This window comes from Bubalus bubalis, chromosome 7 (genome assembly GCF_019923935.1).
Source record: "Bubalus bubalis isolate 160015118507 breed Murrah chromosome 7, NDDB_SH_1, whole genome shotgun sequence".
NCBI lineage: Eukaryota > Metazoa > Chordata > Mammalia > Artiodactyla > Bovidae > Bubalus > Bubalus bubalis.
In genome coordinates, this window is record NC_059163.1 from 49,553,535 (window position 1) to 49,673,654 (window position 120,120).

The window sequence follows — 120,120 nt, forward strand, 5'->3', positions numbered from 1 at the left end:
GAAAGTTTTTAAAATCTCAGTTTCTGACTAATCATGGGAAATCAGCAGAATTGTGCTATCATTACCAGGCATGTTCTGGCACCAGACTGCTTGTGTCTGAAGCTCAGCTCAGCCACTTTCCTACTTGTTTGGACCTCAAATTATTTAACCTCTCTGTGCCTCAGGACTCGAAGCAACTCACGTTATCATCTTCATCTGAAAAATAGGGATAGTAACAGTAGCTCCATGTAGGGTTACTGTGAGCTTAAAATGAGATCATCTATCTGCCTCCGTAAATGTAAGCTATTCCCTGGGAACACCACACCCTCTTTTCTGCAGTGGCTGCCTGTTCATATGGAGTAAACATTCTCCAGTTCACACAGCTCCCGTGAGGTCCACTTCATCCACTCCAGTAACTCCCTGGCCCTTGTGGGCCCCTGCAGTTTGCAACCTCTACCTTAGAAACCTGGATCTGGCCAAGCAGCCACGTTTCAAGATAAAGAAAGAACTACCTCCCAATCACAAAGTCAGCTAACGGCTGTACTGGCCAGCTATCTGCCAGTCCACGGCCACTTCTGGTGCTCCTCAGTCCTGTAATCTTGGTTCTCATCGAGTCCTCCAGTGAGTTACAGGTGGCCCACAAAACTGCTCAAAGGCCATGTAGACTTGCAGAGTAAATTGGATTTTTTCTTTCACTTGTAACTGATATTCTTCCTAGGTTAGGAGAAACAACTTAGACTTGCCAATAAAAAATATTTATATCTTTCCCAAATCTAAATTGTCTCCTTTCTGAATAAAATTTTAATCTGTTGAAAAGGAATGGGACTCTGTCTGGACTGGTTTGAGCAGCTTCACTAGAATGATTTCATCTCTGATTTTTTTATCTCCTTTCTTTCCCTCTGGTCAGTGTCTGGGTACATGAGGAACACACTCTGTTTTGGGGGCTTTGGGGAGAAAGTGTTCTCAAATTAGGCTTTGCAAGGGGACTTCCCTGGTGGTCCAGTGGCTGAGACTCTGCGCTCCCAATGGTGGGGATCCAGGTTCGATTCCTGGTCGGGGATGTAGATCCCACATGCAGCAACTAAGACTTGGTGCAGTCAAATAATTAAATGCTAAAATAAATACATAAATAAAAGACTAAGCTTTGCGGAAGGTGTCACTGGACTGTCCAGTGGCTGCACATCTTATTGTCATTCTCTTGCTGTTCCTCACCTGCCAGACCCTGCCCAGGCTCTCATAAACACTAAGGTTGGCCTGATTTCTCTGCACTTCTAGCCCTAAAGCCCTCCATCAAGGGCCACCCGGCCACATAGTCTGCTTTAGGGCAAGATCCCCAGAAGAAAACCTTAACCACCCTCCACACTTGCTGCCTGATCCTGGAGTCCCTAGAAAATAGACCCTGTGGTCAAACTTAAAAGCCAGTGTATTATTAGCAGGGAGACCTGTGTGTGCATGCTAAGTCACTTCAGTCATGTCTGACTCTTTGCAACCCTATAGACCATAGCCTGCCAGGCTCCTCTGTCCATGGGATTCTCCAGGCATGAATACTGGAGTGGGTTGTCATGCCCTCCTCCAGGGGATCTTCCCAACACAGAGATCGAACCTGTGTCTTTTGTCTCCTGCATTGACAGGCAGGTTCTTTACCACTAGCCACCTGGGAAGCCCAGGGGGGTCTGCGGATGGGAAACAATCCCTAGGAAGCCAGAGTGAGAGGGAAAGGTCACTGAACAAGGACAAGGGAGTACAAATACAAGATGATGTTCAAGGACACATAGCTGGCTGCCCAGGGTCGTGGATGTCTCTAGAATGGCTGCCTGGATCCTGGAGTCATTAGTCAAGAATGGGGGAGGAAGGGGAGAGGAGGAAGGGCAAGGAATGCATTTGTGGGCTCTTTTCATTTCCTGTCTCCCTGTTCCAACTTTACCCCACAAATCAAAACTTTCCTGCACGTCTGGGTTGCTTTCCCCAGACGCGCTGTGCAGCACTCAGAGAAGCCAAACCCCTGTGAAAGCATGCTGTGCCTGAACTTGAAAATGGTGGGGCTCTGGCTTCAGCTGTAATGGCTTCCATGGGACCCACATTTCACCGTTAGAGGGTGAGGTCCATAGCAGGCCCAGGGCAGTTGCTCACTCGGGCCGCACATTGCTGGCCCAAGCTGGCTACCATGAGAAAAGAGCTGCAGAGGGTGGACAGGGCCCAGCACGGCTGGCCACAGCCCCATGACTGGGCCCAGGGGTGGGTGGCCAAGGCAGTCCAGGGAGGCATGTAGGTTAGGTCCAGTGCACCCCCTTCTGGGCCCTTGTCAGCCTGGTCTGAGCCACACCACAGCCTACAGACAGCAGCTAACTTCCAGCCCCTACCTCCTGGACTTGCTGCATGGCTGAGGTGCCTGGGCTCTGGCAGCCCCAGGTGTGTGGGAGGGGGTAGGATCTGAGGGACCCCCTCCCAGAGTCCTCACTGACGCCCTCAGCATTCCCTGGTCTTATCCCTAAGTTCCTCCTTCCTCATCTCACTCTTCCCCTCCTGTTCCCTCTCTTATCACCGCCTACAATCCCTCAGGGCCAGAGGGACAGTTCTGACCTTTCAGTTCCACTATTTCACATCCTCCTGCTCAACAGCAGGCCCGTGGCCTAGGCCTGGTTCCGTGGAAGAACCCTCTGGGCGGGGCCTCCAGGACTGGTTCCTGGCCTTGTTGGGAGAGGTGATCCACCATGCAGGTGCCGGCACATTCCCACTGGGAGTGCCAGGAGCCCCAGCTCTCAGCCCCTTTCCCAGGCCACACTCAGGGCTGTGTGTGCAAGGAACAGCCCGAGGGACAGGGCAGCCTCTCCCTGCAGATAAAGAGCAGGTGATCTCGAAGCTCAGTGTTCCTTAGTCATGACCCCAGTCATGTTCACCATCCCATCCCCAGCCTTTCTGTGAGCACCTGGTAAGCTCCAGTGAAGAATGTGTGGGCATGCTAAGTTGCGTCAGCCATGTCTGACTCTCTGTGACTACATGGACCGTACATAGCCTGCCAGGCTCTTCTGTCCTTGGGATTCTCCAGGCCAAAATACTAGAGTGGGTTGCCATGCCCTCCTCCAGAGGATCTTCCCAACCCAAGAATCAAACACACATCTCTCATGTCTCCTGAATTGTCAGGTGGGTTCTTTATCACTAGCGCCACCTGGAAAGCCCCAAAGAACCTGCTGCTGCTGCTGCTGCTGCAGCTGCTAAGTCGCTTCAGTCGTGGCTGACTCTGGGTGACCCCACGGACAGCAGCCCGCCAGGTTCTTTTGTCCATGGGATTCTCCAGGCAAGAATACTGGAGTGGGTTGACATTTCCTTCTCCAAAAGAACGTGCAAATTGGTGCAAATTCTGTAGCTCCAAGGAGTTTTGTATTTTTATTCTAGTCACGTTTAGCCCTTAGCAATTCATTAAAAACCATAGTTGAATTCTTACCAACTTGTATCTAGAAGCATCTGCCCTGGTCAAGAAAGGGCTCACAGCCCATTCCTTCTTGGAGATGCCTGTTTTACCTTAGATTTTTTTTCTCTCTCTCTCTTTTTTTAGCCAAGCAGCTTGTGGGATCTTAGTTCCCCGACTAAGGATTGAACCCAGGCCACAGCAGTGAAGCGTGGAGCCCTAGTCACTGGACCACAGTGAATTCCTTAGATTTCAAGTTAGTTGGTTGACACAACCTCAACTCTCTGACAGATTCAAGAGAAATGAATATGCCGATTTTCTGCCTGATCATCATATATTTGATTAAGGTCTAAAACACTGGAGAAAAAGATATGATAAGCCAACTGAATAACATGACTCAGTAGTAAATGGAGAAATTGGAGAACAAACCATCAAACAGCAAAAGAAAACCCTTGTTTTTGTTTTCTTAAAACCCATATTAACTCTTGTATATTAAGCTGTTAAGAAAATTCTAGCATCTGCAGTTTCACAGTTCAGCTTGAATTGAGCTGGGAATGAGTGAGTGATGTGGATGATGTTTTCATTAGAATCCTCTCTGCATTACATAACTTATAACCATGCTCATTTATCATTTAAAAATATTTTAAAGCTAGAGAATGAACACATTTTACTAGTAAGTCATGAGCAATAAGCAAAGCATCCCAGCCACATGTTGTTGATTGCTGCTACGATCTGGGGACACAACATGAAAACGACGGAACCGAAATCTGTCTCAGTGAGAACACTGGAATCATTTCTTCTCCAAGAAACAGAAATTACAAGTCTGGGAAGGGCTGGCTCCTTGTAAACTTGGCCTTTCTATGCCTCTTCTTAACCTATTTGATGACTAAAAATATTTGAATTGTTTGTGGCACCAAGTAGGCATTTAAAGGAATCCATAAAATTAGTATTCATATAATTAAGCTGTATGAGATGAGACAGGCTAGCAGGTCTCACACATTGAGATCGCTGCCCGGACAAGCAAAAACACCACAACGGTTACCATTCACACTGGCTTCAGTCAGACTTCATCCCGGCGAACCCTTTGCCATCTGCTGACACCCAACAGTTACCTGGGCTGGAATCAGAGTTCCCAGACAGCCTGGCACCCCTAAACAATCCGAGCTGTGTCAGGGTTGACTTATCTTCTCTGAAGTCACTTTCTTTAATCAACCATTTCCAGAAACATATTTACAGAATGAAATGAGTCATAAGTACATATGTGTAATATCTTAGCTGGTAGTATATTCCTTGGACACATAGTTGCTTAGAACTTAATCTGAAGTAGGAACTAGCTTTTAGTCACTACAAAATTAAGTCAGATTAAGCCAAAATGTGAAACTTTGGAAATGCAGAATGTTCTTAACAGCTTAAAGGAGGTGGTAGAGTGTCAAAATCTGGATTTCTAGTTCCCACATTGACCCAGTTGCTCATCAGTTCATTCAGTTCAGTTCAGTCGCGTCTGACTCTTTGCGACCCCACGAACTGCAGCACGCCAGGACTCCCTGTCCATCACCAACTCCCTGAGTCCATCCAAACGCATGTCCATTGTGTTGGTGATGCCATCCAACCATCTCATCTGCCGTTGTCCCCTTCTCCTGCCCTTAATCTTTCCCAGCATCAGGGTCTTTTCAAATGAGTCAGTTCTTCGTATCAGGTGGCCAAAGTATTGGAGTTTCAGCTTCATCATCAGTCCTTCCAATGAACACCCAGGACTGATCTCCTTTAGGATGGACTGGTTGGATCTCTTTGCAGTCCAAGAGACTCTCAAGAGTCTTCTCCAACACCACAGTTTCTCATCAGAGAGACAAAAACCAAATTCATAGAATTTCATGGATTTTCAAATAAAGAGATAAATAAAAACCAAGAAGCCCTGACCAAAAAACAAACAAAAAACTGAATGGTGTCCCAGAGGAAAGTCTGATGTTACAAAATGATGTGTGCTGTGCTTAGTCATTTGGTCGTGACCAACTCATTGCGACCCCATGGACTAGAGCCCGCCAGGCTCCTCTGTCCATGGGGATTCTCCAGGTTAAGAATACTGGAGTGAGTTGCCGTGCTCTTCTCCAGGGGAATCGTCCCAACCCAGAGATCAAACTCAGTTCTCCCTCATTGCAGGTGGATTTTTCACAGTCTCTAATCTCCCCTTTTCCTGAAGAATTAGGATTGGAAATGGATGGGGTCCTGAGCAGAACAGACTTAAAGAGAGAGCTTCTATTGCTTCTAGAAACAGGTCGTTACTCGCTGTCACAGCCAAGCTCTGCTAAGGTCAGAACTTTCTAGCAGCCTCCCCTAATTCTAAGCCTCCCCCTCGACTAGGCAGGAGGAAGAATTTTCTATTGTAAAGCTGCCAAAGGAAGGGCTTTTTACGCAGATGAGTTTCTAACCACAGCAATGGAGAAAACAAAAATATTTTCTTTGGGTGGGAAAAACATTCTACCAGAACATTAAAAAAAAAAAAAATTGTATTCCTTCCGTCATATTACTGAGATGTGTGCAAGACCAGTTTGTAAAGTTGCTAATTAGCCTGGAACAGCTGTGTGGACAGACGTTAGGAGTTTGGGCCCTGCGGCCAGATTGCCTGGGTTCACATCTTGCCTCTTTACTCCCACACTGTGGGAAATTGCTACACCAGCCTGTGCCTCTGATATTTTCATCTGTGTAATGAGGAAAAGGTTATCGTGAGGATAAAATAAGTTATTGCTTGCAAAGTGGGCCTGGGTCATAAAAAGAGCTCAGCAGGTATTATGTATAATTATTTTAAAAAAGATTTATTTATTCTATTTTTTTGGCTGCTCTGGGTCTTTGTTGCTGCACGTGGGCTTTCTCTAGTCACAGCAAGCAGGGGCTACTCTTCATTGGGGTTCACTGACTTCTCATTGTGGTGACTTCTCTTGTTGCAGAGCCTGGGCTCTAGGGCTTCAGTAGTTGCAGTGCATGGGCTCAGCGGTTGCAGCTCGCAGGCTTGGGAGCCCTGGCTCATTAGCTGTGGTGCACTGGCTTAGTTGCTCTGCGGCATGTGGGATCCTCCAGACCAGGGATCAAACCTGCGTCCCTTGCATTGCAAGGTGGATTCTTAACCACTGGACCACCAGGGAAGCCCCACGTACAATTACTTTGGTGACAAATTTTACATGCCTTGATTGCTTGTGATCCATGACTACCTGTTAGCAGAGGAGGAGAGTTCCCATTGGATATTTGTTAACCTGAGGCTTCTTCAAAGCCCTTGTCCCATAAAGGATTTTCCTTAATTGTCTTCTCATCCTTGAGATTCCTGGCAGCCCCACAGCTCAGCTGTGACAGCCGAGGGATCTATTTGGATTCTTCACATACCACATACATTGCACCCACTTGCCTGATTCTTGAGTTGTGTTGGGGTTTATACATTCATAGGATGAATTGCTGCTGCCTTTCAGAAAAAGAAACCATGGCAGTATTTGTATGGCAGTGCAAAAATTTTACAACTTCAGTAAAGTGGACAATTTCCTATGCTTTCATGTTAATATAAATTCTTTTACTGAAGTAGAATATATATAACTAAAAGGGGTACAAATATTGGAGAGCTCCAGGAGCAATTCCAAAGTGAAAAAACCTGTACAACCATCATTCTAACACAAACAAGTCACTACCAGAACCTTAGAACTTCATCCCCGCCCCCCACCTACTCTGGTTCCAAAGACGACTCTTCTCTTCCTCAGAGGAAACCTCGCTTCTAACCGTGCAGATTAGTTTTCCTGGTTTTGAACCTTATGTAAAGGGAATTACAGAGCATGAACTGCATCTTGTTTCTTTCATTTGGTAGTAGAACTGTAATAATCACACAGCACTGCACGTAGGGGTGGTTTGCTTCCATTTCAATATCATTTGGCACACAGACTCGAGCATTTCTGATGAGTTATACCTAGGGGGAAAATGATGAATCACAGGGATTATGTATGTTCAAATTTAGTTTGTATGTTCAAATGACAAATGATTTTCCATAGTATGGGTAGCAAAGTGTACTCACACCAGCCATGGATAAGACTTTCAGTCATTCAATCTCCCATGGACCTGACATTCCAGGTTTCTATGCAATATTGCTCTTCACAACATCGGACCTTGCTTCTATTACCAGTCACATATGGATCATCTGACAATTAATGAATATCAGATGCTTTTGTTAAAAATATTTTTTCAACTATTGAGATTATATAATTGTAAATACAGTAGATTGCATTGACTGATTTTCAAAAGTTTAACTTTTCACTCTTGTAATAAATCCAGTTTGATCTTCTTTATCAACTTCAATTTAATATTTTGTTTAAGATTTTGCATATATGACACAAAAGAATCTGATCTAAAGGATTCTTTCTTGTTAAGTCCTTAGGTTACACTGACATTATAAAGCAAGATTCAAAATGTTAATGTTATCTCTTCCTCAAATGTTGAGGCGAATTCATTGATGGGGTTCTCCAGGCTTGAAGTTTTGCCTCATTTTGTTTTGTAGGAAGGTTTTTCTGTTGAGAAACAGATGAATCAGCATCCCAAATGCCTATTTCTTTTCCTCTTCCTGTTATTATCCCCCTTCTCAAGAGTAATCCCCAACCTGACTTCTGAGACCATTATTTAGTTTTGCTGTTGGTACCTTATTGGAATCTGTTAAGCAAATCTGAGATTTGTTTTTTGAACCAGTAGGGTCGAACAGAGTCAGACAAGATTGAAGTGACTTAGCATGGTTACTTTTGGTATTGTTTTTACATACACCTGAAAAAATGCCTATTCTGAAGCTGTTGAAAGCTGTGTGTTATGTAAGTCAATGAAGTTGGACCATTTTGCTCTTCAAATGTTGAATATCCTTAATGTCTATTTATCTGCTTATTCTATCAGTGAGAGATGTGATAAAATCTCTATGTGGATCTGTCTAATTTTCTTTTTGGTTCTGTCCCTTTTTGTTATATTTTCTTGATATAATAAATTGAATATATAATAGATTGATAAAACAAGTTGAATAGGTTGAATATATCAATAGATAGATATAACAAACTGATAGAGTGAAGATTTTACTGTTTTGAAATATCTCTCCTTATGTCAGTAACATCAAAGTAGATTTCAAGGCAACGGATATTACTAAAGATAAGAAGGGATATTTCATAATAGTAAAATATCCAGTCCATCAATCTAGCATGAACTGCTAAATGTACTGCAAAACTGCTGGGAACATATTCTTTTGATTTTCAGTTATCTGAAGTTGTCTTTATTTTGCCTTTATTCTTAAAGGATATTTTCAATGGAGTAAATATTCTGGGTTAACAAATTTATTTTTCACTTTGGCACATTGAAAGTATGGTCCGTCTTCTCAGTTTCATTATGTTTGATGAGAAGTGGTGGTTCTCGAAATGGTTGTAGCCATTGTTATTGCCACTGAGGCTCTTGTTGCCAAAGAAATGTATTCCTTTTTACCCTTACTGCCTTTGCAAACTTTTCCTTATCTTTTTTTTAAATAGCAGTATAGTTGACTTACAATGTGTGTTAGTTTCTGGTATACAGCAAAATGATTCAGTCATATATATATATGTTTGTTTTTAACTTGTTGATAATATTTTACTGTTGTTATAGGTCTGGCCATTTTTAAAGACTTTCTGTTTTGTTTTGTTTTTGTCAGAAGTTCTACTTGTATGTACTTAAGTCTTGTTCCTTTATATTCATCCTGCTTGGGTGTTTGTAGGACTCTAATTGGGGCTTGTCTTCTTTCATTACTTTTTAGAAATTATTGAACATTACAGTCCATGGGGGTCACGAAAGAGTCGGACATGATTTAATGACCAAAAAAACACATTTCTTTAAATACTGCTGCTTCTACTTTTTATTTTCCCGACTCACATTATGTGTATTTTACAGCCTTTCACTGTGCCATACATCTATTGACTTGTCTTCATATTTTCTACATTTTAAAAGTTTCTCTGTGCTTTCATCTGGATTTTCTCTGACATATCTTCTCAACACTAATTCTGTCTACATAGTGTTTAATCTTCTGTTATATCCAATCCACTGAGTTAATTTCATCTAAGTGGGTTTTCCAGTTCCAGAATTTTCATTTTGATTCTTTTTTATAGTTTCCAGTTCTCTGCTGAATTTCCTGTCTTACAAATATTCATTTGATTTAAATTCCATGTCAGATAATCCTAATATCTGAATCTCTTATGAGTCTTTTTTCTACTGATGTTCCCCCTTTAAAAAATCTTGTTCTTTTTATAGGCCTAGTTTTTTTTTTAATGATTGCTAACACTGCGAACAAGAAATTATAGACATCACATGAGGTTCTGTATGATAGTTTTTAATAAAGGAAAGCTTATGTCAAGGCTTCAATAGTCTTATGCTGCTGCTGCTGCTGCTGCTAAGTCACTTCAGTCATGTCCGACTCTGTGCGACTCCATAGACAGCAGCCCACCAGGCTCCCCCGTCCCTGGGATTCTCCAGGCAAGAACACTGGAATGGGTTGCCATTTCCTTCTCCAGTGCATGAAAGTGAAAAGTGAAAGTGAAGTCACTCAGTCATGGCCGACTCTCGTGACCCCATGGACGGTAGCCTACCAGGCTCCTCCATCCATGGGATTCTCCAGGCAAGAGTACTGGAGTGGGTTGCCATTGCCTTCTCCCAATAGTCTTATAGATATCCAAAAATAGACATCAAAAAGCTGAGCAAAGACCTGGGGAAATGGGTTATGGACCTGAAACTGGGGACCAAGCTGTCCCATCCATCTCTCAAGGAACTGCATGTCCCATATCTGCTTCTTGCTCCTGCTCTTTGCTAATCAGCTTTTATTTCTGATTTATTAGCATATTGTTGTTGTTGTTCAGTCGCTCAGTCATATTCGACTCTTTGTGACCCCGTGGACTGCAGCACGCCAGGCTTCCCTGTCCTTCACCATCTCCTGGAGTCTGCTCAAACTTATGTCCATTGAGTCAATGATGCCATCCAATATAAACAACGTAAAATGTCAACCTACCCCAAATCTTCATGACATTATAGATCTCATACTCACCTATATCTTCCTGACTGACTCAGTATATCTTAGTTCAAATTTCTGAGGAAGAGGATATTAAAGACTTAGCCAAGTCTGTGGCTGATTGGCACCTGCTGGAACAGGTGTGTACCTCAGGTCCAGTCACCATAGGTGGAGAGGTGTGAACTCACATGTTCCAAAAAGGCAGCAAGATCAAGCTTAGAAGTAAGTCTCAGCAGGGACTTGCCTGGTAGTCCAGTGGTTAAGAATGTGCCTCCCAATGCAGGGTACGTGGGTTCAATCTCCAGTCAGAGAACTAAGATGCCACATGCCACGGGGCAACTAATCCCATGTACCCTCGCGCCACAATAAAAGATCCCACATGCCACAAACAAGACCTCAGGCAGCCAAATAAATAAATAAATAAAATTTAAAAAGAAGTCTCAGTAGAAACCAAAGATACTCATATCTAGTATGAAAACATTAAGGTCAGCATCACTAGATTTTGCATTATTTTCTTCATTTGGGCTTCCCAGGTGGTTCTAGTGGTAAAGAATCCGCCTGCCAATGCAGGAGAAATGAGATATAGGTTCAATCCCTGGGTCAGGAAGGTCCCCTGGAGGAGGGCATGGCAATCCACTCCAGTATTCTTGCCTGGAGAATCCTACGGACAAAGCAGCTTGGCAGGCTACACTCCACAGGGTGGCAAAGAGTTGGACACAACTGAAGCGACTTAGCACGCATGCACACATTTAATCTGTTAGCTTCTCTGAAGATAAATTACATCTCTGCTTTTAATTTGAATTTTTCCATGAGTGAATAGAATTTGACTTCATATATGTATCCCTCGTGGATGACATATTTTTCCAGAGAGAATTTACTTCTGGTTTTGTCAGGCTGTTAGAGGCTATTACCTTAATTTCATGAGGGACTGAATTGATTTGGAACAGAGTTTTAGTCCTGTGAGTACTGGTCTATTTCTAGATCATCGTTATTCATAGACAGCCTTGACTCTCACAGATTCTCAGGGTCCTAACCTTAGATCTGGTGACCAGAACCCATCCTCCTTGGCATACTCTGAGCTCTGGGAATTTTGTCATCCCCCTCCCCATGAGACCTTCAAAAGGTCTGAGCCCCTCAGCCTCTGCTTTCACTTTCATACTTGAAAACTGCCTGGAGGGAAAAAGATGAGCCTTGAATACCAGGCTCATTTCTCTTGGCTTCTTTCTTCTTCTAAATCTTTGCCTAACAAATGTTCACTTCCTTAGTAGCTTTTCAATTCCTTCAAATAGATTTTTAATATTTTGCCTAACTTGTCTAGTAATTCTTAGGTTGCAGGAGGTTGTCCCAGACAACTTAGCCACTGCAGAAAGCCAAACTACGTATGTCATCCATGTACTTCCCAAGAATTTATCATTTTAGAATAAGAATTGGTCTTATTCCTGGGATCTTTGGTAACTCCATATTATGGAAGATCTTATAGCTAACTTTTATATTAATTGTCTCACCTCATGCTTTTTCTCAACAGCTTTCTGAAAATATAAGCCCATATGGCACATTTTCTGCTCTTGCCCCCTGTCTCAAAGAGAGATCCCAATCTCAGGGTGAGCAACCTGTGAATATGGAACAGTGTTATCTAAGCCTCATCCAGCTTGGGTGTGACAAGTGGGATAGTGATGACAAGGCTTCTTTCTCTGCTTCTTAAATGTGTTGTGCCTATGACAACGTCATAGTCCTGGGGTCAGGCCACAAGATCCATTCTTCCATTTCCTTCCACTCACCATCAGTTCTATTTCTAGATCTCTCCCCACTGGAGTGATCGTCTCTGACCGAGAGTCTTGGTCTTGTACACGCCCTTCCTCCAGGACATCCTTCAACATCTCCTGTATGCCAGGCAGGAATCTAGCCCGGGAGCTGGACAGTGGAGCACCCCTGGGTGAGTCCTCTTTACCTAAGTGGTCATTAATTGTCCTCTACCTTAGTATATCTCATTCTCTGCCTTGGAAAATTTGACCTCCTCTGATGCTTGTTCCAAACTAGTAAGGAGTCATCTAGTACTCCTGGTATTGTGATTCTGAGGCACAGCCTACCCCCTTGTCCCACTTTTCCTTTTTATTCCACCAGCTGATCCTCTCCAGTGCCCCCAAATAATCTCACAGATGCCATCCTCCATTGTGCCTGCAGACCAAAAGCCACAGAAAGCCCTGGATGATTACATCACTCCAGGAACTTACGAAGTTTCTTATGCCTGCTTCAGTCTTCCCCTGCCAGCTTCTTATCAGTCAGTTCAGCCACTCAGTCATGTCTGGTTCTTTGCCACCCCATGGACTGCAGCATGACAGGCTTCCCTGTCCATCATCAACTCCCAGAGCTTACTCAAACTCATGTTCATCGAGTTGGTGATGCCATCCAACCACCTCATCCTCTATAATCCCCTTCTATTCCTGCCTTCAATCTTGCCCAGAATCAGGGTCTTTTCCAATGAGTCAGTTTTTCACATCAGGTGGCCAAAGTATTGGAGTTTCAGCTTCAGCATCAGTCCTTCCAATGAATATTCAGGACTGATTTCCTTTAGGATGGACTGGTTGGCTGTCCTTGCAGTCCAAGGGACTCTCAAGAGTCTTCTCCAACACCACAGTTCAAAAGCATCAGTTCAGTGCTTAGCTTTCTTTATGGTCCAGCTCTTACATCCATACGTAACTACTGGAAAAACCATAGCTTTGACTAGACGGACCTTTGTTGGCAAAGTAATGTCTCTGCTTTTTAATATACTGTCTAGGTTTGTCATAGTTTTTCTTCCAAGGAGTAAGCGTCTTTTAGTTTCATGGCTGCAGTCACCATCTGCAGTGATTTTGCAGCCCAAGAAAATGAAGTCTATCACTGTTTCCATTGTTTCTCCATCTATTTGCCATGCAAGGAGATCCAACCAGTCCATTTTGAAGGAGATCAGCCCTGGGATTTCTTTGGAAGGAATGATGCTAAAGCTGAAACTCCAGTACTTTGGCCACCTCATGTGAAGAGTTGACTCATTGGAAAAGACTCTGATGCTGGGAGGGATTGGGGGCAAGAGGAGAAGGGGACAACAGAGGATGAGATGGCTGGATGGCATCACTGACTCGATGGACGTGAGTCTGAGTGAACTCCGGGAGTTTGTGATGGACAGGGAGGCCTGGCGTGCTGCGATTCATGGGGTCACAAAGAGTCGGACACGACTGAGCGACTGATCTGATCTGATCTGATTTGACGGGACTGGATGCCATGATCTTAGTTTTTTGAATGTTTGAGTTTTAAGCCAGCTTTTTCATTCTCCTCTTTCACTTTCATCAAGAGGCTCTTTAGCTCTTCTTCGCTTTTTGCCCTAAGGGTGGTGCCATCTGCATAAGAGGTTATTGATATTTCTCCCAGCAATCTTGATTGCAGCTTGTGCTTCACCCAGCCTGGCATTTTGCAAAGTGTACTTTACATAAAGTTAAATAAGCTGAGTGACAATATATAGCCTTGACATACTCCTTTTCCAATTTGGAACCAGTCTTATACCTCAAGTATAACCTTCTTATACTTGAGGTCATTCCACCCCAGTCTAGTGACTATTACACAGGGATGGGGCTGACCACAGGACTGGTCTGGATTTGAAGGCTGGTAGGAATGGCAACTCAGCTCAGCTATGGAAACTTCCCACTTTGTTTTTTTTTATGATCCCTTCACCTGGAAAACAATGCAAAGTATATGCAAGCCTTTGGAGATATACGATAGTTCAAGCTAGGGGAACTGGGTTCGTTGGGTCTCCCTTATTTCTCAAAAGGCATGTCCAGTGACGGGTGGTCTCAGCAGTCTGCAAAGAGAGAGGAGTTTCCTAGGTCAGAGGAGGCTGACTTCTAAATCTTACTGCTTTTCATATCAGTCAGGGGCTGGAGCCTGCCAGCCATGTCATCTAGACTGAATGTCCTAGATCCATCACTTCTTGCTGTGCCAGTTACACAGCCTGCTGTTGCTGCTGCTAAGTCGCTTCAGTCATGTCCGACTCTGTGAGACCCCATAGATGGCAGCCCCACCAGGCTCCCCCGTCCCTGGGATTCTCCAGGCAAGAATACTGGAGTGGGTTGCCATTTCCTTCTCCAATACATGAAAGTAAAGTCACTCAGTTGTGTCCGACTCCTAGCGACCCCATGGACTGCAGCCTACCAGGCTCCTCTGTCCATGGGATTTTCCAGGCAAGAGTACTGGAGTGGGGTGCCATTGCCTTCTCTGGTTACACAGCCTAGTCTCATTTTTACTCTTCATTTCTCTCAGGACAATGAGACCTATTTCTTAATTATCTGTTCTCATTCTGTCCAGGGGCTCTTTCAAATTTTCATCTCTCTACCTCTTCTCTCCCTCTCTTTAGAAATCTTTGAATCAGTCCCAAAGAAAATGAAAACCACAAGGTGAGAAACCTTCACGACCTCCTACCAATTTACAAGAATCTTCTGTTTTCTGCTGTCTTGGGAAAATTGGTCCAACTTGTCCTGCTACTAAATCTCCACCTATGCTTTGGAATCCTTTCTGCTTATTCCTTCAGTCCTTCACTCCAACATCATCTCTTGTCTCTCCTTTATCTTGTCGTCTTAAAAAACAGTCACAACATAGAAATTGAGTCAGTCAGTTCAGTCGCTCAGTTGTGTCCAACTCTTTGCGACCCCTTGAACTGCAGCATGCTAGGCCTCCCTGTCCATCACCAACTCCCGGAGTCTACCCAAACCCATGTCCATTGAGTCGGTGATGCTGTCCAACCACCTCATCCTCTGTCATCCCCTTCTCCTCCTGCCTTCAATCTTTCCCAGCATCAGAGTCTTTTCAAATGAGTCAGCTCTTCACATCAGGTGGCCAAAGTATTGGAGTTTCAGCTTCAGCATCAGTCCTTCCAATGAACACCCAGGACTCCTTTAGGATGGACTGGCTGGATCTCCTTGCAGTCCAAGGGACTCTCAAGAGTCTTCTCCAACACCACAGTTCAAAAGCATCAATTCTTTGGCACTCAGCTTTCTTTATAGTCCAACTCTCACATCCATACATAACTACTGGAAAAACCATAGCCTTGACTAGATGGACCTTTGTTGGCAAAGTAATGTCTCTGCTTTTCAATATGCTGTCTAGGTTGGTTATAACTTTTCTTCCAAGGAGTAAACGTCTTTTAATTTCATGGCTGCAGTCACCATCTGCAATGATTTTGGAGCCCAAAAAGATAAAGTCTGACACTGTTTCCCCATCTATTTCCCATGAAGATGGGACCAGATGCCATGATCTTTGTTTTCTGAATGTTGAGCTTTAAGCCAACTTTTTCACTCTCCTCTTTCACTTTCATCAAGAGGCTTTTCAGTTCCTCTTCACTTTCTGCCATAAGGGTGGTGTCATCTGCATATCTGAGGTTATTGATATTTCTCCTGGCAATCTTTATTCCAGCTTGTGCTTCTTCCAGCCCTGCGTTTCTCATGATGTACTCTGCATATAAGTTAAATAAGCAGGGTGACAATATGCAGCCTTGATGTACTCCTTTTCCTATCTGGAACCAGTCTGTTGTTCCATGTCCAGTTCTAACTGTTGCTTCCTGACCTGCATACAGGTTTCTCAAGAGGCAGGTCAGATGGTCTGGTATTCCCATCTCTTTCAGAATTTTCCACAGTTTATTGTGATCCACACACTCAAAGCCTTTGGCATAGTCAATAAAGCAATAATAGATGTTTTTCTGGAACTCTCTTGCTTTTTTGATGATTCAGCAGATGTTGGCAATTTGATCTCTGGTTCCTCTGCATAGGAACCTGAAATGTCAGGTCCATGAATCAAGGCAAATTGGAAGTGGTCAAACAAGAGATGGCAAGAGTGAATGTCGACATTCTAGGAATCAGCGAACTAAAATGGACTGGAATGGGTGAATTTAACTCAGATGACCATTATATCTACTACTGCGGGCAGGAATCCCTCAGAAGAAATGGAGTAGCCATCATGGTCAACAAACAAGTCCGAAATGCAGTACTTGGATGCAATCTCAAAAACGATGACAGAATGATCTCTGTTCGTTTCCAAGGCAAACCATTCAATATCACAGTAATCCAAGTCTATGCCCCAACTAGTAACGCTGAAGAAGCTGAAGTTGAATGGTTCTATGAAGACCTACATGACCTTTGAGAACTAACACCCAAAAAAGATGTCCTTTTCATTATAGGGGACTGGAATGCAAAAGTAGGAAGTCAAGAAACACCTGGAGTAACAGGCAAATTTGGCCTTGGAATACGGAATGAAGCAGGGCAAAGACTAATAGAGTTTTGCCAAGAAAATGCACTGGTCATAACAAACACCCTCTTCCACCAACACAAGAGAAGACTCTATACATGGACATCACCAGATGGTCAACACCGAAATCAGATTGATTAAATTCTTTGCAGCCAAAGATGGAGAAGCTCTATACAGTCAGCAAAAACAAGACCAGGAGCTGACTGTGGCTTAGACCATGAACTCCTTATTGCCAAATTCAGACTTAAATTGAAGAAAGTAGGGAAAACCACTAGACCATTCAGGTATGACCGAAATCAAATCCCTTATGATTATACAGTGGAAGTGAGAAATAGATTTAAGGGCCTAGATCTGATAGATAGAGTGCCTGATGAACTATGGAATGAGGTTCATGACATTGTACAGGAGACAGGGATCAAGACCATCCCCATGGAAAAGAAATGCAGAAAAGCAAAATGGCTGTCTGGGGAGGCCTTACAAATAGCTGTGAAAAGAAGAGAAGTGAAAAGCAAAGGAGAAAAGGAAAGATATAAACATCTGAATGCAGAGTTCCAAAGAATAGCAAGAAGAGATAAGAAAGCCTTCTTCAGAGATCAATGCAAAGAAATAGAGGAAAACAACAGAATGGGAAAGACTAGAGATCTCTTCAAGAATCAGAGATACCAAAGGAACATTTCATGCAAAGATGGGCTCTATAAAGGACAGAAATGGTATGGACCTAACAGAAGCAGAAGCTATTAAGAAGAGATGGCAAGAATACACAGAAGAACTGTACAAAAAAGATCTTCATGACCCAGATAATCACTATGGTGTGATCACTGACCTAGAGCCAGACATCCTGGAATGTGAAGTCAAGTGGGCCTTAGAAAGCATCACTATGAACAAAGCTAGTGGAGGTGATAGAATTCCAGTTGAGCTATTTCAAATCCTGAAAGATGATGCTGTGAAAGTGCTGCACTCAATATGCCAGCAAATTTGGAAAACTCAGCAGTGGCCACAGGACTAGGATAAGTCAGTTTTCATTCCAGTCCCAAAGAAAGGCAATGCCAAAGAATGCTCAAACTACTGCACAATTGCATTCATCTCACACGCTAGTAAAATAATGCTCAAAATTCTCCAAGTCAGGCTTCAGCAATATGTGAACCATGAACTTCCTGATGTGCAATCTGGTTTTAGAAAAGGCAGAGGAAGCAGAGATCAAATTGCCAAGATCTGCTGGATCATGGAAAAAGCAAGAGAGTTCCAGAAAAGCATCTATTTCTGCTTTACTGACTATGCCAAAGCCTTTGACTGTGTGGATCACAATCAACTGTGGAAAATTCTTCAAGAGATGGGAATACCAGACCACCTGATCTGCCTCTTGAAAAACCTATATGCAGGACAGGAAGCAACAGTTAGAACTGGACATGGAACAACAGACTGGTTCCAACAGGAAAAGGACTAGGTCAAGGCTGTATATTGTCACCCTGCTTATTTAACTTATATGCAGAATACATCATGAGAAACGCTGGACTGGAAGAAACACAAACTGGAATCAAGATTGCCGGGAGAAATATCAATAACCTCAGATATGCAGATGACACCACCCTTATGGCAGAAAGTGAAGAGGAACTAAAAGCCTCTTGATGAAAGTGAAAGTAGAGAGTGAAAAAGTTGGCTTAAAGCTCAACATTCAGAAAACGAAGATCATGGCATCCGGTCCCATCACTTCATGGGAAATAGATGGGGAAACAGTGGAAACAGGGTCAGACTTTATTTTTCTGGGCTCCAAAATCATTGCAGATGGTGACTGCAGCCATGAAATTTAAAGATGTTTACTCCTTGGAAGGAAAGTTATGACCAACCTAGATAGCATATTCAAAAGCAGAGACATTACTTTGCCAACAAAGGTTCGTCTAGTCAAGGCTATGGTTTTTCCTGTGGTCATGTATGGATGTGAGAGTTGGACTGTGAAGAAGGCTGAGAGCTGAAAAATTGATGCTTTTGAACTGTGGTGTTGGAGAAGACTTTTGAGAGTCCCTTGGGCTGCAAGGAGATCCAACCAGTCCATTCTGAAGGAGATCAGCCCTGGGATTTCTTTGGAAGGAATGATGCTAAAGCTGAAACTCCAGTACTTTGGCCACCTCATGCGAAGAGTTGACTCATTGGAAAAGACTCTGATGCTGGGAGGGATTGGGGGCAAGAGGAGAAGGGGACGACAGAGGATGAGATGGCTGGATGGCATCACCGACTTGATGGACGTGAGTTTGAGTGAACTCTGGGAGTTGGTGATGGACAGGGAGGCCTGGCGTGCTGCAATTCATGGGGTCGCAAAGAGTCGGACACGACTGAGCGACTGATCTGATCTAATCTGTTCCTCTGCCTTTTCTAAAACCAGCTTGCACATCAGGAAGTTCACGGTTCATGTATTGCTGAAGCCTGGCTTGGAGAATTTTGAGCATTACTTTACTAGCGTGTGAGATGAGTGCAGTAGTTTGAGCATTCTTTGGCATTGCCTTTCTTTGGGATTGGAATGAAAACTGACATTTTCTAGTCCTGTGGCCACTGCTGAGTTTTCCAAATTTGCTGGCATATTGAGTGCAGCACTTTCACAGCATCATCTTTCAGGATTTGAAATAGCTCAACTGGAATTCCATCACCTCTGTTAGCTTTGTTCATAGTGATGCTTCCTAAGGCCCAGTGACTTCACATTCCAGGATGTCTGGCTTTAGGTGAGTGTGAGTGATCACATCATCGTGATTATCTGGGTCATGAAGATCTTTTTTGTACAGTTCTTGTGTATTCTTGCCACTTCTTCTTAATATCTTCTGCTTCTGTTAGGTCCATACCATTTCTGTCCTTTATTGAGCCCACCTTTGCATGAAATGCTCCCTATGGACGGAGGTTCGTGACATTGTACAGGAGACAGGAATCAAGACCATCCCCAAGAAAAAGCAAAAGAGCAAAATGGCTGTCTGAGAAGGCCTTACAAATAGCTGTGAAAAGAAGCAAAAAGCAAAGGAGAAAAGGAAAGATATACCCATTTGAATGCAAAGTTCCAAAGAATAGCAAGGAGAGATAAGAAAGTCTTCCTCAGCAATCAATGCAAAGAAATTGAGGGTTATGTTTTATTTGGTGGCAATTTTTAGGATTTCAAGCCTGGAAGACAGCATCTCAAGTAACCCTGAAAGAACTGTTTCAAGCAGGCAGGGCAAGGAGTCTGGTTATGTAGAAGTGCGCAACAAATGTCAAAGATTATTGTGAATTAAGGAAAAAGCCAGGTATCTCAAATTAAGGAATATAGCACTCTTCTTTGTATGGGAAGATGCAAATGTCTGGGTACACTGAAATCATTCCTTTCATTGCATCACAGCTATCTGGGGCCAGCATCCTGCTTTTGGTTTTTCACATCCTTAGTTCCTCACTCACCATTAACTGTAGAGTATCAGCAGTCAACAGCTGCTGGATTGCAAGCATTGTTCTCCCTTTTTGAGCACTCTTGGGGCTCAGAAATTCACATCTGGAGGCCCAAAATCACCAATGGCTGCAGCATCCTTGTTTACTGATATGGCAGGGAATACTCCATTTCACATCTTGAGAGTATTTCAAATCCAAAAAAGGAGGGAAAAGTGGATTGTTCACTGATCATAGGAACATATAACTGCTAGAACTCATTTTTAAACTCGTCTCTATTGATCAATGACAGTTTTGTATCGGGACCCACATGTGGTACTTTGACTTAAAAGTTTGGTATGTTTGGTCTTTGTCCCAGTTCCTGACACAGAGCTCCTAAAATCCTTGGGATTTCTCTAAGTGAATAGAAATTATGGTGTCTTTTGTTATGTCAATGAGATGCCTTTTAGAAAGCCCCTAATGGGGCTGCTTGCCAGGGGAACCAGCCCTGTGATTAGAGGGTTGGAATTTCCAGTCTAAACCCCTCATCTCCAGAGAAGAGCTGGAGATTGCATTCAATCACCAATAGCCAATGATTTAACCAATCAGGGCTGTTATGAAGCCTCTTTAAAAACTCGAAAGGACAGACTTTAGAGAGCTTTCATGAACACGTGAAGATGTGGGGAGAGTGGTGCACTTAGGAAGCATGGGAGCTCCATGCCCCACGTACCTTGCCCTCTGTCTCTTCCATTAGGCTGTTTCTGAATTACATTCTTTTATAATAAACTGGTAATGGAAGGAAGGGGTTTCCCAGGTGATGCAGTGGTAAAGAATCCACCGGCCAATGCAGGAGACACAGGTTCAATCCCTGGGTCAGAAGATCCCCTAGAGAAGAAAATGTCAACCCACTCCAGTATTCTTGCCTGGGAAAACCCATGGACAGAGAAGCTTGGGGGGGATACAGTCCATGGGGTCCCCAAAGAGTCCAACACAACTTAGTGACTAAACAATGACATTGGAAGCGACTATTTCTCTAAGTTCTATGAATCACTATAGCAAATTAATTGAACCTAATGAAGAGTTGTGGGCGATTTAGCAAATTATAGCCAGTTGGTTAGAAGCACAGGTGACAACCTGGACTTGGAATTGGCATCTGAAGCGGGGTAGGGGTGCAGTCTTGCAGGACTGAGCCCTTAACCTGTGGGATCTAACACTCTCTCTGGGTAGATCATGTCAGAACTGAACTGCTTGGTACTGTTGGAAAACACCCACACACCAGACCATGCCTTTGGAAGCCAGCCCCAAACTTCTGAAATTGGCTAATTAGCAACAAATAGCCTTACTCCAGTGACCTCAATTCCTTGACTGATGCTCAACAAATCCCTAAAATGCCCACTTCTGAAAAACTGGCGAACCCTTTATTCCAGTTTCTCCCAAACTCTTAATAAAATTAGGAGAGGGGCACCAGTAAGTCCATCAGAGAACCCAGCAGCGCACAGAGAGCTTACACGCTTTCATCTTCCTGCAGGCCAACTCTCTCCACACTGTGTGAGCACCCCAGCAAATTCTGGGTAGAGACATCCACCTGAGTTTACACCTCGGCTCCCCCACCTTCCAGCTATGTGACTTAGGACAAGTCACTCAAACGCTCTGAACTTCTGTTTCCTCTACGTATTTCCAGATCAGGATACAGCACATGGTCTGATTTGCCGCCTTCTCTTCCAAAAGGAGCTACATGATGTCATTAAGTCAACAACTGGCCGTCTCGACTGCATCCCCTGAATCCTTACAGCCTGCTGGTAACCAGATCTCAAAACAAAAACCCACACATAAACACTTAACAATGGTGTGCTAAAGTAATGACAATCATCGTGATGCACTAGAAAGATTCTGCCACCTCCACTGATATCTTTGTGTACACTGCTGCACCTCCTTAGGGACAGTTCTTGGATGAGTCCCCATAATGCCCAACTCTTCAAAAGGAACACTCAGCTCCAACTGAGTCAGTATCTTTCTGGCCTACCATGTATAATTGATAAGGTGCCACTTAAACCCAATCACCATAAGACTTTCCATCCAGAGATCCTCCCTAATTCTTCAGTCTGTTGATTTTCTATTTATTCCAGTCCCCTCTCTGCACACTTATAAAATTTGATTCTTATGTTCTCAATTTCACATAGGAATTCTGCCTCAACATACAATTCAAGTTAATAAAGACAATGATTAAACTGAGAATCTGAAAATCAACCTTGATGGGGGAATAATAAGGTTTGGAAGGATTTATGAGCACTTTAAGACATGCAGAATAGGTTATTCAAAGGCATCTATTCTTTTATGGAGCAATTCTGGGAACTTATGCAATGAAGTAATAGCTGCTGTCATACCCAACTCTTTGCGACCCCTCGAACTGTAGCCCACCAGGCTCCTCTATCAATGGAATTCTCCAGGCAAGAATACGGGAGTGGACTGCCATTCCCTTTTCCATCGGATCTTCCCGATCCAGGGATCAAACCCGGGTCTCCTGCATTGCAGGCAGATTCTTTACCGTTTTGAGCTCTAGGGAATTCCTCTGTGATAGGATAACCCTTGTCCAAATCCTACTCTCGAGGTAGGATATGTAGGAGCCAACAAGTAATGAAGCCAAAATAAATAATAGGCCATCAAGAGGAAAAAAAACACAGTGACTTTCAATATACTATTAGAAGTTAGACCAAAACTCTTTGGCGAGTTAGTTCACTGGTAACAAGTACAGCTGCAGCTCTCTTTAATCATCATACATTTATCCTAAGACTTCTACTCGTTTGAATTTCAGATATTCAGATTAGGCAATTCTGAGATGTCTCTGCTGGAAAGTGTCAGAGGGAAAACCAAACCTCTTCAGCATGCTTTCTCAAGGCCAGAGTTCTTCATAATCCACTCTCCAGGGAAGGACTGCAAAAGAATTTCCTTCAGAGGACTGAATACATTTCTTTGGGAGAAGAGATTTACATTTTAAATGATGTTTTAAAATTTTTTCCATTTAATTACTACAGCCAATTTTTGTTTTTCAGTTTCCAATTATTTTTCTCAGCACAGGCTACTTACCATAATTTCTCAGCAAGTACACTTCTATACATGGGATGATTTTATTTTTTGTTAAGGCAACTGAAGATAAATGTTAGGAACCAATTCGAGGGGGGGTGGAACCCAAAGTATTTTCTGTTGAATGTGCCAGAAGTGGTGAACATGCCTTATTTTGGAATACCTCCTGCACCACAAGCTTAGCTTAGGTACACCGGGCCAGAAAGTTTGATGTATTGTTTGCTCACATGATAGGTTTCTTTTTTCTTTCCTTTCTAGCTATAACAAAGTTCCAAGGGCAATTCTTTCTAAAGAAATCACAAAAGCTTTTCTCTAAGCTTCTGCCTAAAAGTTATTCTTCCCACCAGAATTTAGGAAGAACATTCAAATGAGTCATTTCAGTATGATGTAACCAAGTCACAGCATCATGGGAACTAGGTCCTGCCTTCCTATAGGTTCAAACAAATGAAGAAAGTTCAGAAGGAGCAGTTTGCCACCTCACTTCTGTAGCCTTGGGGCTGACTCGATGATCCATGAAATACTTTAAAACTACCTTGTGTGCTGTGCTTAGTTGCTCAGTCATGTCTGACTCTTTGCGACCCCATGGGCTACAGCCCGCCAGGCTCCTCTGTCATGGGTATTCTCCAGGCAAGAATACTGAAGCGGGTTGCCATGCCCTCCTCCAGGGGATCTTCCCAACCCAGGTAGAGAACCCAGGTCTCCCGCACTGCAGGCAGATTTTTTACCATCTGAGCCACCCAGGGAAGTCTAAAACTACCTTAAGGGGTTTTTTAAGAGAAAGCCATGAAAAGAGAAAAATAAACAAATCAGTTCTGAAACCAAACACAAATAACTTTTTTATTTATGGGGTATCGTTTTACATCAAGTACATTAAAACCTAAAACCAGTTTGCTGTACTCAAGTTAGGTGGCATAACAGTATTTCAGTTAAGCTGGGAGTCACAGGACTTGCACACGTTTATGAAGGTGATGCAAATACTGACGACACGAAGCATTCACAGTTACAGGTTAGCTGCAGGTCACTGACAGTAACCCCCAAGAGAAATGACTTCATGAAAAGAAGCAACCCACATTTTGGTCTCATTTACAGACACCCAACAATTTAGTTGGTCAATGGATTCTATACATTTATTATACAACATATGAAAGAATAAAAGATAAGGCTTACAGAGGTATTTTAGCAGTTGTAAGAGTAAAAACCAAGGGCACAAACTAACTTTTAAAGCTTTCTGTATAAACTTCAAAAGCACTGTTAAGATGGAGACTGAGAGGCAACAGAAGTCTGTTGTTAATCCAGATCCTAGAAGTCTGTCTAGTGAGCTTTATAAAAACTTTGTTCAGAGGTCATGCTTCAAATAAGCTGCACGTAACATTATAGAGGGTGATTATGGCAAATCAAATAATGCAATTTCCGACCTACCGCAACAGTACACATCTAAAAGTTGGATTCCGTTATCACAGAGTATTGCAACGTGGAGGCCAAAACACGACGGAAAGAAAGAAAGGGTGGAGATGTAGGTGATAAAGAACAACCAGAAAAAGGCACCCTCATTTACTTATCATTTGCCCATAAATAAGTGCTTGGTGACTGCTCAACTTATGTAACTTAGGGAGATTTTTATGAAAAAATATCTTATTACTTCTGGCTCTTCTTCCCCTTAAAAATAACTGCATAAAATCACAGAAACCAAGGGCAAGCATGCTGCAGTCACAAAGATTTATTTTTCAAGGGAATTCAGAGATTATTTGGCCTTTTCTAAATAGGCAAGATCACCCTTTTGGAATATTTACTTCCATGTTACACATCATGAAATAATTTTTGCTTGGCTTTTCCAAAACCCCTGTCATCAAAATGTTCACTGTGTGTTAAAATGTAACATTTTCCCTGTAGCCACCCTCTTATTTTGGGATTAACTGTGCTTACTGTTAAAAAATTTTCCAGTTTCTTACAGTACCTTTGAAAATAATTTCATTGATGATTTCTTTTTGCTTTAAACAAAACTAGAGTTGATCGAATTTAAGAACTGCTGCCTTTAAAGTGTGATTTGTTAACTTCATGGGATCCTTTTGAAAATGAATCAAGTTCTCCACAGATTGGAACCTGCCTATAGCCAGTCACCAATGGAGTTAACAGGCACCCGTTGGAACGGAAGCCCTTTCAACACGCTGGTCTCAGAAGCTGTGCTTGCTGTCAACGTCTTCTGTTCTTTTCAGGGATGAATTTGTGCAAACTGGTGTGAATGTGTAAAGTAGAAGGGGAGTCTACAGCTTCTAAACAAGGAATGATTAAGTATGCTTAATCACTACAGAGTTTTTCAAACTTCTGGTTTATTTCACAGCAAACCAAACCTTTCTATTTGGTAGAAAAAGGAAGTGAGTTTCATTCTACCAGATCATGATTTTGTATATGCACACACACTGTATATACATACAAAATTCCTGTCTTTGGTGGTTCAGTTAGGGAAAAACAAAATATGAAAATCTGAACACTGTTTGCAAAGAGACTGTGAAATCGTGGTCAAACAGCAGCACTGTCTGTGTGCTTTACTCATAATGCCGTTTAAAGGTTCACATTTGACCCAAAAGGTTTTGGGGCCAGGTTTTGAAATAATCTGAACCTCTTCCAACTGTCACATGTTCAGTCATGGATTTTGCTCACAACTATGCATTTTCTTGCTCAAATGCACCAGTAGCTTTCACTTGGTTGAAAGTCATTAGACTGTCTAATGACAGTCTAAGTCATTAGACTATTGTGTTCTCACAAACTTTAGGGACTAAATTAAGTCATTCAATAGCACCAGAGAGTTGAGGGAGAAGCATGTTTTTTGTACATTTCCTTGAGAAGGGCTAAGACAAGAAAAGAAAGGAAAAAAAAAAAACATAAAATACAAACCTAAAAATACCATCCCATTTACTCCTGTTTCTTCACCCACATAAATAATGGCTATCACCTCTCTGTACATATTACTCAGGTAATGACGAGCGGCCCCTCCAGGAAAGGTCCTACCGTGTAATAGAGTTTTTAGCTCAATGCTGGTGGTGTCGTGTCCACTGCCTGCAATGGACATTCTGCCAGGAAAAGCCTAGCATGAAAGAAACAAAAAAAGGAAAACAAAACAAAACACCTCTCACTTACAGTATAGTTCTTCCCCCCACCCGCCCCCGCCAAACTAGAAAATCAGACACCATGAAAGCTTAACTAAAAATTCAAGCCACAACTAAAAGTGCTCTGCAGTTATAAATTGCCAGCAAACCATTAGGTTTTCATGGAGGCGGCAAAATAAATTTTAATTAGAATGGCATAGAAAGCATCAGCAGACCAAACACTGACTAGAAGAATGCAAAAGGAAAAAAAAAAGCACTAAAAAAGTGTACAAGGGTTTAAAACCAATGGGAAAAAAAGGTGCAATTGTAATTTGTTCATCTGTACCTATATTCAAACTATGACAGCTTTAACATTAGAAAATCAAAACCTATATACTGCACAGTGGAAATGATTTGTGGCATGGTATGGGTCTACATGTTCAATTATTCTAACTTTCATCATTTCAAAATGCTAATATTTAAGTAAACCAAATTAGATTTGGCATAACGCCTCTGAAAAGTTACGACTCCCACCTCCTTCCAAAGTTGGCCTCTTAAATAATAAGGTTAATTCTGGCAACATTTGCATATGATAACAGCTGTTCTGTCTTATACTCTGAAATGCTACATTTTGAGACCAAAGAAAAGTGTAATTGGGTCATTTGAAAAAAGGGACTAGAAATATGCCACAAAAATTATTTTACAATACATTTTTGCAGAAATAATCTCTAGGTGAAGCTTTGTCTTTTTATACACATATACAAAATTTAAACAGCAATATACACATAATCACAGTGAGGACGTTGGCAAATTCACCAATCTGTAGTGTAAATACAAACTGCAAAGCAGCCTTCCAAGAGAACAATGCTACACAGCAAGCAGGGCTGGCCCATTCAATAGCAAACACCAACACGTCCCTGCCAAAGGGAGACAGTGCAAGAAAAGCAGCATGCGCTTGGATACAAACAGCAATTTATGGCTAATGGTTGACATAACTGTGGTAACAGTGACTCTCTCGCTGCTATGCATAAAGTCCTAGGACATCTGTTTGTCTTTATACCACTCCACAAACTCGTCCAACAAAACTGGCCCTGGAGAGAGAGAGAAGAGAGGGAGGGAACAACACAGCTATGAGACTTCTCAGAGGCTGAGGAGCAAATGTGCGGGGGGCGGGGGAAACGACACCCGCCCAGTACTTACATGCTCCGTCTTCATCGTAGTTGCTGAGGTCAAGGTTAATTGTTCTGCTAAACTCTAGCACATTGCACCATTGGTCTTTATTAATAACTTTATATTTTGATTGCTGGTGGAGGAAAAATAATATGAATTACTGACACAACAAATCAGACAGTTTGAACTGCCGTGACAATCAACTTGATAAAAGCTCACGAAGGTTAACACTTTCCATTTGAGGTGTGCTAGGCACCATTCTAGGAGAAGGGTGAGAGATAGTGAGAGGGGAACTTTGGATGACAATTTTCATGACAAAAATATTATGGGGGCTCAACATAAAACAACAAATGCATCAAAGAAACACAACTTTACATCCCTAGGAGTGAAATTTCTAGATGGCAAAAGCCTTTTATGTAAAAGAGGGATAATATCCATTTCACAGAGATGTGGTAAGGATTAAGGCAGATAATTTCTATAATTTATAAAAAGCACTTTATTGAGTGTGTGGCACACAGTAAGTGCTAAATAAAGAGTTGCTCCCATTAACAGGCCCTGACATGAACATCATGCTTCCTGGCAAGCTGTCAGCTAACACACAGGCCGCCGTGGGTTTACTCAACGAGACCTTGCTAAGTGCTGCAAGCACTCTCAGGACTCGGTGGTCCAGCCACTGAAGAGTTACTGTTCTGATAATTAAAAACTTGAGTCTGATCATAAAAGGACTAAGAACAGCCATGAAATCGTTTTTCTCTTCCTCCCAGACAGGAAAAAGGCCACATGCATATTTCAAAATACAATATCCCTGTATAAAAATCTAAAAATAAAACCCAGTCTGATAATTCTTAAATCTTTGCCACTAAAATCGGGAACACTGGAAAACAAAGCAAGTACATAAAAAGCAAAGAGAGTTGAGCCAATGGTTTGGAGGATGTAAACACAAGAAAAGCTCAAATGAAAGGATTACTGGGTCCTTTTAAAAGAAAAATGCAAACTGGTGTGAGAGAGAGAACAAAGCACAGACTATAAGTGTAACTTTCTAAGCAACTAAAAGCAAAACCCAGTCACTGAAACAGTTGATGGTGCTCCTGGAACTGTGTGAAGTCAAATCTGCTGTAGTCTTTCAGCTACAGAAGGACCTTCACACTCAGCCTTAAATTCTTCCCAGTCTCCTGAGATCAGGAGCCCACTGCTATTCACTTTCCAAATAAAGCTAACATTTCTGAAGGTTGTCAGAGAAACTGGAAGAGATCACTGGTAAATACGGGCTGTCATGTAAACAAGTGCTTCTTATATTAAAAACTTGTTTTCATGCCTTTCTTCAGGAATCCCAGTTAGTAATGTTAAAAGCAAATTTTAATAACAGTTCTCAAAGAAGCCTGTCAGAAGTTTTTCTGGACCATTACACCAACAAGTTGTAAGGAAGATTATTCCAAGAGTGAGGCTGGAGTCAGCGTAAAGTCCAGGAATTTCTCCAAGATCCAACACCCTTATCCTTTCAAGGAAAAAGCAATTTTTAAAGGGGTTTGGGGACTGGAGGGCAAGAAGGAGGCTATATATGACAACCCAAGTAACTCCGACTTTCACCTCAGGTTCTTCCAGGTCTTGACAGTATTACTACATTGGCATCAGAGCCAGTTCCTAATAACCAGCAGCTCCGAATTTCTCTCATTAATACTTAGAGTCAACAAACGATAACAATGGAGGGAAGTGCTGGGTTATTTCAAACACAAACGTGAAGAAAATTTAAACTGCAGGAGATACCAAATGAAGGAATTGGCCACTGAGACTGAAGTTTCTTGGAGATAAGAGTAGGTAAGGACATGTTACACAGACTGAATTTAGTGAGAGAGTGGATGGCTGTTCTCCAACCTTCACTTCATAAAAGTGGAACTTCATCTAAAGCCACAAAGTAAGGTAAATCTTGTTTTACTCTTGTTATAAAAAGCAGGAAATCTAAGCACAAACAAAAGGGGGACGAGAGAGGAAAGGCCAGAGCTGCGCTGCCTGGAGCATTTGTAGGGGCCAGGGCCATGCGCACACACGGGGATGCTCGGGACTCGGGAACGTGCTCGGGGCAGCCAGTACGTCGCCACAGTTCCTACAGGCAGAGAAGTACGACAAACAGAAGAGTACAGAAGAGGATCGAGTAAAGTTTACTTGGTAGTTCTAAGCAAGCAAACATACATTCCACAAAATAACAATTTAGTACCTCTAAGAACTGGTGAAAAACTGGAAAAAGGGGCCAGATTTTTCCTAGTAACAGTCCCAACATGCACTTGGCAGTGTTTATGTCCAGGCTTCGCTGGTCCTTTTCCTGTTTAACAAACAAAAACAAGGATGAGCCAGGTGCCCCCAAACAACCCAAATCCTATTTCACTTCAGTGAGGAATTAGTAAACAGCTCCTGTATCATACACCATAAAACCCTGAATCAAGACTAAGGTAGGGGGAGGGGAGGTGGTCAGACATAACGGAAGGGTTAAACAGTTTTGTACTATAGAGTTTTACTGTGAGAACGAGTCATATCAACTGAATGATCACCCTAATCTATGATTATTTCATGGGATATGATTGTTATCTGTGATTATTTCTTGGGATAAATAAAAATCCATAACTCAATCACTAGCTGTTTGACATTTATGATTATTTCCGACATCATAATTACTGATCCCCAAAACCTATAACTTAACTAAATAGAGTTTAAAGGTTTCAAATTTCATGCTTAGGAATCAGGTTTCCTTGAAAAAAAATCTTTCTTCCACCAATTTTATTTCACTGGTAAATGTTTTTTTTGCACCTAAAAATGATGGAGTTCAGTGGAGCTCCTAATGAACATTGGGGTTCTGGAGAACCTTCCATCCCCCACCCTGGGGGAAAGCAGTATGTCTACCTGTCTACCTGCCACAGTGCTTCTTACCTTAGATTTGATGCGCGCGACATCTCCTAGCAGAACACCCCTAACTAACAGCCAGGTGAAAGATGACATTGCATGAGGAATCCAGAAAAGACATATACATAAGCCTGGGCAGATTATGGGCAGATTAAGCTCCTTCTACTTATATTTACAATTAAGAATGTTAATTTCTCACTGATCTTTCTTACAAGATTCCATTTGAGAACTAAAAAGTGGGCAGTTTCTATGTAAAAGGACAGAGGACCTGGGACCTTGAGTGGTAACCTTAGACATCAAATGCTAGCTAGCCTTGTCATGGTATCTTAGTTTCAAAGAAAGTTTGCAAAAGTATCTTTCTACAAAGGGAGAAAGTGCCTGGCTGTTTCATGTGGAGTGGAATCTAAATGTTCACCAGATTAAGGGAGGATGCATGACCCCATGCCGGCCACATATGCAGCCACACATACCTCCTGATAAAGCTGTTACCTCAAGGATTCTAACAGTGAAGTGCTCTTGAGTACAAGGAGAATTTCTGGCCCTGACACTGATTTTAAAGTAAAGGACTTAAACAATACAGCAAACGTAAGCGCCTCACTCAATAGCCAACAATGGAGATGTGCGACGGGTCTGCCTTTCGGCCCCAGTTGTGCGGCATGACGGCCATGCAACCACAGGCCGGGTCAGATGGCTCTCAGTCACCCGGCCCTGTCCTGGCCACACAGCTTAAGTCTGAGGAGGGCTACACAGTTCAGGGCAAGCAGGGGCCTGCCCTCCACGGCCTGTCCTGCCCTCCCCTGGCCACGTACATCGCCCTGCTCAGGGGTGCAGGGCTCACTCCGAGGAGAGGACGACAGTGGGAAGGGCACCCTCGTGGGGGCCCCCCTTCTGCCCCCGAGCCTCGTGGGGTGTTGCACTGCATGGCTCGTGCTTCTGCAATGCACTGTGCAAGGCAACAGAAGACTTCCTCTTGTCCTGTCACGTGGGTGCAGCAGCAGCAGCATACCCCGCTATGGAGCACCCTCCACAGTCCCATGGAAGAAAACCAGGGACCTGCTGAAAACACATGCGGCACCACAGGACCGGGCCCCAGTTGAACAACAGCTCAGGCAATGCTGGGCTGAGGGCATGGACGCTCTGGAAATGCTCTCCCTCTGAGGAGCCTGTAGTCATTCACTAGACCTAAAGTCGCCAGTCTGGCCCTGATACACACTGTGCCTTCTTCCAACACCATCCACGTCCCCATCACAATGGACATACACTAAGGTGACAGAAAAGAAGATACAGAGGACCTGGACAGACTCTTGGAAACAGTGCAACCATCTGACAAACTGGTGATCATGAAGGATTTCAACGCATGTGTTTGGCAGCGATGCCAAAACATGGAGGGAAGGCATCAGACTCACAGGGCCGGAAAGCTGAACAGCACTCACTCACTCCTGCTCTGCCAGGGTGCCAGCCAGCAGCTCGCAATCACTAACACCATCTTCTGCCTAGCAAACAAGAGAGAGATATTATGGAGGCACTCGTGATCTGAACAGTGGCATCTCGCTGATCACCAATGTTGCCTGTGGGGGGATGTGAGGCTACGTGCAAATGGCCATGACTGCAAACACTGCGGATTCCTGGGGACAGCACAACTGAGAGATCCCAGAGCAAACATCTACGAAACAGCAAAATGGAGACACGCCCAGGGGTTCTGACAGTGATCCTAATGGCGTTCTCAAAGGTGTTCCCAACTAAGTGAACTGAATCTCCCAGGATGCTATGAAGCAGCCATCAACACTGAGTGTTGTTGTTGTTTTTTAAATCACCTTAACAAATCCAAGGAATACAGCTAAAAACATCTAGAAGCCCTTCGAAGGAAATTCAAATAGTTCGCTGTCAACACTGACCCTGTGACTCTGCTCGTGGAGCATCAGGGTGCGAGAGGCAGACTTCAGCATCTCAAGGTCAGAATCTAAGCAGCGAGTACCTTGAGACAGACTGTCCAGAGTCAACCAGCACCCCAAAGGCCACTCAAGGCTAAGGGGAAAGCAGAAGACCTGCTCTCCCTGTCCACCTCTCGACCCACAATGCGCAGGTATGGATTTCACGGCTTTCATTTTTCTAAGACAACAAAACAAACAACTTTCATTGTATCTATCAAATACTAATAGGAACCAAGCAGGCTCCACACACACACACCAAAGATCTATTAACCCCCTACAATACACAACTAGATTCTGCTTTGTGGTCTTCCTTAAACACATATTTTTAAAAGCAGTTACAGATGTTATTTACAGCTGTAAAACCAAAGGATCCTACTCTGAATATTCTAAAAAGCTATGTTTCGTTTATGGAACAAGAATGCACTCCTCAAGCTAAAGACTATTAACCACTAATGTAGTGAATAATGAAGTTATATCAAGTTCTGATTTGATATTCAACTTTGAAAACAAATAGTGCTTTTGTTTATGTAAGACTGTTCAAATACAGGTCTTCCTGTAAGATGTGAAAGTTAAGCTTTTTTTTTTCTTAAATGGCACAAGTGACACAAACTAAAACAAAATAATTAATCAACTGTAAATATGTAAATATAAATATTACAAAAATTATTCTCCAAACATCTAGGTATTCAGATACGCTATGTCACAGACCTCTGTCAGATGACCAATTTCCAATTTTCCCAAAGTTTTAATAGCTTAAAGACTTGTACTTGAAAAAGGGGAATGCTGAATTACTAAAATCTTTAACATTAAAAAAGACATCCATAAGATTTCAAGAGAGGCTAGAATACATAAGAAACAATATATAAGTGCCCATGATCACAAACATGTTAAATGGTGACAACCAAGAAATTGGTGACAATTTGAGTGAAATCAAAAGACTGTCACTGAAGACCTGTAATACAGGTCACAGAATTTTTATTTGACACCATGGGGATTACAAAATATAAAGAGACAATGCAGTCTTCCTTATCACAGTTCAACAAACATAAGGCAAAAACAGAGTGCTAAAGAACTTGAATCAATGTGGTTGTTTACAAAGCTGAAAACACAGCAAATCAGTTTTCTGAATGGGAGTTTTTTTTTTTTTAATTACACATTAGAAACAAGCAAAAAGGTCTTAAAACTCATGAGTGCCCTCTCACTGGGAAAAGTGAAACTAAAACAAGATGGTTAGAGAATTTACCCAGCATAGTTCTCAAATAACAATGTTTGCAAGGCAATTACTTAATTAAGCTCAACTATTGATACTTCCTTTAAAACACAAAAACAAAAAAGATCTTTCAACTGGCACAGCCTTTTCCACAGTCATTTTATTTGGTATAGATTCTATTACTGTACTCTTGGAAGATAAGATATTATTTGAAACCTGAGGTTTGTGTGTGTTAATCGCTTAGTCGTGCCCAACTCTTTGTGACCCCATGGACTGTAGTCTGCCAGGGTCCTCTGTCCATGGGATTCTCCAGGCAAGAATACTGGAGTGGGTTGCCATTTCTTTCTCCAGGGGATCTTCCCAACCTAGGGATTGAACCCATGTCTCCTGTGTTGCAGGCAGATTCTTTACTGTCTGAGCCACTAGGGGGTTAGCACCTAAGTAATGTCAATGAAGAAAAATTCAACCACTATTTCTAATTTTATGGCTAACTAGTTATTATTGAGAACTGAACCAGCAACTGTTTTAAGTGCCTTATACTCAATACTCAAGTAATGCGAGAGGCTATTATTATATGCCTATTACGAGAGCCATTATTATAATCCCCAATTTATAAATAAGGAAACTGAGGCACAAGAGTTAAATGACTGTCGATAAGAGCTGGGTCTGAACCAGGAGTCTGATTCCAAACCTGAGCATTTCATCGTGTACCCATTTGCCGCCTTCTCAGCTCTTCAGGGTTCAATTCACTTTACAAACAACTGCTGAGCAAGTTCAGGCAATAACCAAAGGGTAACCTTAAAGGTAAAGCCAACAAGATGTTCACAGTAACGAACCTGGGATTAAATGACCATATATTCTTCTACTTTTATCCTCTCCCATGCCCACCTTCTGTTTTCCTTATAATTTACAATAAAAGTATAAGAAGTAGTAAGGAGTGTGTGTCCGTGTATGTCTGGTGCGTTGTGGGTTGTGTGGAGAGGGAAATCAGACAAACACATTGGTTAAGAAATAAGAACTGACTCAAGTTAGAAGAGGAAATGAATCAAATGGTCACAGCAAATCTCAGGTTAAAGTTGGACAGAGTTCTCTGGTAACAGGGTGTTGAACACAAGACCCAACAAAATCTTCCTCAGCAAATCCTATGAGTAACATCCACAACCATTCCACTAAATGGAAGTGACTTAGACATTAGCTCTAACATGTGACCTCCTAGCACCTTCCTGCTACTGCTGCTGCTAAGTCGCTTCAGTCGTATCTGACTCTGTGCGGCCCCATAGACGGCAGCCCACCAGGCTTCGCCATTCCTGGGATTCTCCAGGCAAGAACACTGGAGTGGCTTGCCATTTCCTTCTCCAATGCATGACAGTGAAAAGTGAAAGTGAAGTCGTTCAGTTGTGTCTGACTCTCAGCGACCCCATGGACTGCAGCCTACCAGGCTCCTCTGTCCATGGGATTTTCCAGGCAAGAGTACTGGAGTGGGTTGCCATTGCCTTCTCCAGCACCTTCCTGAAACACCTCAAAAACTAAATAAAAGCACAGGCAGTTGGAAAAGCTGGGTGCATCACAGGACAGGCTGTGAGGACTAATTTCTAACAACAGATTAACCATCGCAGGATCACCTCTCAAGAAGGTGGGATTCCCACTAGTACCTTCTGCCTCCACAAAACCCTGAGATACAACTCCTTAAAGCTTCACTGCAAGGGCTGAAAAGCCAGGACTCGCCCCTAAAGAAATCTCCCATCCTTCTCTTGCTCACTGCCCTTCTTCTCTCTCACCCCCCAAAAGCCCCCTTCTACCCATCCAGAAGCCCCTCTGCCTCAGTCACTCAGAAGGGCTCCACTCAGCTCCCATCTCCCCACCGAGCCTAGAAACTTCCGTCAGTCCTCCCTGTCATTCTCGCCTTCCTGCGCCTAGGCTGTAGGATGCGCTGCTGGAAGGCCTCCCACAGTGGGTCATCAATTCATGGTGTCAACTCTCAGCCAGGCTAAGATGCTGTCGTTCTCAGCGCCTCACTCAGCCCAACATTCACCCTTCTCAGAACCCCAAGAGGCAACTCCATCTGTGGCTTTCAGCACAGTACCTTGTCTTTGCCCCAGAGGATACAGAAAAAGCAAATTTAACTGATATATAAGAACCAGCATCACAGCAACCAAAAATATCACTCTATTTAGTCTTTTATCTCATTCTTTGTCCCATCTTATTCTCACTAGGTCCTTTTAAAGGAATCAAGCCAAAAATGACTGTTTTACTTAAAGGAATCCAGACAACATTTGTTTATATAATAAAATTTATATTAGGGGAAAAAACACTAAGCATAAAAACATTCAGGACAAAATTCCACGTGCAGAAGAACTGGCCATTTCAGCCCAAGTCTCTGTCCCCTCCCCTTCCTGGAACAGGACCCCATAGGATGGTGGCAGTTTGAGTCAGGAAGGTGGTGTGGCTCAGGGACAGAGCTCAGGCCCTCATGCTGTCCCCTCCCCTCTGGTCCTCAGTCTCATCATTTGCACAGTGACAAGACTGAACCCAGTGTCCTCCACAGTTTCTTTCAACTCTAAAGTGTCACGATTCTCTGACATCTGTAAGATTATATGTAAGCTCAAGCCAAAGTAAACTTAGGAGAAAAATAATATAACTTTACAATCAAGTGCTATTTTTAATTGGCTACAAGGTTCTAAGGTGAGGAGGAAAACAAGCATACCCTTAGGACTATAATTTTGGTGGCGAGATGTTAAAAATGGGCATTTTATCTTTTCCTGGTATTGTACTATAGTCTCTTCCCAGGTATATTAAAGGGTGAAGTCAAAGTGTAAGTTGCTCAGCTGTGTCTGACTCTTTGTGACCCCATGGACTGTAGCCCACCAGGCTCCTTTGTCCATGGGGATTCTCCAAGCAAGAATACTGGAGTGGGTTGCCATAGCCTCCCCTCCAGGGGATCTTCCCAACCCAAGGATTGTACCAGGGTCTCCTGCATTACAGGCAGATTCTTTATCAACTGAGCCACCAGGGAAGCCCCAAGAATACTGGAGTGGGTTAAAGGGTAATTCAGAAAATTTAACAAATGCTACTGTGTGGCCTTTGAGAAAAAGAAATGAGCCCTGCAGTGACACCAGCAAACTGTGTGGAGGTGGTTTCCAGGCTACAGCGAGAGAAGGGGGAAGCCAAACCCAGCCCGGTGGAACCCCAACTCACTAAACTGGAAAAGACAGTTTGTGGATTTCAAGGAGGCATATAATTTGCGGGGCAAAATACCAGCGAGGTAGAACTGCACAGAGAGACCTGGGGACCCACACTGTCTCCCCAGTTGCTGGCTGAGGACCTGTCTGTGCACATGTGAGAGGAAACCACCTGAGTCGAGGGAGAGAAACACTGCAGAAGAACTTGCAGAAATTCCCGAGCTCACACAGGGCTGGGAACAGTCTGAACTCTCAAAATACACAGGGCCTTGGGTGGAATCCTCAGGAGGGTGTTGTCTTCCTGGTGGGGCTATGTCATCCCTAGACTGAGGCTGCTCTGGACCAGTCCTTTCAAAGGAACAACATGATTCCAAGTAACTTAAATACACACCAGGAAAAAATTTTTAATCCAACATTAAAAGGAATACAACAAACCCAAGCAACCAACAACCTAAAACACAATACTCAGCATCCAATTAAAAAAACAGAAAAAAAAAAAAAAAAGAAAACTGTCAGGAATGCAAAGAAGCAGTAAAATATGACCCATAACAAAGATATAAACTTTAACCACAGAAAGAAATAAAGACATGACAGATATGACAGAACCACAGCACAATGCTGTTAAAACACCTGTCATAAACACATCCGAGAAGTTTAAGATGGTAGAAGAAAATATTATCATGATGAGAGAAATGGATATAAAAAGTCACAAACAGAATTTCTAGAGATGAAAAATACAGCATCTGAAATGAAAATATACCAGCTGGGGTGAGCAGAAGAAAAGATTAGGATTAGAAGACACAGTAATAAATATTACCCAAAGGGAAACAAAAAGAGAAAACAAAACCAGAAAAACCTGAACATAGCATCAGCAGCTTGTGTGACAGCATCAAGCATCTAACACAAGTATAACTGTAGCCCCACAAGGAAGAGAGGGAGAACAGGAGAACTATTTGAAGAAATAACAGCTGAGAAATTTCCCAGTTTAATACAAACTGTTTAAGTCCAAAGGCCTAAAAACTCAACAAATCCTAATCAGAGTAAACATAAGGAAATTATGTTGAGGCACACCATAGTCAACTTGCTGAAAATCAGTGAAAAGAGAATAAAAGCAACCAGAGAGAACAAAACAAGACACTATGTTCAAAGGAATTATGAATGACATCAGACTTACCATCAGAAACTCCACAAGACAGAAGACAATGAGAGCTAGCATGAAAGCACTAAAAGAAAAAACGGTCAATCTAGAAATCTTTATCTAGATAAGTACCTTCTAAATTGAAGGCAAAATAAAAGCTTAGAAACTCATCACCAGAAAATCTGTACTACGAGCAATGCTGAAGGAAATTCTTTAGGCAGAAGATAAATGATACCAGATAGAAATCTGGATCCACACAAAGAGAAGGAAGCACAGACAAGTGGTATATATCTGGGTAAATATAAAACACATTTTTGGGACTTCCCTGGTGGTCCAGTGGCTAAGACTCTGTGCTCCCCAATACAAGGGCCCAGGTCCAACCCCGGTCGGGGAACTAGACCCCATATGCTACAGCTAAAAGCCCATATGCCGCAACTAAAGATCCTGCATGCTGCAACTAACACCCAGTGCAGTCCAATACTTTTTTTTAAGTTGCTTTTTTAAAAAAAGACATTTTTGCTTATTTCAAGCAAAAACAATATCAATATATGCTATGAACTGAATGTTTGTGTTCTCCACTTCCAAGTGATGGTAATAAGAGGTGGGGCCCTCACGCCTGTGGAGGAACTCCCCTAAAACGAAGACTGCAGGGAGCTCCCTCATCCCTTCCACCACGTGAGGTTACAGTGGAGACGCATCTACCCGCCAGCAATGAGCTTGGGCTCTGCAGCCTCCTAAACCATGAGAAATAAATTTCTGTTATTTATAAGCTTCTGAGTCTCTGGGACTTTGTTAAGCAGCCTGAAGAGACTAAAACAATATATTGTGAGATGTGTAACACACGTTTAAGTAAAATGTGTGACACAGCAGCCAAAAGTACGGAAGGGCAAGATGAAAGTGTACTGTTATAAAGGCTCTTACATTATACACGAAGTGGTATAATATTATTGGAAGATAGACTGAGAATTTAAAGATGTGTGCTGTAAAGCCTGATTAATCACAAAAAATAACAGAGATACAGATAAGAAGACAATAGTGGAATGGAATGATAACAACGGAGTCTAAAAAAATCCAAAAGAAGTCATGAAAAGAGGAAGAAAGACATAAACATAGATGGGACAACAAGGGAAATGAACAGCAATACAGGAGATGTAAACTTAACCATATCAATAAACACATTAAATGCAAATGGTTTAAGCATCTCAGGACATATACTGGCAGCCCCAACTATGCATATGCTATCTAAAAGAAACCCACTTTAAATATAAAGACACAAATAGGTTTATAAAGGATGAAAAAAGACATATCACATAGACTTTACTTAAAAGCAGAAATGGCTATATTTCTATCAGACAAAGTAGACTTTAGAACAAAGAATATTATCAGAGATAAAGAGAGACATTTCATAATGCTAAAAGGTCAGTTCTTCAAGAGGACATAACAATACTACATTATCTAAATCTAGTCTAAAGCCTCGAAATATGGTGAAATGAAAAAAGACACAAACAACAGAATTACAGTCAGAGTCTAATATTTCTCTCTCAGCAAATAATACAACAGTAGGCAGAAATCAATTAGGATACAGAAGACCTGACCACTACTACCAACCAACTTGACCTAACTGACATTTATACAATATTTTACTGAACAGCAACAGAATAGTCATTCTTTGCAGGCACACATAAAATATTCATCACAGCAGACCCATTTGGTTGCATTTCAGACCATAAATCTAGCCTCCTTACCTGTTAGTGGACTGAGACTACACAGAGCATGTTCTCTGACCATGGCAGAATTAATGATACATTATTTGGAAAAATCCTAGTAGTTAGCAAATAACACAATACACTTCTACATAATCAATGGGTCTAAAACAATCACAAGGGAAACAGGAAAATATTTTGAACTGAATGCAAATGAATATTTAACACCTCAAAACTTGTGGGATACAGCTAAATAAAACATTCAATAACAAATTCATCTTAGGGCATATTTTAGCTGAACTGAATCTATTTGGTAATGATGTGGCTGTTATTCAGCATTACATAATGGGGCTTTACATAATGGGGCTGAACTCACTGATATTTATTGATACTCTCCTTAAAAGGCAAAGATTTTTGCAGGCTGCTCCAGAGATAGGAAGAAAGAAAACACGCAGTCCCTTAAACTGTCAGAAAAAATGCAGGCCTGGACCTAAACTCCCAGGCCAAGCTAGAGGGGACATGAGGGCCATGTAAGTGATGATCCTACGTGATGGTGGAGCCAGGCGGCTTGGTCCTGAAGCTGGTGATGGAGCAAGCAGCAGGGATACAGACAAGGCTCAGACAGCACTTGGCATGGCAAAAGGCAGGGGCAGGCAGCAGGTTCAGCAAACAGCTAGTTCACGGTCAGCAGAGCACAGACATCTTGTGGAAGGGGAAGCCTGGATGGGACTGGACTGCAATGGCCTGGGGGAACCCAGAGATGGGACCTGGAGCCAGAGCCTGAGTGTGGTCCTGGACCTACTGCTGAGCAACCAGGGGCCCCAGTTCACCCCACTCCTTGGTGAAGGAGAACGAAACCATCCCATTCATCACTCAGCTGCTAGAAAAGCAACTGTGACGTCCACATGGTGATTGAAGTGCTATATTCACATGGAGGCCATGGTGCTCATGGCTGAAGGTGGACAAGGGGCCCAAGGCTGCGGGAAGACGGACCAAGCCCTGCTGGTGTGAGTGCCTGGTGAGAAAGGAGAGGGCGTGGACAAGAGGCCACGGGAGCAGTGCAGGCCATGAGCCCGGCCTCAACCCCAAGGATGTAGTAGAAGCTCAAGAGAGAGGCAACGGAAGGAGCCTGTGTGACAGACTGAGAAGGGAACAGACAGCCAGGTTGAGGGAAGACTGAGCCCAGTTCTAAAGCAGTGGATATGTGGGGAAATTTCACTCCCAAACAAGGAAGTCAGAAAATACAGTTGTTCTGGTGATAGGACACTGCTGACTCAGTGAAGAAAAAAATCTTGGGAAGGAAAACATTTAATCCTGGAAACTATGCATCTACTCTAAAAGCATCTGACCAACAACTTCTAGATACAATTATATAAATGCGATTGAGTGAAACACTGAATCTGAGTTTGACCATATCACTTCTAACATCTATACATTTTCATGCATGTCCTAATTTTATTTGAGGCTGCAAAAATTTCACACGTGAGGACACCACACTGAACTTACTGCTGTGCTATAGGTGCACCAGATCTCAACAGCAAATAAATTTTTGGCTAAACTAACAGAGCCAAAGCGAAGAAAAAGTGAAAAGATCCATATGGTGGATCTTTTCCTTACAAAAAAAAAAAAAGAACCGTTACTGAGTTCTCTGCTTAAAAAAAAGAAATCATTAAAAAAAATTATCAGTCAAGAAAGCCTGATCGCCGGAACCCACCAAACACACAAACAGAACAGAAAACTACCATCCTGCAATAGAGCATCATCATTATGTACGGGCCATGGACAGTGAATGAACACAATGCCAAGTGGTGCCTCAGGATTTACTCACTACCTGTGGTGACTAGGCTGAAAAATACAGCTGTATTTCACTCTGGTAGAACCACCATCACAAACTTGGCCTGGTTCACTGTGTGACAAACAAGATGATCATTTTTCAAAATGATGACTAGAAACTACATCTGAATCCTGTCCATTGAAATTAGCTTACATTTGCAATTCAAATGATTTCCAAGTATGATCCAGCACCCCAAGTGAAACTGGCTTCGACCTGACTACCTTATTCCAGGAAACTCAATGGGTGAAGGTTTACTGTTTCGTGAGAAGGAAAAGCTTTTCCAAGCTTACCTAAGAGCTGTTTAGAACAATGTCTATGACATACACCTTTACAATTACTTCTAAGCCAATCACATGAGCTATTAAAGGCCTGTCACTAGAGCTTTGTGTTGACATACTACATTCTTGCCCAGACTCAGCTCGGGTGGAAAGTCTATGTGTAGAAGAGAAATTCTAACTAGCATCCTGGGAGTAGCTTACTCAACTTCCTTGCTGTAGCATGTAAAACAAACCTCAGAAGGCAGTGAAAGGGGTGAGGGGGGAGAGAGAGAGAGAAACATTTGGATAGGATCCAGAGGACTCACCCGTGCAAAGTCAAACGCATATCTGTAAATAAGTTTAAAGTTTGTAGAATCATTTAATAATGATCTTAAGTAATCCAAAGTATTTCTGAGTTTTTCTGTTGTATCACATCTAGAAAAACAGAATAAAGGCAAATTATAACCTGAGTTTTTTCTGACGTGGGGCAGTAATATAAAACACAATCCCAAAAGACAATAAAAACCCTGGAGTTGGAACACGTCCACGATGAGCTTTTTTTCCTATGCTTTTCAAGAAATTTCGAATGTACGGAAAAGCTGAAGGTCCTGTAGATAAGCACCCACGTGCCCATTCCCTGGGTCCACCATGAACACTGTCGTATCTGTGCTCTCACATACAAGCACTTTTTTCTGTGCCTTTTCAAAGTAAGTTGCCCACATAATGCCACTTTACTCCTAAATGCCTCAATGCCATCATCACTCTTAATACCCTAGAAATGTTAACTCTCTTAGCTAACATGTGACTCGCGTGCAGATGTCCCAATTTTCCCGCAGCTCCTGTTTTCCATCAGAGATCCAGTCAAGGCTTATGCACTGCTCTCCGGTGTCTATCTCCTTAGTTTCTAGAAGGCATCCTGCCTTTTTCTGTCTTTCTTGACAATCTCATTTTTGAAGGGACCAGATTAGTTGTTTTGCAGAATCTCAGTTTGTCAGATAATTTCCCTATGATTACACTTAGATTAAGCACTCATGGTAAGAACACTCCACGCTATGAGCTTCTCCTCCCATGAGGACAGTCCATTCCATTACTGGTGATACCAAGATGACTCCTTTGGTGAAGGTAGTACCTGCCCATCTCCACTTAAAGGTACTCTTGGCCCCTCTAAATGGTGTGTAACCTCGAGGATGGTACCTTGAGACTGACAATCCTGTTCCTCAACAACCTGTCACCAGGGGTGGGTTCAGCATCTGTTATGATCCCTGCCTAAATCAGTTTTACATTTGAGGATGAAAAATGGTGATTTTTCTAATTCTATCATGCTTTTACACTTACAGACCAGAACTCTTCTATAAAGAGAGCTCCACTCACCACCTTTCTTGGTTTTGGACTAAAGGACTTCTGCCTTTTACCCAGGGTTATAATCTGTTACTGTCCTCATTCTTCATGGTGCACAATTGTCCCTCCAGTGTCGTTCTGACACGTCCCCACCATCAGTCTCTGAGTGCGTCCTGGCTTTCTGACACAAGATATTCTAGTTCACCTAGACTTGAAATCAGTCATTTCTCCAGGAAGCCCTGGTGATGACAACCTGCTTTCACAGGTAAGTGACACACTGTTTATTTCTCTCATTCAGTCACTCTGTCGTGTTCGACTCTTTGCAACCCCATGGACTGCAGCACGCCTGGCTTCCCTATCCTTCACCATCTCCCGGAGCTTGCTCAAACTCGTGTCCATTGAGTCGGTGATGCCATCCAACCACCTAGGCCTCTGTCATCCCCTTCTCCTCCTGCCTTCAATCTTTCCTAGCATCAGGGTCTTTTTCTTAAGTAGCATCACAGTCTTTTTCCTAAGTAGACTATTTGGGTATTTTTACAAGCTAACTTTCTGTTCCTAATACTAGCCTTTAAAATTGAGAACCAAGAGTCATCATTTTCACTGGCAATATTAAAGATTTTCAGTGCTGGATGTGTTTCTCTGTGTTTCCCTATAGAGCTTTTACCTCCTACCAAGTATACATAATACATATTACAAATATTAACAATGCAATGATTTTATATACTTTATTAAACCAAAATATAGTTCATTATAGAACACACTGATTTATTTTCAGCACTAAAATTGTGAAATTTCTGCAATTTTTTTGTAGCCATCTACAAAAAGCTTCCCATGATCTACTGAGATGATAAAATATCTAAAAGTCAAAAGTTACAGTAAATGTTTCACATCTGAGTTTACAAGAATTTAGAATATCCTTGATTTCTTTGAAAACTAAAAAAGATTAAAATTAGGCTAACTTTAGAAGTCAGAAAAGGCTTCTTTAAGGGACTGACTTGTAAGGTGAGAGCTGAAAGATAAATGGAAACTAGATGTTTTTGGAGAGGAGGACCTTCTAGATTAAAGGAACAGTATGCATAAAAGTCTAGCAGCATGCCAAGCCTAAAGACTAAAAGAAAATCATGTGACTAGACTGGGTAGTGGAGAAGGCAATGGCACCCCACTCCAGTACTCTTGCCTGGAAAATCCCATGGACGGAGGAGCCTGGTAGGCTGCAGACCATGGGGTCGCGAAGAGTCAGACACGACTAAGCGACTTCACTTTCACTTTTCCCTTTCATGCATTGGAGAAGGAAATGGCAACCCACTCCAGTGTTCTTGCCTGGAGAATCCCAGGGACGGGGGAGCCTGGTGGGCCGCCGTCTATGGGGTCGTACAGAGTTGGACACGACTGAAGCAACTTAGCAGCAGTAGAAGCAGACTGGGTAGAGTAAAAGGGAACATGGTCCAAAAAGAAGCTGAAAGAGAAGTAGGGCCAGACCATAAAGTTTTTGTGGTCCACAGTGGGGTTTTTTGTTTGTTTGGGGTTTTTTTTTTTGAATACCTAGAAACAATGGAAGCTACCTCCTATCATGCGAGTTACCATGATCAGGCTTCCATCTTGAAAAGCCCACTCCAGATCTCTGTGGAAAAAGGTTAGGAATGGCAGGGCAGGGGAGACACTGAATGACAGCCTAGTTAGACAGTTAGTGCCAGAACCCATAGGGTTCATGGAGGCTAAAAGGATGCATGAGAAAGCAGTATGTGGGAACCTGTGAGGCAGGCGTAGGAGCAGAGCTTACTGTGTATTGGGCTCTCTGCTCTACGTTTTGATTTTCTTACCACAGATATATGAGTAATATTTTATTAGTAGTAATATGGGGGAGGAGTAAAGAGAAGGGAAACAGCTAACCCCCAAACACCTAAGACTGGAATTCCCCTCTTCATTTGGAAAAAAGGTTAAGGACCAAAACCACAGGAAAGCGGCCAGATTTGGGCCAGTTGGTTTAGTTTAGTTCTGCCAATGAAAGGAAGAAGAGTAGTTGCTTGTTTCAGCAGATTCTAGGGCAGGAACCACTGTATAGCTGAAAGAAAATAACGCAGCCGCAAGGTGAATGTGAAGTTCCACAGCGAGGTGGGGAGTAAGTCCAGCCAACACTGGCAAAGATGTCCTGACACTGCAAGACGCATAGAGCTGGTCTGGAGAGTCACACATAAAATGCCCAAAGTAATCTTTCACTTCCTGTGTCTATTAGAGAGAGGTTAGAGATGATGCTGTCAATAACGAGTTTAGTGTTAGTAGTAGTCGTTTAGTCGTGTCCAACTCGTTGCAACCCTACGGACTGTAGCTCACCAGGCTCCTCTGTCCATGGGATTCTCCAGGCAAGAATACTGGAGTGGGTTGCCATTTCCTTCTCCAAATAAAGAGTTTAATCTGCTTTAAAAGGGGCCTGGTCCCATAGAGCCCGTGGACTAACCCCCACCAGGGATCCAGGCCTCGCTGAGTCACCCTGTCTGAACCGTACGTTGCCATCTAGTGGCCACTCAACAAGGTCATCTGCAGACAGCTCCGTTCCAACAAAGATGTGAAGCAACAGGCTTGGCCTGAGACTTCGAAAAGCAGCCACATCATTCAGCGCATTTCCCCCAGCTTTCCTGGGTACCACATACAAGAATGAGGTAGTCACAGGGTGACAGTGCCGTGCTGCTAAGGGGCATCACATGCCACAAGAAAATATGCATTTTGTGGAATCACTGCTTATTTGAACTGTGCTGCTGAAACACAGTCAGAAGTAACAAGAACGAGGATAATCTTCAAAGGTTATACACTCAAAGGTAGTTCTCTTCTGTTACCCAGGGACAGACTTCATCCCTTCACTCATTCAGCCCAGAGGTATTTTTCCAGCCCATCATCAGTTCTATGCAGTTAGCTACAAGGCTAACATACTTTTTTGGTTTTGTTTTGTTTAGCTTAAATGCTCTATAAGCTTAATTCATCAGAGGTAACCTTAAACCCACATGCTGGAACAAGACAAAAAATAAAACAGTCAGTTAAAACAAGAGCTGGGAATTTCCTGGCAGTCCAGTGGTTAGTACTCTGTACTTTCACTGCCTGGGGTATGGGTTCAATCCCTGGTCAGGGAACTAATACCCCACAAATCACATGGCAGGGCCAAAATAAAATAAGAGCTGTGCCTTCTTTAAGAACCATCGCAGGAGAGTGGAGATAAATGTTCCCTTCCCTACCAGCTGCTGTCGCTTCTTCCAAGAATCACAAAACACAGCCCTGGAGAGGCCAAGCATGCAGCTCCTCCAGACAGTGTCCAGGAGACTGATTTCTGGGTGCCCCATATTCCATCGCTTCAACCTTCTTGGTTTTAGGGACACGACCAGAGACATCCAGGAAGTGGCAGATTCAAAACTCCCTGGTTCTAAAACCCCTGGGCTTCCTATTTCTAGCATGCACCCACAGTACAGTAACTTCAAAAAAAAAAAGTCTTTTTTTTACACTTTAATTTCCACTTGAGCCCAAAAAAGTTCACATGACAGGTTTAATAAACCCAAAATGAGAAAAAAGGAAAAAATTCCAAATAGAAGACAAAATAGATCATTCAAAAGATGGACTATTTTCCATCTTTAGAAGACATAAAAGACTGGCCTCTGAGTTTTCTTATTTATTGGGTGCAAATACCTTATAAATACAAGTAGCATAAACAGAAGTGACCTTATTACTTTTGGATGTTTTGGCTGAACACTGCTTCCAAGCTCCTACCTCAAATGGACTTTGTCTTGTTCCTGGCTTTTGTTTCCCCAGGACCTAGAATTCCGTGCTTGGCACATCACTGCCACTCAAATATTTGCTGAACAAATGACGGATTTAGGGAGGCAGGAGGGAGAGGGGGGTGGAAATTCATAAACCTTGAAATTGCACTATTTTTGAACTACAAAGAACCTTAGAGGTTATTGTAAGTAATCATCTTCGCCTCACTGATAAGGAAACTTACTCTCAGAGTTTCACATCACAAAAAGGAAGAAGATGCCTCTTTTTTTTTTGCAGTGAATCAGGTTTGTTACTACACATTAAATCTCAAGGACTGAGTGGCAGTTCTCTGGGAATCCACCTGCCACCGCTTGTGTCACACAGTGTCAAGCAGAGTTCCCAACAAAGCGCTTGTGGAGCGCCCCCTACCCCGAGAGCGTACACGCAAGGCCTCTTTCAGGAAACCGCAAAGTTCAGTTTCCAGACAACGTGATCCTCAAAACATGAGCAAGGCCTTGCACTGGGTAATATTCTTCTGTAAAGGCAAACGTAAAAACGAACCTAGAACTACATAAATATGGGATATTATACCCTCTTAAAACAAATGAAAATGTGCCTGAAAAAATGCTGATGATACCTCCTCTAAAGCCTTGAAAAAAATCTTGATTTAACCTTGCATTCATCATTACAAGGGTACTTAAAAAGGAGCAGCCATCCTGTGTTCTATCCGGAAAGCAACAGAGAGAGGCAGCGAAGAAAACGATGCAAGAGTTAGTAGGCTTAACATCATGAGGAGATGTTTCCCAACAGGACGAACACAATCCTATGAGATCCCAGAGACTTAAGCCCGAAATTCTAGAGCGTGCTGAGCAAAGTGTATTTGCAAAAGGGTGATTTGGCTTTCACCTAAAAGGCAGGTGTCATCAGATAATAGCTGTTAGAGGAAGAATGTGACCGAAGAATCAGAAGTCCTAGGTTTTCTTCCTACCCCTAATCCCATCGCAAATCACATACCCCTTTGAAACCTCTGTCTCCTCACTTGTAAAATGGGCAGGATGAAGTCTGATCTGTCAAGGTAAGTGTGAGGATCAAATAAGAGAACAGTGAAAAGGCCTCATAAAAGTGTACTAAAGCACAGTGAAAATAAAGTATTGTTACCAACGACAAAGGGACAATGATATTAAAAGTTGACAAATTTCTAAATTATTTAAATAAAACCAGTAAGCCACTCAATTCCAATTTTAATACAAGTCTATTATTCCTACTTAAAGTAAAAAGAAAAAGCCATTCCAAGTACTTTAGATCAGTTATTCAATACTATCCTAAGAATTACCACTTCCTCTTTTAATATCATTTGAAATGTTTCATCATTCACCTCATTTGTATCTTGCAGTGGATAAAAGAATGACGATTTATGTTTTCCTGAGTGAAACTCTTAGTAAACACACACACATAAACACACACACAGACACACATGCATGTAAGCACAAAGTGAATACATAAGACCACTGATTTTTTCCTCAACTCTGCACCAAGTAACATAAACAGAATCTTTATTATTATTAATTTTTAATCACTAGAGTAATGAAATTTTAAATTTTCACAAAGCTAATGTGAGAATATATTGAATAAAAGATAAATATCTTCACTTGTAAGTTATACTTCACTCAACTGTTCTCACTAACTATAAACCAGATGCTAACACTATGATTTTAAACCTATGCTGTCGAACATGGTAGCCACTAAACATACACAGCAACTGGGCACCTGAAATGCAGCTAATGAAGACTGAGATGTATCATAAATGTAAAATATACACCAGATTTTGAAGATTCAATATGAAAAAAAAAGTAAAATAGCTCAGTGATTTTTAAAATATTGATTAATGTTAGGATGATAGTATTTTGGATATTCTGGGTTAAGTAAAATACATTAAAATAAATTTTACCTGTTTCCTTTTCCTTTTTTTAATGTGGCTATTAGAAAATTTTAAGTTATATATGTGGCTCACATATATGAGAAAAGCATGATCCATTTCTATTGAGCTGCTCTAGAAGAATACTAAAATAAACAGTGTACATTATATAAAAACTTCAATTGCTAAAATTTATCCGTAATAGCCCTCTCCTCCATATATGAAAATGGGGCTTGGTCTTCATACCTGTAACCACAGGTGAAGCCTGCCCAGACCCCCAGGCTTTCCTCCAGTCACCCAACCCAGATGAGGTACCAGAGGGAGGCCATCAGCCAGGGGAGAGCAAGGACCCCCACTCCCACCCCCATCCCAGGGCAGCCTCGGGACTTACTGTAGAGAAGTCATTCCTTTTAACCATTCCTGTAGAGTAAAATAACCCATATTTTGTGCATCCAATTTCCAAGCTAGGACAAGCATAACTACCTGTTTAAAACAAAACAAAGTAGAAAGACCAATCAAATCAGGAGAACAGATCTCAGCAATTAAATACATTAACATCACACCAAATGTTCACAGTAGTTTAGTCACTGAAATATGAACAGGGTAACTCGAAAATGAGTTTTAGTTTGGCAAACATCTAGAAGTTTGATAATTCAGTCTGCTGATAAGGGTTTGGATAAATGTGACTTCTGTTGATGCCTGATGGTGAAAGTATAAAGGGATTAACCTCTCCAAAGGGTGGCTCTGCAGTATCAAAACTGGAACCAGCAGTTCCACTTATGGAAGTGATCTCATAGATACACCTACACAGGTACACAAAGCTGAACAGGCATCAAGACTTCCTACAGGACCATTTGTAGTAGTAAAAGACTGAGACCCACCAAATACCTGCTAGTAAGGGACGACTTAATACACCTTTGCTAAACACATTCTATACAAAGGGAAACGGTGTCACTATTGAGACAAATGAAGTGGAGCCACCAACACAAATATGGAAGTTTCCAAGACTTGAGTGAAAATGAAGAGAGACGTGCAGAACAGGGTGTTAAAACCCAAAAGGTAGGTGGAGGGACAGACAGTGGACATATCTGTAAATTCAACTCTAAAAGGGGGGAGATGATTTTAATGTAGCCCAACACTCCCTGGTGGCTCAGACGGTAAAGCATCTGCCTGCAATGTGGGAGACCTGGGTTCGATTCCTGGGTCAGGAAGATCCCCTGGCGAAGGAAATGGCAATCCACTCCAGCACTCTTGCCTGGAAAATCCCATGGACGGAGGAGCCTGATAGGCTACAGTCCATGGGGTCACAAAGAGTCGGACACGACTGAGCGACTTTGCTTTCACTTTCTTTCACTTTCCCAACATTCCACGTCTATGGCGCTGTGCCTGCAACAAGCACAGGCTGAACAGATTGCCACTCAGTCACTTCTCAGTGGGCACCATCCTTGCCTTCAGTGGATCTTCTGAAACTCTGCTGATGTGAGCAACTGTGACAACTGGTTTGTGGCACTGCTCATCACTTTTTCACTTAGATGTTTTAGAGAAAAGGGTGGCACCAAGATAGTTATGGTGAGTTTAATAAATACCTGAAGGCATAAAAGACAAAATTACATTTTGAAGATGCCTCCAGCTGCAAGCTCTTTGGGGTTCTTAGACAAGGACAGAGCTGAGGCCTTCTAGATTAGGGAGAGAGGAGGAAGCCCTCCCACCTCATCTACCTCAAGACCCAAGGCAAGATGAGGAGTAACTTAAAAACAAAGCATGCCATTGCTGGAGAGGTGACAAAGCAGGACAGGGCCTTCCTAGGACCATCCTGCAACTCTGCAAGGCTGGCAATCTCTGGACAGTCACTCATACAGAAGGGAACTCGAGTTCTCAACTGGAGAGCACACATACCCTGAATGGCTGTATGTCTATTTGTTGTAATAAAAAAAAGGGCAATGGGAAGGAAATACATGTTCCTATAATACAGTTGGCTGGGGACAAGCAAACGTGGCATTTGGCAGGTAATCTCATTTCTTTACACCAGAAGAACTGCCCCACACCATTAAACTACGATCTGGGTCAGATGGTGCCCAACTGGGTCAGATGATGGTGATAGTGAGAGGAAATCAGGGTGATATAACATAAAAAAATGAGGCAAGCCAAGACATGGCAGCAACCTAAATGTCCACAAACAAGGGAATGGACAAAGAAGACGTGGTACATATACACTTTCTAATTCGAACCTGATATATTCTCAAACAGTATCTATACTCAATTCTCTATTAGAAAGATTAACTATTCTGCATAAACACTTGTTAAGTTAAAAAAAAAAAAAAAACAGTTATGGCAAAGGAACACACACACACAGTATGCATGTAATGAGGCCAAACAGCCAAAGCAGTTATCACAATGGGAATTTCTTTACACAAAACAGACCTTTCCCTAGGACAGCCAAGAATAAGCTAACTAAAGAACTTCATTGTTACCTTAGTAAATGAAAGCTGACCTGAATTTTACAAGCCTGCTTAAATTTCATAAGCTATAAATATCAGGCAAGGGGAGGATTTTAAATACTTTAAAGTGCTCACTTATCAATACAGATAAGCCTTTAAAAAAAACTATTTCAGTGTTTGTTTTTCAAACAATTTCTAAAACTGGGATGCATCCATACCTGATGGCTTATCAGATTTACTTAACATTTTTCCCTTTAAGTGATGAATAAAATAATAAAATTTCTATTAGTGGCATCTTAAATTGAAATACAATAATAAATACTTTGTAATAATAGTCTGAATTGGGTCTTTTAGTCTTCTATGTGATTCAACATTTCAAGATTATTTCTATTCCTACAGAAATGGAGAGCCAAAGACTCATAATTACCAAAAAAGATAATAATAGCAACTATTTTTTTATTGAGTTCTGGTATTTGGGGGCTTCCCAGGTGGCGCCATTGGTAAAAGAATCCACCCGCTAATGCAGGAGATCAGGGTTTGATCCCTGGGTTGGGAAGATCCTCTAGAGTAGGAAATGGCAACCCACTCCAGTATTCTTGCCTGGAAAATCCCATGGACACAGGAGCCTGGCGGGCTACAGTCCAATGGGGCCACAAAGAGTCGGACACGACTAAGCGACTGACACACACACACTGGTATCTGGGGGTGAGGAACTTTAAAGAGCTGGGCCCTGCTAGTTTTTTTGCCTAGAAACAGCTGCAGCACTCCTCCTACCCAACAGGCCTTTCTCCCCTGAGAGCAGATGCCCACTTAATCCCTCTGACACCTGCAGCCTGACACCTCCCAATCTCCCCCATCAGGCCCTGCTGCCCACCCCGATTACATGCTGACTGCCCTTCCCTGGGTAGAAACTTGGGACTCCTCTCAGAGCCAGCTCACTCTCGCCCCTCTTATACTACCCTCCAGAAAACACTTGTCAACCTTAGCTCATTCCCTGTCTGAAAACTTCCTTCTTAAAGTCAGTGAAATGTTCTTTTCTGGCTACGGACCAGATTAAGCAAAACACTACTGACCCAGCTGTCCCCAAACCTTTGCACCAATCTGAATAATGTATCAAGACATCTGAACTAGAAAGATGGCTTAAAACTCAACATTCAAAAAATTAAGATCATGGTATCCAGTCCCATCACTCCATGGCAAACAGATGAGGGAAAAGATGACAGATTTTACTTCCTTAGGCTCCAAAATCACTGTGGACAGTGACTGTAGCTATGAAATTAAGATGCTTGCTCACAGGACGGAAAGCTATGACGAACCTAGACAGCATATTAAAAAGCAGACATCACTTTGCTAACAAAGTTCTGAACAGACAAAGCTATGGTTTTTCCAGTAGTCATGTATGGATGTGAGTTGGACCATAAAGAAGGCTGAGCACCAAAGAATTGATGCCTTCAAATTGTGGTGCTGGAGAAGACTCTTGAGAGTCCCTTGGACTACAAGATCAAACCAATCAATCCTAAAGGAAATCAACCCTGAATATTCATTGGAAGGACTGAAGCTCCAAAACTTTGGCCACCTGATGCAGAGCCGACTCACTGGAAAAGACCCTGATGCTAGGAAAGACTGAGAGCAAAAGGAGAAAAGGGCAGCAGAGGATGTGATGGTTAGACAGCATCACCGACCCGACAGACACAAATCTGAGCAAACTCCAGGCGATAGTGAAGGACAGGGAAGCCTGGCATGCTGCAGTCCATGGTGTCACAAAGAGCTGGACATGACTTAGCAACTGAACAACAACTTGAACTAGATCACATTCAAATTAAAAATACAAGGCAAAAATCAGTCCAAAGGCTCTTTAGAAAATTTAAAGTGTTACTGGGAGGAAGTGGGGAAGATGTAGGCATAGAAATGGTAACAAAAAATGTTTAATAAAATTTCTTTGTGAAATCTCCAGGAGCATGACATATCAGCATGGGCACCAGGTTATCTCACCAATACTCTGATGAAAGGGATGACCCCTTGGGAGCTCTACCAGCGTATAAATTCATTGAGGATGTAAGAAGTATTTGTTAAACTGGGGGCTGTAATATTGAACTGTACAGCTAATGAGCCAGGGCATTTGTATAATTTTTCATTTTACAGTAAGACAGATGTGGGAATAGGAAAAATATTCAATAATAAAATGATGATAAGAATTAGGCAAAAATAATTAAGCATGTAAAAACCTTCTACTTGAATTTTTTAAGGGAAATACTTAGGGCTTTTACACTAAAAATCAATCACTTTCCAAGCTAAATTCAACTGGAAGTGAAAGCTGTGAAAAATCCTTGATAATTACAACCTATTCAAAACTCTTATAAATAATTAATTATTCAAAGTCCTGGACAAACTCTACATCAGGCTGGAACAACCTCAGAGGAGGACAGACATACACAGTGCCATCAGTCCCCTAGTATCTGTTATCGGAGGCACACACGCGCGCTCCACTTTTTAAACATCTAGTTTAGTTACTTGATTAGTGAAATTAAGAAATTAAATGAGAAAAAAAAATGACTAACTGTAGTTATACCATATCAACTGCAAAAAAAGTTCTGCTTTACAAACCAATTCAGTATGAAACTTATTTCTTAGATTGCCTCATAAAAACTAACATATCCTTACTTCTTTACTGTTGCATTATTTGTTGAGAGACAAAATCAGATCAACTGATTTGCCCAAATTAGTAAGTTAGACTTACATTTTCTGGCTCGACACCAATGTCTTCACAGAATTTCTCCATGCCCTCGGGACCTACAACATCATCAGTACCTGTGATGAAATGCAATTTATATAAAGTAAATCTAACCATGTACAGATTACTACTACTGTAGCATTATACTGTTAAAATACTTATTATTAAGATCAAATAACACCTACAGACCATAAACCCTTTCTGAAGGAAGAAATTACCAAGTGTAAGTTGAAAAATATTCTGGAATTTAAGTTCTATCTTTAAAGGATTCTGCTTTGCACAATCATTTACATCTATTTATGGCCAAGTCCTTCAACCTACAAATAGGTGTACATATAATTGATATCTAAAGATAAGGTTATAGGTATTCAATTTCTATTCTTTAAAGTAGCTTATAAATCTCTATTCTTATTTTGATAATAATTTCAACACATAAAATAAATTTTGGAAACACAGTAAAAAAAACCACCTAATATTCTTTATAAAATTAACTGGGAAATAATATAATTGTTTCTTTTACACAGAAAAAAAAAATCAAGCAGTCTTTTTGTTCTACACAAGGCAATAGCCCTTTCTTCACACTCCATGTTAGCTCTCTCTCTTCCTGAAAGAAATGTCCACACATCCCAGCTCTATTGCATCCCCACTCATTCTTCAACCACAGCAACTGTTTTCTATTCCTCTCCCTCCATGGAAACTCCCCTTGCCAAGGCCACCCATCAGCTCTAATTACCACATCCAATAGACACAGTCTGTCTCTGTTTTATGTGGCTTCCCTGGAGTAGCTGGGATTATCCTTCCGTAGTGTCTCAACCCGGGTCACCACCTGAAACGGAAGGCCTCATCCTGCAGCACCCTCTTCTCCTACATTCTCAAGAGTCAATCAGTAATCCAGTGTGCCGCCAATTTTACTTTCCAAATATTTCTTAACTGCTGACTTATTATGCAGACGTCATTCTCTCACTTAGATGACCACAGCAGTACCCTCGGGGTCTCCCTATTTCCAGAGCCTCAGCCTGCTCTGACTCACCCTGCACACAGCCACCTGGAGGGTCCACCTCAAACATAAACTCCATCCTGGCTTAAAATCCTTTGATTTTAAGCTCCCTGCTATCTATGGATGAAGTCCAAAGTCTCTGGCATATCAAATAAGGTTATGATCTATAGCCACCCTTCCTCTTCAGCCTCGTAACTTTCCACCTTCAAATCAAGTTTCCCGGAAATAAAAGAATCAAATAAATATTGCTGAATCAATAAAAATTAGGATCCAGAAATACCGACCCATGGTTTGCTCCACACACACACCCTGACATGCGGCACTACTACATGGTACTGCACATGGTACTACTTGTGGGGCCTCAGTCCATCTCCCTCTCCCCTCTTCTCATGTGAGCTCCTTCCATCTTGAAGATGGGAACCATACAGGCAGTCCTCCCAACTTCCCCACCCCCACCAATGGAGGCCAGGTCAGGCAGTCCCCATGCAATGCTAAGAATACTGTACCCACATTTGCATCAAGTCCCAGCTCATCTACCTTCCCTTCTAAATTCCAACAGAGTAAGAGCTATTTATTCTTCTTATAACCTCAACCTACTACCCTGGCATGAAGCAGTTGCTCCATAAATTTTATTGAATGAATGGATGGATATCAGAATATAAAAATCACTCTACAATCTTCCATAGCCTTCAGATGCACCAAGCTGCCAAGATCAGCAGAATCCATCTAAATGCCTTTGTTATTCAAATATTATCAACTGGGCACATCCTGGAGCTATCACTGTAGAAGTAGCTGATGAGGAATAATACATGGTCCCTGCCCACCAAGATTGGAAAGAAACACAATGGTCTCAACAAAGGGTGACAATTAAAACCACCTTGCATGCTTATTGGTCAGTCCTGTGCCACTTTTCTCTCTTCTAGTCCTTGGCTTCTCTTAAAATCCAAACTCAGGCTCTTCCACATAATCTAGCCAGAGCAAATACTTTTTCTGCCTGCTTTATTTTCCTTTTAATCACAAATGTGTTATTTTATCACAAATAATTTCATTTCACATAATTCAAATCTGTTACCTTTTTTGGGACTTTCTTTTTTTTTCCCCTTTTATTTTACATGTTTTTCAATGTATCCTTAATTTTGTCTTATTACAGGAAAATCAAATAAAACTTTACTTAATTTTTAATTTAGTTTTTTGGGCAACATTAATACATACAATGATATGAAATTTCAATTAAAAGTAAAACTGAAAATAAAAGTACTAAAAAAGCAAAAGTTTTCCTTCTAACCTTTCCCCACATCCCAGAAGAATTTCTTTAAAAATCCTTCCTCAAATAAGCTATTTTATAGAATTTTAGCCACAGTAAATATATACATATTTATTTCTATAAGTTTTTCAGGCAATTCTCTTTGGCCTCCAGGTGCACAACAATCATTTCATCTTTAATGAATGACTGTTTTTGCCTCCTCCTTTCCTGTATTTATGCCCCTTCTTTCTTTCTCTTATCTAACAAGATTAGCTAATAATCTCCCAAAACAATGGCAAATAAAAAGAGTAAGTATGGGCACCCTTATCTCAGTCTTGACTCAAATGGGAATACAGTTAGCATTTTATCATTTGGGTCTGTGTGTGCACATGGGCTTCCCAGGTGTCTCAGTGGTAAAGAATCTACCTGCCAAGGCAGAAGACCCAGGTTCAATCCCTGGGTCAGGAAGACCCCCTGGAGGAGGAAATGGCAACTCACTCCAGTATCTTTGCCTGGAAAATCCCATAGACAGAGGAGCCTGGTGGGCAACAGTCCATGAGGTCACAAAGAGTCAGACACAACTGAGTGACTAAGCACACACACGTGTGTGCATATACCTACATGTGCACACTCATGCATATTACACAAATGATACATGAATACATTCATATGGTGAAACGTTCAAACAGAGAAGTCCAGGTGAAGTAAAGAGAAAGCTTGCCTTCCTCTTCTCCTTACCAGGCAGGCATGTATACTCTTGGGCCATTTTGCTATGTATTTATGTATGTGCAAATATATAGTGAGATGTGGTTCTGAACTTGTTTATCTACACACATGGTTCAGACCGTATCCTGCTTTATTTTACCATCTGGTAATTTTCCTGTGTAAACATCCAGCTGATATTCTGTACACTACTCCACTGTAGGTCACTGTGTGTGTGAATTCCATGTTTCGTAGTCCCTACCCTCATTCCACTACCGTATATTTGAGCTATGAGATTAAAGAGCAATGATATCCGATGGAAGTATCCATCTATTTCTAGCCTGCTAAGAGGTTCCGTTTGTAGGAACAGATGAGTTTTTAGTATCTACTGAAAGGACTCATTGGGAGGTGGTTACACAAAGCTGAGGGGAAAAAAGGCACTTCATAATCTTAAAAAATTTTTGTCTTTGGTTTCTATACTTTGTGATCTAAAAAAAAACCCTCTTTCTCTGCTACCTATTCCTGAGCCTGGCAAGCCACCTGCCCTTCCCCTGCCTGGGCACAGGGCCTGGGGGTCTCCCAGCTGGCTGTCCCACTCACACCCCCTCCAACCCCACCTCCCCTCCCTGTCAATGCTCATCACAGTGATGGCGCTTCTCCATTTGTCTGTATACCACACAACAAAATGAACTCAAGCACAGCACTTCGACTGTCCACACACACTCCACAGCCTGGCATGCAGCAGGCCCTCAAAGGTTTGCTGAGGTACCCTGGGCAGTGGTGACATTAAGTTTCCTATGCTTTTTTCTTTTTTTTTCACATTTTATGCAATGCCATATGCATCTGTGTATTTTATAAAAAACAAGGTTTTAACAGCATGGTTTGCAATGGCATGACTCATATTACTTTAATATTTTATCCTAAAAAAATTACAACAGAGCTTATCAGTCAACATTACTTAAAGGCTACCCATAATCCTGTTATCTCCAATAACTTTTCCTTTTTTCTCATTATCATTCCCACGCACACACATTTAGATCTATTTGTAATCACAGTGTTCATTGGGCTTATGGGTGTACTGACACTAGACTTATCATTTATCTGTAGAATTGAGCAATCTTAATCTAACAAAAGGGCTTCCCAGGTGGCTCAGCGGTAAAGAATCCTCCTGCAATGCAGGAGACGCAGGTTCAGTCCCTGGGTTGGGAAGATCTCCTGGAGAAGGAAATGGCAACACATTCCAGTATTCTTGCCCGGGAAATCCCATGGACAGAGAAGTCTGGCGGGGAATAGTTCATGGGATCACAAAAGAATCAGACATGACTTAGCGACTGAACAACAATCTAACAAACAGGCCACTCGCTAACACAAAGCAGATTAAAAGTAGGTTTGAGGGAGGTGGTTTAAAAGCTATGGAATGCCGCAGTGATATGATACTAGAGGTCCATTTAGAAGGTAGATATACTGACAATAATCTAGAAAACAGCAGTCCTCCCACTTTCACTGCTATTTTAAGTAGGGGCTCCTAACTAAATATATTTAACTTTTTCATGACGGCCCAAGACCATCATAGTACAGTTTCCATAATCGCACCACGCTGCATCACTGGGGCGAAAGGGGCCACTCTGTCTCCTTCACTGACAGCCCACTGCTCCTGATCCCTAGCCCCACTTTGATAAACCAAAACACAACTGTGCTATAGGACCTAATTCAAAGTAGAGATGAAGAGCCTACAATCAGGACTTGCAGAACTTTTACAACTCACATGTGTGAGCTTCAGTGTGACTTAAATGTTGGCGCTTGGGTACCTGCTCTCACCTCTTATTCTTAGATATATTTCAGAAGGTGAAAGCTATTAGATAAATTATTTATGTATAGCTGGTTATTTTAATGAAAAAGAAATGAGACTCTAGCTTCAGACAGAGGTCTAAACAAGACACTCCCCCAATCTTGCCCTCAGCAACACTTTCTAAAGTCAGAGGACTAGAGTACCACAGCACCAAAGTGAGTAAACCTATAACCACAGAGAACAGGACAAGAGCCCCAGTTGAGGGAGTTTCATTTATCAAATCTCTGAGAATCAGAAACCGAGTTGACAGGAATTTTAAAAGCCAAGAGGTTGTATCCTAAGAGGTGCAAAGGAGGGCTAGGTTCAGGCTACGGAGGGCGGAGGGCAGAGGTCAGGGCAAGAGGTGGAACTGAGAGCTCTGGGAAGAACGAAGGTCCATCTGTGTCATGGGACTGCACGGCCAAGGTCCCCTACCGCCCTCCACTCCACTCTGTTCAGTGTAGGGAGTCAACCCACAGCAGGTGGCTATCTCCCAGGGAACACAATCATCCCACGGGGGAGGGCCCTCATCCGGGCACTGGGGCCCGCAGCCTCACTCTCTGCTCCCAGACTGGCACGGAGCACAGCCTGTCAACCTTCCTGGGGCCCCTCACCATGTGCTTTTCCTGAATAATACTGATCTACAGTTTTTATTCATGTGGTTGGGATATTAAAAAATGAAAGCAGGTACCAGGTGGAGATTTAGTTATTCCCAATTTTAAGCCATTTTTCCTGATGAGATACAAAAGAAAAGGGGGGGTATAAAAATAGGGAGAGCCATACCACAGAAACTTCTTGCAGTAATGAACCCCACAACGAATCACCTGGCAGGGGTCTCAAGGAACCTAGAGAATGCAGCTTAATCTTTATCCCAAATGTCACCTTTTTGAACCAGAGAAGAGCAATCAAGAAGGAAAAACTGTACTGCGTTTCCTTTTAAAGGAAAACAGAAGTGTGGCTTTTACTATGGAAAAATTTATATTTGCTTATAAAGGAGGACATAACCGTATCAAAATGGCTGTGCGATGGTGGTGGGATTAAGTGTACTTTTTCTGTTTAAACTTTCCCTCTTATAATACATGTCATAACAATAAATGTGAACCAATATAAGAAAGCAAGCAATTTTTGTAATCAAAGTGACAGGAACACGAGAAAATGCTCCATCACTCAGACCCAAGTACTTAACACCTGGAAACGTGCCGACTACTTTGACTAGGAACAAAGTGTCTTCAAGAGAGTCATGCTTTCAAGATGTAAACATGAAAAACAGATAAATTCTAATACCATGTAAGTGTTTACACTATGTGTCCATCCCTGCAAATAAAACCCAGCTCAAATTAGTTCAAGTGATGAAAGAGAATTCACTAGAAAGACACTGGGGTAGCTCACAAAAATCCAAAAGACTACAGGAAATCAGGGTCACATCCTTTCAAGTCTACCACCAGAAGAGAAAGAGGCTCTTCTTCCAGTTTCAATCTGAAAACCCCAGGACATTTTATCTGATGGTCCTGATCTGGGTTACCTGCCAGCCCCAGGAACAATCTTTGTGGCCAAAGAGGGCACGACTTTTATCAGAAAAACGTGGGGTAGGAGGAAAACACTGGCCTCAGGAAGAATTCTCATTCTGATACCCAAGAAAAGGGCATCAAAACCAGTTATGAGCAATGTCCTTCCTGTAAGAGGACAAAGAAGGTTATTAAGCTAATTAAGCTAAGAGATGTACCATTTGCTTGTCAAATGGAAAACTGGAGAAAAACACTCCAGGCAAAGGGACCACTGTGAGTTAGCTGTCTTTTCTCCCGCAGGTAGTAGGGGTTTTTAAGTGGGGTTAAGGGTGTAACGGATTGTTAGGGAATGACATGTGTAATCTGCTCATTTTTTTTTTCTTCAAATTATAGACAATAGGCAACACATAGACCCTGATTGGGAGTAGAGACTGATATTGAGTAAATCTGTTTGAAGGTCATTGAACTGTCAAGTGGATACGTTATGATAGAAATCTGATGGGGAAGAGGAACGGTAAAATAGCCTTCAGTTCAAACTTGTCTGAAAGGGTTTTTTCCCCCCTTTTTTACACCATACACAGCCACAAAAAAAAAACAACAAACCTTTTATTTCAATATTATTCAACCAGTTATAATAAACCGCAAAAATGGGATTGTTTTTAAGATATTTTAAATGACAAAACCAACACTGTCTGCCAAATGATCTTTCAAAATAGACACAATATAAGAAATTCCACTGCACTACATAAAGGTTCAAAGCAACAAAGCCTATTTTAACTTGGATGCATGAACCAAGCAGCCACCCATTACCAGCATTTTCAACAGGTTTCCTAGCAATCCAGAGTATTTCTCCCAAGTACATTTCATCTTTTCAGTTCCCTTCTAGTGTTCTGAATTCTTTGGCTTAGCTGCTGGCTATAAATAGAACCTTTGGTGATTTGTTTCAACTGTGCTCCCTCTCGAAAACAGGAAGACACACATACACACAGACACACACACACCAAATTCGAAAAGTACTCATTTTTCAATTCTTTAGTTTCCTCTAAAGTACTCTGTATTTTTATGAGGCTCAGCCTTAGGTGATATGATTACCTACCTGCATATTCATAGAACCATTCTAAGCACCTCTTACTTGAAAAGGCTTCTTCTTCAGTCTTTATTCTAGTTGAATCATATTTTCTATACATGCTAGAAATTGAGAAAGGAGTTTTAGAAGTTATTTTAAGAAACTGAGTTTTTTAAGTAACAAATAGTTTTTATTCTTTTACCCAATAGATACCTAGTTAATAGGTACTTCACATACATTTAGAATATTCCACTTCTTGCATGTGGAGGCTTCACCTTTATAGTTTTAAACACAGTCATACCTAGTATAGAATTAAATGGTAAGCTCTTAATACAGGTTTTTCTCTGATGAACAAATAGCTAGTAAAAACTGAACAGAACAAGTATCTGATATACACCTTTCTACCTCTCCAGCCAGAACCAAATATAGAACAATAGTGAGATGCAGCAAGAAATGTCACTGGTGTTTTCTTCAACTGAAGACCCTAGAATTCAATCGTGTTCCTGAATTAAGTTCTCCTGATGCCCATGTCATCTGAGTCAGGCTGGGCACAGGGCACGGTCTAAGGAAGAACCTGGCAATAGGAGAGATCTCCAAGGAACTTGTTAAGCAAATGAAAAGAAACATCAAATCATGAACAAGCCTCCAGGGGAAAAAAAACCTCAGGAAAAAGAAATACAGAGAAATCCTGGCTCCTGCCCTTCTCCTGGCGTGTCCCATGTGGAACCAGTGCGTAAGCTGGAGAACTGAGTCAGCAAGCACAGGGCCTCCTCCTGCACTGCTGTGACCCTCGTCAGGAATTCCTTATCTCATGATGACATGGGGCTGAGGAGCAAGACATTCCCTACTTGGGGAGGGGAAAAGAAGCAGTATCATTACAAATAGTGATTTCAATAGAAAAGTTATAAGTTTTATCCCTTATTTATATATGAACATTTATGAATATAGCTTTTATTTACATAACATATAATATTACACAGAATTCTTCTGAAGTGAGCGTTTATTCATGATCGAGACTTTCACCAGGATATCTGTATATACTGCTAATTAGAGATTCTGGGTTTTCATACCCAAAAAAACCCCCAAATATGTTATAGGGTATTAAGATACTGAAACCACAAACCACTAGTTTTGTATTTCCTCTATAAAAAGCAGCCATACCACCTGGAAACAAAGGTGGATACCGGCCAGGGGTTCAAACAGATTTGCTCTAGTCCTGGGTTTGGACATTTCTATCTCAGCTCCAAGTCTGTAACTGGTCAATTAACTGGAGATCTATATAAGACTGTAATGTCTGAATTACTTGACAATATTCTACCTAAAAAAGGACACTGGAATAACACTCAGAAAAAAATAAATAATACATGCTACTACTACATGGAAGAATCTCAAAAAAAACTATGCTAGGTTTAAAAAAAAAAAAAAAGGCATTTCACACAAAGGTTCATGTATGTGAAATGTTCAGAAAAGGCAAATATGAAGATGCAGAAAGTGAATTTGTGGTTCCCTGGGGCTGGGAATAAGGACAGACTGACTGTAAGTGGGCATCAAGGATCTAACTGGGGTGAGAGAAATCTTCTAAAACTGGTTTGTAGTGATGGTTGCAAAACTCTAACTTAGTACAAATTACTGAGTTGTACACTTAAAACTGTACACATTGTGGTATGTAAATAAAGTTTTTCCAAAAAAGACCAAGAATGAAACGCAACTAAATCATCCAGCTATAGAATTAGCTCCCCATGCCCTGGGTGACCAATGAAATGCTATCAAGGAGAGTACTTCACACCTTTCTGCAACTCAACTACCAGTTTTTGTGTGTGTATTAAAACACTGTATTTTAATGAAACATAATTCTAGTTTTAAAAATAATAAATGAGAAGAGGGGCATTATTTTACATTTTTGCAAATGCTTTAAAAATACGGCTTTATATTAGACTGCTCAGTTCTCATTATCTGTTTCTACATTCAGATTGTTGAGATATACTGTTCTGATTGAATTAGTGAAGAAAATTCAGCCTTGTACAGACTTGAAACTGGCTTTATCATGCTAAAAGAATTTAGACAGTGAAAAAATAGTAAGTGCTACATACAGCCATGCTATGTGATAACCAGAATTTAACAATTCCTTGATAATCATATCTGTACCACCAAATGGTCACGGAGCTTGGCTTCATAAAGCTGAATCACTGGTCTAAACGGTGTTGGTGATTATTGATTATCTTCTAAATCACGGCTACAGTTTTTTCAGATAATACTTTCCACTCATTTGAGATAGGAACAGTGACACGATTTTCATGTTCTCAGAGTCCATCTCTCTAACCCTCTAGGAGTTATAGTATATGAAACATCACAGCGAGAAAGAAGCAGAAAGATCTCATCTGATCCCTCTGATTATCAATATGGCAATTCAGGCCACATCAGTGAAGTGAAATGACCTATACAGCCAGATGGAGGAAGATAGGAAAAGGCAGAAAAGATTAAAACTATGATGTTTGTTCATTGTTTAAAAAAGAGAGAGAGAACAAAAGTGGCCATTAAAATCTGGCTGAAACAGTAAAAATGTCTAAAATAAGCAAACCTAACGGACCTTGGGAGTTACCAAAATTAGCGGTTCACTTGTCTGAAAGAGAAGTGGTTTCAACAGTCTTGTTTTTCATGGTTCCTAACAAATCCTCACTCTTCAGAGAAGGAACATCAGCTCAGCTAATATTCCAGGCAGGCTCAGAGCACTGGGGACAGGCAGCTCCCTTCAGCCATGTCACCCAGGTCCTTGCAAAGGAGCTACGGGAATTCTGCTCCTGTTGCAGGTAGGGAAACCCTCTTAAAGAACAGATACATACCTATCCTGAGGTCCTCAATGGGCACAGACAGCAAACCCTTAAAAGGAAAGAAAGAAACTCTACACCAGTTTTGGTGGATCAATGGACTAAGATAAAACTTGAAATTTCTAAGAACCCAGATTACCTAATTCATTTTTATTTCATGAACCCACACATTAAGTATCACGAAATTATTACACTTTGAAAGTTTGCCTGGCAGAACCAAAACATTCCAGTTGGTGTTCGTGTACTTGGAAGGCCCACACTGGGCTCATGGATCAATGTGCCTCTTTGGCATGTATGCCATCAACGTGGATCCACTGTCTCTGCAACGTACCTATCGTGTCTACTTTTCTTGGCAGATAGATCATCTCCAGAAGCAGGTCTCCTCTTTTTCCTCGGCGGCATCACTTTACTAAAGCAGTCTGAAGAACTGCAAGACCGCAGACTTCCTACAAGACACAGTGAAGAGCACAAAAGTAAGGACTGCCACGTCAAAACCCTTCTGAAGACCACCACCACTGAATGAAGAGCTTCCACGGTTTATGCCACAAAGGGTTTATATGTTACCTGTAAATGCTACAAGGTGAAACTATGGTTTTTAGTTCCTCTTTGAGAAAATGTTACACATACAATTTGGATTTTGAGCAAAAGCCTGACATGATCTTTAGCAAAACTTCCGTAGAACTTTTTAGCTTGTTTCGCCACTTAAAGAAGATTCTGATCTTACAGTCAGGGTTTTCTGAGACATAACTTCAATTTGGTAAAAGATATTAAAAACGTAACACCATCACAGAACACCTATTGAGACCTTACTATGTACCAGGCCCTGCTCTTAACACTTACATGTGTGAACTCACTTAACCTCATGACAAGTTTATGAAAACAGAATAATAATGCCTACATAGATAAGAAAATGGAGGCAGAAAGAGGTCAGGTAAGTGGCGAAACTGGATTCAAACCCAGACAGTCTCACTTCAGACTGTTTTAAATAATTGTAAATTAAAAGACAATTACAACCCTATCTTGGCCCAAGTACTAGCAGAGATATTATGTCACTGGTTCCCACAATAACCCTGCATGACACGCAGGGCACGCACTGACAGATGGGAAAAGCTAAGGATCAGGCATTCAAGAGATGTCCCAAGGTCTTGGAAATGCTAAGTGGTGAGCTCTGGACAGTATCCTGCTCATCCTCTAGGGCCTTAGTGAGAGGCCTGGCCCTCAGAGAGCAGGCACTAGGGGCCGAGTGCTCTGCACTCTGGGCATGACCTCCAGCTCCTCATCTGGTCATGTGGCTTGGGCAGCCAATGACCTATCCTGGGTCTCTGGTTCACCATCTGAAAATGAGACCTTCTCAGCAGTGTTCTGAGGTAACTCTTTCTCAGGAGTTTTCTGAGGGAAAAACATCCACTCAGCAAGGGCTCAGGTGCCAAGCATCATGTGTAGACAGATGTTGGGAACTGAGTTTCACAAGAGAGGTATGTGCTCAGGCCAGTGCTCCACATTTACCTGATCCTTACTACCACCCTACGATGGAGGGCATCCTTGGCATCCCCTTTCCTATAAATGAGGAAAACTCAGGCAGAGAGATGAAGCAGTGGCTGGAAAGCAGCAGGTGGGATCAAGGTGGAACCCAGGCAGCCCAGGAGCGAGGCCCTGGCTCCCTGCCACCACTCACTGTCACTCCCACACAGCCACAGCAGCAGAGGCTGAGAAGCAGGGGACCGAGGCCAGAGCCTGGGCAAAGTGAAAGTAGCTCAGTCGTGTCTGACTCTTTGCAACCCCGTGGACTATAGCCCGCCAGGCTCCTCTGTCCATGGAATTCTCCAGGCCAGAACACTGGAGTGGGTACCTGTTCCCTTCTCCAAGGGATCTTCCTAACCCAGGGATCAAACCCAGGTCTCCTCCATTACAGGATACCAAGGAAGCCCAAGGATACTGGAGTGGGTAGTCTATCCCTTCTCCAGGAGATTTTCCCGACCCAGGAATTGAACTGGGGTTGCCTGCATTGCAGGCTGAGTCTTCACCAGCTGAGCTATCAGGGAAGCCCTTAGAGCCTGGGGGAATGTGGATGCTGGGGACTGGGAAAAGAAGATGAGGACCTGAGTGGGGAGAAAACCTGGGTGAGTGCACTGTCCTCCCGGAGGCTTGAGGAGGAGGAGTGCGCTAGGCAGTGGGTGGGGGCCAGGGAGGCAGCAGTAAAATGCAGCAGCCAGGGGTGGAGGCGGAGCGGCTAAGGCTGGAGAAGGAACCCAGCAATCTACAAAGCATGGACAGCTCTTTGTAGAAGGCTGTTCAGAAGGCAGGGAGAGAGATGTCAGTAGCTAACAGTTCCCACATGAAAAGAACAAGGGCAAGGACTGGAACCTAAATCCTGGACACACTCAGGCTTCCACCTCCAGGCGATGTACTTTAGGAAGAGGCCAGCCGAAAGCATCTCTCCTGAAACAAACCAGGACAATGGCGCCAGCGAGGCAGGGTTCCAGCACTGGCTATTGGACCAGGCTGGCTCCTCAGTGCACAGGTGGAGCCCACCAGGCTAGAAAGATGAGCCTCAGCCACCCTTCCCGGAGCTCAACCAGGGTGGGAGTAGAGGTTCTTCAGAGACACCAGACAACCTCACATCTCTCTCACAACAGCAGCAAGAATAGGAAGCAGAAGAGCCGGAGCGAGTGCTGCCACCATACATACCTGTCCGTCCTCCCTGCGAAACCTAGTCCTGTTTACGCTGACATGCAAAGAGGTCTGAGAGGGGCAGAGACCAGAGCTTTTGCAGACCGCCAACAGGCAAGATTTATTCTTGTCCAGTAATGCCTCGGGGTGGGGCTCACAGAATAAAAAAGTGTGACCCAACTTGCCAGAAAGCCTGCCACGCTTCTCGGAAAGGAGCAACCTTGAGGCTTGCTTCTCCCTTTTGGCTGTGCTCGTGTGAAGGAGAGACACTGTCTCCCGGCACTGGTCACAGTCAGGTTCTGAGCGTCTAGTCCGGCAGTGACCTCTCCCTCCCACCAGTGTTTGCAGAACACAGAGGAAACCCACACCTCTCCCCAGCCCGTGGGAAGATGACCATCATTTAAAACAATGTTTCCACCAATATTCACCAGTAAGATCTGATCCACCACCAGCTCCTCTACCATTGCCTCTTCGTGGAAACACTGCCATCATAAGTTAACTAACTTTTTCAACTTTCTTTTTTTTTCTTACTAATGAACGCTTTCTGTTCAAGTTTCACAAATCACTTTTCCTGGCATAAAACATATTCATATTTTAGCCCCAAAGCATCTCAAATTTGGCATTTTGTTCTTTTATTTATTCACGTGGCCCCTGTTCAGATGTCTCTGCTCTAATCATCGGCATAAGTAAGTGACTATCGGGGGCCGTCCTTCACAATGAAACAGTGTCTGCTCAGTCCCGACACCTGCTACAGTTCAGGCACCCACTGGCTCCTCGACCCTCTCACCCCGACCTCACAGGAAGAACGTGTCCAACTCACATCCCAGAGAAGTCACAGAGGACGACACAGCACAGCACTACAGGCAGAATCCGAGAACTCAAGGACTTAAGTTTCAAGCTAACTCAAAAGCAAGTGTTTAATGCTGAGGAAAACAAGTTGACCTAAAATAATTTGGTGACATGAACCAAGTCAGCAAAAACTTACAGAACGCATACAACTCAAGGTGTGGTAGCCCCAAACCCCCACTATGGCTTCAGGGATCCTATCCAAGCAAAAGCAACAACTCAAGATTTTTAAGTCCATGCACAAAAGTACACCTTGGTTTGCAGGGTTCTGTCTGGTTCACCTGTGCAGACACAGCAGCAAATACAGTATCATTATACAGTAATAAGGTGTGTGTGTGTGTGTGTGTATATATATATATATATATATCCTATAGTAGACTCTCAAGAAATATTTGTTAAATAAATGTGTTCCTAAAACATTTGTAAATCAAATTCTGCTAAAAAGTCAGTACATTTCCATAGATTTGAAACACTATAAATAGGTAATACACCACCATTTTAGACTTTTCCCCTATTTATCAGTTAAGACAAGCACTTGACTCAAGTATCCTGGCAGGTAGGATTTTTTTTTTAACACAAATATTTGAGAACGTTTGCTTCTTAAAATAACTCTGTGATATCTTTTTATAATCAAGACACTTAAATCCAAATGAATGTTTCACAAATTTGTATTTATCTGTATCATTAAATTTAGACTTTACTGCCTCAGAACTTGAATCACTTAATCTACCTGAATTACACTTATTTTTACACTGAAAATTTAGCAAGCAAATAATATAAACAAGAATCTTATGGAATGTTTATCTGTTTTAATGAAGCTTTAGCTATTTTAACCTGCTACAAGTATCCACCTAGGTACAAATAATCTGCCATTATAGGTAAAGAGGCAAAATATTAAGGCTGAAGTTTTCAAAGTTTTCAAATAACTACAAAGCACTTTCAAAGTTATCATCACAAATCTAAGAGGTATTATTACCACCCCAATTTGACATATAAGAAAACTGGCTGATAAGTTGAGCTCCTAAAAGTTCCTATTCAATAAATAATTAACAAATAAAAGCTAACTAACCCACGAATTCATTTGAAATGATCAGAGTTAATACTCTGGTTTCTCTTCCAATCATATTATAGCCTTTTTGGGGGGAAATGATCAGAGTTACAAGTTTCCAATGTTTGCCAATCACACATCATTGACTTAATGGACATGAATTTGAGCAAACTTCCAATCATGAAGGACAGGGAAGCCTGGTGTGCTGCAGTCCATGGAGTCAAAAAGAGTCAGACACGAATGAGCAAGTGAACAACAACAAAGAAAAAAGAGGAAAGAACAAGATTTTAGGAATCCATCTTAAATCTCATTAGAAACGTTTGGCAGGTACTTACGAAAAAAAGAAAGGCCTTTTTATTACAATAACAAAGAAGTAGGAAGACGAAGGGATGAATAATCTCAGCTAGTAATCCCAAACTATGATTCAGGCTCCTTCACATTACAGGGATAGACATTCTGGTGTTCAGTTTGCAATCTCTCTCCATTAGATAGACAGTGACTCTGAAACCCTACCCTCATTAGAAACACTTTTGATGCTGAAGTGTTTGTATGATCCTTAGGAAGACAACAGAAATTGTTTCCATTTTTTAACCAAAGGTTATGATGATTGAGTTCAGGTTCATTTCTTTTTGGTTCAGTGTTTAAGGAGAACAAATAAATTAGTTTATTAAATGACCATATTTTCAAATAAATCTGACCATATTTTCAAATAAATCAGTCAAAGAATGTAGCTCTTCTTCTTATACTAAACAATTAGAAATACTGCAACATTTTAAACATATCTAATAGTTGGTCCCAGAAAAATCAATTTTGAACAGCAAATTGAGTTCACCTGGATCAAACCACAAAGCCTTTTAATGCCTATGCAGCTGGCTGTTTTCATAATAATTTAACTAAGTATGTTATTCCTAATAAACGGTATCTAAGTAGCTGCTCCGCGATTTTTTAAAATTTAATCATTTTGCTTGTGGGCCTCAAGTTAAAAAAAGGTCCTGTTCGGGAATTAATTCTCCTATGACATATTAAATTGGGCACCCAGTTTCATCCTCAAATAAGAGCTCTATACAATTAGAGATCTTTTTCTGACTTTTCCAAACTTAGTATAAATGCTTGTTCCAATACAAAAATCCCACTATCGAATTATTATGAGTTTGTTGTATCATATAGCCTTGACTCAATAACATTTTATATGTTCATTCTGCTACTTCAATAATTTTTATATAGCTTTTTCACAGAATAATGTCACAAAGGTATAGTCATTTAAGTTGATAAATGCAAGTGTGCTCAGTCATGTCCGACTCTTTGCAGTCCCATTGACTGCAGCCCACCAGGCTCCTCTGCCATGGAATTTTTCAGGCAATACTGGAGTGGGTTGCCATTTCCTCCTCCAAAGTTGATAAATAGGTTGTATTTTAAGACATTTTATCAGTATCAAAATATTTTATTTCATTTTCTTGAACACACCATTGAACTACTTACTTGCTTGAGTAAAACTATTCGCGTCCAAATGTGCAATTTTTATCCTACTATTAAAGACCAAAAAATTTCCTTTCCTTTCTCTCTAAACAATACGACTTCCAACATCTATCATCCTCCTTCACTATTATTATTACTATTGGTCCTCTCTGGCTTTTTAAATTCATGCCCATTATTTTGGGCTATTTCTCCAATATTAATGTACAGACTCTCTCCCCTTTTTCTTTTTTTGGTGGTAGGAAGACTGAAAGAACCAAAGAAAATTATTAAAAGAAAGAGAGGCGAAAGATCCTGGCCTCTTGCACTTGGTTTTACCCTTCCGTATATATACAGTTGGTATAGAAATTGCTCAGTCTACCATTGAACGAAGAGATTCAAAGAGGCACTACAGTGATTAACTTTCTCAGATTTCCAAACGTTACAGATTTTATGTTGTTTAATTCTTCAAGTATGCTCTGTCAGATATGATAATCACAAGTGATGCTAAAACCAGATGGGGAAATGTTAATGAAATGGACTACTCTAAGAAATTACTAATGCTAATCGACAATGACCGGCACATATGAGGTACCAGGCACTGCACCAGCAAGTCAAATACCAAACATCAGACACATGCACTGTCCCCAAGGGCAAAAGAGGAGGTATGAAGCCAAACACACTCTCCACTTGAGTATTCCTGAATTATAACCCTCAGTTATTAAACTGCCACATTCAGGTTAAATATTTAAATGTGACATTACTATAATAACAATACTCACTTAAATCCAAAGTTCAACAGTAACTAAATAGTGTACAAGAGGCAAAACTTAGATGTTTCATTACCATAGCCAAGGGAAAGATAGCCGAAAGACTCTACCAACAAAAAATTCAGTTTTAAAAATCAAAACAACTATCAAGTTTAAAAAATCTCCAGTGCCTACCAATGTATTTTTCCAGAATAAGAAAACAGAAATGTGCTTTTTCTTAACTATTAGAACTGGCTCTGAAAATTATATTCAGCATTATTGGTAGTAGCTAAAAGTTAAACACACTTAAGTGTGCATCAACAGAAACACATTATGATATATTCTCAAGATAGAAAATCATGCAGTCATTAAAAATAAAGCTTCATAAATGTGCTATAAAAAGATCTCCAAGATACACTGAGTGACAAAAACAAGAGGCATATATAAATGTATACTTGTATTTGGGGGAAAATATATCATTGTCATCATTTGGGAAACAAATACAAGAATATAAGAGTTGTCTCTGGAGAGTCAAGGGTGTAGTACTAGCGGGGGATGGGAGCTGGCGCTCATAAAACTGGACGGTAACCTTTGCTTTTTTACACCTTTTTGACACTTCTTTTAAAATCATGTGCATACACTGCTTTTAAAATTATTATGGAGACTGTTTTTGACTGTCCTGACCTATGTTTACTAAAACAGAAATATCAGGTGAAGGGACCCTCTGTGGCCTGACCTTCTAAAGCACACCTCCCCTTCTCTCACTCCTTTCCCTGGAAGGAGGAATGTCTGATCTAATTGGTAATGGGGGGCGGGGGGAACTGAGCAGAGGGGCCCGGCTCCTTCTGAACTCCCTTTCCGCCCAGCCTGCCAGCAGAAGCTGCTACCCCTCACTGCCATAAATGAGGGGTTAGAAGTGGGCCAGGTGTGCAGTGCTCTACTGGCTATGGCAGTGATTGTGTATAAGGCTGTCTAATTAAGGTGAAATACTGCAAAGCTTCTGCATTTCTGCTGTTCATCTAAGCTGTGTTTTCCAACACAACTGTTAGTTCAATATCCATCTTATTATGCCTAATTTTCAATTGATCCTGAACCAATCTGGAGGAGAAGGGTAGGGAGTCCTAAATCCCAACAACCTCCAAGGTAATTTTTTTTAATAAAAAAATTAAATGGAAAAAAAAAAAGACCGATGCTATATAGTATATACAGTGTGAGCTCACCAATGCTAAAAAAAAACCAACAAAATACTACTATACTACTATAAAAACATATGCAGGTACAAAAATATCCGAAAGAGTAAGTATTAAAACAGCATACTAAAGGAGGGTTATGGCTTTTTCCTTCATTTGTTTTTGTGCTATTGTCTAACAAGCTAACAGTTCTCTAACAATTCTCTAACAAACATGTGTTCATATGTTACTGTGGTAACTTTCAAAAACTTTAAAATATATTTTAATAACTTTCATTGGAAGTTATCATAACTATAGATCAAGTGCAAGTTTCTGAACTTTGTGATCACCATGGTTTAGAGAAGTGTTTCTCAAAGTGTGATCTCCAGACCAGCTCCATCAGGATCACATGGGAGCTGGTCAGAAATGCAAATTATGGGGCCCTACCCCAGAGCTCTGGAGGTGGAGCCGAGCAACCCGTTGAAACTAGCCCCTCCCTCCACCATGATTATAATGCCAGCTAGAGTTGGAGAACCAAAGGGCTAGAGAATTGTTTATAATAATCCACTTTCAATTTTCCCAGTCATAAATCCTCAAAGTGAAAGAAAGTGTTAGTTGCTCAGCTGTGTCCGACTCTTTCTCAACCCCATGGACTGTACCCCGCCAGGCTCCTCTATCCATGGGATTTTTCAGGCAAGAATACTAGAGTGGGTAGCCATTCCCTTCTCCAGGAGATCCTCCCAACCCAGGGATCAAAACCAGGTCCCCCACACTGCAGGCAGATTCTTTACTGTCTGAGCTACCAGGGAAGCCCATAAATCCACAGGACCCATACAAAACACACAGATATACTCCTATCTCCCTATCAACTCATTCTATATCTCAAGTCAACAAGCATTTATGGAAAACCTTTCGAACTGCACTACTTTTTAGTATAAGCTAAAATACTTTAGTAAAGGAATGATTATCGTCAAACCACTGGGGAGAATCCCCAACCCCGTTAAAGGAACTGAAGTACTCCATTGTAAACTGGAGCCCTAGAACAGATTTCCTCCTGGGAAGGAGCTGTGGCATGGCTGCCTCTATACACCCTGAGAAAGATCCTCAACCAAGGAACAACTTGCTAATGGGATGTATTATAATAACATGGAGCGGTCTCAGCTAGTACTTCTCCTTCATAACTATTAGGAAGTTTATTGAAAATTAAGTAGTGATAGCATTTATAGATACCTGTTTGGTGATCGTCTTGGCCAACGTCTTCTGTGAGATTCTGCAAGAAATATTTTCATTATTACCAAGAAATCACTCACCATACAGCAAGTTTTAAAATTCAGTATTTTCATAAACAGCTGATATATTAATATCCATAATCTAAATTCTTATCAAATACACTTAAAACAACTGAACAGCTGGTAGTTTTGTCTTTAAAAAATTGACTTACTAGCTTATTAAGGGTGTGGTAGATCTTATGAATATTTGCCAGTGTTGAGAGATGAGAGTTCAGCTGAAAGTCTTTAAAAGAAAAAGGGGAAAATTCAGTGTCATTTATTTCCCATACTGCAAAAAGACTATTAAAAAATAAAGCTCAAAAGTGGAAATAAATGTTTTGATACAATTGAATACTATCGCCATTATATTTGATACTTATTAAATAAGATACAACATGCAACTACCAACCTATCTGTTAGAAATAGTCTGACAATAAAATTAAATTCCCAACCAAATGTTACAATACAGTTCATGAAATTTTCATGTGAATTGTAAGGCAAAACAAAAATACTTCAGTAGTTATAATATCCTATCAGCAATGAACTTAAGCTTAATAGAAAAATATCACTGATGCTGGCAAATTAAGTAACACAAATAGACGACAGATCTCAAATGAACCATATTCACTTTCTCTTTCTCCTCCCCAGAATTACTAGCACAACACAAGCTCCTGGCAAGAAAATAAACAGGAAAGCATCTCAATCACTTGACATTTCTTACAATATACGTATTTTGTTGACTCTTACACAACATAGAGCAGAAATGGAATCTAAGCCCCTCCCCCTCCTGTTTAACAAATACAGATAAATCAAAGGGCCGGCCTGAAAGTGGCCTGTCTGAGAGGCCAGGGCCCTGGGATGGGGTCTATAGTTCCTGGCACTGCAACAGTAAAATGTGCCACAGAGCCAGTAACACAGAGGCAGAACTTGCACTCACAGAGAATCAAAGACTGTCTCCACCTGCCATCTCTAACAACTTCAGGACTGTACACTAAATCACACACAAAAGACAAAGTCAAGCTGCTCTACCACACAATACCGCACAACATAAAACTTTATGTTTGGCTTTTGAATCTCCAATTTCAAATGTTTTTCATAAAAAGTATGCTTGCCTACATAGTAGGTTATATGAATACGAGTTAAAAGTCGATGGCTATTTCATATTTGAATAAGCATCAATAGAAGCAGTTTCATAAAATATTAAGATTTACATTAGTTCCTTTTCTTTACCATCATAACGATTAGTAAACGTTAGTCTGAAAGTAACCTTGAAAAGATACTGTAACTTTCCAAGTTATGCCATTCTGATAAAAAAGAGAGAGGAAAAAAAAATCACCCTTTCCTGGAATATTTCTTTAGGATGCATGTCAGATGCAAGGAGCCAACACTACAACACAAATTGTCTCTGCTGAGCCGGACTCTCTGGGCTGGAAAGCAAGCTGACCTGCCTGCCAGTATTTAGAAAGCTCCACTTTTCTTTTCTAAATCGTGCCAGGAATCCAGGTCTGGGCTGGCCTGGAGGGCAGAGGGGCCAGCAGGCAGCAGAGTCCCTGACATACACACACCACTGTCAGGAGCAGCGGGCTGTACGTGTACATGTACACGGGCAGCGCTGGCCCGACCAACGGCAGCCCCCGGCCTGACACCACACGCACAGCCATTGAGAGTGGTCCAAAGAATCAGAGTGCTTGGCTGAGGGACAACCAGAGAAGGACCTCAAATACAGACAAGTGTTAATTATTTAGCATCTGAATGGTTGAGCCATATTTAAGGTAAATGATGACATAAATATGTGCAGACCTTGATTTTCCATCTTAATTAGTGCAACTGCACAGAAAAAGATTTTAAAACATTTGGGGGGTTTGAATATATATATACACAAACACATACACACACACACACGTGTGTGTGTATTTATGTACTTATACTTCTATTTCATAAACCTAGGTAGGGGGCTCTAAAGCTAGGAGCAGTAACAAAGGCTTTGGGGAACTTAATCTTACCCACCCCCTCCCCTGGCATCTATGACCAAACCATAAGCTCCCTTTTTGTACTCTCTCAATTTAAAATTTGGAAGACAAACGATACACTACAGTAATATCTTGATATATAAATTAAACTTCTGGACTCGCAAAAAAAAAAAAAAAAAAAAAAAAACACCAGAAAACTTAGGGATCTAGATTCTGTCTTCACCGAGGATACTGAGTCTGCCAAAGATCACCAAAGCAATAAGGTCTCCAGACCTGCTGATTCAACTGCCAAAATTCACTCAGGAGAATCTAAACAAATTAAAATTGCTAAATCCGTCTTTACACACACACATACAGTTTCTGCCAAAATAACACTCTGAGCTTTACAACCTGACTCTGGAGTCTAACAATTAGCTTGAATCTCAGATCCACCAGTTATTTAACCTAAATTTCAATGTCCTCAGTTGTGAATGAGCCTACAATGCCTGGATGTGGCAGTCAGTCAGAGTAATGTGTGGATCATAGTGAGTGCCCAATAAAAGATATTATCACTGTTAGATTATACCATTTTCCACACCAACCACCTACAATGGTTTCTACTTCTGTAGATCCAAGTCAAGCCCCACATCAAAGATCTCAAAGCTGCAGCTGCCTCTGTGACAGAGGCATACAGCTTGATACATCTCTACAGCCTATGATGGTATGTCTACATTCATATACCACCAACTGATTTCATAATGATGGTGGAAGAATATCTCAGCAGTGGAAAAAAATGTACAAGAGCATTAAAGTTCTATACATGAAGTTTCACTTTACAGACGATGAAAGTAACAAGGTTCATTTCACAAGTCACATAATATATGTCAGCAAGTCTCTATTTCCATACCCAGTGTCTACTATCATAACCACCTCATCATCACCTCATCAAAAAAAAGGAAAAAGAAAAGGAACCAGCAGCATGAACAGAACAGTTTTTCTTTAGTTTCATCAAGGTAAAAAGCTAAAGAGCAGACACAAATTCGGGGGGAAAAAAAAAGACCAAAATGGCATTAAAAGATAAATCCACAAAGGTTAACACGTATTGAATTCATGGTTCATCTGTTCACTGCTCAGGGCAAGTAATAGACCTTGAAATCTAAAATAGATTTCACATCCTTAAGGAATAGATGTAAAAGGTGAAGATCACATGCTTTACAGAAGCGCATTTGGGAAAGCACTAACTGACTCATAAAATCTCCTCTGGCTCCTATTTCAATTCTAAAGGCTAAATGCTCAGTTAAGTCAACTTTAGTCCATGATCAAAAGGCTCTCCACCATCACTGGTTAGACACTCATGTGTGACATGTAAACCTACCATTCTGTATTAAAAGTGACAAATGGCTCTGCAGAAAGACACAGCATGCTTGATAAATGGCTTGCCTAAATTATCTTGAGTATTCTTTAAAATGATCAACAAATCCTGATGTGGCATAAAGTTTTCTGGGAGTTTTGGGGGTTTGTTTTGGGTTTTTTAAATAATTATCACTTGTTGTGACCTATATAACAGAAAAAAGTGAATGTCACTGAGAGGGTCAAAATTCACTTCCTCCAAACTACCCTTTGTATACAGAATCCCACAATATAGAGAGACATAAGTAATACAACAAAAACGGGTAAGTTCAGACAATGACTATCATCAACCAAAAGAATCAACTTTAAGAATTAACAGTCCTAACAGGAGTTTACTTCCATAAAGGGTCAGAAACAACTGAAATACATAAAAATTCAAACCCTTCTTTTATGCCATAAATAATCACTTGTTAAATATACCTGGGAGGTGATCTCAATTATAATAGCAACGAAAAGCAATAGTACATGTAGGAATAAACTTAAATGTGCAACATTCAAGTGAAGAAACAATAAAAGTTTACAGATGCAGAGATATATTCCTGGAATGGAAAGACCCGGTATCGTAAGACGATCACTTCACCCTGTACTGAACTACAAAATTAAATGCAATCAAATTCCTATTCTCCCTGCTTCCCACCTCCCCATCCCAAAAAAGAGGTGAGGGAAAGGGAAGGGAGTCAGGCAAGCTTAGCAAATTGATTCTAAAGTTCACCTGAAAAGAACAAACACACTTGACTTGCCAAGAAATTGTTGAAAATGAAGAATGAAGAAGAACAGGCCCTATCAGACCATACATAATATAAAGCAGAGGTTGGTAAACTCTCTGCAAGAGTGCCAGATCTTAAATATTTTAGGCTTTGTGGACCATCCGATCTCTGCTGCAGCTACTTTGCCATTGGAGCTCAAAAGCAGCCATAAACAATACACAAGCAAATGAGTGTGGCTGTGCTCCAATAAAACTTTATTTCTAGACACTAGGTAGTGGGCCTGATTTGGACCATGAGCTGTAGTTTGCCAAGGCCTGGTGTAGAGGTACAGTGCTATAAAATACGGTACACGAGCAGTAAGACAAATCATTGAAAGAGAGCTAATAAACATGTCTATGCACGTCTGTATGGTTGCGTGTATGTATAAGTACATAGCATTAATACGATTAAATGGTATTTCAAATCAATAGGGAAGAGATAATTATTCCGCAAGCAGAAGGCAACTAGCTACCATGTGGAACAAATTAAAACTAATTCCAACCTCAGAAGTTACAGATAGAAGGGAAAGGCACTCAAGGCTAAAGAGAAGTTATGGCCTCAGGGCCCCGCATGTTCTCTGCCTCTTCTACCCAATCTCATCTCTTATCTATCTTCCCCTCACTCACTCTTCTCGGTCACAGAGAGCTTCCTGCTATCCTGTGAATACTCCAACCAAGCTCTTACCTCAGGGCCTTTGAACACACTGTTCTCTCTGCACTGAGCCCTCTTTCCTCCAATAATAACATGGCTTGCTCTCACACTTTATCAGGTTGCCACTGAAACATCACCTTCTTACAGAACCTTGCCAGACCCAACAAACAGGACCTGTTCTTCACTATCCCATTACCAGGCTTTAGTTCTCCTTATGGCATTAGTACCACCAGACTTCATGTCATATTTGGGTGCCATCTTCCTTTAGCATTAGAATATAAGCTTCACAAAGGCCAGAACCTGCTCTTGTCCACTGCTATATCCCTAGTACCAAAAGCAATACCTGGCACACATCAGGTGCTCAATAAATACTCAAGGAATAAATGAATGTAGGGACAAGGGCATCAAGACTTAAATTCAGTATGCTTTGGTATTTCAGGGCATTCACATCACTGGATCTTCACATGTGAGAAGCAGCATGGGAACAGAAGAGACTCAAAGGCAGGGCAGGACAGAAAAAGTGTGGCTCTGAACCCTGTTTAAGAGGTTAATCTAAGGACGAGTATTTCCACTGGGCCATTGGAGGGTATGCAAATATAAGATAAACGTGGCACTCTCCAGCACTCCTACTCAAAGGTAACTCATGTACAGCTGTTTCACATGAAAACGGCGAAACGACTATGGCACAAGATCTGAACGAAATTTCACCAGGCCAAGTTACGCTACCAGAATCCAGAGAGTACTTAATTCTGCACAGCAGAATGCTGGAAGCACTGCTATGAGCCTGGGTGCCATAGCAGTGTTTAAATCAGCCTTTTTTAGAAAGATTGCCCAACGGCAAATGTGGCCTGGATTCAGAGTGGTGTTTCATGAAGGCTACTGGTAGTGAGCAAGGTGGGAAACGATTAGGGCTTTCAGGTGGTCTGTGGCAGCAAAAGTGGAGAGTACAAGGGGACCGCAGGACATCCACATTTAACTCACACCAATTCAGGGCAACAGCTTGGCAAAAAGAAGAGGGAGAGAGAAGAGAAGTCAATCGTCCTAGTAACTGCCCTGAGGCCTCTACTTAATGACAGGGAGATGGGCAACAGGACTCTGACAGTCGCTGGGTCCGCTCAGTCTCCACATGCACCTAACAACACTGTATGAGCCAAGGATTTAGGAGATGTATTTTTCATAAAACACAGTCCCTAAACATAAGCCAGCTGCTTCAACTGGTGCTCAGCTGAAGAAGAGTTGGTGACCTGTCCTAATGCTGGAGGAAAAAACCGCTGTGCTAGAGACAATCTGCAAGGAGGGGGCACCTTCTGAAAGTATTTCCAGCGATTTTTTTTTTTTAGTATATTTTTATTTATTTATTTGACTGCTCAAGGTCTTAGTTGTAGCATGCGGGATCTAGTTTCCTGACCAGGGATTGAACCTGGGCCTCCTGTATTAGGAGTGTTAAGTCCCAGCTGCTGGACCACCAGGGAAATCCCTCCAGTGATATTTTTAATACTGGTGATTTTCACCTTAGATATGGACTTTAGAACTCACCTCTATATAAAATGTGATTACACTAGGAGGAAAACCAACAAGACTGCTTTCAGGAGCTGTGAGGGAAGCTCACGTCCTTTTGTCCTTTGAGCTAGGAAAACTAGCACAGGCAGAGTCAGGTAACTAGTTGTGGCCAAGCTGGGGAGAATTCACATTCCAAAGCCCCTTCTTCTGTTCTAACTCATTTCTGATGAGAGCATCAGGGAGTAAAAAGCAGCAGCATGTCCCACCAAAGTAGTCAATTAGTAAATACACAAAGTTAAAGAACCTTATTATTAAATAAAAAGATAATAAAACTGGTGAAATCAAAAACAATCTACCAACTTAAAAAAAACACAAAAGATGGTGCAGAAAAGACATAACATCCATGTTATTTCTATTTCAGATACACTTCTTCTTGTCACTAAGAATTAAAATAAAAGTATTTTATTATTAGCTAAACTCCAGCTGGTCAATCAGTAAGCAATGCTCTCAGGTACAAAATTTTTAATATAGCACTATGCACATATATGTACTGATAAATGCATTCTGCTGCTGCTGCTGCAAGTCACTTCAGTCGTGTCCGACTCTGTGTGACCCCATAGACGGCAGCCCACCAGGCTCCACCGTCCCTGGGATTCTCCAGGCAAGAACACTGGAGTGGGTTAATGCATTCTGAGGACAATGAAAATGACGAACTAAACCAGTAATGGCTTTGGGGGTGGAGGTGGAGGACAGAACATGGGGTCGTTACCTTGTCATTGCCAAAAAAGTGAAACAAAACTAAAGGTTATCAAAATCAGCATTCATTTACATGTTTCTGGAACAGAACAAGAGCAAGATGCAGTGGTGCAGGGCCGGGCCTCTCTAAAGGCAATTCCACAGGGAAGGCTGAGGGGTGCTCCACGCCATTGGTTACATGGCCCACCCTCCTGAAACCTTAGTTTTACTCAGTGATGTGGAAAAAGTATATAATAGTGTATGTAACTAAGATTCACTGTTTAGGTCTGCCCTTTCTTCTAGAGAGCTTCCCTGGTAGCTCAGCTGGTAAAGAATCCACCAGCAATGTGGAAGACCTGGGTTCAATCCCTAGGTCGGGAAGATCCCCTGGAGAAGGGAATGGCTACCCACTCTAGTATTCTGGCCTGGAGAATTCCACAGACAGAGGACCCTGGCCGGCTACAGTCCATGGGGTCACAAAGTGTCAGACACGACTGAGTGACTTTCACTTTCTTTCTCTTTCCTTCTAGAAACAGGAGCCCATTTTCCTACAGGTTTCGGGTACACTGAGGATATGAATGTCACTGAGGGGAAAAGAGACCCTTGCCAACCTGCAAAGGACAAGTAATAATGTAAGGCTGTAATCACAAGATTTTGGATTTGTGACTGCCGCATGAAAGGAAAAACTCCAACAAGGCCCTACACGATCTGACCTAAGTCATCCCATTTCATTATCCTGCTCATTCCATTCCAGCCACATTCTTCTTGACTACTCAAATGAACTCCTAGCTCAGGGTCTATTTTATTTAATATATCCTCCTCCTCTTTCCCACCTCTGTTATCACTGGCCTGACGTTGACATCACTGAAATATCTGTTCAGACGTCACCTCATCCAGAGGCCTCCCTCCCCTGACTTCCCTATCCAAACCAGCACCTCCATCCCCACCAGAGTTACCAGCTGAGCTACAGGTTAGGGTTTAAACCTTTATTTTTTGACCTTTTTTAAAAAGCTTTATTGAAATAGAAATCATACACCATACAATTGATCCATCTAAAGTGCACAAGTCAATGCTTTTTAGTGTATACACAGCTGCACAACCATCACGATGTTATTTAACAACATTTTTATCACCCCATCAGCAATAACTCATTTTTTCCCTCACCGCTACATCATCAGGCAACCACTAACCCTACAGTTTGCCTCTATACATTTTCTATCAATAGAATCATAAGATATGAGGCCCTTTGTGACCCAGACATTATATTATATATATATTTACATCTTTATCCTTTGTCACACTCCCTGAAGCCCAAGCTCCATGATGACAGGCATTTTCTTTAGCTTTGTTCACCACTTTATCCCAATACTTAGAAAAGTACACGCTGTCTATGGGGTTGCACAGAGTCAGACACGACTGAAGCGACTTAGCAGCAGCAGCAGCAGCACATGACCAATAAAAGGGGGAAAAATGCTTTTAAAGTACCCACCGGGGACTTCCCTGGTGGTCAAGACTCTGAGCTCCCAATGCAGAGGACCTGGATTGGATCCCAGGGCAGGGAACTAAATCCTGAAAGCTGCAACTAAGACCCAGTGCAGCCAAATAAATAAATAAACTTTAAAAAAAAAAAGTAGCCACTGGATTGAGCAATGTGCAAGTTACTCTATAACTGTGGTGAAGAATGAAATGAGGCATGGTTGGAGCAAGAAGTGAGGGATCAGTCTATCATTGGGCATAAACAACTTGTTGCAGAAGTTTGACCATGAAGAGAAAGGAGAAACGCACAAAGGACAGAGTGGGTATTGAGTTTGGGCTTAACAATGAGGAGACTGGAGACATTTAAAACGCTGAGATTCAACTTGCTTCGTACCCTAGAAGGTCACAGAAGCCAGAGCGCATAGAGTGGGTCAGATTACAAGTCAGGGTGGATCTATAATATGAGCACAAATATACGTAGTATATGTGATTTTAAAAAATTACAAAATGCACTTTAAGTTTAAAAATTCATTAAAAACCAGTTTTACTTCAAAATGACTTAAAATACAAAGTCTACATAAAATGAAGTCTACTTTTAACCCTATAAACAGTAGTGTTTTCAACTGGTATTCTAGAACCAACTTACGCTTCTGCACACCAACTGATAAGTCATTGAGCTATGTGAGACAGCACAAGTACGTGTCTCACTTGTAAAACCTATTTTCACATTTGAGGCCAAATTATTAAAACACACAGATCTGAAACGAGTTTTCCACACCGCAAAACTAGGAAAAACCAAAAGCCAGGTTTGTAGGTCAGCTTCATACCGCACACTTGTCTAACTTGTCAGAAACAGGAATCTCTTGGTCTAACAGCACCTGCCTCATGAGAACACTGTGAGGATCAAACGAGCCCCTGCTGCAGTGTGCCCAGCACAGTGCCCGGCGCAGAGCGGCCGCCACCTGAGCGGGGCTCTGTGTCACTCGGTGTCACTTGCATGCTGAGCAAGGTGGCCTGTACGGGGGAGGACTGGCCGCAGCCTTGGCACCCTCCCCGCCATAGCCCAAACCAAACCCCGTGTACACACTGAGCCGCTGAACACCGATCCAGAGGCTGCGCATCAGAATCACCTGGGGAGTCTGAATAACTGCCACTGCTGGGGCCCCTTCCAGGCCAAACAAAAATAGGAGTGGACTTGTCAGAGCTTCTCAAGCAGCCCAGGCGACTCTACACGCAACCAGAGAGGAGCGTACATCCCCACCCTCTCTTCAATCCCCAATCCACATCCAGTTCACGATCTCAGCCAGGCCAGAGGGGAGTCCAACCCATTCACGGCAACCCCCGCAGCATGAAGACAAGATCAAGATCCAAGCTATTCAAGGTCAAAAACCTAGGTGCAAACTGAAAGGAACCAAGGGGCAGTGAGGAGGAAGGCATGAACATCACTTTCCTCATCAATAAATACTTGTTATTTAAAAGACACAAAGTCAGGAACGTGAGCGTGGAAAGGAGGAAACTGACGAGGTGGGACCAGGTCATCGTGGGTGACTCAGACCTTTCACTGAACACAAGATCCGAAGCTAAGGCCATCCAAGCACACCACCGCTTCTGGCTTTGTCCTCCTAACTCTCACAGGACCCAAAAAAAGTGGCTGGGAGGTGAAGCCCCGATCCAGGACAGGTGGCGTGCCACCCAGCACCCGTCACCAACCACACAGTCTGTGCCTGCTGGTGCCACCATCTTAAAGGAGCTAGCCAGACTGGCTGCTCTCCCACCTTGACAAGATACAAAGGGCCCTAGACTCACTGGCTTCACCCCACCCTACCCACTGAAGAACACAGATCCATTTCATCTCACTGATGTTAGAAGAGGCCCGATTTGGGGTAAAGAGTACAGCTCTGGCCTTGGAAAGCCCCGGGTTAGAGTCCCTGCTCTGCAGTTTCCTAGCTGAAGGACCTTCCTGTTACCCAGCCTCACTAAATCAATCAGCAGGCCCCTCCTCGCCAGGCTCTTAGGGTGTGTGCCAAGCACTTAGCACAGCACTGGCCCATACTGTGAACCAACAAAAGTTCATTATTTTAATCCCTATTATTATTATTCAACATGGAAGAGACTAAGACAGACAGAACCCAGAAGATCAAAAAGACAGGGCAGAAGAATGACAAGGGGACAGGTCTTTAAAACTCTCACGGCAATAGCCAGCTGTCTGGACTTGAATGTTCAACACTCCTCCTCAAGCTTCCTGTTTAATTAAGAACAAATAATCTGTGGTCTAATTTTGGGAATGGAATCTGTAGAAAGAGATCTTAAAGGGGAAAAAGACTTAAACTCCTCAACTACCGAAAAAGATAAGAAATCAGTTCAAAGATGTTATACAAAAACAACATTAGTAGCTCTATAAGTTTTCTGGCTTTTCGGCAATGATGTTAGGTATCTCCTATATTCAAAAAGTATATGCTTAAAAGGTACTTAATACAAATGTCTGCTTAAAATAAAATCTTTAAGACTAAAAATGACTATTTCATTAGTGACAAGGAAAAGTATGGAAATACTCTTCTTTGACATAATCAGTTGCCCAGCTAGAATGCATTTTTAAATAAATGACTAGTTTCATTGTGAAATGGCAATAATGAAAGAAGAGGAGTGGGAAAGAAGGAATTCATCCCAGACCCTGTTGGGATCCATTTCAAGAAGAAAAGAACCAAATGCAAAACAAAGATAATCATAACAGGCTCTGCCATCAGCATTCATAAGCCAATGACAAAACACAGAATTCCAGTATACCTGCCAGGTTACCAAAGGATGAAATGAAATGCACAAATAAAATAGTATTATTTCAGAGTATTCTTGCCTGGAAAATCCCACGGACAGAGGAGCATGGCGGGCCACAGTCCATTGGGTCCCAAAGAGTCGGACGCGACTAAGCACACACATTGTTTCACAGGCAGTCGCAGGCACCTCAACACCAGTGTCAGAATGCCTGAGTCAGCATCTCAACTCACCACTTACCAGCTGTGTGACCTTCAGAAGATCACATTCTGTACCTCAGCTTCCTCACCTGTAAAATGGGGATAATAGTACATTCGTATTCCTACTTTCAAGGGCTGGAGTGAGGATTAAATGAATGAATGCAGGCAAGGCAACTGGAACAGCCTATGATTAATCACTGTGTATAAGCATGTTGTCAGTCCCTCTCCTCCCCTGCCCCCAACCCCGCTTTCTTCCTCCTTTCTCCCTGCATCCCACATCTTCTGATTTGTCTCTTACCACTCACCTCCTTTCCACTCCCTGGAGCCTCTTTCTAGCCCTCTCCATGTGGCTCCTGCCCACCCTTCCACCTGATTCCCCTTAGCTCTGGCTTACCCAACTCTTTGCTACTGCCAGGCTGCTCCCTCTACTTGGAAAGCACCCTTCCACCTCACCCCCGGAGGCACACACCCATCTTTTCCTTCACATAATAGAAGTTCAAAAGCTAAGCTTACACAATAATAGGTAACCCTTCCCTGAAGGACTTCCCTGGTGACTCAGATGGTAAAACAATCTGCCTGCAATCCAAGTGACCAGGGTTCAGTTCCTGGGTCTGGAAGATCCCCTGGAGAAGGGAATGGCAACCCACTCCAATAATCTTGCCTGGAGAACTCTATGGACACAGGACCCTGGTAGGCTACACAGTCCACAGGGTCACAGAGACTCGGACACGACTGATCGACTAACACGTCACTTCACTTCCCTGAAGTCTAATTTGAATGACTACCTATTTGTTTCCAAGCATGCTGGGCATCCATCTAACCTTCCCTGTCCCATATTTCAACTGTCCAGGACTTCTCTGCCTCGACCACTAAGCACTGGAAGGAAGCTCCTTAGACACAAGGGCCAGGCTCAGCTGTCTCTGTCACAGCAGCACCTGGCTACAGGAAAAACCTCAAAGGTTTGGTGAGTGACCAAGTGAGGCAATGCCTCATTTGCCTGTTTTCTTTCTTATGGCCTCTTTTCCTCTCCACGGTATCCTTTCATTTATTTATTTGGCTGCTTTGGGTCTTAGCTGAGTCACACAGGATCTTGAATTGTGGCATGTCAGCTCTTGTTCCCTGATCAGGGATAGAACCTGGGCCCCCTGCACTGGGAAAGCAGAGTCTTAGCCACTGGACCACTAGGGAAGTCCCTCAAGGGCCTCTTTTTAAAGCCTAATAAGAAAACTGTCATTACACAGTAATCATGAGCAACAAAAACAGAAACGTGCCAAGCATTTCTCTAAACATTTTGTGTTCTAATTTAATTCTCAGGATCACTCCTGATCTTGCCTCCTACTCTTCCTCTCTGCCCAACCCCCAGCTCCACTCCAAGCACACTGCCTGTTTGCCATTCCTCAAACACAGGTCTGCTCCCCTCCTGGGAGTCTCTGAATTTGCATTCCCTCTCCCTAGAATGTCCCCTTCACCTCCTTCAGGCCTTCCCTGCCCAAGCCATGTAAACTACAACATCCTCTGCTCTCGTTCCCCTGCCCTGCACGCAAGTGGCAGGGGTGTGCTCCCCTTTCCTGCCTGGTTCTTCTCTAATGAACTGCTCACCATGGAACACACTTTTCCATGCTGGAATGAAAACTTCATGACAGATGAAGAATGGGGCCTAGTACACAGCAGGTGTTCAATAAACACCACTGACTGAACAACTCCATACCCCACAGTAGGTGGCTTTATGCATGAGGAACCTGAAGCTTACACAGAGTAGCTGAGTAATTTATTCACAGTCACACAGCTAACAGGGACAGAACCCAGATATTCTGACTCTAGGGCCCACACGTAACTACTATGCTTCCCTGCCTCCCAACCTGACACAGAAAACAAATCATCTCATCCAAGGAACTAATCCTAGAACTATATGCCTTTGGTCCACAGAAAAGCCATCCACCAGAAAAATCTTTCAAGGGAACAAGTCAACTATTTCAAGTCAATTCTACGTGTAAAGTATTAATTGTCAGATTTATAATTTATGCAGCACTGTTAGTTTTCCTTTGGATTTAACAGTTCAGTAAGAAGAGATTATTATATCTTTTTACACTGTAATATCCTCACAAACAGCAAAATGACAAATCATCAAATAACATGGAGGAGGCCTAAGCTGATATATATTAAAAGCCAAAAATTGTGGTGGAAAGTACAGAAGTACAGACTGCAAGGGAATACAAGGGTGTTTTGAGGGGTAACGAAAACATTCTATATCTTAATTATTGTGGTGGTTACACACACACACATATTTATCAAACGGGTACAATTTATAGAATTAATTACATTCAATAGTGTAACTAAAGTGTAAAGTCTTTAGTGTAAAGTCAACTAAAAAGCAATTAGGACTATTAGATATGATTTTTGGCTAAACAAAATAAATATTCTACCAGTATTATTTCCATACCTAATACTCTCCACAATTTGGGGGTGGGGGAGAGGACACAGATGTGATTAAGAGAAGACAGCAGTAAAGAGCTCTACACAGTGAGATGAGTGGGGTGACGGCATGCCTCAGAGTCCTGCGTGACCGCTGACAAAGGCAGCTCCTACCACAGGCCCTGCCTCAGTGCCTCTTCAGCCTTTTGGGTCGCCTCAAGTCAGGGCTCTTGGACTCTGAACAGAGTCCAGGCAGGGTGGAAAGGCAGATCACTGCTCTTCTCCACATCGGCCTCTGCCATGTATCGACCAGTGATAGGTCTGGATGTTGAATTTGTCAGAATTCTTAGTTGCAAGCATCACAAACCAACTAGCTAACTTAAACAGAACAGCAATTTTTCTTTTCTAAGGTTATTAGATAGTTCCCACAATCTCCAGGAAAACCAGAGGACCAATCACACCAGCTGTACAACCAAAACATCTAAGGGCAGAGTGCATCACTGACATAACCTGGACCTGCCTTCAGTTTCAGAATCACACTCTGGTGTAGGTGTGTCTGGGCAGCTCTGCTTTGACAGTGAGAATTCCCCAATCAGAGGAAGAACTAGGGCCCCAGAGACTGGCAAAGGCCATCACAGATATAAAGGGATGACACACCATCTTTGCAAATACTACTGACATAGACAGCAAGTAATGAAAGGTTTTCAAAAAATATTCACAAGGAAAACAATCCTCAAAGATGGAACTAAAATGAATCATACTCAGAGGTAATGTGATTCGGGGAGGGTGGGGGTCTTTCAACGCATTATTTAATGTTTTATGGTGGCTCAGTTGATAAAGAATTTGCCTGTGATGCAGGAGACACAAGTTCAATCCCTGGGTTGGGAAGATACCCTGGAGAAGGAAATGGCAACTCACACCAGTATTCGTGCCTGGAAAATCCCATGGACAGAGGAGCCTGGTGGGCCACAGTCCATGGGGGTCGCAAAGAGTTGGACACGACTTAGCGGGTAAACCACCACCACCACCAGTATGTTAATTAATAGTTTCAAAAACTACAAAGCCTACCTTCCTAGATTGAAAATAACTCATTAACAGCATCTTCGGATTAAAACAAAAACAATTCAAATCTAAAACAGCAAATACTTTGTCTACCAGAATACTGGACATGATAGAGAAAAGATCCTTAGATCTGAACAGTCATACAACAATTGTTAAAATATATGATTCTATTTAAAATGCACTTCAGCATTTTTTTCTATTTGAAACATAAGCCAAAAATTGCAGCCTCTTTTATAGCCACCAATATAATAGCCTCTCTTATAGCCACCAAGGGTCCATCTAATCAAAGCTACGGTTTTCCCAGTAGTCATGTACGGATGTGAAAGTTGGACTGTAAAGAAAGCTGAGTGCTGAAGAAATGATGCTTTTGAACTGCGGTGTTGCAGAAGACTCTTGAGGGTCCCTTGGACTGCAAGGAGATCCAACCAGTCAATCCTAAAGGAAACCGGTCCTGAATATTCATTGGAAAGACTGATGCTGAAGGTGAAACTCCAATACTTTGCCCGCCTGATGAGAAGAACTGACTCACTGGAAAAGACCCTGATGCTGGGAAAGACTGAAGGCAGGAGGAGACGGGGATGACAGAGGATGAGATGTTTGGATGACATCACCGACTTGATGGACAGGAGTTTGAGTTGATGATAGACAGGGAAGCCTGGCGTGCTGCAGTCCATGGGTTCGCAAAGAGTTGGACACGAATGAGCGACTGAACTGAACTGATAGCCACCACTATTTTTTTAGTATTTTTTTTGTTTGTTTTGTTTTTATTTTTTGTGGCTGCACAGCATGCAGGATCTTAGTTTCCCAATCAGGGATCAAACTTGTGCTCCCTGCAGTAGAAGTGTGGTGTTTTAACCGCTGAACCACCAGGGAATTCCCAGCCACTGCTGCTGCTGCTAAGTTGCTTCAGTCGTGTCCAACTCTGTGCGACCCCATAGATGGCAGCACACCAGGCTCCCCCGTCCCTGGGATTCTCCAGGCAAGAACACTGGAGTGGGTTGCCATTTCCTTCTCCAATGCATGAAAGTGAAAAGTGAACGTGAAGTCACTCAGTCGTTCCCGACTCTTAGCGACCCCATGGACTGCAGCCTACCAGGCTCCTCTGTCCATGGATTTTCCAGGCAAGAGTACTGGACTGGGGTGCCATTGCCTTCTCCAATTCCCAGCCACAAATATCTTTAAATGTATGTTCTGCTTAAAAGAGTAATTCTCAAGAGGTACTTCTGCTAACCTGAATCTCAGAATAAAAAAAAGAATATGCTATGAAAGGCTACTAACTATAATTTAAGCTGGTCACCTAAACAGAGATGTCAGTATTAATGTCAGAGGCTCAGAAAACTCACCTCCAACTAACACAATTTACTTTCTAAATAAAGAAAGACTTTGGTGAGCTTAATGTATTTTTAACATTAAAAAAAAAAAGAAGAAAAAAAAACCCTTAGGACCAGACTCTGTTCATAAAACAAAATAGGAAGGGAGACAGACACTTCCAGGCCCTTTACCATCAGACCTGCCAAGCCCTGCCCAAGCCTTCCCCACCGCGGCCTATTTCACATCAGGTCAGAAGTGGACACACATACTGTTACATGCACACTCTTGTCCCTCAGCACATCATCAGCACACTACTCCCTTCTGGAGAACTTCTCCATGCCACAGACATTCTTCAAAACTGATATCTGCATGTATTTAAAAATACATATTATTTAAATTGGTTTGCATAGGACAACTCTGTCCAAAAAAAGGGCAGAGAATGAATAAGTGAAAATTTGTATTCCTGGAAGAAAAACCTAAAGATAACAAAAGACATCTCAGAAGCAGAATTGCAGGAGGAAGCATTAAAATCTTTCAGATAATTCACTAACTGCTCAAGAGTTGACCATCTAAGTTCAGTTCATTACATATTTGAGGTCCTAAGCAATGCAATGCACTGGACCACAGCATGGATACTAAGGCAGAGTCCCAGATCTCAAGAGAGAGTTATCGTCTAACTGGAAAAGGGACAAGTAAGTAAACACACAGCTACTGTTAATAAGATAAAACTGAGAATAAAAGTCAACAGTCCTTGGAGATTCAGTGGAGGGAAGGAGTCTGCTAGAGTGGGAACAAGGAACAATTAAGAGAAGCGGCACTGAGGGCCGAGGGAGGGGAAGGGTTCAGGGGAAAGAAATCAAGCTTAAAATATAGAACCAGTTCTACCCCAGCTTCTGAGACATCTGTAAGCAACTGGGAGCTTTGAGGTTTTGGGGTAGAGGGGTCATAAGGACAAAGATATTCAACTGATGATGAAGAGGATAAATAGGAGGCTGAGCCTGGCAAAAATATTACTTGCTGGTTATTATAAGAAAGGATGGCTCAGGCCTAGGGTGATGGCAATCGGTATGGAACAGAGAGGACAGGCATAGGAAGAGATGCAAGCTTGCACTTGCTACCAACCAAGAAAAGAGAGGATAAGCAATGTCTAAGCTTCCAGCCTGGGTTATTAAATGAACTGCAGTTTCATTCACCAAATGAAAAAAGTGAACTGGTCTTGTTTTCATCTTTATTTTGGCCACTAAGAAGCTCAGAGCCAAAATACATGGCCCATTTCTAACATACAGCAAGCATTTATGTGTAGCTTGTAAATCTGTATTTTCTTTCTCTTGACAGAATTTTATTTATATTTATTAAGTCGCCTCTAATTATTTTAGAATTTGCCAGAAAATAAATCAACAGATAAAAATGATTGAGACCAAGTCAAAGACAGTTGGACACAGTAGCTGATTCAGGGATATAACTATAGGCTGCCAACTCATAGCATTCTCCTCACCCTTCTTCGGCCCTAGGGAAGTCTGGAATCCACAACAGAAGCTAAAAATGCCAGACTTTCACCTTCTCCACCTCCCTTACAACTAGTAGTGGCATGACGCCAATTCTACCCAATGAAACTAAAGGGAAAGTCTCCAAGGTGACCTTCCAGAAAAGATTCCTCTCTGCAAGGGAGGGAACTGTAAGGAAATATGCTGCTTTCACCCTATTCTTACATAGGTATGATGTCTGGTGCTACAGCAACCACATTGCGAACATGAGGCAATGAGCCTACAGCTCCTGATAAACCAAAATGCTAAAAATAAAGGAAAAAAGTATACAAAGAGCCTCGATTCTTAAAAGACATACTGAGACTCTATACCAGCCTTAGAACCATCCATCTCTAAACTTCTTGCTACTGAACAAAAATAAGCTCTATTACTTAAGCCACTTTTGATGGAGTATTTATTTGCCAGAGGCATCCTAAATCATACAACAAAAGTTACCAGGAGGTCAGTTTCTGAAACTATGATTTTTTTACACTGCTGACTCCACAAGACTATTACTATTGAGATGAGAGCAATGCAAACATATATGATAGGAAAAAAGTAATAAGTAAGAGCTTCTGGGAGCAGTTAAAGAGAAATGGATATAACGTTAAATAACATTTGAAAAAATGTGATCAAGTGTTAACAGGGGTACTTCTTGGGAGCAAGAAGAGAGGAAGAAAAAACAAAAGTACAGAAATTCTCAGAAGTGGAAATGTGAGCTCAGTCGTGTCCTACTCTTTGCAACCCCATGGACTGTGGCCCACCAGGCTCCTCTGTCCATGGGATTTTTCTGACAAAAATACTGGAGAGGGTTACCATTTTCTCTTCCAAGGGAGAAAACGAGGGGGTCTTTCTTTTCTGGCAATGTTACTGGTAAAACAACCTATAGTGGGTAAAAATTTTCCCACTATAGATCTTTCTCTACTTATGATGGGGTTATGCCCTGAGTAAACCCACTATCTAACTGAGAATATCCTATGTCGAAAATACATTTAATAAACCTAACCTACAGGTAACAGCTTAGCCTAGCCCATCCTAAACATGCTCAGAACTCTTATGTTAACACACAGCTGGGCAAAATTATCTCGCTTCAAGCCTATTTTATAACAAAATATTGACTATCTCAGGTAATTTTTTTTTTTTTTGGCCATGCTATGTGGCATGCGCGATCTTAGTCCCCCCACCAGGGATAGGATCAGTGCTCTCAGCATTGGGAGCGCAGTCTTAACTGCCGGACCGCCAGGGAAGTCCCCTCTGGTAATTTACTGAAACTGTACTGAAAGTGAAAAACAGGATTGTTGTCTGGGTACAAAACGGTTGTAACTGTACTGGTTGTTTACCCTCCTGATTACGTGTCAGACTGGGAGTTGCCGAGGCCGCCGCTCAAGCGTCAGGAGAATATAATACCATACATCACTAACCTGAGAAAAGATCAAAATCCAAAATTCAAGGTACAGTTTTTATCAAATGCAGATTGATTGAGCACCACTGTAAAGTCAAACCATTCTTAAGTTGGAACCATCTGCTTGAAACAGTCGCAAAAGTTCTGGGAAAAGTTTAAGAAACATCTGTTTAAATGCATAACTAAGCTCAAAAGAAAATAAAACCTCCCCAAAGGCCAAAAATCAAAGAGGAACCTAAAAACCATAGCAGAAAGTGCTACGATAATAACGTATAGGAACCTGGGGTTTGAGTGTTGGGGAAGAGAGAGCGTCATGTGTATCTATAGGGCACCTGCCCTTTGGGATGAAATTGAAAAAAGAGAAAAGGGAACAAAATGACTGGCCTAATATTTTCTTTAAAAACACCACCTTAAAGACAGTTACAGCTCTGGTTTTCAACCTCATATACTTCACCCTTTACAAGAGCAAATTTCATGACACATGCACATTAAAAAAAAAAAAGGGAAAACATAACCAGGTTAAATATTTACATATCACAAAGGAGTTCCTGGATATGTCACCATAAGCTTAAGTAAAATATAAAACAGATATAAATCTTTTCCTGATAAAATCACACACTGCCCAATTTTTCAGCCATTATGAAATGAACCATATGAGTTCACTGAGTCAAGCACTCAAGTTCAATATATTTGTAACCATACTAGATACTTTCCAAATCTTTGGACTTCTTGGTAAAATTTTTATCATCGGGGTCATCACAATAATCTTCTAGTGACCATGCTACCAATGGTTTCATAATACTTTATACATCACATTAAAAAACTCCGTCATTTCTGAGCTAACCTGAAAGCCCTCCACATTACACGTTTTGGAGTCGTCATTGCATATAAATGGTAAAGGGAACTGGCAAAGGATGTGATGTCTGCAGTCTACAGGCTGAAAGGATGGTTTCTAATACTAAAGAAAAACACATGAAAACCTAAGGTTCTCTCCACCGAGTTTACCTTCCTCTAGTCTCATTTGCTTTCCATGCTTCTTTGAAAACCGAAGACATCAAATATTCCCTTTGCTCATCTTGACATTTTCACGCTGGCTTTTAAATAAATGAGATCATTTTCACCGCAATTCCATTAAGTCACCTCCAGCTCTCAATTGTTGGCACAGTGGTAAAGAATACGCCTGCCATTGCAGGAGACGCAAGAGACCTAAGTTCGATCCCTGGGTCAGGAAGATCCTCTGGAGTATAAGTGGCAACCCACTCTAGTATTCTTGCCTGGGAAATCCCATGGACAGAGAGCCTGGCGGATTATAGTCTACAGGATCACAAATCAGTCAGACAGGACTGAAGAGACTAAGCACGCACACGTACATGCACACACACTAAATTCAAGACCATCTTTTCCCCAAAAGTCCCCTTATCCTTTGGCAATCCAAACGGCCCAAGAACTGCAAACACAATTTATACTATCTTCACAACATTTTTACGCGTCTCCACCGCATTCTTAGATTTAACTAAGATGGAACCTTTTAACCTGGTGTTTAGACACACAGGAAGTCACAAATACACACTATTCTAAACACTGCTTTAAACTGCGTCGCATCTTCAATGTTTTTCCACAACCTATGTACTAAATGGTTCAAGACGAAGCATTTATTCTACAAGTAAGGGTACCAAATGCAAGTGGGAAATATTCAACTTGGAGATAAAGAACCCAAGTGTGAAACGGCTGCGCTTGGCTTGGTTCTCGCCCACCCGCTGACACGGGGAGAAGGTCCCAGGGGACAGACACGCCTCCCTGGAGTGCGCTAGGGTCCTCCGGGAATAAAGCACGAGTTAGCGGAGCTGGGAGGCTCCGAGGGGCGCGCTGCATTCTGGGACTCGTTTCCACAGTTACCCACGTGCACCCAACCCAACCGCGGTCCGGACTACAAGTCCCAGAATTCCGCGGGACCGCCTTTCCCCTTCACACCCGGCGACTGGTGCCAGACCCTAAAGGAAACCCCTAAAGCGCCCTCTCCGCAAGGCTGGAAGAGGTCGCGCCCCGCGGGCGCTACGCTGGGTTTGTGGTCCGGCCCTCCCGGCAGGGAAGCGGATCCCGAAGCACCAGCCTCCACACCTGACGATCAGAAATTAGACAACTGCGTCACAGACTGCCAAATCCTCGGACCGTCAGGGACCCCCCGCCCCCGCCACCGCCCCGCCCCTAGACTCCAGGGCCCGACCCCTCCGGCACCCACAGCGGAAAACCCGCAGCCTGCTTCCCTGCCCCGCCTCCCAGTCCCGCAGCCATAGCCCGCGCCAGCGTTGACCTCGCTTCCCGCCGATCAGGGGTAACCGCGGCAAGCGCCAACCTCAGGGCACCTCCCCCGCCCCCTCCACCCCAGCCCCGCCCCCTCTTATACCCCGAAGCTCAAGGCTCCCCTTCAAGGGACCCAGCCTTAATCCAGGGAAGGATACATCTCCCCAAAACACATAGTCCGACACCTTACCCCCCACCACCCCGAGCCCCGCGCGGACAGAACAAGACAGTGTTCCCCCTGCCCCGGCCCCTCCCAACCTCTCTTCGCTCACAACTAGCTCTTTACCCCCACAGCACCTCCTCTACCCCTGCCCCCATCCTGTCACCCCAAACCACCTTCTGCCTCTCCTCTCATTCCTAATTTCCTTATGTTCCCAACACCTGCTCCATCCTATTACCCCAACGTCGGCCCCCTCTCACCACTCCCAGTTCTATCCCTCCACGCTTCCTATGGCCCTCCTGCTCGCCGGACTCCCCAACTATCCCATCACACCCCAATCCCTCCCACCATCTCGCTTTCCCATTACATCAGCCCTCATCTCCTTGCCTGCCCTCCTGCCCCGCACGGCCGCTGCCCCCAATCCTCCACCCCATTGTTCCCCCCCACCCCCGCCATCCAGCCCTTCTTCCCATTGTCCCCGCCCCCGCGCTCCCCTAGCACTCACCCGCCTTTCTCACGGAGCCGCCCGCACCGCTCAGCCCCTAGGAAATCCTCACCCCTGCGCCCCGCTCGCTTGCTCGCTCCCTCTCTCCCTCCCCCCGTCGGTGCCAACCCCCAACCCCGCTCGCTAGCGCCCGCCGCCGCCTCCACCTCCATTCACCCGGGACACTCTGGTCCCGGCCCTTCATCGCACGTCCCGCCCCCCCTTCCCCCAACACTGAAATGGAGCCAGTCCCCACCCCCCTCACCTCCGCCCTCCCCCGGCAGGCCGGCCCCTTCCCCCCACGCCCGCCCCCGCCCCGCGCCGCCCGCAGCGTCACCGCCCGCCCCGGCCCCGGGAGGGGAAGGGGTGGCTCCCGGGCAGGGGATCCCGGCGCGTTTCGGGACAGGAGGCGCGGGGCGGGGACTGCGGGAGATGAGCGGAGAGTGTTGGCAGCCGCCCGCTCCCAGCCGGCTGGTTCTCTGTTACTCACTGACAGCGGCGGCATCCGAGTGCATTTTCGGGCAGCTCACACCGCTCTCGCCGCCCAAGCTCCCGCGCTCGCCTCGCGGTCCCCCCACCGGCTCGCCGCACCTCGGCTGGGAGCTGAGGACCCGCCGCCGGGCACTCTCGGCCCGCCCACCCCGCCTCCTCCATTGGCTGAACTTCGGCTGAGGGGCCGCCCACCCGCGTCTCTCATTTGACAAAAAGAGTGCGGAGAGAGCTGGTCTGGAGCTGGCAAAGAGGCCCCGCCCCCTGAAGTCCAATATGATTGGCCCCGGAGGCTCGTCCCCGTACCGCCCCTGGCGGGGGCCATGCTCCCGAATAGCAGGTTGGACCTGGCCGCTGTCACTCAGCCCCGGGGGTCCAAAAGCGCGTGTAGGGGCGAGGCTGGGGAATTGGTCCACCTTGACCCTGGAGCCCCGCCTTCTGGTGGGCGGGACTGGTGGAGCTGTAGACCAACCAAGAAAGATAGGTCGGCGTCTGAAACAAAGCAAGCGAAGTGTTTCCCAAAGAACTGAGAAGGGGAAGAGCTGTTGGTGCGGCTTGTTCCCGCTGCACTGAGTAGGGGAACTAGCTCTTCTCCGCTGACTCGACGAGTCGGAGTCTCCTGCTTGTCTCTCACGCCTCCGAGCGGCTCTCTGCGGGAGCCCAGTCCGCGACGAAGTTGGACTGTGACTTCGCTTGCTGGCTGTTTCCTGCAGCTATAGACTGGTAAAGAATCGCCGCGTCTTTATTTCCAGCAAACCCTCTGGTGAGGAACAAATTCTTTCTTGCACAACAAGTCACAACAATCCATTCTGTCCTCATTTTCGAAATGCGCTTCTTTTCCAGCAACAACACATTTCCTCCTCCTTCGTCACAAACGAGCTGTTCTAAAGGCTTCGACTGCTCCATGGTCGGTGATACACATTTGTGTGCCCGCAGACCACATGCAGAAAACCAGCGGCCACTCTCTGAGCTTCGGGCTCAGGCTGGCACCTGAGCAAGTCCAGGGCTCAGGTCACCAGCCCTCGAAGGACAGTAAGCGTCAGCTAAGCGAACCTAAGTCAATGACGGCAAGAAGCGGTCCGAAAAACTGTTGTTTGGCTGTTATTTGGCAGAGGAAAGAGTTAGTTTAGATGACTTCTTCTGACCCTTGAGCTTCCTCAGTCAAGAATTCTCACCATTTTCCAGAGTTCCGACGAGTTTTTCGCAAGGCTTTCAAACCAACTCATCACACTCACCATATTATTGTAGCGGAATAATATTTTGAGATATTAGTGGAGGACCGCCTCTCCTATCCCAGCCACAGCACACAAACACCACTTCCCTGTGTGCAGAAGCCTTGCCCCATCCTGCAGCTAGGCCATTCCACCCTCCCGCCTTAGAGAATGGATGACACTAAAAACAGCTGGTAACTAATGAGTCGTTTTGGTTTTAGACTTAAACAGCCAAAGCTTTATGAGTTTCAGGGTTCCGAAATTTATGTTTCAAATCAGGGCATAAATATTAAGGCCAAAAACAGCCTATTTGAAAGAACAAGATGAAACCAATTCCTCCGTCCCACATCACTCCCCTTGTAATATACTCCATCTTTGTTAATCCCTAATGCCTCATTTTGTATCTATCATGCTTCTATCTTTCAAATACTTATGAATCACTCCATCTAATAATAGATTCTCAGAATTGAACCTGAATTTATCCACTTCAGGTTCAATTCAGACAAGACAAGAATCTCATCTCTTCATTGGTGACCTTTAACCTAACAGAGCATCAGCTGGGCCCTGCAGAGATGGATAGGTACCTCTGGACTCTGAAATGAGGCATCCTTTTGGGGCAGATCTAATTGTACGAACGTCTGTCCTTACTTAGCCTGAGCAGAGAAACTGCTCCTGCATTCTTTATACCATTTGTGTTTTCAACTTACTCTACACATCTAAGAAGTACTTATAGTTCATCCAAGTTTATAATATTTTGAATATGTGATATTTGTGTGGCTTTTTACTGCTTATCATGGTACTTCAAGGGCTGAGACACATGTTTTTTTGCACAAAAATGGACTTGTTACTTGACACCTCTAAATTAAAATCAGACCAAAATTAATTTGTTGTAGTCATTTGCTATATCGATTTATTTGCAGCCAACTATATAATAATGTATTGATATATTAATATTAATCTACATGAGGCACCTGCCAGCTGCTTTGCCCCAACACCCAACATTGTCCTCTGGCACATAAAAATGTACAGAATATACAGCCTTTGTTGTATTCCAGCATCACTTTCAGTCGGGTCCGTATGATTATTTTTAAAGAAAAAACAGATCTAGAGAGTAATTTACACAGATGTTTATAGTGAGTCAGCTGTAGCCTGAGGATTGGGGGGCAAGCTCACAGTCTGCTAAGCCTCTGGCCTACAAGTCTTATGAATAATAAAACAGATATAATGAAGTGACAGCATAGTGAAAGTGTTAGTTGTTGAGTCGTGTCCTAATCTTTGCGACCCCAGGGACTGTAGCCTGCTGGACTCCTCTGTCTGTGGGATTCTCCAGGCAAGAATACTGGAGTAGGTAGCCATTCCCTTCTCCAGGGGATCCTCCCAGCCCAGGGATCGAACCCAGGTCTTGATCGTTGCAAGCGGACTCTTTGCTATCTGAGCCACCAGGGAAGCTCAAGTGACTGCATACTATTCTGTATATATTACCCTGTCATTTTAACAATCCCCAGGATTATAAACCTTTAAGGGTAGAAAGCTTGTGTTTTTTTTGTTTGTTTGTTTATTTTATTTTTTTTTATTTTATTTTTAAACTTTACATAATTGTATTAGTTTTGCCAAATATCAAAATGAATCCACCACAGGTATACATGTGTTCCCCATCCCGAACCCTCCTCCCTCCTCCCTCCCCATACCCTCCCTCTGGGTCATCCCAGTGCACCAGCCCCAAGCATCCAGTATCGTGCATCGAACCTGGACTGGCAACTCGTTTCATACATGATATTTTACATGTTTCAATGCCATTCTCCCAAATCTTCCCACCCTCTCCCTCTTGTTTTTAATCTCTATGTCCCCAGCACCAACTACAGTGCATTCAGAGTAGGCACTAATTAACTCTTCCTCAGAGTGAACTGCATGTTGACGGTAAGGTGTAATTTTAGATGCGGAAGGAACCCTGCAGATGATCAAATCCAACCTCCTCATTTAAGAATATGAGGCTTGAGGTCCAAAAGAATTAAATGTAAAGTCATTCAGCTAGTTAATAGCATTAAACTCAAGTATCCCAACTCCTAAACCAGGTCTTTTACTAAATCACACTGTCTAATATCAAATCTTCAAATTCCAAAGATGGAAAGTTAGGTCTACTTCAAATTCTATACTTCAGAATTAGAATATTGCCTTCTTTTTCATGAAGTTCCGTAAGGAATTTTTTAAATATGTAATACATTTCCACTTTTTCTCATTGGTAGCATTCCCAAATCACTCAATTCCTGTGGGGATGTTTACCGAGATAATAATGTTATTCTGTGCTTTTATATTCATGTCCTTGGAGAACCACAGTCTTGGGACTATGGTGGGTAGAGCTATTTGGGAATGTAGTCTCTGCCATTTTGCTTCACCCAATTACTGCTTTAAGGTAATATTAAAGCAAGTTACTTTTTTTCAAATGATAATTTAATTGGAATTTTTCTATTTGTTGTACAACATTAATTTTAATCAGCTTCTTTACCATCTGAGCCACCAAGGAAGCCTCCTTAATTTAAATCATTTTTTTTAATACCTTAAGCCTAGGTTGAAATTTAGTATGGAAAAGTCGAGTGAGAAAGAACAACAATGCTCTTTAATAAAATTTCAAAACTTCTCCCCAAATTCCACTATAGCATGCTTTTCTTGCATTTAGGGTTGGGGTTACAGAATGAAAAATAGCATAGTCCTCAAGACTGAAATACAGTTGGGCCTGCTCAGACAAATAAGAGCCATAGTAACTTGCCACTGATAAGTAATGGTGCCCCTGAGAAGTCAAACTCCCTATGTTGTCGTGTTCCTGTGCTGGGGGCAGGTACATGCCCTCCTACTTGAGAGATTTATTTACAAGAATATAATAATATGGATATGAATGTGATTTTCAAAAATAGTGTATGAAACCTGGCCTCTTTCTAGAGTATCTAGCCACTCCAGCTGCCTTTGTAGATATATATAATGAAATATTAGTCAGAAAGATTATTTCCAGGTTACTACAGCTTTCTTATCTATTTGATCCTTTTGATCTTATTTCAAAAGCATCTGTCTACTTCATGCTATGTCATTAATGAGGTTATTTATCCAGAGTAGCTAATGAGGTTCTGCTGAATGTAATAAATACTCTGACTGAGCACACATTCACGCTATATCAGTAAGAGAGGAAAGCCTCTTCAGCCTACTGGAATTAACCTTCTAACCACTGAGGCCTGTGTTATTGGGAACCAGTTTCAGCTCTTAATTTAATTACGTATGTCAGAGTAAGATCCATTGCTTTTCACTTATATACATAGAACAGTTTTGCAAATAGCAATTTTCCAGATGCTACTAGGATAATAAAAATGTTGGTTTCATTTTTCAAACCTGCATCATAGTCAGGTCCCAGTGATCAGGTTGTTAAAGAAAAAGCATAGAAGTAGACATTTTCCTCATTGGCACCAAAAAGGACAGCCTCTCCTCAAAACTAGGAGTAATTGACAAGCCAAAAATACAGCATCATTTGCCTTCTGTCTTACTTTACTACACTTTTCCCTTCATCAGCTTCCTTTTCCCCTGCCTCTCTTACACTGGAGGTCAGAACACTGGAGGATATTAAACACAAGCAAGCAACAGTGACTACAGATTACTTCATAAAATTGATATGCTCTGGTCATGTGGGCTTATAGTGTACATTCAAGAGCCTTCCATTTTTTCATCAGCCTCCACTAGGGCTATATCATGTCTCCCAAAAACACTTAGCAGATGGAACTTTCTGGAACCACCTCTCCATTGGACATAATTTAGCCTCCAGAGCACTTATGCCATCTTTTTTTGAAGCAGAATTTAGGCTTTCTGCAGCCAGATTGCCTGGACTAAAAATCTGTTGGTTGCTTACCTGCAAAATAGTGAAAATAGTAGAACCTACCTCATAGCAATGTTGTAAGGATTACATGAATGAGTAAATACAAGTAAGCACTTAAATGTACCTGACATAGAGTAATGTTCAGTAAACATTAGCTGCTGTGATCAGTGTGACACTCTCCAGGACTCAACACATTCTAGAATAAACTTTTCCCCCTTCATGTCCAGCTTTTCATCCCAAGCTTGTTTTTCGTCTAATCTAGTCTCTAACTCCACAGTCACTATTTTCTATTAGCTGGGCTTCCTTCTTCCCTTCTAGAGTTCACGGCGAAACATATAGTTAGTATTCAAGAACATCCTTCGCTAGGACCTAGGACATGCCACCAGTGTGAAATTAGTTTAGTTTGAACTGACATGTGAGACTTCATACAGTAGAGATAAAAAGTGAGTACGCAACATCAATGTCCACTGTTCAAATTTTTTAAAAACTTGTGTAACGAAAATTGATTGATACTGAAAGTTCAAATGGATATAGGAAATTCCTGTGGCTATAGAAAGATGGTATACCCCAAAGGAGTAAACAGATCGTCATCAGTTACAGGGGATTCTGCCTGAATAGAGACACATGTTATGTTCCATAATGAATAATTTCTCTTACTCGTACTTTGATGTACTACTGCCTTTTCCTGAGAGCCACAGGAACTGGTATAAAACAGTTTAAATCTTATGTACTAGAAGGCAGGGCTTCCCTGGTGGCTCAGACGCAAATCTGCCTGCAATGCAGGAGACCCAGGTTCGATCCCTAGGTCAGGAAGATCCCCTGGAGAAGGGAATGGCAACCCACTTCAGTATTCTTGCCTGGAGAATTACATGTGCAGAGGAGCCTGGCGGACTACTGTCCATGGGGTCGCAAAGAGTCAGACACGACTGAGCGGCATGCTAGAGGCAAAGGCAAAATGTCTTTAAGTATTGCCGTTGGGCCAGCCTGAATTAAGACTTAAACCCTACCTACCACTTAAACTCTTGAACAGTTCCTTCAACTATAAAAATGAGACTAATACCTTCAAGGGAGAAGCAAGGACTAATATATAAAAGCATTTTATAAAAGTCAGAGGAAAACACGAATGAATGAGCACCAATTATGTGATGGGATCACATATTTCCGTATGAACCTGATGCAGTCTTATGAGATGCAGTTGGCTAATTGTTATGCTTGGGACTATTTCAAGTAAAAATGAGTCTGTATTTTTGAATTCTAGAAGAGCCTGGCTTCTTTATGAAGCAGCCATCTTAGGCTTCTCTCAGAAAAGCTAAGAATTTTTCAATTACACTGAGATTTGACATCGGTGTTTCAGTTTTTAGTTTCATTTAGCACTAAATTTTTTGCCTGTCCTCAATGTAGAGACAATTTCATTTATTTTTAAAAGCTATTTCTAACCTGCAAGATTTCTTGACATGTGACAATTAGGGTAGCATTAATAAGCCTTTTTTTTAAACTAATCTTTTCTCCAGCCCAACTGTAAGATGCTTAAAACTACTCCTTTCTATTTTATCCAGAGCCTTTTATTTTATGGAAATCATACCTGTCTGGGGATTTAACAGAATATTTGAATAAAAATGTATTCATTCATTACCACAAGTTCTTCTCTGAATTGGGTGTTTTCACCTTAATCGCATTGAGCTAATCAAGCCCTAATGAGGTCACATTAAATTCAATCTCAGAAGGTATAATTTTCCAATAGAATCTAAACAATGGATGACCTTTAGAGTGACTTTCAGAAATATACCATTGCTTTAGTTACTCCAGTACGCAGGGGATAAGACAGAAGGAAAAACCATTTTACTTGGACAACGGCTGCTGTGTGTTGTGAAATTAGGCTCTTCATTTCTCCTTGCCTTTTCTAGCCCGCTTCCATGAATACAATGTCTTTTTAACATCCCTCTCAGGGCAGTACAGGAGGCCCCATCCATCTCGAGACGTCGTGGCTGCACAGCAGCCGAGCATCTCATTATGGCAAAGTGAAGCATGCCGGGAGAGTGGATGGAGCTGCAGACAGCAGTAGGAAATAGGGGAGGGAAGAGGAGGAGGGATGCTGTGGAAAAGGCATGCCCACTTCCTTGGTTCCACGTTACAGAAGTATGAACTTGCTGTTTTAGAAAGAAAAGACTATGTAGGACGTCAAAAACCTATGACTAAGCAGATTCCAGCCCCTACAACCTGGGAACACCTGTCTCAAGATACCCCACACCTCCCGACAGTCACACCTGAACCCCAGTCGGAGCTACCACAGGAGCCATGTTGGTAGGAAGAAAGCATGAATCCAAGCATTTAAGAAAAAAAAAAAAACAACTCCTATGGTTCCAAAAAAGAAACAGGAAAGAATTTTGACACACAGACAAACCACTAACGGAATTGAAAACTATGTTCTTCCAACTAATCTGAATGCTTCCATTTTAGTTTGTTCCACTGCCTTAACCAAAATAGGTTAAAGCAAATGCCCTTAACGTTTTGGGAATCACAGACTCCCTTTAAGAATCGCTGAGAATGATGACTCTCTGTCAAAGGCCTGAAACCTACCTATGTCCACCCCATCACCCCCTAAATTAAGGATTCCTAGATGAGAAATTCATTTTAGTTTACAGGTTTTTCCTTTTTAAAATCCAGGCACCTTAGGGACAGTCCGTGGGTAGCACTAATTTAGTTATTGAGAGAGGAGTTCCTCTCTGTTAGCTTTCCTTCAGGCAGGCTGACTTCTGAGCCTGCATTCAGATAAGGGGAGTGGAGGGTGAGGGGAACAATTTCAGGCGGGGAGGGGCAGCATTTTCAGGGTGCTGTGCATGTAGCAAACACGGAGTAACAGGAGCAGAGCTCTCTGGAGAGGTGCCAAAAATAAATTTCATCTCTACATATTTTGCTCACCTCCAGTTCCAAACTGGGTTGCAGTCAAAACTGCTCTTTCTGCATCACCCACATTCAGCCTCTGGGCCCTACCCTGCCCAGCGTCGCCTCGTGCCTTCTCTGTCCTTTAAGTTTCTTCCCTGCATCCCCAACCCCAGGTCCTCATCAGCTCCAGCTGGGCTCTAGGCCTCCCAGCAGCCCCGCACCTCCTCCACCCCCCACCCCACGATCTGATGGGTTTATCCTGCAAGTCCTGCCTTGCACCTCTATAACCGCTTCCATTTTATTCTCCATTCTTCCATCCTAACGATCACTTTTTCTGGCTGCCAAGCTCTATCACCACAACTTCAGCCTGTTCTAAGCCTCTATTCAAATCCCATAACTTCAACTTTGGGAAACATTTCAAGTTTCAGGAGGTAGACTGAAGGATATAAATATTGGCAAACACTTAAGTTTTGCAATATCATTCACTTGGCACCAGGTACTATTCCAGTGCTTGTGTGGATTCGTTTAACCTTCCCAACAATCCCACTTGCTCATTCATGTCTGACTCTTTGTGACCCCATGGACTGCAGTTAACCAGACTCCTCTGTCCATGGGAATTTCCAGGCATGAATACTGGAGTGGGTTGCCATGCCCTTCTCCAGGGGATCTTCCCAACCCAGGGATTGAACACATGGTTCCTGCAGCTCTTACGTTGACAGCCAGATTCTTTATCACTAGCACCACCTGGAAAGCCCAACAATCTCACTAGGCAGAAACTTCTGTTCAACTCATTTTACAGGTGAGGAGACTGAGGCATAAGTAGGTAAAGTAACTTGCCCAGAGTCATACAGTTAGTGAGTGACAGAACCAAAAGAATTACACTGACAGACTGGCTTCAGATCTATACTTTTAGTCACTACTCTATATTGCATCTCTGTAAAGCATTTTACAGGGGGTCGGTTACCCACCCAATTCCCCCTCTGCCAACACACACTTCAGGACCTCTAATGTGGAAGCTATAAGCAGTCACACTTTGCATATTTCTAGGGGTCCAGGCAATGTCCTGTGTTCTCACCGTTCATCATTAGGGGTAACATGGGACACTGTTTCCCCAGTTCTAGGGTATGAAATTTTTTTCTCTTGTTAAACAGAGCCCTGAGTGCAGCGATAGGACTGTGTGTTGGGCTGTGTGAGAGGGCCCAGAGTAGCAGTGCTGTTATAGGATCGCCAGCAAACCCAGCTCCAGACTGTGCCACTCATTCCCCTCTTGCCACATCCCCTTGGAAGCCTTCTCTCCCTCTTCCAGCCTCCCTCCCAGGTGCCAGGAGCTTGTATCGTGGTGACTGGTAGATGGCCCTCCTGGACAGACTAAATCCACTTTCAGAACAAGACCCATCCTTAGGGAGTGAAGGCATACCTCACTCTTCCCCAACAGGAACAAGATTGACCAAGACTGAGCTCAGCTTAAACAACATCCTTAAGGAGTTGCTTGAAAAATCGGAAGGGAAACAAACAGACACCAACAGGTTATTGTACTTAATGGACGTGGGAAGGGTTTAGGGCCAGTTGTGTATATAAGAGCCTCAAGCATTTTAGCGTCGTGAAAGGGAGACATTTCTTTGCTCCCTGCCTCCCTGAGCCACTCTCTCATCCCTGGAGCAAAGCTATCCCCGACCCCCAACCAGCACACATACAAAGTACAGCTGTCCCTTGAACTATTGCGGGGGGTGGGGGTGGGGGTGAGGTGGGTTGGGAGCACCAAAAGTTTGCATACAACTTTTGACTCCCCCAAAACTTATTTACTAATAGCTACTGTTGACCGAAAGCCTTACTGATAAACCGTTGACTAACATATCTGTACATTATATGTAATATATACTGTATTCTTACAATAAAGTAAACTTGAGAAAAAAAATGTTATTAAGGAAATCATAAGGATGAGAAAATATATTTACTATACTGTATCAGTACTGTAACCTTATGCTTTATGAGTCATCTGTTAGTATTGACATCAATATTGTCTAATATGATACAAAGTGCTATAAATGTTATATATTACTAACACTAGACATCAAAAAAGGAAGAGATAATGTGAAAAATAAGTTCATATTATTGGTAATGAAGAAGCAACAGTATGATTGCTTTAATGTAGCTTGTTGCTGTTGTTGTTCAGTCGCTAAGTCGTGTCCGACTTTGCGACCCCATGGACTGCAACACGCTGGGCATCCATGTCGCTCACTGCCTCCCGGAGTTTGCCCAAGTCCATGTCCATGTAGCTTGTGTAATCCATGTGATTGCTTCCCAGTACCTAACATATACACTGTGAATGAATCATTACAAAATTTTGATGGCACATAGTGTCATATTCATAATACAGTGTCGGAAACATTGCAGCGTATTTTTAAAAAACCACTTACCTGTGATGATAGGATGATATTCAGTGTCTCCAATTATGAGAGAGAGAAACATACTTTACAGTAATGTAATTCTTTGAAAGCAAAGTTATAAAACAGTAAGACAACTATTAATTTTATATTAACTATCACTCACCTTATGCCTAGCTACATAAAGAAAGGCTATCCACTTCAATACAAGTCTTGTACATGGTGTTCTACAAGTATATTTTGGTATATTTATTGAAAACCACATAAAAATGGACCTGTGTAGTTCAAACCATGCTGTTCGAGGGTCAGCTGTATACATCGACCCCACGATGATCAGCCTAATTCATACATGCAAGAGATGCTTGTACTCAGGATCTATTTTGATTATCAAAACTTACCTGTCCAGTGTCTCATTCCCTCAGATCCTTGTGGATGAATGGCTTGCTGTTCTTGGATAAGCTAATTCAGGAGAAAATACAGGTGAGTTAACATGGTATCCCTTACAAAGATATTTACTCTTTAAAAAAAAAGGAAGACTTCTGGCAAACAAATGGCTCAATACCAATCCCTAACATCCTGCCCCAGCCAGCCCCTCGCCTGAGATGCCATCCCTGCTTCCCCTGCCTGTCCCCCTAAGTGTAAAGCTCACCTCCATTAAGCCTTGCTTGACTGAGGCTGCCCACAGTCATGTCTTTTTCCACTTAACACCTGTAGCACTGGGACAGAATTTGGCAGAAGGAAACAGAACCAGAACAAAAGGGAATAGAACATTGGGCTGGATGATCTCAGAGATGAGCTCAGCTCATTCCCTCATTTCACAGGTGAGGAAACAAAGACACAAGTGACCGGCCCAGGGCAAGTCCACAGCGGTGTGGGGGCCATCAGAGTTATTTCTGTCTAGCCTTCCCCTCTTTCGCTAGCAAGGGCCTCCTCTTCTTTTGGGGAACTGCTCACTCCACCATTCACCAAACAGCTTGGAGAGGAATTGCCTGTCAGGGTGCTCCCATCACATGTCACAGTGGACATGTGATCTCAATTGGGCCAGCTAGCATCCTTCCCTGGAATTCTAAAAATCAGAAGAAGCAGCAGCCTTCTTTGTCTGTGGACTTATAAGCTGCCAGCAGGCATAGCCCCCTGCTCATTAAAAAAAAGCCAGTCCCAGAGAAATAAAGAAACACACACTCATTTGTTTGCTCATCCATTTATTCATGAAACAAACATTATTTATTAAGGACTTTCCATGTGCCAGACACTGCTGGGCCCTTGGAATCACATGTTGGGCAAAAGCAGACCCAATTGCTGTCCTTGTTGAGCTTACAAGTTTGCAAGGGAGACATTCCTTAAATAATCATGCAAGCAAAGTAAAACTGTTATTTTGACAAGTAGGTAAGGAGAAAAGGAACAGTCTTCTGAGAACACACAGTAGAATACAGGGTTTTGGTTTGGGTTTTGTATTTTGTGTATGTGAGCACCACATCACTTTACTTCTTTGGTTTTCCAACTCCCTCTCAGACAGTGCCAATTTAGTCTCTCCCTTGACTGGCCAATGGCGTCATCCCTCACTGAGGATGGCCGCGGTCTCTGAGGAGAGGCTCAACAGAAAGACTGGGGTCTCCAGGTGCCAGCCAAACTAGATGAGGACTGCGGGGTCCACAGCAGATGGGCTAGCTTGTACACGGCATGAAGTTGTACTGCCAAGGAGGGAAGGGGGCTGAAACCCCACCTGGAGTCTCCTAACCAAGCCATGGGGCCTGGTGTGAAGCTGTATGTGCCAAGAGGCAGGAGACCCTATTCTTCACACACTGGCATTGTCCCCTCAAAAGGGTCACCTTTTGCCAATTGACCCCCAAAGACTTGAATAAATCCAGCCAGCTTTCTGGGTGTGATTCAGTCAGGCTGCTGAGCAGGGGGAGTGGAGGCTTTCCTGAGGAAGTGACTGGACACATGAATAATGAAGGTGAAGGTGAAAATGCAAAGTCATTCAGTCATGTCAACTCTTTGGAACCCCATGGGCTGTAGCCTGCCAGCCATGTCCGTGGAATTCTCCAGGCAAGAATACTAGAGTGGGTTGCCATTCGCTTCTCTAGTGGATCTTCCTGACCAGGGATTGAACCTGGGTCTCCAGTGAGCAGTAGATAAACTAAGTTGGGGGGAAGAATTTTTTCAGACACAAGCCTGTGCACTGACCTTGTCTTGACGGCTATCTAGTCCCTGACTCCAATTGCTTCTGAAGCCTGAGAGATCCCCTACCCTTCCAAGGGATTGCTGTCCTGACCATACATTCCCTCTTTGCAATTCAAGTTAGGTTTCTGTCACTTGCAATCAGGAGAGTTCTGACTCAGAGCCAAGCTGGACCATCTCTCCTTCCTCCCAAGTCCAGCAGGCCTCCTCACTCTGCCATGCCCCATCCTCCCATCTGGGAAACCTCTACTCTGTGTGGCCGCCTCACCTTCAGAATAGGAGCTCTGTCTTTGATGTTCTAGCGCTGTCTCCAGCACATTATTTAGAAACTCAATAAATATTTCATCCATCAAGGGTTGTTTAATCTGCTGGTGATCTTTGTTTCCACTAGGACTGGAAGATGTGGTAAAGAATTAGAGGATACAGTGGCTTTTCTGTACCTTTGTCATCACCCACCAAGTTCATCCATGGTTTCTACTGCCTCTGAGCATACAGCCTCCAGTTTATACTTATATTGATAGAGAGCTCTGATGTGTCTATTAGAGTTTGGCTGTGGGGAGCCAGTGGGATTCATTTCATAAGGAAGAATCAGCGATTTTTACTCTGTCTCTGCATGCTTCATGTCAGTGGGCCCCCTTTAAGATGAAGCACATTCCAGATATGAGAGTCTATACATGTGTGCATGCTAAGTTGCTTCAGTCATGTCCAAATCTTTGCAGCCCTGTGGACTGAAGCCCACCAGGCTCCTCTGTCTGTGGGATTTCCCAGACAAGAATACTGGAGTGGGTCACCATGCCCTCCTCCAGAGGATCTTCCCAGCCCAGGGATCGAACCCACATGTCTTACATCTCCTGCATTGGCAGGTGGATTCTTTACCACTGAGTCACCAGGGAGGCCCCTGAAAGTCTATAGTTGAATGTTAAAGATAGTTTTTACTCTGTGCTTAATATCTGCTAGCCCTGGAGAAGAAAATGGCAACCCACTCCCGTACTCTTGCCTGGAAAATCCCATGGATGGAGGAGCCTGGGAGGCTGCAGTCCATGGGGTCGCAAAGAGTTGGACATGACTGAGCAACTTCACTTTCCTTTCACTTTCCTTAATATCTGCTAGAGCCCTGTCTGGAAGTGTCAGGAAACTTGAGTTCCTCTGTGGTTTTATGAGCCAGGAACAGTCTGCTTTCCCGTTGGTCTTCGTTTTATTCTCAAATTAAGGGCAGTCATTCTTCCTTCCCTCCCAGCTCCAGGGCCTGAACCATTTCAGCTTCATGGTATAGCTCATGCTACCACTGCTGCTATTAGTTTTGTTGTTTTGGTTTTTTTTTTTAATCTGGTATTTGAGGCTTTTTGAGATTCATGTCTCCTTTTTATAAGCCAAACTCTAATGCTTGAATGCACTCTGTTCTACGGAGACTGCTGAATGAGCCAACATGGGGAATAGGAACTGGAGAATTAGATTGCTTTTCTTCACTGTCTCAAGACTCAGGGGTTGAGGAACAGCGAGCTTAGCATGGCTGAGGAGACTTCCTACATGTCATGTTAGTTGGTCTCCGTCCCGCTGTTGTTTCATACCTCAGAACCAGTTTTTGGTACACAGGAATCAGTGTACATCATCCTATTCTTGAATCTGGACCTTTGGTCTAGAAAAGCAATTTTCAGTCTTTTTTTTTTTTTTTTTTTTTTTGCCATGATACACCTGAAAAATATGTTCCCACCAGCGATTTGTTCCCACAAACTTATTAACATCAGGAGTAAGGCAATATTATACCATAGATTTGTATATATGCAGGTGGCCCTGTTTTCCACTCATGAAAGCACATCAGAACACAAGGGAGTGAAATTTATGTTAGTATAAACTTTTAATTAATAAATTTTTAAAAAATATATGGCCTACAGATTGGGGAGATATTTTTGATTCACATATCTAACAAGAATTGGTATACAGAATGTATTTTTTTAAATGCTTAAAATTCAAAAACACAGTCACCCAAATATTAAAATGGGCAAAGAATTTAAATAGACATTTTTCCAAATAAGATACACAAATGACCAAGAAGCAGATGAAAAGATGCTCCACACCATTAGTCATTCAGTTCAGTTCAGTCACTCGGTCGTGTCCAACTCTTTGTGACCCCATGAATCGCAGCACGCCAGACCTCCCTGTCCATCACCAACTCCCAGAGTTCACTCAAACTCATGTCCATCGAGTCGGTGATGCCATCCAGCCATCTCATCCTCTGTTGTCCCCTTCTCCTCCTGCCCCTAATCCCTCCCAGCATCAGAGTCTTTTCCAATGAGTCAACTCTTCACATGAGGTGGCCAAAGTATTGGAGTTTCAGCTTTAGCATCAGTCCTTCCAATGAACACCCAGGACTGATCTCCTTTAGAAATTAGGGAAATGCAAATCAAAGCCACAATGAGATACCACTTTGTATCCACTAGGATAGCTATAATTAAAAAAAAAAAAAAAAGTAAAAAGTGTGGAAGAGAATGTGGAGAAACTGGAGCTCTCATCTTTTTCTGGTGGGGATATAAAATGGTTCAGCCATTGCAGGAAATAGTCTGGAAGTTCCTCAAAAATCTAAACAGAATTATCATAAAAAAATAATAAAGTTGGTTGTTCAGTTGTGTCTGACTCCTTGTGACTCCATGGACTGTAGCCCGCCAGGCTCTTCTGTCCATGGGGATTCTCCAGGCAAGAACACTAGAGTAGGTAGGCATTCCCTTCTCCAGGTGATCTTCCCAACCCAGTGATCAAACCCCGGTCTCCTGCATTGCAGGCAGATACTTGACCAGGGAAGCCCCAAGAATTGTCATATGACCCAGCAATTCTACTCCTAGGTATACTGCTTAATGGATACAGGACTTTACTGTTCAGTGATAAAACTGTTTTAGAACTAGATAGAGGTGATAGTTGTACAACATTGTGAATGAACTAAATGCCACTGAATTGTTCACTCTAAAATGTTTAATTTGATCTTATGATAATTTCACCTCAATAGAAAACATAATGAAGCATTCAAATTTAGGCATTTTATTATTACTAATAAGAACCTAGTGACACAGCTAACGCTATGAAGACACTGTAATCTGAAGTGCTCTACCATGACAATATCACTTCTATTTCTCTTTCCTTTAATTCTCAGCTGAGTGCTCATCACTGTGTACATAAAGATACATGGATTTTTTAGCAGGTGTGTTGTATGTGTAGGCATACAAGTCACTGTGCTTCCTTTTCTATCAGCCAGCTTATTTTGAAGGGAACATAACTCTTGATTTCTTTAGTTCAATTGTGTGTGTATATGTGCATGCTCAATCATACTGAATATGACCCAGGGATCGAACCCAGGTATCCTGCTTGGCAGGCAGATTTTTTTACCACTGAGCCATCTGGGAAGCCCTTAGTTTAATTATCAATCCTGTTTAACCAAGTCTTAAAGATACCTGTAAGGTTGTGTTTCCTTCCCCTTGTTAACATCTTAAGCCCACTTTATCACCAGCCCACCAGTGAAAACTGTGGACCACTAGCATCAGAATCACCTGGCCCCAAATCCAGACCTACTTAATCACAATATCTAGGGGGTGACCTCAGGAATGTGCATTTTTATTTTAAGTACCACTGCCATATGCTTTTGTGTGTAGATACGGGGGCCATTGAGCTTCTCAGGTGGCTCAGTGGGTAAAGAAGTTGGCTGCCAATACAGGAACCACAGGAGATGAGGGTTTGATCCCTGGATTGCAAATATCCCCTAGAGGAGGAAATGGCAGCCCACTCCAGTATTCTTGCTGGGATAATCCCCATGGACAGAGGGACCTGGCCAGGGAGGGGGCTACAGTCCACAGAGTCAAAAAGAGCTGAACACAACTGAGTGACTAAGGATGCGTGTACTTGGACTATTAGTTTAGTCTTGATTTACTTTTAATAATTAATTTACTAATTCATTCAACCGAACATATTGAGTGCCCATTAGGGCACTATGTGTGGAAGGCGATGGCACCCCACTCCAGGACTCTTGCCTGGAAAATCCCATGGATGGAGGAGCCTGGTGGGCTGCAGTCCATGGGGTCGCTAAGAGTCGGACACGACTGAGCGACTTCACTTTCACTTCTCACTTTCATGCATTGGAGAAGGAAATGGCAACCCACTCCAGTGTTCTTGCCTGGAGAATCCCAGGGACTGGGGAGCCTGGTGGGCTGCCGTCTATGGGGTCGCACAGAGTCAGACACGACTGAAGTGACTTAGTAGTAGCAGGGCACTATGTGAGATACTGTAATGAGAAATGGAAACCATAATCTGCAAAAAAAAACAAAACAAAACCCCACAAACAAACAAAAACCCTGTATTGTGATTCACAGAATAGATTAACTGCCAGACTGTAACGTGCAACATAAAGTATCTAAACTCAAATTATTTTAACACCTGCTCATTCAGAACCATGTATCCCAAGATTGACCTATGATGGGATTAGTGTTCTTATAGCCATATGAGGATACAGTGAAAAGTCAGCCGTCTGCAAGCCCAGCAGAGGGCCCTCACCAAGAACCAAATCTACTAGCATCCTGATCTTGGATATCCCAGCCTCCAGAAGGGTGAGAAATAAGTGTCTGCTGCTTAAGCTAGACAGTTTGCTACGGCAGCCTGAACAGACTAAAGACAGGAAGTGGAGACCTCCCTGCATTCCTTCCTGAATCCACCTCAACACCTCATTGCAGCCACAGTCATTTTTACCTACACCTGGACTCTCCCTCATGGTCTAAGGTCACTCTCAAGGCTAGTGCCTGGATTTCTTAGCACTGCAGATCTCCAGCTCCTTCTCCTCACTTTTTTCCTCTGCCACCCTCCACACATACTTTCCCCATTATAGTCCAAAGTGGTCCTTTAGAGCTCACCTCCCATTCCTGGCCACAGAAAGGAGAAGAGGCATGCTCTCCTTTTAAGGACTGCCTGGAAGTCTCATGCACTCTCTCCTCTTAGATCCTTTTGTCAAGAACTCAGACTCATGGTCGTTCCTCACTGCAAGAGAAGTTGGGAAATACAGCCATTCTTTCCTCACTGTCCATGTGCCCAGCTAAAATCTGGAGGTTCTTACAGAGGATGGAGGAGAAGAACTATCAAAAGACAACTAGCAGGCTCTGCCACGGCGGTGTGTCTCAATTGTGATTTGTATCACTAGGAAATCTGTTACTAATGAAGTACTCAAGATTACGAATGAATTATTAGTATTGCTAAAACAGGAGCAGATGCAGGGTCACCTCTTTGTTAACACTTACTCTCTCTCCCCCTCGTATTTTGATAAGTTTTCTTGAGAGGTAGTGTTAAATTCCACGGTAGGGAACTGAGTAAGACACAATCTTATCGATGCCTCGGTCTGCTGTGAATCACTGCTGCTAATAGTTATGGCATGTTTTAGTTGTTCCAAACCTTTGTGGTTTTGTCAGATGTGAATATATTAATGAGAAAGTGTCATGCATTTATCTTAATGACAATCGTCTTGGCTCTCATGAAGGGGAAAAGGTTAAGAAATCTTACACCAAATGAGCTCTGAAGTGCTAATCAGTTCTAAAACATCTGCGATTCAGGGCATATAAATTCTCTTGTGCATGGACCACTTGAAATAGAATCACGTAGGAAGCTTGTTAACAATACACATTCTTAGGCTCACCACATACTGATAGAATAAAAGTCAAGGGGAGTGAGGCCCAGAAATGTGCCAACTGCACGAGTTCTCCAGGTGATTCATAGGAGCACAAAAGTTTCAGCGCATTTCCTGGGTCTCTCTGAGATAAACTTTGGCTAATACTTTTTATCATCTCTCATGAATTAACTTGGCTGCATCTAGCTGCCAGGCTGAAACACGCACAACTTGAGTCAGAGGCTACTTGCTTCTAGAGCAGGAGTCCCTAACCTCCAGGATCTAATGCTTGATGATCTGAGGTAGAGCTGATGTGACAATAATAAAGGGCACAATAAATGAAATGCACTTAGATCATTCCAAAACCATCCCCAGCATGGTCTGTGGAAAAACTTGTCTTCCACAAAACTGGTCCCTAGTGCCAAAAAGGTTGGGGATATCTGCTCCAGAGGATGATCAGTAATGGATTTTACTAGCTGTTCCTCACAACAGCATGATGTTGAACTGCTACGGTCTACAGCATCACTGACATTGCTGTTCTTTGCAGCTTGGAGTTTCAGGGGAAAATTACATTCACCTCTTGAAATCACTGCAGATGGCGACTGCAGCATGAAATTAAAAGACGCTTACTCCTTGGAAGGAAAGTTATGACCAGCCTAGATAGCATATTCAAAAGCAGAGACATTCCTTTGCCAACAAAGGTCCGTCTGGTCAAGGCTATGGTTTTTCCAGTAGTCATGTATGGATGTGAGAGTTGGACTGTGAAGAAAGCTGAGCGCTGAAGAATTGATGCTTTTGAACTGTGGTGTTGGAGAAGACTCTTGAGAGTCCCTCGGACTGCAAGGAGATCCAACCAGTCCATCCTAAAGGAGATCAGTCCTGGGTGTTCATTGGAAGGACTGATGCTAAAGCTGAAACTCCAGGACTTTGGGCACCTCATGTGAAGCGTTGACTCATTGGAAAAAACCCTGATGCTGGGAGAGATTGGGGGCAGGAGGAGAGGGGGATGACAGAGGATGAGATGGCTGGATGGTATCACTGACTCGATGGACATGAATTTGAGTGAACTCTGGGAGTTGGTGATGGACAGGGAGGCCTGGGATGCTGCAATTCACAGGGTTGCAAAGAGTCAGACATGACTGAGCGATTGAACTGAACTGGACTGAACTTGAAAAGGGTAAGCATGTTCAGTACAGTCACTTGCTACCCTCCCCACCTGTCTGTATTGGCATGGGATCACAAAATGTACTATACAAGGTTATAGTCTGTAGACTGTAGGAGATTTTTTTCTTTTTTTAGCTTTTGTACATATACTGATGTATTTGGGGGCTAATAGATCTATCTTAGCAAACAGAAGGCCTTACACTACTGATGCTGTGGCATCCGCAGCTATATAGGAAAAGAGGAACTGAGGGTCTGTTTTGTGCTCAAGGTTCGTTACATGCTTCTGATACACACAAGCTTATTTAACTCTCCTTAACAGTCCTGTGAGATAAAGCATCTCACTTTATTTTCATTTTCCAGAGTGACTAAGTAACTTGTTTAAGTTCATCCAGAAAGTGAAAGAGGCTACATTTTTACTACCTTTCCCAACCCATGTTTAATTAGCAATATAGGGAGAAAAAAGGGTGGGGAGGAGGGTATATGGCTTTTGAGTCAGCAGGTTTCCATCACAGCGTCGCCTTCCAACATTTTTGTTTGAGCATCCCATCAGTAAATATGTCTGAGTGCCTCTCCCATCTCTGTGTATTTTTTAAATAAATATCCACATTAGAAACCAGTTTGCTTTTCGAACTCTCATGGGTATCAGAATCACCTAGAGAACTTGTTCAAGCACAGCTCATGGGATCCCACCTCCAGAGGGGCAGAGATTCAGTAGGTTTGAGATGAGACCCAAGGATCTGAATTTCTAGCAGGTTCCCAGGGGCCTGGAAAACACCCTGATGCTGGGAAAGATTGAGGGCAGGAGGAGAAGCGGGCAACACAGGATGAGATGGTTGGATGGCATCACCAACTCAATGGACATGAGTTTGAGCAAACTCCGGAAGATAGTAAAGGATAGGGAAGCCATGGTGTCCATGGGGTCGCAAAGAGTCAGACACAACTGAGCAACTGAACAGCAACAACCCAGGGGACAGCAATGCTGCTTGTGATGAACCTCATTTTCAATAGCATTGCTATAAACATAACCCCCAAATCGAGATTCTAAAACACTAAAACACAGTGGAATAAAATAGTAATTCTAGGGACTTCCCTGGTGGTCCAGTGATTTAGAATCTGTTGAAATGCAAGGGACTCGGTTTTGATCCCTGGTCAGAGAACTAAGATCCCACATGCAACTAAGAGCAACTAAGGCTGAGCACTGCAAGGACAGCCCGCATGCCACAACTGGAGTCCGTGCACCTCAGCGAGAGATGCTGCATGATGCAAGTAAGATCCTGCATGCTTCAGCTAAGACCCCACACACTCAAACACATAAATTTTTTTTTTAAATAGTAATTCTAATATTTTCCCTGCACCCCAGGAGTGAAAGAACTCATTTTGGAAACCACTACACTAAACTTAGCCACAGTAGCTTTCCCTGGCAGAGAAGGAAGCTTGGTGGCACTTTCATAAATCACAGAAATTTCCCAAGCCTCAGACACTGTGGATAAAGGAGATGATAAAGGGACACATCAGATGGGCACAGCTCAGGGTCTCACTAATACTCCCGGGTAGCACTCAAGCGCTCTGCCTTTCATTTCCAGCTAACTACTCCTATCATCTTTCCTCTGCTTTAATTTGTTTCCCTTTGTGATAACAGCCACCATTGCTTTTAGGTGATGCAATCTAGCACTCCTGTTGTTCCTTTTATGGAAATTCTAGCCACTGCAAGTACATGTGGCACTTGATATCCACAGAGCAAAAATGTTCCAAGTGAAGGATGCTTTGCTTGAACTTTAATTTTGCTGTTACTTTGAAGTCCTGAGCTACTGGTATGCAATATGCTGTTCAGCATGGTTACATTCAGAAGCACTTAGAAGGGAATTTTCCCCTGCTTACATCTGATGTACATTTCCAAAGTGCTTTTGTAGATTTCATTAGTGATGTTGCTGCTTTGTAAAAAATAGGACAGGTTTGTATTCAGTAAAGAAAACAATTTTCAGTACTTTGGAAGAGGAGTGATGAGGTATTTGCAAAGACTTGGTGCATAAATTTAAATCTAAAGGCGACTACAGCAATAAGCTATAGACGTCATAGAAGCCATAGCAATAGGCTATTATAGCAATATAACTATACTATAAATTAGATAATATGTTACATAATTAATAATATAAAGTAATACTGGATAATATAGCAATAGGCTCTGCTGCAGTAAGAAAAAAGAGGGTTGGTATAGCCATTGCTTCACTGGAAAAGGCAAAGAAGCATCTTTTGACATTTTGAAATAAAGAAAAGTGAAAGCATAGCTTATTAGTAAAGACAAAGTGCCTTCGACCAGAGAAAACCCCAGATTTTCCCATGACCAAATCTGAGCAATAGAGCCAATGGCACGTACTGGGCGGTGCTTTTCAAAAACATCATTTGTACTGTACAGGAGAAGTACCGTGACGTGTGCTTGGACTTTTGTTAACTAGTGTCTCAATTTAAAGCCAGGTTCCAAAGGACTGATTTTTATTGGCCAGTGAAATGACTCCTCCTCATTCCCTCACCCAACAACTGTTTATTTCCTGACTAGTTTCTCACCCCCATTCATCTCAACTAAATGGCACTTCTTTCATGGGTGGAGCCCCTTGCTTGCTCAGAACGCAACATAATGGGACTGGCAGCCTAGGCTCATAGCAGCATCTGACACCACAACAATTATCCTGACCCGCAGTTCTTACAGAAAGTACTCCCCCTTTTCCCTCAGCCCTCATCTCATTCCTGCCGTAGGAAGAAAATAGGTCCCATGGGAAAAGAGAGCACATGTACCATCAGAAATGCAGGCACTTAAGGTAACATGCCTGGGTCCTCAAAAGTCCTGAATTCCCCCAATATACTTCAAAGGCTCAGAAGCCAAAAAGAGGAAGAAGAAGGGTTGCATATTATATTCACCAGAAAATATGTATTTGAACCCAGCAAGGTCTCCAGCAGTACAGGTATACTGGCCTTGGAATCAGCAGTTGTGAGCAGTGTTGCACCTTCCCCATCTCCTAGACATGCCCTTCTGGTCAAATCAACTCAATTAGCTTGAGGATTAGTTTCCTCATCTAGAAAATGCAAAGAAAACTCCTGAAATCTAGCTGTGGCAGATTAAAGATGCTCACACAACTTTTCCATACCTTTCCTATTGAAAATGGGGTCCTGGTCCCCTATCCTTGAATTTAGCAACTACTTTGGTGAATAGGATATGGCAGAAGTGACTGTTCTATCCAAGCCTGCATCTTAGTCTTCTGGAAGGTTCCATTTTCTATCCCCTGGAATATTCGCTTAGGAGCTCTGAGCCACCATATATAAAGTCCACCTACTCAACATAGAGAGGACAGCTAAGAGACTCAGATGAGTCCTCCTCTCCAGCCTTCCTCATCAAGATACAGTCACATGGGTAAAGCCGGCCAGGAACCTCTGGTCCAGCCCAGCCACCATCCATATGCCAGCAAGTGACTCAGACGGTGCCACAGGGGACAGAAGGATTGTCCAGCTAAGTTCTGGCTAAGTTTCTAACCCACCATAAAAATGTAATAAACCTCAATTAAAGTGGGGCTGCCCTGCTGGCTCAGATCATAAAGAATCTGCCTGCAATGCAGGAGATGTGACTTCGATCCCTGGAATGGGAAGATCCCCTAGACAAGGGAATGGCAAGCCACTCCAGTATTCTTGCCTGGGAGATCCCATGGACAGAGAAGCTTTGCAGGCTACAGTCCATGAGTCCATGGGGTGGCAAAGAGTCAGACAGAACTGAGCAACTAAGGCACTCACACAATTAAAGTGAGGAGACCAGAAGTGGGTGCTCTCATGCCCTGTGATAATAGCAGAGACCCACAGGAAGAAGAAAGACTCCTCTTCTTTCCCGGCAAGACTCAGCCTTGGAGTGTTTACTATAGCACTCCCAACTTCCTTTCTCCTCTATACAAGTGGTCTCCTTCCCTTGCCATGTGGGGACTTCCATGTGGTTTGTCGTGGTCACAGACCCCAAATTGCAATTGTCTGCTGATCCAGAATAAACCTATCTTTGCCAGAGAAATATCTGGCAGTCTATTTGTCTTAGGTCAATACCACAAAATCATGAGACATAGTTTATTATACAATAATATATTATTAGGACATCAGCTAAAAAAGGTGACTGCTATAACCAAAAAGAAATTGCAGATGCAAAAGGATTTGCAGACTACAAAGCAACATGTTTTGTCAATATTATATAAAAGAACACAGTCTCTGAACACAGGTGTTTACAATAATTAATTTTGTGACATTTGCCATTCCTGTTGAGGGATGCAAAGTCAATTGCCATCAGGTATCTGTGGTAGAAATGAAGAGAAATACATTCAGCTTCTAGCTCTTTATTTTGATGGGAGCTAGGGCTTTGTGCGGAGAAGGCAATGGCACCCCATTCCAGTACTCTTGCCTGGAAAATCCTATGGATGGAGGAGCCTGTTGGGCTGCAGTCCATGGGGTCGCTAAGAGTCAGACACGACTGAGCGACTTCACTTTCACTTTTCACTTTCATGCGTTGGAGAAGGAAATGGTAACCCACTCCATTGTTCTTGCCTGGAGAATCCCAGGGACGGGGGAGCTTGGTGGGCTGCCGTCTATGGGGTTGCACAGAGCAACTTAGAAGCAGGAGCAGGGCTTTGTGAGTAAGGGATATTAATGTTATTTCCAGCTGGGAAAAGAATATGCCATCAGGCTTTTGTTTATTTCATTAAGGAATTTGGTGGAGTTATTTCTTTTCCAATGACTATATTCACCTTAGAGTATTTTGAAGCAATGATCTCAATTAACCAGAGTATTCAAAGATGGTATTCTAATTATCTGAAAATTTCATCAATGCTTCTCATTGATCTTTCTTAAATGCTATAATAACTTTGTCTTAGTATGTTGTTTGGAAAGTCTAAACTCTTAAAAAAAATCATGAAAAGTTAATTTATTAAAAAGCTTATAAGTTGAGTGTTTCAATAGAGTACATTTTCCCATTGAAATAAAGCTATAAATGATAAGATTCCAAGACTTAGAGGCAACAGAGTTCCAAATGTGCTGTAATACTGCATAATTGTACATCTTAAAGTTTTTTAAAATTTCTACAACCAATTCTATGCTGTGAACTTTTTTTTAAGCCTCATAACATACACTCCGCCTGATCAAACCCTTTTCAGTAAGATCTAGGGA

General features: G+C 42.5%; 1 protein-coding gene and 1 long non-coding RNA gene across 5 annotated transcripts; one reads left to right on the top strand and one right to left on the bottom strand.

Moving 5' to 3' along the window:
- Positions 1–23,936: 23,936 nt before the first annotated feature.
- DCUN1D4 (defective in cullin neddylation 1 domain containing 4) lies at positions 23,937–106,700 on the bottom strand. 4 transcript variants are annotated; one of them, XM_025290053.2, is made up of 11 exons: positions 95,633–95,784; positions 73,225–73,295; positions 73,014–73,053; positions 64,181–64,295; positions 61,055–61,146; positions 53,690–53,760; positions 48,906–48,997; positions 41,850–41,958; positions 29,592–29,696; positions 27,410–27,512; positions 23,937–27,300 (listed from the first exon to the last, which is right to left on the bottom strand). In XM_025290053.2, the coding sequence occupies exons 1-11, from the start codon at positions 95,655–95,657 to the stop codon at positions 27,245–27,247; spliced, it is 879 nt and encodes a 292-aa protein (XP_025145838.1). In that variant the 5' UTR covers positions 95,658–95,784; the 3' UTR covers positions 23,937–27,244. The 4 variants fall into 4 exon arrangements, with proteins under 4 accessions (XP_025145838.1, XP_025145839.1, XP_044801811.1 ...); XM_025290054.2 differs by lacking the exon at positions 95,633–95,784 and adding an exon at positions 95,164–95,311; XM_044945878.2 differs by lacking the exons at positions 23,937–27,300; positions 27,410–27,512; positions 95,633–95,784 and adding exons at positions 31,678–31,764; positions 106,361–106,421; positions 106,612–106,700.
- On the top strand, positions 95,898–97,721 carry LOC123334425. Its single transcript, XR_006552252.2, has 2 exons — positions 95,898–96,394; positions 96,475–97,721. It is a non-coding gene; the product is annotated as an uncharacterized LOC123334425 (long non-coding RNA).
- Positions 106,701–120,120: the final 13,420 nt, after the last annotated feature.

Coding starts and splice junctions, on each gene's coding strand:
- DCUN1D4 (XM_025290053.2), bottom strand. CDS start 95,657: ATGCACTCGGATGCCGCCGCTGTCA. Junction 29,697..41,849: donor ATGCGTTTGACTTTGCACGG/GTGAGTCCTCTG, acceptor TTTGTTAAACAG/GAAAAGGACCAGCGAAGCCT. Junction 27,301..27,409: donor CTACGATGAAGACGGAGCAT/GTAAGTACTGGG, acceptor CTCTCTCTCCAG/GGCCAGTTTTGTTGGACGAG.